General features: G+C 45.7%; 36 protein-coding genes across 36 annotated transcripts; 15 read left to right on the top strand and 21 right to left on the bottom strand.

Moving 5' to 3' along the window:
* Positions 1-3684: 3684 nt before the first annotated feature.
* Positions 3685-5286, bottom strand: AOL_s00215g424 (uncharacterized protein; the record flags this gene model as incomplete). The annotated part of the gene is made up of 1 exon (XM_011129626.1): positions 3685-5286. The coding sequence occupies one exon, from the start codon at positions 5284-5286 to the stop codon at positions 3685-3687; it is 1602 nt and encodes a 533-aa protein (XP_011127928.1).
* Positions 5287-16055: 10769 nt separating this feature from the next.
* On the bottom strand, positions 16056-17876 carry AOL_s00215g423 (uncharacterized protein; the record flags this gene model as incomplete). The annotated part of the gene is made up of 5 exons (XM_011129625.1): positions 16056-16949; positions 17004-17090; positions 17159-17212; positions 17314-17568; positions 17679-17876. The coding sequence occupies 5 exons, from the start codon at positions 17874-17876 to the stop codon at positions 16056-16058; spliced, it is 1488 nt and encodes a 495-aa protein (XP_011127927.1).
* A 2140-nt stretch (positions 17877-20016) lies between these two features.
* On the top strand, positions 20017-20954 carry AOL_s00215g422 (uncharacterized protein; the record flags this gene model as incomplete). Its single annotated transcript, XM_011129624.1, has 4 exons — positions 20017-20023; positions 20060-20208; positions 20289-20816; positions 20895-20954. The coding sequence occupies 4 exons, from the start codon at positions 20017-20019 to the stop codon at positions 20952-20954; spliced, it is 744 nt and encodes a 247-aa protein (XP_011127926.1).
* A 952-nt stretch (positions 20955-21906) lies between these two features.
* Positions 21907-24214, top strand: AOL_s00215g421 (uncharacterized protein; the record flags this gene model as incomplete). Its single annotated transcript, XM_011129623.1, has 2 exons — positions 21907-22339; positions 22404-24214. The coding sequence occupies 2 exons, from the start codon at positions 21907-21909 to the stop codon at positions 24212-24214; spliced, it is 2244 nt and encodes a 747-aa protein (XP_011127925.1).
* A 2156-nt stretch (positions 24215-26370) lies between these two features.
* AOL_s00215g420 (uncharacterized protein) lies at positions 26371-27051 on the top strand (the record flags this gene model as incomplete). Its single annotated transcript, XM_011129622.1, has 2 exons — positions 26371-26497; positions 26558-27051. The coding sequence occupies 2 exons, from the start codon at positions 26371-26373 to the stop codon at positions 27049-27051; spliced, it is 621 nt and encodes a 206-aa protein (XP_011127924.1).
* A 1787-nt stretch (positions 27052-28838) lies between these two features.
* On the top strand, positions 28839-29297 carry AOL_s00215g419 (uncharacterized protein; the record flags this gene model as incomplete). The annotated part of the gene is made up of 1 exon (XM_011129621.1): positions 28839-29297. The coding sequence occupies one exon, from the start codon at positions 28839-28841 to the stop codon at positions 29295-29297; it is 459 nt and encodes a 152-aa protein (XP_011127923.1).
* A 1055-nt stretch (positions 29298-30352) lies between these two features.
* Positions 30353-31531, bottom strand: AOL_s00215g418 (uncharacterized protein; the record flags this gene model as incomplete). Its single annotated transcript, XM_011129620.1, has 1 exon — positions 30353-31531. The coding sequence occupies one exon, from the start codon at positions 31529-31531 to the stop codon at positions 30353-30355; it is 1179 nt and encodes a 392-aa protein (XP_011127922.1).
* Positions 31532-34792: 3261 nt separating this feature from the next.
* On the top strand, positions 34793-36215 carry AOL_s00215g417 (uncharacterized protein; the record flags this gene model as incomplete). The annotated part of the gene is made up of 3 exons (XM_011129619.1): positions 34793-35300; positions 35382-35651; positions 35743-36215. 3 exons carry the CDS (start codon positions 34793-34795, stop codon positions 36213-36215), a joined length of 1251 nt encoding a protein of 416 aa, XP_011127921.1.
* A 1704-nt stretch (positions 36216-37919) lies between these two features.
* On the bottom strand, positions 37920-41306 carry AOL_s00215g416 (uncharacterized protein; the record flags this gene model as incomplete). Its single annotated transcript, XM_011129618.1, has 1 exon — positions 37920-41306. One exon carries the CDS (start codon positions 41304-41306, stop codon positions 37920-37922), a length of 3387 nt encoding a protein of 1128 aa, XP_011127920.1.
* Positions 41307-47930: 6624 nt separating this feature from the next.
* On the bottom strand, positions 47931-58815 carry AOL_s00215g415 (uncharacterized protein; the record flags this gene model as incomplete). The annotated part of the gene is made up of 8 exons (XM_011129617.1): positions 47931-48068; positions 48137-49846; positions 49899-52723; positions 52784-56054; positions 56116-57008; positions 57067-58112; positions 58190-58260; positions 58318-58815. The coding sequence occupies 8 exons, from the start codon at positions 58813-58815 to the stop codon at positions 47931-47933; spliced, it is 10452 nt and encodes a 3483-aa protein (XP_011127919.1).
* A 3377-nt stretch (positions 58816-62192) lies between these two features.
* Positions 62193-63787, top strand: AOL_s00215g414 (uncharacterized protein; the record flags this gene model as incomplete). The annotated part of the gene is made up of 3 exons (XM_011129616.1): positions 62193-62956; positions 63028-63526; positions 63593-63787. 3 exons carry the CDS (start codon positions 62193-62195, stop codon positions 63785-63787), a joined length of 1458 nt encoding a protein of 485 aa, XP_011127918.1.
* A 788-nt stretch (positions 63788-64575) lies between these two features.
* Positions 64576-65901, bottom strand: AOL_s00215g413 (uncharacterized protein; the record flags this gene model as incomplete). Its single annotated transcript, XM_011129615.1, has 2 exons — positions 64576-65460; positions 65515-65901. 2 exons carry the CDS (start codon positions 65899-65901, stop codon positions 64576-64578), a joined length of 1272 nt encoding a protein of 423 aa, XP_011127917.1.
* Positions 65902-66640: 739 nt separating this feature from the next.
* AOL_s00215g412 (uncharacterized protein) lies at positions 66641-67885 on the top strand (the record flags this gene model as incomplete). The annotated part of the gene is made up of 1 exon (XM_011129614.1): positions 66641-67885. The coding sequence occupies one exon, from the start codon at positions 66641-66643 to the stop codon at positions 67883-67885; it is 1245 nt and encodes a 414-aa protein (XP_011127916.1).
* A 1662-nt stretch (positions 67886-69547) lies between these two features.
* Positions 69548-72581, top strand: AOL_s00215g411 (uncharacterized protein; the record flags this gene model as incomplete). Its single annotated transcript, XM_011129613.1, has 4 exons — positions 69548-69831; positions 69923-70352; positions 70410-71555; positions 71610-72581. The coding sequence occupies 4 exons, from the start codon at positions 69548-69550 to the stop codon at positions 72579-72581; spliced, it is 2832 nt and encodes a 943-aa protein (XP_011127915.1).
* A 526-nt stretch (positions 72582-73107) lies between these two features.
* On the bottom strand, positions 73108-74476 carry AOL_s00215g410 (uncharacterized protein; the record flags this gene model as incomplete). Its single annotated transcript, XM_011129612.1, has 5 exons — positions 73108-73129; positions 73213-73586; positions 73656-73734; positions 73871-74250; positions 74465-74476. The coding sequence occupies 5 exons, from the start codon at positions 74474-74476 to the stop codon at positions 73108-73110; spliced, it is 867 nt and encodes a 288-aa protein (XP_011127914.1).
* Positions 74477-75303: 827 nt separating this feature from the next.
* AOL_s00215g409 (uncharacterized protein) lies at positions 75304-75603 on the bottom strand (the record flags this gene model as incomplete). The annotated part of the gene is made up of 1 exon (XM_011129611.1): positions 75304-75603. One exon carries the CDS (start codon positions 75601-75603, stop codon positions 75304-75306), a length of 300 nt encoding a protein of 99 aa, XP_011127913.1.
* A 2380-nt stretch (positions 75604-77983) lies between these two features.
* On the top strand, positions 77984-79473 carry AOL_s00215g408 (uncharacterized protein; the record flags this gene model as incomplete). The annotated part of the gene is made up of 3 exons (XM_011129610.1): positions 77984-78257; positions 78411-78555; positions 78696-79473. 3 exons carry the CDS (start codon positions 77984-77986, stop codon positions 79471-79473), a joined length of 1197 nt encoding a protein of 398 aa, XP_011127912.1.
* A 515-nt stretch (positions 79474-79988) lies between these two features.
* AOL_s00215g407 (uncharacterized protein) lies at positions 79989-81013 on the bottom strand (the record flags this gene model as incomplete). The annotated part of the gene is made up of 4 exons (XM_011129609.1): positions 79989-80238; positions 80306-80458; positions 80580-80865; positions 80926-81013. 4 exons carry the CDS (start codon positions 81011-81013, stop codon positions 79989-79991), a joined length of 777 nt encoding a protein of 258 aa, XP_011127911.1.
* Positions 81014-81400: 387 nt separating this feature from the next.
* On the top strand, positions 81401-81978 carry AOL_s00215g406 (uncharacterized protein; the record flags this gene model as incomplete). The annotated part of the gene is made up of 3 exons (XM_011129608.1): positions 81401-81478; positions 81550-81809; positions 81879-81978. The coding sequence occupies 3 exons, from the start codon at positions 81401-81403 to the stop codon at positions 81976-81978; spliced, it is 438 nt and encodes a 145-aa protein (XP_011127910.1).
* Positions 81979-82216: 238 nt separating this feature from the next.
* On the bottom strand, positions 82217-83884 carry AOL_s00215g405 (uncharacterized protein; the record flags this gene model as incomplete). The annotated part of the gene is made up of 5 exons (XM_011129607.1): positions 82217-82429; positions 82486-83271; positions 83369-83597; positions 83700-83715; positions 83788-83884. The coding sequence occupies 5 exons, from the start codon at positions 83882-83884 to the stop codon at positions 82217-82219; spliced, it is 1341 nt and encodes a 446-aa protein (XP_011127909.1).
* Positions 83885-84109: 225 nt separating this feature from the next.
* Positions 84110-85617, top strand: AOL_s00215g404 (uncharacterized protein; the record flags this gene model as incomplete). Its single annotated transcript, XM_011129606.1, has 3 exons — positions 84110-84417; positions 84543-85138; positions 85208-85617. The coding sequence occupies 3 exons, from the start codon at positions 84110-84112 to the stop codon at positions 85615-85617; spliced, it is 1314 nt and encodes a 437-aa protein (XP_011127908.1).
* A 322-nt stretch (positions 85618-85939) lies between these two features.
* AOL_s00215g403 (uncharacterized protein) lies at positions 85940-86705 on the bottom strand (the record flags this gene model as incomplete). Its single annotated transcript, XM_011129605.1, has 4 exons — positions 85940-86010; positions 86076-86221; positions 86280-86372; positions 86440-86705. 4 exons carry the CDS (start codon positions 86703-86705, stop codon positions 85940-85942), a joined length of 576 nt encoding a protein of 191 aa, XP_011127907.1.
* A 519-nt stretch (positions 86706-87224) lies between these two features.
* AOL_s00215g402 (uncharacterized protein) lies at positions 87225-89138 on the bottom strand (the record flags this gene model as incomplete). Its single annotated transcript, XM_011129604.1, has 1 exon — positions 87225-89138. One exon carries the CDS (start codon positions 89136-89138, stop codon positions 87225-87227), a length of 1914 nt encoding a protein of 637 aa, XP_011127906.1.
* Positions 89139-89591: 453 nt separating this feature from the next.
* Positions 89592-91059, bottom strand: AOL_s00215g401 (uncharacterized protein; the record flags this gene model as incomplete). The annotated part of the gene is made up of 3 exons (XM_011129603.1): positions 89592-90339; positions 90409-90580; positions 90801-91059. 3 exons carry the CDS (start codon positions 91057-91059, stop codon positions 89592-89594), a joined length of 1179 nt encoding a protein of 392 aa, XP_011127905.1.
* A 1088-nt stretch (positions 91060-92147) lies between these two features.
* Positions 92148-93302, bottom strand: AOL_s00215g400 (uncharacterized protein; the record flags this gene model as incomplete). Its single annotated transcript, XM_011129602.1, has 1 exon — positions 92148-93302. One exon carries the CDS (start codon positions 93300-93302, stop codon positions 92148-92150), a length of 1155 nt encoding a protein of 384 aa, XP_011127904.1.
* A 1939-nt stretch (positions 93303-95241) lies between these two features.
* Positions 95242-96440, bottom strand: AOL_s00215g399 (uncharacterized protein; the record flags this gene model as incomplete). Its single annotated transcript, XM_011129601.1, has 2 exons — positions 95242-95426; positions 95492-96440. 2 exons carry the CDS (start codon positions 96438-96440, stop codon positions 95242-95244), a joined length of 1134 nt encoding a protein of 377 aa, XP_011127903.1.
* Positions 96441-97316: 876 nt separating this feature from the next.
* AOL_s00215g398 (uncharacterized protein) lies at positions 97317-102799 on the bottom strand (the record flags this gene model as incomplete). The annotated part of the gene is made up of 6 exons (XM_011129600.1): positions 97317-97351; positions 97412-97567; positions 97632-102186; positions 102240-102526; positions 102634-102687; positions 102751-102799. The coding sequence occupies 6 exons, from the start codon at positions 102797-102799 to the stop codon at positions 97317-97319; spliced, it is 5136 nt and encodes a 1711-aa protein (XP_011127902.1).
* A 787-nt stretch (positions 102800-103586) lies between these two features.
* On the bottom strand, positions 103587-103892 carry AOL_s00215g397 (uncharacterized protein; the record flags this gene model as incomplete). The annotated part of the gene is made up of 1 exon (XM_011129599.1): positions 103587-103892. One exon carries the CDS (start codon positions 103890-103892, stop codon positions 103587-103589), a length of 306 nt encoding a protein of 101 aa, XP_011127901.1.
* Positions 103893-105375: 1483 nt separating this feature from the next.
* On the top strand, positions 105376-112181 carry AOL_s00215g396 (uncharacterized protein; the record flags this gene model as incomplete). Its single annotated transcript, XM_011129598.1, has 7 exons — positions 105376-105420; positions 105505-105829; positions 105897-107304; positions 107362-109783; positions 109842-110959; positions 111012-111742; positions 111799-112181. The coding sequence occupies 7 exons, from the start codon at positions 105376-105378 to the stop codon at positions 112179-112181; spliced, it is 6432 nt and encodes a 2143-aa protein (XP_011127900.1).
* Positions 112182-113492: 1311 nt separating this feature from the next.
* On the bottom strand, positions 113493-114260 carry AOL_s00215g395 (uncharacterized protein; the record flags this gene model as incomplete). The annotated part of the gene is made up of 1 exon (XM_011129597.1): positions 113493-114260. The coding sequence occupies one exon, from the start codon at positions 114258-114260 to the stop codon at positions 113493-113495; it is 768 nt and encodes a 255-aa protein (XP_011127899.1).
* Positions 114261-115848: 1588 nt separating this feature from the next.
* AOL_s00215g394 (uncharacterized protein) lies at positions 115849-117180 on the bottom strand (the record flags this gene model as incomplete). The annotated part of the gene is made up of 1 exon (XM_011129596.1): positions 115849-117180. The coding sequence occupies one exon, from the start codon at positions 117178-117180 to the stop codon at positions 115849-115851; it is 1332 nt and encodes a 443-aa protein (XP_011127898.1).
* A 676-nt stretch (positions 117181-117856) lies between these two features.
* Positions 117857-119915, bottom strand: AOL_s00215g393 (uncharacterized protein; the record flags this gene model as incomplete). Its single annotated transcript, XM_011129595.1, has 3 exons — positions 117857-117967; positions 118032-118655; positions 118719-119915. 3 exons carry the CDS (start codon positions 119913-119915, stop codon positions 117857-117859), a joined length of 1932 nt encoding a protein of 643 aa, XP_011127897.1.
* A 4109-nt stretch (positions 119916-124024) lies between these two features.
* On the bottom strand, positions 124025-125040 carry AOL_s00215g392 (uncharacterized protein; the record flags this gene model as incomplete). The annotated part of the gene is made up of 4 exons (XM_011129594.1): positions 124025-124041; positions 124103-124517; positions 124605-124692; positions 124787-125040. 4 exons carry the CDS (start codon positions 125038-125040, stop codon positions 124025-124027), a joined length of 774 nt encoding a protein of 257 aa, XP_011127896.1.
* A 4396-nt stretch (positions 125041-129436) lies between these two features.
* Positions 129437-131133, top strand: AOL_s00215g391 (uncharacterized protein; the record flags this gene model as incomplete). The annotated part of the gene is made up of 3 exons (XM_011129593.1): positions 129437-129536; positions 129720-130806; positions 130872-131133. 3 exons carry the CDS (start codon positions 129437-129439, stop codon positions 131131-131133), a joined length of 1449 nt encoding a protein of 482 aa, XP_011127895.1.
* Positions 131134-131973: 840 nt separating this feature from the next.
* On the top strand, positions 131974-133451 carry AOL_s00215g390 (uncharacterized protein; the record flags this gene model as incomplete). Its single annotated transcript, XM_011129592.1, has 4 exons — positions 131974-132188; positions 132262-132670; positions 132839-132968; positions 133027-133451. 4 exons carry the CDS (start codon positions 131974-131976, stop codon positions 133449-133451), a joined length of 1179 nt encoding a protein of 392 aa, XP_011127894.1.
* Positions 133452-135398: 1947 nt separating this feature from the next.
* AOL_s00215g389 (uncharacterized protein) lies at positions 135399-136581 on the top strand (the record flags this gene model as incomplete). The annotated part of the gene is made up of 2 exons (XM_011129591.1): positions 135399-135751; positions 135816-136581. The coding sequence occupies 2 exons, from the start codon at positions 135399-135401 to the stop codon at positions 136579-136581; spliced, it is 1119 nt and encodes a 372-aa protein (XP_011127893.1).
* Positions 136582-137023: the final 442 nt, after the last annotated feature.

Here is a 137023-nt window from a genome sequence, read left to right as displayed (position 1 = left end):
ATGGAACGACGCACACCGTCTCCGGTATTTAAGGTCTTGGGTGTTGAGAGGTAACTCGCCTCTTGGAGATTTTGACTTTTCGGGTTTTCCTTTTCGCTCGGGTGGACGTTTGCTTGATATATCCGGATATCGTGAGAAACAACCCTGGCTGCCGCCTTACCTTGACAGGACGATCGCTGTGTCTGATATTGATGACGAAATGCAAAGGAACTTGAATGCGACGATGCGAAAAGCCCCAAAGGACATTCGGATCAGAACAATATGTTATATAGATAGATGGGAGGGAGATGAAGTCGGATGGAAAAAGTCGAGAGCCGTTCGAAGGGGCTTTATGCTAGACCTTGTCTAATTTCTGCTTGTTTTTCCTGGCGATATGAAACCCTCAACGATCATTCCGTAATATCGAATATGGAAATAAAAAATAAAAAACAATCAGAAATCGCAAATTCAACCAAATGTTGCGATATAAAAAAAAACAAAAACAAAAAAAAAGGTCACTCTAAACAGAGGCTAGAATACGGCAACAGATGGAACGGTCCCGGCGCGAGAGGTAGCGAGCAATGCGCAGTCGGAGTGGTTCAATTGCAGGGCTTTCGAAGTAACGGAAGACGTTCAACCGATGTCGAGGCGATCACCATAATTAGTCGACGTTGTTTTCCCGTTGTCCGAGAAAACTTCACAGTCGCCAGACACTGTTGTTCTGGCACGCCGAACTCTCTCTCGCTTTTTTTTTTTCTTAATGTCGTCAGACCCACAAATCCAATGGTGGTTTTCCTATCCTTATGGGAGAGTAGCTGTGGGGCCAGATGGTACCAGGACGATGGAGCAAGGGAAATGCTGGTTGACTGTTAATGCATAAAAAGGACTGCCGATAGGCGGTTTAACCCTGGGCTAGAGGAATAGAACTGCTGTTTACGGTGTGGAGACGAGGTAGGATACGTGAGTTTAAGCCCGGTTGGTGGTGTAGCACTCGTTGGGTAGGATCGATTGCAAAGGGAGGATAGGAGCGCGCGTTCACACCCTTCGTATTTCCTGCGCCAGATAGACCCAGGGGAATAGTTTACGTGAATATTCGAGAAAAGAGGCGTGAAGTTTGAATCGGAGAGAGAGAGAGTAACAGTGGGAAGAGATGTGGGGATCGTGAGAGGCATGGCAGAGGGTTTCGCTGGTCGCTTTTTCTTCCCATAGCTTGAAAGCTTCAGGAGACGCTACCGTTTAAGCCGTCATTTCCTATTTCCAGAAGTGACGACGCCTCAATCGTATCCTGGCTTGGGGAACGGAATTGTCATGATCCTTGGTATTTTGACTACCGTAGCACCAACATTCCCGACGTTTTGAGGAACCCATATGTTGAACAAAAGCTTGGCCTTCCTGTTGATTAGACCAGCGAAGCTTGTGTAGCAAAACGTTGAATGGGATCTTTCAACCATGATGTATTCTGATCGTGAATTGAGCCCCTGGTATTCGAAGTGGGTCCTCTCGCTTGACGTTGCTTTTTCGCGATGTTCCCGCAAACTTGATGTAACGGTGCGCTGGCCAGCAACCTCCTCCGTTCATCGTAGTATGAATGTAGGGACGTGCATCCGGCCTGAAGAAAAAAGAGGTCAGCACGAGATCTTGTCCTCAAAGCTTGTATAAGGATTGACAATCGTATGAACCCACCTTCCTTTAACAAGATAACGGTGCATTCACTCCACAATCCAAATCTCCTATCGATAATTAACCCAAGCTGTCGTCGAAGGCTAACAAGGCTCCCTGCAGGTGCGGATGGGTCGTTATTGCACTGCATGGCCATGGCATATGGCATGCAACAGCACTGCAGCCAAACGAAAAGTTGAAACATATCCAACTGACTGCTACCCAGCTTGCTTTCGTCCTTGCCCGATGTAACGCAAGCAAGTCGTCAAAGCGAGGCCGGCAAGCTCGAGCCACCCTTGCCCCCAATGTGTGGGTGAGGCTGCATGCATGCTCGCTTGACACCGACAAACCGCCTGCATGTGGCCAGCAACGGGAGAAAACAGACAGGTTGAACAAAAAAGGTAGAAAAAGTAAGAAAAAAATCTTGTTCGCTGCTGCTGTGCACCGTTTCCCGAAGTTTATCGATAAATACCTCTTCGTCGGCTGAAAGGAATTTTCTTTTCTCTCTGAAGACGCTCGTCTTGTTCCGTCCGTGTGTATGTATATTATATTGTACAACAGGTCTTGAAGTTCTCGATCGTTCGACTGACTTAGAAAGCCACCCACTCTGTGAGGCTCTCTAACATCCAAGCAACACACTTCCCGCCACATCCCAACAACATCACGGAATTAATACTCTCTGGCGTACCGACCCTGAATGTGTGTTTTTATACGTAGCCAGTTACATTGCCTTTCCAATGAATAGACGTTCCATGGACAAGTACATCCGAATGCAAGATTCAGTGCCATATTACTGTAGCAGCTTGAATTCACAGACCCGGTGATAAGAGCCAAGTTAACGATGCGGTGCACTTCCAGCATGAGCCGCTAACACAACCGTCTTCCTACCAATACACCATCGAATCAACACGTGCTCTTGGTTTCTCTCATATCTACCTATCCACCCCCACAATATGCAGTACCTATACACATGCCTAAGTAATATAGGGTTGCATCTGCCCGCTGTCCAAGACCGAAATATCAGACGAAAAGCCATCCTGTACCATCCCGAGACAAGCATATGCAAATGATCTTAAGACACATTAAATGAGGTACCCGGTTCGCCTGTTGGCTTGTAGGGTGACATCCGAGCACATTTCGATCTGGGCAGACGGATCTCTCTGCCCTGTCAAATAAGGTTAGTCCAGATGTACTGGTACATATACGGACTTTGAATATAGTGATCTCGTATTGGGAGTGAAAATCTGCCAACTGTTATCTCTGTCGGTGAAACCAATGTCAGATTCTGTAAGGGACATGGTTCCGACTTGTGAAACAGGCCTACTAGCTGGAAAGACTAACTGCCGGTTTAAATTTGATATAGGAATTCGAAGTTAAGTATATATTGCACTCTCTTTAAGCAGGCGTGTATTCTGTCTTGAGGTACAAGAGAAATGTAGATTATTCAAAAAATATCATTTTATATCCCCCACAAAGCTAGCGCTTCCACGCTTCTCTTCCTCCCCGAGATGCACAAAGTCATCTTTTGCCATTTTGAATTACATTTCATAAGGAGTGTATGGTATATAAAACGGAAAAATAATTCAAAAACACCCCCCAAAACTCCGGTTTACATGATTTCGAAAAAAGACAAACTTGCCATTCATTTTGGGCATGACCAAGGGGAATTCGTTAAGGTGAAAATGAAGAACAATTAGGGATTATCGCGCAAAGGAGGATGCAGTCAGTAAATGTTTTAAGGAAAGTAACCCAATTGTTCCAACCCAATTATGCCAAAAATCGTTAATAAAAGAAGAACCTGAAACAAGAACACAGGTCGAAGGGAAACACCTTAGTAGGTAGTACCTACAAAGGAGTCTTGTACGGGTAAACACCCGCTACTAGGAACGAGGAAAAGAAAGAACAAGAACTCCACATGCAGAGAATGCGCCTGAGTAAAGTACAAAAAAACTGGTTCCGTCATTAAACGTAGAAAAGGATCGCCGATTCGAGATTCCCGAAAAGATAAGGAATGATATTTCAACGAATATCGCGGAGTGAAAAGGTTTATTCAAATGGAGTTTCGGAGAATAGTCGCTTGCTTCGGCCGCTAGATTTGCTAGGCGGAGCTTGGGTGAGGTGGTGGGCGTTGTGGGGTCGATAAACTACCTCCACAGGGGGCATGTAGTCATCAACGCCGATCGGGAAGTATTCGTAAAGAAGGTCCATGGAAGGGCTTTCCATGCTGTTGGTGGGTCTAGGTAATCGGTGACTGAGGGAAGGTGGGGCCATAGCTCCCATGGTGGTAGCTGGCATGCTTTGGCTAAACATTGTTTGAGTGGCAGCAGGGCTGAATTCTTCCGAATACATCATGCCAGCCAAATTCACGCGAGAACCAGAAGGGTCAGAGAGGTTAGTGTAAGATCCGCTTGGGTCGAAAAGGGCACCCTGTTGTTGTGGTTGCATCATGCCTGTTGGCGACTGAAGCATCGACAATGAAGAGGAAGGATCCATCCAAGCGGAGGGTGTAGAGTAATCGAAGTTCATGTCGTTGGGCATTTGGAAAGATTGTTCTAAAATTGGGTAGTCGGCATATTGTCCTGCGAAGTCTGGCGTGTACATCATTTCGGATGGCGCCTCCTCTTCTTGTGATCCTGATGACATATGACGAGCCTTCTTTGCGGCCGATGTAATTTGAGCATTGGCATTGTTATGGGAGTGTCGAGAGCTAACGATAGCGCTTCCAGTCAAGGGAATATCATTTCGGCTAGAAAAGTTTCGTGGACTACGGCCACGCACGATGATCGCTCCGGAGAAAGCCTCGCAAAGGAGGACCCTCTCGACCTTGTCGGTAGGAACGCCCTGCAAATCTTCGGTCACAAGATTTGCATAAATCGATAATTTGACGAGGAAATGTTGTTGGAGATCCTTCCTTCGGCCATTGTTAGCCGTAGCACTGCGAAACTGTAGTCGCTTCCAATTCATCTGCCACTTTAAACTATCCGCCTCATCATCTTCGGGCTGGATACCATTAGGGTTGGCATAGTATGCAGCAGGATAGTTGAAAGAAAGGGGCGCTGGTTCCTTCTCCATGGGTCTGCCGGTGGTGGTGGCAGCAGTTGAAGGATATTCGTCGGGATTGCCTGCAGCCTGACCAGTTGACTGGGCGGCAGCGGCTGCAGGGGCGGTTGCGGCATTCTTCCATGGTACCGTGATAATTTTAACAGCATTGTGCTCGACGTTCTCAATTCCGCCGATGGTTGCCTCGAGGGATTGGATCACTCGGCGTTGTCCGGATTGGATATCCTCCGCAGTTATTTCAGCATCATTTTCACTGACAATGACACAGCTAACCGCTGGAAGATGAATTGATCCGCTAACTTGAAAGAGGTTTCGTCGGTAGCAAGTTAATTCTTTGGGAAGGGTAGCAGACCCAGGGACTGATGGTCCACTGTTGGCATCCCATGGACTCTCCGCTAAGAAGAACATTCCATGGAGCTGTGCCGCTACATTTATGCCAACAGGCTGGTCCCATTGATTTAGCATGACAAAGTTGTTGCGCTGGAAGGACCGGAAAGAAAGAAGTTGATCTGATTGCAAGGGAACGGAGTCGATAGGACCCGGTGACCCGTTGGGCGAGATGCCATGGTCGGTCCACATCTCAGACATATTGATTTCGTTGAAAGGGTCACCGGCTGCAAAATTTAAAGTCGAAGTCCCACCAGAGTGTTGACGTCTGTGGGATTGAAGGGAAGAAGCCCGCGGCTGGGATTTATGTATGCCAGCGGAAGAAGACCTAAAGAAAGGAAGGAAGGAGTGGTGTTAGACTAGGATTGGTTGTGATTGGCGAGAAATTAATGTTGATATGTGAGGGACCGGTCGACCAAGGCACCGTTTGGCTCAGAAGGCGCCGAAATGCATACAGCCCGGCAGCACCATGCGAAGATGATACTTTGAAACCCGAGCCACGAAAAAAAAAAAGATAGAAAGAAGTGGATAAAAAAGGGAAGATGATTGCTTGTGGGGACGGGAGGGGGGGGTATATACTTTGCGGGGCAAATTTGACAGGAAGGGCTTTTGGACGGGCCGAAAAGGTAGTAGGAGCAATAATAATAATAATAATACAGTATGCGATAGGAAATATATTAAAAGGGCAATTTAAGGATATATTATTATAAAAGCAGCATGCAGTCAAAAGGGAGACATGTCTCTGAGTCTTGACAAGAATATCCTCATGGACAGTGGCACAGTGCAATATAATATCTGATGAGAAGGGCAGGGCAGCGATGTGACAATTGTAGAATGAAGAAAGAAAAAAATAAGTAAAGAGGGAGGAAAAAAAAAAAAAACGAAGGGTGGTAGATTGCTTCTGACAGACGCCCCTGGCGATCTATTCGGCACGATACGTTGGGAAACTTGAAAAATCGTGCCTGTATGCCGCCGCACATGGATGCAGAACCGGGCCGGGATCTTGGTGAGGACCCAAGGAGCCCATGGAGGAGTTTTTAAACAATGGGAAATTTTTAATGTGCTCGTCGAACTTTGCTTCCCAAAAAAAAACCGGTTCGCCTGATAAGGGCCCAAATATGGGTTCCAAACGACTGATCGGGAAACTTAAAGGAAAAGACAAGCGGAAAAACCTTGATGGTCTGAGACCTATATTGAGGTCTCAAGCTGTCTCTCCCTCTCTCTCTTTCTCTTCGAATTTATCGTCGAGTCCAAGCTCTGAAGCAACGAGCACCATATGGGTATGATAGAGTGGTAGATCGTGATTGTAACGTAACGTAACATAGCAAAACGTGCAAAATATAATAATAAAGCAGTGACAATGGTATTTGCTTACCTGCCGGACCGATCTAGACTCCCCGAGCTTCTGGCTCTCCCAATGCTGTCCCGGCCAGTATATTGAGCTTGCATCATAACTGGCTGGAAATCTCTGAGGTTGTCTGCGAACAATGAATCGAAGTCGGCCATAGTCATTGCTAGTGAGGCGAGAGTGTACTGTTTAGATATGAAAGACCGGTGAGCTTAAAACAAACGGATCGGTTTGAAGAGATATCCTCCTTGGAATATTGATGTAATCCAAAAAAAGGTATCCACTGAACAGATCAGAGTGTATTTGGATAAGAAAAATAAAATAGAAGATAAAAATAAAAATAAAAATAAAAATAGAAGATAAAAGTATAGATCGAAGGATGTATGTATATATTAAGAACGTAGGTAGATAGAAGGTAAAATAAATAGGTAGATCAAATAGATAGGTAGATAGATAGATATAGGTAGATAGATAGATATAGGTAGATAGATAGATAGATCTTCTGGTCAAGCGAGTGTCGAAATTGAAGCCCGAGAGCCCAATAATGTTTGGTTCAGTTTTGTTGGCGGATGAGCCGGTTAATGCGATTAGCTACCGTAGCCGCCTTCCAATCATTCGAAGGGCTGTTCTGTTCTGCTCTGATGTCCCGCGGGCAGTTGACGGATTGGAGATATCCGGATCGATTACGACGAGCGAATGTAACGGAATGCCGAAGGCTCCTAGCGTTACCGGATACCCGGACTGAGGTTTCGTTTGCCTTGCTATGCTGCGTTCCTGCTTGTGATGATATAAACGGATGTGGGTAGCTCGAGAGCTGTGGTGAGATTAAAATTGGTTGATAGTGTTTGTTACTGATTTCCTCCTCAACACCGGTCTAGTATAAACGAGAGACTATAACGAGTGACGCACCGAGCCAGAATAGAAGAAAGAAAGAAAATTGGGAAGCGGGAAGCCGCCCTATATGAGCTTTTTTGGGGTGTGGGTAAAAGGCCCCAGAGAAGGGTCGAATGACGATTGAGGCGGAAGGGATGGGGGGATTGAGACCCCAAGAGCAGGTGCTGGGTGGAGCGAGTGGGAGGACGATGTTTCGATCTTTCGGTCTAACAAGCTAACTCTGCCTCCTTCGGCTTCCTTCTGATCGTGTCTGTCTCTGCGGGTTCTATTTTTTGCGATGTGCTCGCGGGATCCAAACGGGGAGGGAGGGGTATGTACCGGCCCTCTGTATTTGGTACGGTACTTCTTTTCCTTTTTTTTCATTTTTATTTTTTATTTTTTATTTTTATTTTTTCTTCTCTCTCTCTCTCCGGCTGGCAAATGGTCACCGAACTAACTAACTACGAGACTAGACTACTCCTGGTTCTCACGGTTTTTTTCGTTTTTCCTAGGCTCGTGCGGATTAAGGTTTCCCGCTCTGGCATTTTCTCCTCGACGACGGCTGTTAATGTTTGCTTGGGGGGGCTTTCAGAAGAATTGGTTGCTTCTTCCGTATGTTCGTCTCTTCTTGCTCTTTTTCCGTCGGTTTGGTGCCGCTGCAGATGGACCCTAACTGACGATACCATCCATATACACAGTATCCACAGTATACTCTTAAGTTTCTTGGGTACATATGTATGTACCTAGGGACTTACTTAGCTGCTGCTGCTACTGCTGCTGCTACTGGCTGGTTAGGAGCAGCAGCAAGCAAGCAAGCAAGCAGCAAGCAGCATGGCCGTCTATTCTGCATATGCATCACAAGGGAAAGCTAAGGAAAGGCATAGTCTCGAGGGAAAGCATCAAAGCAGTCACTTGCGCTCGCTCGCTGGTACCGGTACAAAGTCGCAGTGCAGATGCAGATATTTAGCCCTTTCGTTTGGCCCCACGCCCTATTGCCAGAAAGCTCTCCCTGTCGACTCCTGCGAAACCCGGCCATCAAAAAGCAAAAGCCCTAGCAGCTCTATCGCTCACATATAGGTCTTGCAGCTATACTACGGGGAACCCAAAAGCATAACAGAGATCTAACGACGGTGGAGGAAAAGAAAATCTCCCACATAGCGTACTGACTTACTGACTGCGCAGTATGTTTTAACGTGAGAAGACACCGACAGCCGCGCCTCAATCCACGTCCTCGTCTCTTCTTTCCATTTGACCTTCTATTCTTACCCTTGAATTCCATAATCTCACCCGATTTCGGTAGCTAGCCACCATTCTATCCTATGCGAATGTTCAAGAAAGGATGTTGCTCTCCCTTCTCTTGACAGCGGCCTGGAACATGGGCGAACCATCATAATTGACCCCCTTGAAAAGAAAAGAAAAGTACCATCAGAATATCGATCAAATCATCCCATTAAACTAACACTCCAACCAAACTCTCTCCCTGACCCCTGTAGATTCTCCGTCCATGTCTATGTTTAGCAACCTGGAGAAGAGCACCTTACTCTGTAGCTTCTTCCATCCTGCTTCGATTGCTGTTCCCGAATAACCCTGGCCAAGCTAAACGAGCAGGCTCAATTGATGCTGTCACTCGACTCCACATCAAAACTCATTCGCAAAAAAAATGGGGTGGAGTCAGGGACACTGAAAGTACCTCTACTTGTGCACATGATCTTCCGAACCCGAAAAGCCCTCTCTCAGCGAAAAAAACAAAAGGACTTGATTTCACTTTTTTGGTATATTCGTACGAAAAGGGTACATATGCGTGCTTCTGATATCGATCAGGGACTAGGTCTTGATTCCTCTACAATCCGTCCTCAAAAATGCCCATAGTCATCCAGCTCTTCGGATGAAATCAAATGAGCGAGCGGAGCCCATGCATACGAGAGGACTTTTTTGCGACTAGTTGCTTGCTCTTCGTTTACTAAGCGGATGCACCACGCTCGCATTTTTTGTACGGATTAAGACTCGTCCGCCTCCGAAAATAGAACCACCTCGTGAACAACAGGGACGAACAGGCAATTCCGTGAAACAGAATAGAAAAGTCTCATTGGATGTCCCCGGTTCCTATCGATGGAGCGAAACGGCCTTCTGCGAAGGGACATACATACAAAAAGGTCTCGTGGAGACACGCACAGTTTAGCATTGGTTACCCAGACCTGGGTTGCCCATTCCTCCCAAGCACCAAGCCCTGGGGACCTTTCGCCTTCCTGAGTACTTTAATCGACGGTGGACGTTGATGCCCCAACTAGCACCCTCCCTGAGACGCAGAAAGCAAAGGAATCTACTTCGAATTTTTCGGACCCTCACCAATCCGTCTCGTAATTGGTTTAACATTTATAACGTTAAACTTACATCATACATATTTTTGCTGATAAAACTAAAACGTATTTGTTTCTTCTTTCCCGACTTCGAGAATCGCCACGGGTTGATGCTGACAAGCCATGATAATACAGGTGCATACTAATGACCTTGTCGCATTAGTCGGCTCAAATTGGCATGCTTTGTGAGGCATGCCTATCACACAGAGGCCCGATTCCAACAACCGGGGGACTCTGAGGGTACCTTATTGAAGGTAACGGCGGGATGACATTTGATGAGGCTATGTACGACTGGGGCTATGTTCCATTCCGTCCATTCACAAACCAGCGATCCAGAAAGCCCACAGTCACGACACACAAGTGCTTTGAGTCTATTATTAATCTTCCTGGAGAACACATTCTCTAACGATTCGATCCCCAGAAGTCACGCTTCAAGATCTTCGAAAACCTTAGGCCAGGAGCCGTTTTTGTATCGACATGGTCCAGGGACTTTCTGAATATTCTCCAGGGCTATGTCTGGTCATACGAAGAAAGAGGTACCCACCTGCCCTATTGGTCGCGGGGTCCGACACGCCGCACAGGGCGCTCAACCATTTTTCTGAGGGTGGATTCAATGACATCTTCCAATCCATATCTCGCCGGAAAAGTTTCCAGCCTTCCAGAAGCTAAAAAGGCTTCATCCGATGGAGTGGCACCAGATGCGATGCACACGCCACTAAAAAAAAACCAGAAACTAAATAACTTACTAAACATCTTTTGATACTCAGTCAGCATTTTTGTTTTGAGACACCGTGAACTGAGCAACCGGGAGTGAGTTCCTCTCCCTACGCCCGGTTCTCCCTTTGCTTTCTACGATAAGCGGAGCGTGATCTCGTGAGTCTGGTCATCGAAAGTAAAAAAAAAAAAATCTGGACTTTGTGTGCCGCTATTTTTAACCCCACCAGGTAAAAAGCAGATTTAGTGGGTGAACACAATAATAACAATTCCTCCGATGTCTTGTAGAATAACTTACCATGTACAGATAGGTACTTACATGCAAGCCAAATAAAAAGAAACGAAGAAAGATCTTAAGACAAAGACAAAAGGGAAAGGAAAAAGAAATATCAAAATCTAAAAGTCTAACTACCAGAAAGAAAAAAAAAAGAAAGATGTGAATTCGAACCAAGCAAAAGATTACTACGATCTTCGATTTCGATCAGGGTACATTCTGCAAAAGAGTGGAAAGAAACAAGACTCGGGTAACCCGGCTGCGACATGCATCTACACGAAGATTTAAGTCTTTTTTAAAACTTTCCTGCCCTAAATGATTATCCCATTCACAAAGACGGGTCTTCTGAGGCTCTGCTGCTTCTCGTTTACGGGAGAATACAACCTCTTGTCGATGGGTTCCGTCTACGGGTCTACTAAAGTTTTCCCCATACTATATCAGATACGACACCACTGCACTCTCACACTCACATCCCCATTCGACCCGAACAACCGCTGTCCACCAGATGCTAGTAAACGCGACATGAGGTCATAATGTCTCAAGCGTAAACTTTCCTTTAACAGCTCTGGTGCAGTTGGGGTGACCCCAAAAAAACCATTACACATAAGTGGATATTCCGAGTGGAGTCTGACTAGTATCCGTCCCTGAACGTGGCGATTGGAGAGCTGCGAAAGGCCACTCCGAGCAGGACCTCCCAAGCCCGAATGCTACCATGCGGGGGGTAGAAGCATAAAGTGTTTGGCTCTTTTTGTGCAAAGCCTCTTTTTTCCCGCACGATCAAAAGTAGAAAGAAGACAACTCGCCATTGCATTCACGCCATTACTCAGATCACTTTAAACGATCAAGAGCAGTTATCACTTTGCGATGATAGGGGAATGTGGATCCATAAACCGGCACCACCAAAGGAACGATGCTATTTTTAACCCATGTGGATGGATGTTAGCTGGTGGTCACGAAAACCACCCCCAAAAAATCAACTCATGAGCTCGAGTCAAATGCATTCGCATTTTGTTTTTTAAAAGCAAACTTCTCGTCAGTGCGGGCGGGCGGGCAGCAGCAAAGACAGCGAGGACAGCGAGGACAGCAGACAACAGACAGCGGGAAGTCAGAGCGAGCCCTCGTCTCTTTTTTCCTTCGAATGCTCAAGCTTTTTTCTTTTCTTTCTGCCAAAAAAGCTCAGAAGGACCTTTTGGGAAGTAGACGTGGGTACATGTAACATATACAACACGATGTTATTCGGGACCAGGGATCATTTTGGGTTGTTGAGACGAAACAGGCCCTTGAACGAGTAGGTTGTGGATATATGTCCCCGGTCTGCTTGTTGAAGCTTTTACCTTTTACTCCACAAGATTGTTCGAATGCACACAGGATTCCTGGTTCAAAAGACGATTAGGCGATGCTTATTTCATCAAAAAAAGTCACGCTTGTTAGTAATAAGTCTAGATAGCTGGTCCGACGGCTGGCTGGCTGGCCTCCCTCCGGGTGTCTGGAACCACCTATCTAACTACCAAACGGCGGGTATATTCAAAGGGAAGAGTTTCATGGTCGTCTTTATTGAGTAAGGTACGTGTGGGCAGAGGTACTATACCGGTACAGGTACAGGTACAAAGTTACATTGAACCGAAAGGTGAGCACTCTGCATTCTGCTTCAAGCACGTTTACGCATGCTTGCATTCCCCATAGACCGGAACCAAGCCGGTACCTTTTCCGGAGGTATAAGTAACTAACCCGAGCTATAGCACTAGTACGAAGACTTTTTTCAACCTCCTCTTTATGCAAGTGAGTATCTCGTCTCGATATACGTAGACGCTCTTCCCTCGCCTCCTCCTCTCGATATTTTCTTCCGCTTGGCTGTCAAAAAAATCATGAGCATATTTTCACACCTCGGCCCAGTTGAGATCTTCGTCACGGAGGAAGAGAGGGAAAAAACGGCCGCCACTTCCTTTCGAGTACAAGTAACGTGAGCGAGTGAGGAGAGAAAGAAAAAATAATTAACGTGGATATAAATAGAATCCTCATCCCGCGTACATGCACTGACAACATTCCTGGCATCGTTATCACGGGAGTATTCCGATGATTGGATATTGTGTCTTTTGTGAATAATCACTTGCCTTCCTCGAAGGAAGTCAGGAAGGAAGGGGGTTCGTATAACTTCACACCCCCCATGATCAAAGACCATTATTCATGCCACAGTAGCTACGTGGACCCCCCTATGGCTTCAAACCCACAAAGGATTATATCGGTGCATAGCCCTAAAGTGAAAAAGCAGTTATTCCTTTAGCCTTTTGACACAAAGGGCCCAACATTGATCATCATAACAACAAAATTAAGGTCTTGGATAGATTTGTTTCATTAGGTTGTATCGATCCTTTCCTCAACCCCCCAAAAGACGGATCGATCCGCCAACTTGCTCAGGAATTCCCCCGCGGGCCCGTTGTCAGACATTTTCACTTTGACGGACTCCGCGGTTGGCGAAGCTAAGCTCGTCGGGCGCAGAGTTGGCGGACCCAGAAAGTGGAGAATGTTTTTAGTTTTTTTATTCTCTTTTCAGCTTTTCAGCTTTTGTTTTGCGCGATTATAACTAGCTACTAGCTCGACAGGATGATAGTACATACTATGGTAATATATAGGTACGTACTAATTCCTGAAGTACTTTTTAAGTACTTAGTTTATATATACTAAGTATATATATAGAAATCAATGGCTTACTCGTACAATTGTGGGATTTTAAGCTTGACAAGTGGAGCTTTTAATAAAAGCTAATTGCTTCTAATATTGGGCGGCCATTAATTGATATCTGCCAGGTTGTTGTTTAGGGCGATTACTGTTTAAGAGGCTTAAGCCGATTACCGCTATTAGACTTAGACTTAGACTTAGACAGATATAACGGACCCTGAAAGATTGTGTGAGACCAATGAGGTTATTGGTCTTAAAAAGAAGTTAACTTAAGTTAACAATGAGAAACTGTCTGGGATGTCCGTAAAAGCTTATGATGTTTATATCAACAGACAGGCCCAGACACCACCACCACCAATACGTCAAACCGAAACCAAACACACAGACGTCGAACTAAACTCTAGCTCTAGCTCTTGCCATCACGCTTCGACTCTAACGGTATAGATTACTAATCCCTGTCACCGCAGAGCTCACAATTTTTTTTTCCGTAGCGGCAATTGATTGCAAAAAGGTAAAACAAAAACCCAGTGACCCAAAGAAACAAGGAATCAAAAGGCAATGACGAGAACAAAACAAACCAAACCAAAAAGTCAAAGGGTTTCATTCAACTCAGAAAAAGAGCCGGAAAGTCGCGAAAGCTAGGGGGAGGTTGGTAGAACCCGTACCAGACCCATTCGAATGGAATAGATTGTCTGCCTAGAATTTGAGCCGGGACGGCCGTGCGGGATGTCTTACAGTCTGCAATGGTTGCGTTGTTCTTCCCCGACGGTAGCGATTGCAGTGCAGCGTCGAAGGTTAAGTTTTGACGGATCTTGCTCAAGCTCACAATATGGTGCACAAGTTATTGCATGACAGTCGCGCAAAGTCCACCCGATTTCCGGCTTCACAGCCCCTTGCTTCCTACGGCCTCCTCCAGACGCCCCATGCAAGAGCTTCCAAGAAACGAAACCAAGGAAAAGGGACGCGCATGCAAACAGGTCACAAGCGGCAAGGCTGCTTTGACATCAGGATAATATAACACAAATCGTACTACAGAATCTTATTCAGAAAAAACACAATCCCAGCCGTATCTTAGACATATCCCATTCTATGTAGACGACGGCATTTGCAATTGTTCTCGCCTTAGAATTTCGAGTTCCAGCCTTTTCCGCACGACCCCTATCCAATCGGAAAAAATAGCAAAAATGGCCAAGGCTTACGCGGCTTACATACTGCATCTCACCCCTTACAAAGGTTCCTCGAGTCCCTGACCACTGTGAACCCCTGGTTAACGTTGTATCGGTACCTACATACATTAAAGTGACGACCCGAGAGTCAACCAAGAAGGCAAGCCTTCGAATACGGGCCTTCGAGGGGGAGGAATAGTCATAGAGGGGGATTGGGGGGCCATTGGGGGGCCATTGGGCTGAAAGGGCACGCCGTAGACTAGCCAGATGCATTTCGGATCCGGATGATTCTTTAGGTGCAATTAATTGATGCTTCCAGTTTTTTTTTTGTCAGCCCAGTCATTTGATTGGATCATGGAAGATGCTAGTTCATGAATCTATTATCAGATTCTGTGGTAAATTTGCAATTGGGCGGGTCTTGTGTTTTGTTTTTCAAATGTCTATATCAGGGAGGATAGTATGGTATCTTCGATGGTTATCTCAGCCCTCGCCGAACTGCTTATTCTGGAGACATTCGAGAAGGCCTATGTCGCATGAACTGGCATATTAGAGTTATATTGGCCGCATCATTATAGATTAATAACTTCAGTTAAGCTTTGTGCCTTTAAACGGTAAGGAGATATGTCACCTCGACGAGTCATCAATCAATTCGTTGATATTGCTTTAAACACTATATCAATCAGCCACAACCAATATAGTATCAACAACGGCTAAGCAAAATAAACACTTCCCCCTAGACATCTCGACGTGGATACTCCCACATAATGGCATTAATTAATTAATTAATTGGACAAAAATTCTATCAACGGAATAATTTTTTCCTTCCTACAATGGTTGGTTTCTTCATGATAAGTGCTTAGTAGCTTCGGAGACAACAAGACCATTCCTCGGGCCTGCCGCCCCAATGCAACATCGCAATATTGATATAAAAAGACACGGCTCACAACAATTAAAACCATTGGACGCGGTCGCCAGATCTTCCCTTCATTGAGGATATTAACATAATATTGTACTATGCATGGCGCACGGGATCTATCTATAGGCTATACTAGTGATAATGAGGGTATAGCCTGGAGACACTCGTCGAACGAACCGGCCATTAAGCTTTTGCAACGATGATCGATGAACATATCCACAAAATCCAAACTCAGGGGATCATGTGAAGAAGGGAACGACATGGCCCCGGCACTCGCGATACAATTCATGCATGTCAGCTCTTGGAATGAGTAACGATTGTAGACTGGTGAACAACAAGAACGCTAAAAATAGGAAACTTTGAAGGGGTAAAGGTTTGAATATGGTGACTATAGTACTAGAGAGGATCAAATGACTTGGTTCTTTTGTGCGAGTCACTGGATCCATGGAGAGGTCCGTGGGGATGTGAAGAGAATCGCATTGTAACATCATGCAGGGCTATCCCTAAGTGTAACAGAATAACGGTAGACGAAGGGGCATTAACGTTAGAACACCATTAGATAGATTAGTATTGAAAGAACAAAAGAAGTGTATTCGCTAAAATGAGAAAACTTTGAAGTCGTACAATGCACCTAGCCCCTAAGCCCTTAATCCTTTTGTTCAAACTTCTCAACAGACTGGGTCTCATCAGAAAACTTCAGATCTTCCTCGGCGGATACGTGCTCTTGAATTCGAAGGAAGATAACAGGGGCAGCAACTACCAAACTACCAAGAAGGAGTCCCCATGTGCTACCGAACATTCGGATGTATGGAACCTTCAAAGAGTCAAGGCGGAAAGTAATGGCAGATCCGGCGCTCTGGATGCCCTTATAGAAACCAGCATAGATGGCAAGCTTTCTGGAATTGTTGGAGAGAGAGCCCATAACCCAATAGACGTAAGTTTGCCAAATCGCATCATAGAGACCGTAACACATATACAAGACTAGGGGGCCACCGTATCCGCTATCGTGCCAATCGATCTTAGGGATGATCTCAGCGGTCTCGCGATTGTATTGTCTTTGGAAGGCATAACCGCCACCCCAGATACCGAGGGTGAGGATGAAAACGAAGGCGAATCCAACTCTAGCACGAGTGATACGAGTCAGACGTTGCGTGTCGAGCGCAAACCCCATGATCCCAGCGCCGATGATCTGGGAGAGCCAGTAGAGCAAGGAGTTGAGAGAACGGGTTCTAGTCGTGAATCTGGCGAGATTGTAGGCGTTGAATTGGTAGCTGTAGAAGTAGTTCGAGGAAAAAAACATGGGAAATAGTGCGAGGATCCATGGCTCGGAGATGAGAACTTCCCAGAGACCTAGAAGCTCGGATTTCCAGGATGGATGTTGAACACTGATGACCTTAGAACCATCTTTACGGATAATCTTGTTGGAGTCGAGAAGGAACAGAGCGAGAATTGCGCCTCCACCCATGAGAACCAAGAAGCCAATGTAAGTACCGTCACCCACGTTGCCATGTTTATTCTTGATGTTGTCGACAAGAGGAACCTTATATCTCATATCAGTACCCCGCTAATCCGTAATTGTCAGATTTATACTCACCAAACTGCCAATAACAGCTCCAAGATTGAAAATCATCCAGAAGATACTGATATACCTTCCCTTCGACTTCTCAGGAGGATACGACATCTATCATGCTTAGTTAGACATCATTCCGAATAACGGTTATACACCTTGAAACTGGGCTAATAACTTACCATAATAGTACCTTGAGCGCACCATAGCAGGCCAGCACAAACGCCGAGCAATGCCTAAAGCTTTGTTAGCCCCAGACGCTGCTCTTTGTGACGTCTGGGAACGAGACCACCCCAGACCCATTAATTCCTTTTTGTCAGACGTGTAGGGAACTTACGCCAGCGAAAATGACGAATCCACGGTTGCCAGTATGGTTGTAACAGAGGAAGGAAGCGGAATACAGTGCGTAACCGAAGCCGCCAAAGGAAAGGGTAGCCTTGACGCCAATCTTGTTGCAAATAGATCCGGAGAAGAATGCAACGGATGCGAATGTAGCATACAGAGCGACTGTCGAATCATCGGCGACGGTAGGATCGAGCTGGCCGGCACCTCCAAGCCCCGACAAGGCATTATACATACCGGGGCAGAGGAACTAGATTTTTATGACGTCACAGGTCAGTCGCATTCTTTCGAGAATTTTCAAGGGAAAATATTTTTCCCGAATTTTCTTATCTGAAATTTTTGGTTGTGGAAGAGCCTTACGCAAACGAAAGCTACAATAAGCAGCTGAGAAATTGGGGACGCATAGTAGGGAAGTGTGATCGGTCCGAGTTTTCGTTCACGATAGAGCCAGCCGGTTGGTGGCTCATTGAATTCCGGGTGCCCCTTTTCCGAATCATGTTCTACTGCCGCGCCGACTGGAAGACCAGTCTTCTCCGAAACGTGAGCTTCAGTGCTCATTATGATAACCGATTGTTGATTGGGGCGCTATTGCAAGGATGTTGATGGATTCACAATGTCAATGTCAATGCCAAGGAGAGGCTCCGAGACTCTTCTTTGGAAAGATGAAAGTGTCTACGGAGAGAAGAAAAGACGACGAAGGAGGGAAGGATGAGGATCTTATGTAGAACCCGAGGGAGGAGGCGAGTGGGGAAGGTAGTTATGAAGCAGAACCCTGGCGATGTCTGAGCAAGGGCACATGGAATTCCATAGTGTAAGTACTCTATTGCTGTTGGATATGCAAGATACGGTCTCTGTGACACCAACTAAGGGAAGAAGAAACCAGAAATTGATAATTGAAACGGCACAAGACCGGATGCCGTGCATGGTTAGTTCCTTATTTGGTGTGTCGCTGCTACTATCTCAGATTAGTATCAGTGGGAGTGGTCATAATCGTAACTGGTTGGGCTCAGAGTAGCAAAGATTGATTGGCTTATTTGGTGGTACGCCGGTCAATCGCGCATATCAATATTACACACCGTCAGCGGATCAAGTGCCACGCAGAATCTTAATTTTTCTAGCTTCGAAAACGAAAGCTTTGATCAGCAAGACAGTACTCGCATTCCATGGACTGTACTGTCGCAACCCTCCGAAAAAGTAAATTCGCATGCATGCATGTGCAGGGACCCTGGAATTGGCTTCCGGACCCCGGTATTCGCTGCCAATTAGACCTTCAACGCTCGGGTATCTCCAAGAAATATTCATGCAGAGCAAGCTCGAGCTTCATGATATCGTGTGCTTCGGTCGAGGGGATAAGATACCAAATCACGGTCTGTGTGACCTGGTTCTTGTTATTGTTTGTAATATAAACCTGCTTCTTTGTCGCGTGTGCAGTTTTCTTTGTTTCATCCGGCGTGCAATGCAACTATTCCAACTCTCTGAAGGGTTCAAGAGCCCCACTGACTCGGTATGGTAGCTTGTGGAGACGAATGGCCATGCTTTCCCCCTCATTTTCTACCGATCCCAGGCGAGCGGTTACCCCAATATTCCGTTCTCCACAGATAAAGCGAGAGACACCATCGATGTTACTTTTAAGATAAGCATCTAGAGATGCCCTTCCATCATGCTCGCGACAGAGTGCTGTGGGGGCCAAGGAAAGCCTCGAATGGTGAATCTGTCAAATGCTTGTCCTGGCAGGACTCGCTTATGCTCAAACTCTTCGCAAATGGTGGATATCCATGCTAGTTTCAGTAAAGAATGTACGGAATGGGACCGTAGGCAGAAATCTTGGCGGGTTTTTCTGCATGTGACGAAATTGATGACAGGGCTCGACCACCGTATTTGGGTAACGGTTACATTGGCTTGCCGTTGAGTGGGTCCACCCGAAGCAACCTTGTTTTTTTCTTTCGCTGTTCGGTACCTGTTCTGTGCAGAGGACTTGGCACGCCGTCCGCTGCTAGCCTGCTGCTGGTACTGTTGCTGATGGGAGGTGCAGCTGGTATGTATTCTGGATATCTCATGATAATGGGGCTTCTTAGCCAGGCAATGTATCTCGGACGGAGTGACATGCCCAGGTCCAACATTTCAAGTCGAGGCTGGTTAGTGGCAAGGTAGCACAGAGATGTTGCTGTTTGTACGTAGCTTGCTTGTGGAGTCGACTTCCAATGCACTTGCTTTCGCCAATCCAATGGCCCAACTCCGCATCTTGGCCAAAGCTGAACGTTGATGTTGGACCACAGCCGAACTGGTCAGCCACCTGGAATATTTTCGCATCGTCATAGTCGACTGAGAGTTATCTTCGTCTACATGAGTTCAATCATTTAATTAAGCGGTTTATCCCGGCATTCCGATCGTGCCGTTCCAGAAAATTGGCACAGAACCCCCGGCTTGTTATCGGTCTGGCCTCGAACTTAGACGGGCCTGCGATATCCGATATCAAGAACCCTCCCGGCTTACTTTTAATCTGCCTCTACTTCTTTGATCCCAATCATCCTGATAACAAACAAAATGTAAGTCTAGTCGATGTTCCATTGGTAGCTTGGCTTTCGCTCACGTTCTTGTAGGCGGCTCATCATTCGGGAGACTAAAAATCAAACCTCCCAGTGGGTTGCTGAATACATTGTTCGTATGTGGCACAGTCCATGGATTCAACTTCGGTACAATGTATTGTTGGAGATAAATATACTTAATATCTTGAAATACAGACCGAATCAATGAGTTCCGGCCGACAAAAGACCGGCCATTCGTTCTTGGCCTACCCACAGGCTCGAGCCCCGAGCAAATCTATGCAAACATCGTGGATATGTACAGAAGTGGCAAAGTTAGTTTTAAAAATGTTGTGACTTTCAATATGGTATGATTCATGATCTAAAACTAAATCAGTTGCTTCCAACTCTCGTTTACTCCTTCAACATTCATTAATCAATATATTAGGATGAATATGTTGGTATCCCAACATCACACCCTCAGTCATACCACTCGTTCATGTTCAAGCATCTATTCCAGCACGTGGATATACCGCCTAACCAAATTCATTTGCCGTCTTTGGAGAACTATGGCGAGTATGATAACATGATCGCTAAACACGGTGGCATCGAGTTGTTCCTTTGCGGGGTCGGCTCGGATGGCCATATCGCGTTTAACGAGCCGGGGTCGTCGTTGGCTTCGAAGACGAGGGTTAAGACATTAACCAATGATACAATTGTGGCAAACGCAAGGTTTTTTAATGGGGATATTAATGCTGTCCCCAAAAGTGCAGTAACTGTCGGTGTCAAAACGGTTCTGGATGCCAGAGAGGTGATATTGATTGCAGACGGTAGAGCGAAGGCAGAAGCTGTTAGGCAAGCTGTGGAAGGGAGCATAAGCCATGTCTGGACCGTGACTGCTCTGCAGATGCATCCAAAGTTCATCATGGCCGTAGATGAAGCTGCAACAGAGGAGCTGCGGGTAAAAACTGTCAAGGTATGTCCTGCCTTTTGAACTGCCTTTTGAACATTCTACTGGGTGATATGGATACTAATACGAAGTCACCGCATCTAGTATTTCAAGGATATTGAGGGGACACCCGCTAGGATAGGAAAACTCGGGCCTAAGCTATAAGCTAGTAAGCACAGCATTGATCTAAATGAACGTACGAACAGGATTCTAAACTCCTATTCACCCCTCTTGAGGAAAACGATTGGTGTCGGGCATATCACAACATACCAGTCTGATATAATTAAGGTAACACGAGATTTGCAATTTGGGTGTTCTCATGATGTCATGGATTTCAGCTATTGTCGTTGTAAAATCCGAGAAATTACATTACTCTAGACTAGTCTCGGAGCCTCATTGTACACGTAGATAGAATAATAATAAGTCAACCTAGCGCATTGACATTTATTCATGTTTGTTTATCAGTATAATCTGCCTCGGGTGTCCGGATTCGAGGCTATAACAGCTAAATCTACGATCTTGGCCTGAGTGTACATGCAATAGCTGAGGAAACCTCAATGGCATCATGATTCGTCCTAAGTGATACACAACCATAGTATATTATCACCATGGCCAAAACTCCATATAAAATGCTGTAGAAAGAAGTACCCTCTTACCAGTACGGTATTTACAGAGTCTTGGGAACATATATTCAGCCGCGTGCCAAAGCGTTTTAATACAAGACTACTTAGTAGATACTAAGTACTTAGATATGTGGTTAGAGCTATAGAGCTGAGCTGCGCCCTAAAAGACATGTCAGTTTTGTAAGTTTTGTAGAGAGTGTCAATGTGTTGATGCGTTGACCCGAAACTTGGGTTTCACAAAGATCCCAAAACGTCACCCCTGCACCCGCCTACCGCGAGAAGATGCCGCATAGTGACATCACACTTAATATTGCAACAGCTTAGACCTGCGTATTAGGCACTGACCTCGACATGACGTCGCTTGGGACTCCTAAATTCACGTCATCCTTTTAGCAATACATATTCACCCCATGCCCCTCCTAATTCCAGTAGCCGACCTTTTCTAAATTACTATCCCTCTAGGACGTGTACAGGATCGAATATCGAATGCTGCAATGTCGACCATGTTAGACCACCCGAGGACAGGCGATCGCGAGCCTCTGCTGCCCCAACATCGGGACCATATCGCTCCTGATGTAGTCACAGGCCATCAACGGAGTTTAGACAAGAAGTTACATACGTACCTCCTCCTCCGAGCCCTAGCGAGGGGGTATCTTCCATCCACAGAACAATCGATCGTACTGCTTCGAAAATTGCTTGCATCTGACCTCCTAGCGCCGGATAATCAGAATCTAACTTACGATGGGCGGAAATTTATTACTTTAAATCGACGTCTTGTGAAGCAGTTGATTGAATTGATACAGGCAAAGAATTCTGGTGATGAGGTTCAGAACTTCCTCTGGGCTGTGCGAAATGCGAAGTTGCATGTTGACTTGCAAGGTGTCACTGAGGCGGCCACCGATTTCAAAACCGCTAATTACAAGGCTGGTCAGTATTATGAATGATTTTGATTAATTGCTTGTTAAAGAATTAATGTTAACATTGAGTACAGCATACTCAAGTCTTTCCACAATATCTTCTTTAATATTCCAAAACCCGGATTTCAACAAATTGTTCACGGATATCGTTACGGTACTCCGACAAGCTCTTTCAAGCGGTGTAAATACCGCTGCAGAAACAATCGAACAAGTTGCGGACGAGATAGAACCGCCAGATACACTTGTCGATATTATTGGAGAAGCGCCCGACACGGATCAGCCCCGAGTCGACAAAGAAACGAAAAAAACAGCTCAAGAAATTGGCGAGACTCTTGAAGAAGGTATGAAGAAGGCTGTCAAGGATGCGAAAGATACAATTGACGAAGAAATTACGCCCGAGAGAAAGAAGGCTATGAAAAAACGGGTTCAACAAGCAGTTCTTAACCTCAAAAGAAACGCAGACTACGATACTTCTGTCTCAACGGTTACCTTACTATTAAAAAATTATCTTATTACGTATAGTACGGCTGTGGAAGAAGCTATTGATGAGGCTACTGAAGATGTGAGACCAAATAAGGCTCTTCTTCAAGCCGGGGAGTTGTTCTGGAAATTCATTTCATCATTCGGTGAACGCCAACAATGGGAAATCCTGAAAGAAAAGTTTAAAATACTTCTGGAACATAAGGATAGAGATCCGGATTTCGAAAATGTTATCAACGTAGTGGTTGATTCCCTCAGACGTCTTCTTACTGATCCGGACTATCTTTTTACCGACGAGGAAGAAATCAAGGCGCGGTACGATGAGTTGAAGAATAAAGTAGGCAGTTCTGGCGGGAACAAACTTCGAGAGGATGTAGACGGAGTAATTAAACAACTCCACCGAGTTGTATCCTCAGTTCACAACGATAAGCAAATTACATCTGTCAGAGGCACTGCCTACTCAATCGCGGACCTCGCCTTAACGAACTCGGGAGGTTACGAGCTCAATTCTAATCTGATTTCGGATGTCGGCAACGTCTTGGTCCCACTCGCATTAGAAACAATCCAGTATGTCCCAATCCCTAGGCTCACGCTTGTCTCGCCGGATATCGACGTCCTGCTCGAGCCAATCATATTCGAACCGGGCAGAACCGTAAACCAGTCTTCCTTTTTACCTTACCGGGTAGCAGTTGTCACAACCAACGAGCTGGATGTATTCAAGGGATGGAGAAGAACCGAGACCCACAAGTCCTCCGAAGCTAGGATCAAAATCGAAGGGTTTACATTCAAAGCCGAGGATGTGGGTTACATTATGAAAGTTCACCGGAATTGGCTGGTTAACTTTACCGACAAAGGCATTGCATCTGTAAGGCTGGACGAAAAAGGTATAGACATATACCTTGACGTTGAATTTACCAAAAGTTCTATCGACGAGCTAGTTATTCTCAAGGGCGTATCCGTCAAGCTGCACAAAGTCGACTTTGCGCTTCGACAGAGCAAGTTTTCGTTTCTGGCTTGGCTATTCAAGCCAATTATTAAATCAATGCTGCGGAAACTATTGCAGAACTCTCTACGACAAGCGATAGAGGATGGATTGAGATCATTGAACCGAGAAATGATCTATACTCGTGAAAGATTGAGGGCAACGAGGATTGCAAATCCCCACGATCTGACGACATTCATTCGTGCTGTTTTGGCACGGTGGACGGCCCCTAACGAGCTGCCTATTGAGGTCGGCATTGACTGGAGAGCTCATCGAGCAAGTGGTAGAGCGGAAGCCCCATTCGATGGTGAATACGCGCCAGGAAGCCTAGTAGGTTTGTTCGAAACAGAAGGGATGGGCGCGACTGATAGGGTTAAGGAAGGTGATGCTGGAGGCTGGAAAAACGCTTGTTTTGATATTTAGTTTTCAGAACAACGCTTGCGATACAACCAGATTGTTGGGAAAGCTGACTTGTGGCGTGTTTCCTTTTCATTCTTGACATTCACTTAGCACTCATTGCATACTGTCGGCCTATTCGTACTGTTTCGTTTTTTACCATTCGGATGCATATCAAAGGTTAGGATCGGGGAATTTGCTTGCACTATTTTTGACATATTAGCACTCGGTTCAGGATAGGTATGTGGCATTTATTGTAGGGATTTGGATTTATGAAATCTCTGCATCTATCATTAGGCGACATCATATCAATCGTATTTTGGGTGAAAGAAGGAAGGATCTTCGGAATTAAAGCAGCTGAGGACGTGAGGCAATAAACGTGGGCAATTCCCCCATATAAGCGGCAGGGAAGGTGTGTGCCTATCTGATGGTGCAATTGTGGAGATCCCTCATCCCGGGCCTTGCTTGCTCTGGAAAAAGTTGACCTCGAAGGAATAAGATGGCCTGGCCATAGAATTCAAAATCCTTTCTTCTTCTTCACTTTAGCCTAGCAAGGAAGATTTTTTAATGGTAGTTATGGAAATTAAAAGCAAATAAGGAAGGCCGCATGAATGTGGCGTGCTGGTAAACCAGGGAAATAGAAGCTTCCTATTCGAGTATTTCGACCACAGCTGGTGCAGTTGGTTTGGTTCACAGGTTTTTTGCGGTGTAGAAAATGTTCAGCTCATGACTCCGCTTTTACTAGCAAGGTTGCAATGGCTCTTGTCTTTGAATCTGGTGATCGTGAGTGGAGCTTTGCTTTGGTATTTGGTTAAAGTTTACGTTTGGCTCACGCTGGTCTCGTCTCAGGCGCATGCTTTTCATGCTTCCATACTGACCTGACGCATGAACGCCAACACAAAAAATGACACACCATAACGCCGTAGGTGCAGCTTGGCCTGGTTTCTCAGCATATCGAATTGAGAAATCGGATTTATGCGGGTGTATTCTAGCCGAACAATGCAATTCTATCGGATAGGACATATGCTTTCTTCTAAGTTATGCCATTAGCTTTTGATTGACTGCTTTGGAAAATGTTGACTTCAGCCTACTCCTTTGCAAGGGCGCGGACCTGCTAAGATGGGGAAGATACAAGCAAGGTACAGATCTTTGCATACACGGAACGCTAAAATGTACTGCTTGGAACCATCGATAAAGTGCCACTAGCTATCATTATTACTATCTATCTAGGCACTAACCATCATCCGGATATCCCAACGCCAAGGACTCAGGTACAGCCTATGGATTTTTGACTGCTTTAATGCCTCCAGCCTTCGAGTTCGTAAAAGGGGACCAAAAGTGAGTATCCATTCTGCTGAATAATTCACTAGCACGAGTTCACTTCTAGATGCTCAGCTGAATGTCTTTCGTACTCGGCTTTCGACATGCCTGTTTGGCGAGGAGCAGGGGGCGGGTACACAGGGAGTGGCTTTTGATTTACGGCCTTTTTTCCAACTGGGCGTCTTACCCAAGCCAATCAGTGATGTCCAAGACGTATTTACCCTGGTTCCCTATCAGATGTCTTTGAAGCCGTATTGTTTTATTGGGTCTGCGTTTAGGTCCCACAGGACCGATTATCTAGATCCGGAGCCGTTGCAACTCTGTAATTAACATTAAGCTTTAGCATTTATTGGGAAGGCTGTTGATGTCCGGTTTAAAATTTTATTGGGAAGAAATCCAGATCATGGAGTCGGTCGCCACCGGAGCGGCAAGCCATGCATTGACACACAAGACCATGTATCTAATCGGCCATCGGCAAGCATTCTGCATATCTTTGCCTGCAGTTCAGGGACATTCATGCTCTTGGCTAGGGACCCAACTGTTCGCAACTTCCGACTATGGATATCACCGGGGGTAATTAGGTTGCACACGCTGGGGGGCCGATGGTCCACATGCCTATCGGCAACTACCAAAACCGAACTTCATGATGAATTGCTAGGACGTCTTTGCTGGACCATAGCTGAGCTGAATAGACTTGAGAAGTCTATAAAAGGTCCTGGTAGATCACTTCCTTGACCAAATCATTCTGCAGACACAATCAGTGGATCAACAAGCATTACATACATCGAATAACTCTTCTCATCTATAATATTTGACATCTAAGATCATACCAATTTAATTCGAATATCCAAAAATAATTCAAAATGAAGTTCTCTGCCACCGTCGTTGCTACCTCCCTCCTCGCTCTCGTCAGCGCTGCTCCAACCATCAAAGCCGAGCTACCTGACCCGAGCAAGGTCTGGGTTCAGAAGATCATTACTGGCGGGACTGGTAAGCTCTTACGCACGTTTAACTTGAGATTTTCGTGATATACTGACTCACATGGTATAGGCTGCCCCGCTGGTACCGTCTCCCAGCAGATCTCCAATGACCGATCCACTTTCACTTTGATCTTCGATCAATACGTTGCCTCCATCGGCCCAGGTATCCCAATCACCGAGAGCCGCAAGAACTGCCAGCTGAACGTCCACCTCAATTACCCAGCTGGATGGCAATACAGCATCTTTTCCGCAACTTACCGCGGATATGCCCAACTCGAGAGGGGCCAGTCCGGTACCCAGAAGTCTACCTACTACTTCTCCGGCGACAGCCACCAGACCAGCACTCAGACTGATTTCTCCGGCCCAATCAACCGCGACTACGCCTTCACTGACAACGTCGACCAAACCTCCAATGTCTGGTCCCCATGCGGAAGGGAAGGCCTGCTCAACATCAACTCCCAGGTCCGTATCACCGGCGACAACAAGAAGACCGGTCTCCTCACCACCGACTCCGTCGACGGCAAGTTCACTCAAATCTTGGGTTTCGCCTGGCGCAGATGCTAGAGTAGTCGCCTGGCTGCTCTTAGCGAGGGTTGGGTGAGAAACTTGTAAATAATATCCTTACTCACCCGAGCCCCTATCTTGGTAGCGAGTGTATTTTCCTTTGTTACATGTATATTACCCTGTTGCGATCCTTCTTGGTTGATACCAGAATGAGCGCCGCACAAGCTATTTTGTAGCTTCAGCGGCTGTTCCGATGGTAACCATTCTGTACATAGTCCGTTTCGTTTCCTGCAATAGCTATACCTGATTGTATATATTCCCCCTAAAATAAAACCCTTCCATGTTGGTTTGCCATAAAAGCTTCCATTCGATCGAGTTGGCGTGGATAGTGTTTACGATATATTAAGCCAGGGTAGATAAATTTCTTAGAATATAAAAGATAAAACACTGTTATCGGAAACACATGTGTAGTTACGGAAACGGTCCAAATGTTGATTATGAATGTTTATCATGTGCTATTTAAATCTCGAGCACGAAGAAAGCTCTTTTCTCTCCTTCCAAAGTCGGAGTGTTTATGGCTTCCAGATCTTTTTTTTTAATCCTCATGCAAGCTTTGCACAAGAGTTGCCTAGCCGTAGATTTGACAGTACTGCCTTCCGAAGTTTCTGATCCCGATTTGATTCCCATCATTTTGATATCGAACATCAGCGGCACCCGATCACCAAGAAGAGTCCTATGCCCGATCTCAAGATCTCGTGAAACGAAAAATGCAGAATCTTTTCAAGGCAGAGCGTTTCCGCATTTGCATTGAAACGAATTTAGCACTCTCGAAATGTGTTGACTCTGCCAAGGCGTCGCATTAAGCCCAGCTATTCCCAAAATGGTAATGGATACCCCTGTCACGGCGCCTGTGAAACGTCAAACGAACCACAGCTGAACCAACCTCAAACGTCGGCGGTATCTTAAACCCCTCGAAAGCTGCGAAAAGAGAGCTTGGGATTGCTTAATAGCTGCGGGTTCGTGCTGCGGATTCGGCTATCGCTGTTCCAGAACGCCCACTGCCCCGAGCTCCTGGTAACGTTGAATGTCGCAGTCTGCGAACTGGTGGGGATCAATCCGAATTCTGTGAAGGAAACATTGTTGCAGAAGAATTGCTCTCTCTCTCTCTGAATTGACAACTACCTGAGAATTTCCAGCATGTTTTCTTGAAGGTGGCCGTGCATGTTTCCTTTCCGTATAGAAACAAGGATCCAGGAGGTCTCAATCTACCCAGTGGTACCTGGGAATCCCGATATCGAGGCCATATTGGCCACATATCTGGTGACTCTCACGGCATGTGTGCATGTCTCTCATTTACAAAATGTGTTGATTTGAATCCCAAGACGTCATGCCACAGTCAGTCCAGGCGCTAGCCCGTTCCTTCTGTGACAGAAAGACCATAGTGGGCAGCATAGCCAGTATATCATAGCCGCCCAGCCCACAGATCTTGGACACTTTCCACTCTTTCTTTTCCTTTCCCCAGGCCGGGCCTTTCTTTCATTAGTGTTCATCGTTCGCTTCTTAGGCTGTGCCTGTTGGTTGTTTCTTCACCATAACTTTCCTTCAGTCTCTTTCCTATTTTAATATTTGCGGACTGGTTTCCCAATAGCTGCTAGCCGGCTTGTATTACATTCTTTTTTATTCACAGTCCTTTTTAAACACACAAACAGACAGTCTTTCAATTTCAAGTTTCAACGGAGGGATATTTCAATCGATATCGATACAGTCTGTTTTGAGAATACTGAATATCGACTTTCAACTCTATACCATACAAACAGATACGGTCCTCAGATACATATATAGGCAAGATGCGCTTCACAAGATATTTCGCTATTGCCGCCGCCACTCTGGCATTCCAAACCGCATCTCTCCCAATCCTTCCGACGCCAGATCATGAGATCAGCGTTGGCCAACGGGATCTTACATCAATTTCAAAGGTCCTCAATGTCATGGCCAGGAACCTCGCCTCACTACCAAGACTCGTCTCGATACCCAAAGTTAGCGCCTTAACGGAACTGTCACCTGTAGAGGGAACAATAGAGATAGAGAGCGATCCATCACCTGTATCCGGTTCAGCGTTTAACAAAAAGTCTGCCATCTCAGAACCGGAACCCGAAGAGCTTGAGGAGAAATTGATACGAAGAGCGACAACCATGGACCCTAACGTGGGAATTTCACAGGATCTACCTTCGGGCATTGTCATGTTCATGATTATATTCATGCTCTATGCAATGTTCACGGCTATCTCAATGAAGGATGCAGACTAGTGAGTTAGCAAAGCCAGTTACACAAAAAAAAAGCTTTTTAAAAAAAAACTCAATACCTAGATCCGGATGAGTCTTACATCCCCGGACTTGGAGGACTGGTGTTCTGGAGTAGGACTTTTTTTTTCTTTCATTTCTCCCTTTTATATCTTGAGGTGCATATACCCAACTTTTGTATTACGACTGGAGGCTTGTAATTGTGCTTCAACTTTTATATATCCAAATTTTATTTCTTCGGTGGGAAACACACCCGGGTATTGTTATACATACCATTTTCTTCAAAAAACCAAAAAGATTTCGTGACCCGGCCTTTAGTATATGAATATGGCTCTTATGATTGTTTTTTTTTCATGACGTTTGATAAAAGTATCCCCTTTCATGTTGAGTTCACCGGACTCCGGAAAAGAAAAGGAAGAAAAAAGAAATCGTTGGCTGTTACGAATCCCCTTTCATTACCATGCTATAGAAACAAAAACCCAAGGGCACTCAACGCGGAGTATATTTCCATTTCCTATTGATATCCGAACTGTTGATAAACAATTTTCTTTTACGAAATTTCTTGAAAAATCTATATGATTCCATCGGTAATTTTTCTTGCAAATATCACCCCTCTTACGGTTTCAATTCCTGTCCCTGTTTTTTTAAAGAAAAAAAATTACCATCTTGTATATAACTATATTCTTGGAGGTAGTACTGGTGTTTCTTTGAATAATGCGGCTAAATGAAGGCAGAAGTTTCCAGAATTCTTAACTCCTCAAAATTAACTAGTTTATAAATTTGGTTGGCAATTTCTTCAATTTTCAAATAGAGTTAAACCCCATTATCGTGATAAGGAAAACATCAACCATAAGCTCAGGAGACGGGAACACCAACAATTAAGAACAAAGCTATAATTTCCTCATTTAAATATACATAAGTGCCGAAGACATGTTGGAAATTCGACTAAATCCACCTAAGACACCGATGCGACGTACTCCCAACCAGACCTAGAAAGCAAATACGTAGTTACCAGTAGAAGATACTATTTAATCGAAAGCCTTGAAACTGTGAACGTGGTTTTAGTTGGTTGAAAGGCCGTTAGCCTTACGCTCACCCTCAATATCCAGCCACGGGCCCGGATAGTTCCATTCGGCATTCTTCTTCACCCATCCCAATTGTAGATCGTCATCATCGAAGAATTTAGCAGTCCAATGTCTTAACCCAGGCCTACTAACAGCTAGCTGGGTACACTTGCGCCCCTCAATCGTTGTGTTTCTGTTGTTTCTGGGTGGCCAAAAGTTGATAGTATTGATCCGGTCAACATTATAGTTGTTGATATCCCCAGAATACCACTCTAGCGGAGTGGAGTCCGCGAGGGGATTGTGAAGGTTACCAGGTAAGAAATCCCAAATCGGGTTATTATTCCAACAGAAAAAACAGTCACGTTTTTGTAGCCGGTTGCGCTTGACTTTCTTGAGTGACCATTCGTCAGGACAGCCAAGGAACCATGCGAAGTTGTTGCTATCGTAAAATCTATAAAATGTCATGCCATCAAGTATATATCGAACGGGTTTGAAGCCAATCTGGGGGTGGTTGTTCTGATATTCGACGGCGGTACGGTTGAGAAGGCAGTCCCATATGGTTCTGACTGTCTGGCTGCCATAGGTAACATTATTTGATGTCCACCCGACGTTGGTATTCGAGGAACTACGTTCAGTCCAGGCTTGAGTAGCCGGGTTATAAATTTTGTCCTTGCATTGTTGCGAATTTCCAGTTGAAGAGTGATAATTCCAAGTCGGCTGACCCCAACGGTAGCACTGACTTGTTCCAGACGGGACGGTATTGGTATACCATGTCATATTCTGCCACCACGCCATTTCTCTGACATTTTGGGAGGGACGTTCGCCATATGTGATCGTGCGGACAAGGGTACCGTAGTACCATGATTTCCTGTTAGTATTATCGCAACTTTTGCTTGCCCAAAAGGAGTGATAGCCCCAATTGCTAGCATAAGTGTACGCTGGATGCCAGTCGTAGTCTTGACGTTTGCGAAGTTTCTCTTTCGCAACAAAATCGTCGAACTCTCGGCCTTTATTCTTGTGGAAATCGAGAGCTTTGCCGGTCATGGAATTATACCAGTCTCTCCGGTTCATCATATAAATGTGTTCTTCGGAAAGGGCGGCACCAGAGGTTTGTGAGAACTGGCTGGCAAGCAAAAGCAAAGTACTCGCTGAAGGGAGGATAGCGTGGAACAACATTTTGGTGGCTTTGATGTTTGCTCGTAGCTGACGTGCAGAAGAATGTTCTATGCTGCGGGTGCGTCCACGCCTGAGTGGGATTACCTGTAGATTTAGGTAGCAAGGGCACCCTATACTGCAGCTGCCGTCTGTCAAGACCTGCGTTCTTTATATCCTATCTGAGATGTTGGATATAAAGACTAGTCTTTAAAGCTTTGGATACACGTAGAGCCATTGACAAGAGTTTAACCCGGGGCTCCATGGATCCAGTAATTTAATCTTCGAGATCAACAGCGCGCGAACAAGTTATCTTGTCATAGAAGACGAAAGGGGTGGCTATGCGGCTGGCTTTCCGTGCCGTGCTTCATAGTGATAAATTCTTGAAAGAACAAACCCAGTGGATCCATGGGGTGAGATAGTGTGCGGGGCATCGACGCATCCGGTTATCTTCAAGTCACCTTGCGTGAGCTTCGAATATGATGCATATAATAAATTCTCTCGAGTTTTCCTTAGACTAATGTGGGGTAAAGAAGGACCCCACTCTGTAGGATTTCCTGGCTCCAAAACGACGATCGGTCCCTTGCTGACCAACTGACTGTCCATCTGCGGAAGGTGGGACGAAGATATTAGCTGTGGACCGGGTTCGCAGAGGTCAAGTGCCAGGGCCCACTGCCATATTCTCGGGCGGTTCCTGACGATTAATTCTCGATGGTCGATAGATGCAGACTCAAACCTCCTTCCGAAACGGTCTATATACATGGAATAAAACTAGAATGATGCAACAAAAGTGCATGTAAAGTGGGTATCTATAAGACGTATGCAGGTATGCATGCGCATGTATAAGGAGGACTATATAAGACTTTCACCTATAGGCGTCCTTTCCCACTAGCCAGATTGAGTACGATTGAAGTTTCGAAACAGGTCGTGCAGAATTGCTTAATACTAAAGTACGTTACAAGGTAGAGAGAAACGACTGAAAAGATATGTTTTTAAGTTCAATAAAAGCAAGGTGTCGCAGCGGAATTATCATCTTGCGTCTGCTCTCAGTTTTCAAACCCAATTTTAACTTAGGGATTGCTCATCTTATAATATACAACTGAGATAAAAAGTTTTCAAGTCCCTACACTTTGGTAACCGCCTGCTAATTTGTTAGAAATACAACCCGAAAAGCCCATGATAACGTTACTATGCATGATATATCGTGTATATAGAAGTGAGATGGAAGAACCACAATTCAAATAGCTATAACGTTACAGATGGCGTTGGTGATCTTTCCTCCCCTAGCTCCGCGTTCTGAACCGAGAATTAATTCGAGAACTTATTTCACGACAACGATGACCCGTGGTACCCACCGAAAAAAGTAGCAAGGCTAATATTCTCGCTCATTTCGCACTCCCATAGGCTGGCAGTCATTGTATATCTGCATATGGGAAAATGTGGGCCCATACTACGCAACGGATAAGAGGATCATTCCAACTAGAATATTCGAATTCAACAAAAAGAATCAAGAGAAACTAATTTACAAGGCCGTTTCGTCAATTGAAGAGATCTATAAAATATACTAATATGCATATTTAGCCTTTAGGGTGTGAATACTCGTGCGAGTTATTCTGTTCTCTAACGTTCAGCTCATAGAATGTTAAAAGTCCTGCGGGGGCGGCGCCCGTGGGCTTAACTCAAGTTATCAGTCGCTCGCAAGAAAGATAAGGTTCTTCGAGCCTCCAAATTACTAGTTGGAGTTGTATTTGGAAGTGGATCCCTCGGTTGCAGCGAGAGATCCACACCTCATAATTTGGTGTGATTTTGAACTGATCACGAACGCCCCCCGCACCACTTTGTAAAGGGTATGCTCAACCTTAAACTAAGAAAAAACATGGGTATCGTATATGATATCATCGTAATCGAATTTAGAAGCAGGCCAAAAAACTCAAATATCCTTTCTAGAGTCAAAAAAACCTTGAGGTACCCTTAGCTGCCCGTAGACTAATTCCAAACGACACTCTGATCTATAACCGAATATCTAGATTTTTGTAAATAAGTATGACAGTCGCTCTGGCATGGATACCCTCGAATATATTCGAAATGGTCCTTTTTCTCTCTGAGTTTTGATGGTTGGTTAGACCGTACGAATGGCCCGATTGGTGGGATACGAATCCGGTGTCATCGCATTCGTATGAAACGGCTATCGCGGGACAATAGTGACAGCTCACACAAATGATTCGATAACAGGAAATTTCCTGGAAAGAATAAGTGTAGAGGATGAAAAAGAAGAAAACATCAGAATGCACATTCAACATCAAGAGGCGATCGAATTCTCTGAGCGCTCGAGCGGGAACTTCGAGAAGCTTGCTATAGTAAAACGTAGATCAGAGCAAAAAATGGAAATTCCGAATCCAAGGCCCACTTAGCTAGTGCCGATATTGATTATATCAACTATAATGATGCTTGACACGACTATAGTAGCAAGTTATTAAATTGTTTAGTCATGTTGCTGATGCACCTAAAAGCTTCGCCATCGAGCAGGTTTTGAAAGAATCAAGATTGGGCGAGGAGATGCACGTTGTTGTATTTCTCGATCGATGAGCCTAATTCAGGATGGCTCGAGACGCGCTAAACCGCTAGTTGAACTTCTGTGTGCCCACAGCTGAATTCAGGTACCGCAGATGCAAAAGTTGAGTGCTTGTATGGCGATATTGAGTCCCGAAATAAGAGCTTATCGCCGCACTCCGTCTTTTCGGATTAGTTCCTTGAAACCCACTTGTAGAAACTATCGCAGGCTGCGTATATACCCCCTGTCCCGTTCCAATGTGACCTTTCCATTTTAACTTCTAGGTTTAGCGAAACTTCCAAACATTCGAGGACGTATTGTAGTCTGAACTATCGCACACGGGTTACCGTTTTCTCGGCCCCAAACGGTGCCACCGATAATTATCACAGAAGAACGAATATGGGGTATCCACATTATTTGTATCTTCAAGAGACCTGCATGCGGAAGGGGCTTCTAAGCATATAACTTGATTCAGATGTATAAATTTATATAAAATATTGTGTGCAAGCGTCGGTGCGAGAAGCAACCCTTTGACAATCTATTAGTCTAACAAGTACCTTTCATAGTTTTTGCTTCATTTTTAAATGACCTTTGGAGGTGTCAATAGAGCCTGCCACTCTAGTAGACACCTAAGTCAATTTCTTGAAACTACGACCGGCCAATAAGCCGACCAACCTGGCTTCCTTCGTTAGACTATTATCAATTATTTTCGGCTTCTAGCCTCATCTCTCATAATGCCGGACTCAGATATCATACAAGCAGTCAATGTCCCCCCTCAGATGTTCGGGCTCTTCATGGCGGTCGCCAAAAGTTGTTCGTGGCTTGCACAGGGCTCTGAGTGGACTGGAAAGAGGAGTTACGACATCATTCTCGCGATGTCAGACTTCTTTAACGATCCAGCAACTGGCAATGCCACTGAATCTGCCCCACAGCTTGCTGAGCGCTTTGGGACCAGCACAGAGCGTGCTCAATACCTAATGGATTTCATGCAGCAAAACATCGGAATGTCATTTCCAGATCTTATTGAGATGATGAAGCCAGTATTTCCACTAGCAGGTCATCCCGAAAATAACTCTGATTTGTTCACTGGTATTTTTGTCATGTTTACTCTTTTGGTTGGGTTGTTCGTGGGGCTACGGTTGTACTCCCGGTTCACGATCAATGGGTTCCTTCGCGCCTATGATTGGGTGTTAATTGTTGCTACACTTATTACCATTGGGTTTGGTGGGATGAATGCCTACTGTAAGTTTCGTTCTTATAATAAACCTATTCGAGCGAGTGTTTGTGAGGTTTACATGTATACTAACGCTGCATTGAAAATAGGTTTGTCTGGTCCGACTCACTATCGCGGTACATGGGACCAATCTTGGAAGGATTATCACGTCTTTTCATGGTCCGAAGTCGCTACCGAAGTCCTTTACCCTGTCGGAATATTCCTTATCAAAGCATCACTTCTTTTATTCTACTGGGGCCTCACTGCATGGTGGCCTCTCAGGCTTGGTGCAGCGGTCATGTTCGTGATTTCGTTAGGAAATGGTCTTGCTATGATATTTACGGCCATTTTCCGTTGCAGTCCGGTCTTATCTCACGAAGGTATGTTCGTTCCCTAGCTAGCCGTTTAGTTAAAACTGTAGTAGCCCATTGTTGTATTTCTTCACTTTGCTAATAAGTAAATAATACACAGGGTATGATTTTTTTACCACGACTTGCAACGTCGACCTCCATATCAAAGGCGAAGAGATCTGTGGCTCGATCAATGTTGCCACCGATATTATCATCTGGCTCATGCCCCTTCCCATGGTCTGGAAGATCATCCAAGGAAACCGCGAGCGTTTCCTATCAGCATTGACCTTCGGCATTGGCGCCCTGGCCTGTATTGCATGTGGGCTTCGCTTCAGAAACGTTCAAGAATACAGAACTGCTGCCCTAGTACCGAGAGATCAATCCAAATGGCTACTATGGTGTCTTGTTGAGATGAATCTCGCAATCATATGTTCTTGTGTCCCAGCAATCAGAGCGCTGGTAATCAAGAAAGCGCCAGCACTCATTGGCTCTACCGGGGACAGATCATTGGGTACTGGTGTTAGGTATGACGATAAGGATGATAAAGAAAAGGGAATTTCTGTAATCAACGTCGATAGCGCGAGTGATAAGTAAAGGTTATTATTGGGGTTTATTCGGAGTTTTGGTTGTGGCAGCTAGGTGTTAGTTTGGCCGTGTTAGTGTTAATTTCTCGATGCCGCAGCATTGACTTTGATGGTATCTTCTCTCACGATATGAGAGCTAGGATCTGGTTGTCCTAGAACTCGTTTCCTTTGTTAGTATCTATTCACTTCTTTTAATGGAATTACTTTCGAGTCAGCAGGACAGATACGATATTTTTAGCGCACCCTCAATTAGTGTGTTGACGTTGTATTTGTGTTACGCTAGTCTCAAAGAATACAACGTCTACAACGCATTAAAAATTTTTGACTGCGTGATATCAACACTTGAGATAGACTGATTATTATAATTATAACATAACCTACACGCAATAAAATGACTACTAGCCACCACATTACCACTAAAGCTGTAACACTCCGAGTTCCCAGCTTACGATGACATATCACTGTTTCTTCTCATGATTATTAATCAAAAAGCAAATTCGAATTTGCAGAAGAACCATCCCACTGGCGAGACCGCATTCTCTCGACACCTTACCAGCTGAATCTATATATCCAATTCTCACCTCGGAAACTTCATCCAAATACAAAAACTCATCTCGAATCGTCCAACGGTTTAAGATACCCGCCTGTCACGCGGGAGACCGGGGTTCGACTCCCCGTTCGAGAGCTTACTTTTTGCATTTTTTGTGTGTGACATTCTTGCGCATCCGGCCTCAACCGGCATTATCATGGGTTTCGTTAGACTGGGTTTAGGGGATGACGACTGGGGTAGAGAATGACGCCTTTCCTATATTTCTTTTTTTTTTTTTTTTTTTTTTTTTTTTTTTGGGGGGGGGCTATAAGTTTGCGCCAGTCTTGACAGTTCCTAATTCGAGTTCATGGGTAGTATTAGTATAGATGCTATCTATGAGGCATCGAATCCGAATCAACGATGCTCTATAAACGGATTTTGATGATGAAGAAACTCAAAAACGACGAGGCTCGACTAAATTTAAAAGATTAGCCAGCCGTAAAAGAGTGTATATACGCATTATACTTTCACATGCACAAATATTTACTTAAAAAAATCTCTTGAATTCTACAAGGGAGAAATAGTTATAGATTTAAACAATAATAGATATATACGGTATGCTGGTATGTAACATTAACACAAAAGTTAAGAAAAGGACCCGTGCCCATCATCCGCTGTCAAAAAATCGTGAACGTCGCGTGAAAATGCAAGACAACAATGTAAATATGCACAGCCCTGAAAGCATAAAAAAGAAGAAGGGGGGAAATATTTGGGGGCTTCCAGAAGAATCCTGCCTCACGGTATCTCAGAACAAAAACCAGACGATGGATGCTCGGGAAAAGTTTTGAAGTCACAATCACAAAAAGCCAACTCAAATGCATGAAATATTGAATATTGTAGGAACGATGTAGTAGTTGTAAATATGCTGGTGGGTAAATTTCCCTTTCAAGAGAACCGCTAGATTTAAGAACCCCAGAAACCCTGTGAAAACTTTCCCAAGCGTGGATGGTCACTTGGTTCCATAAAAAAAGAGATGACAGAAGCTAATAGAAGCCGCCCACACAAAGCTCCGACCGCCCAGAAGTGGTATTGAAGGAAAAGCATTAAACCATGACGTAAAGGCTTCAAATATAAATACGCGAAGTAAAGTTAAAAGGATAATTGACAATAATGTCATTGCGGATTTTAGATTTTGATTTTTGCGGGTGGGATGATTCCCTTAGAAATTTCGATGCACTGTCCGAGGAGCTTGGAGGCTTCTTGCAACAATTCCCATCTCATTTCGCCGAACATTTTTTGGAGAACAAGGAGGAGACCGAGATTGCGGTTTCGGTCTACGATTTCGGAGAGCTCGTCGGGTGACCCACGGTGTCCTACTCGAACGAGGTAGCTGCGCATGTCGCGATGTTTTTCTTGGAGTGTTTGCGGGACGTAGATGGGTGCTAGGAGTGGTCCATCGAGAGCAACCCCATATGCCCAGACAACGAGAGTTGCAAAATACAAAACCCATGGCCTATTGAGTAAATAGTCATCTCGCGCAACATAAAGGGTGGCGGCAGATGAGCTATCCTCGCCCGGTAGTGTCGGGACTGCGGGTAGCAGGACCTGTCTCAAGAATTGGAGGGCATAGTAAACTGCGTCTCTCGCCCTAGCTGTGTTTGCCCAATCTTTCATCCTCTTTGATGCTAGAGTGGAGTCGTTTCCTCCAATAGACCTGCCTAGCAGACGCTTTGCTCCAGCATAGATTTGTAGATCGACAATATCAACGTGCATCGCCATGTGGGCCAGGTGGTGCAATACGGTCCGTGATTCGAAAATGTTGTCGTGTTCCGGATCGTCATGGTTCGGGACATAGAAGTTTGCATCGTCATGGGTCCCTCGTTCTCCAGCCGGCATCTTGGATTGAAGGGACTTATCAAAGTCCGATCTCCACAAATCAAACGCCCGAGTTAGTGCGCCTCTCCATTTATCTTTTCCTCCCAGAGCTGAGGCAACGCCCAATGAATTGACTTGGAGATCTCGCTGATTCATATGCCAGCTCACACTCAATAACCCAGACATAATGATGGTTCTTCCGAATGAGTTGGTTCGGACTGTTTGTCCGTTTAGGGTTCTCTTCAAGCCTTCCAAGAACATGGTGGGCTTGACTCCATTGTTGTACAACGCCTGCTTTAGACGACCAACTTCTGCCGAGGATGTTGCAGTCCAAAGTGCCTCGTCGCAAGGAAGAGCGAGCCTCATTTCGTGTGCTACCATAACAGCTGAATGTCCGAACATAGTCGCATGCACTGAATCGAGCACAAATGCCGCGAATGCAGCTCTCTTAGTAGCCTCGCTAACGATCCAATGATTCCACCATTCGTCAGGAGTCGAAGCACCCGAGCCATGACCTGAAGAGCCCGTTTTTTCGTCTTTGATGCTTGGAGGAGAGTCAAGTGCACACCTTCCTTGCAAAGAACTGCCTCTGCGCATAAGAGTGAGTGTTGTAGCATGATGAATATGAGCTCTTTCGTGAAGCTGTCTTGTCGAGTACATTTTCTCGTGGGTCTCTAATAGTATCAATGCTTGGAAGATCCACAACTTTGCTGGAGGGCGGAAATCCGCGTGATCAAATATCTGCCATCTCAAATTCATCGCAAGAACGCACGATAGATCTGCAGCCGCACCCGATAACTCAGGGAATGTAATACGGTCGACACAAGCAGCACCAATTGCAATTATGGCAAGTAACAAAATGTTTTCTGTCTTGTCCGCTGCAAAAGTTGGCTTGTGAAGAATTGGAAGTTGTGGATGGAAGTGTTGCCAAAAGAGCGAAATGTACAGTTGCATGGTATTCAATCCAAACACATCATCGTCTTCCCCGTTCCCATTTACAAGGTTTGCGATAGTCGCGAAGTGCGAAGTACAGTGGCTAGGGATGGAGGAATCTGGGTAAGTGCTGACCACGTCAACGAGATCTTGACGCTTGTGCTCCGATAGTAGCGACTCTTGTGGTGGTGAAGGAGGTGCGAGGATGCTTGGAACAGACATAGGATGATGATATGGTGTCCCATAGATATTTTGCTGCGCGGGGAACGCCGGGTCTCCCAAGTAAAGGCCGCTGAGGAAAGGATTGGATCCATCGAGGAAAGATGCGGCCAAGTTAGCAGAACGACCTGCTTGTGAGAAACCAAATGCTGAGTCCTCAAACAACCAAGCAGCGAAATCGTCGGTAATCATGAATGGCGATCTATTGTAGCTATCCCCGCCGAAAACCGGAACCGAGAACTGAGTTGGGTCCACTACAGCTTGGGTTATACTACTAGCAGCTGTAGTAGCAGCTCCTACATTGTGATCTGCGGAGTTATTACTCGCTGGAGGTGATGTTACACCAAAGTTTTGGTTGGCTGGGGCTTGCGCCATGGTTTGATATGAAGGAGGAGGTAAAGAGAATGGCTGGAAGGCATTTTGCGGAATATATCCGTTATGAAGCATATGCCCAGAACTGTAGTTACTGTTAGTACTTTCAGTTGGGGTTTGGCACTGCTGTGCTTGTCGCTGCTGCGGGGAAGGCATATAAGGATTCGCCGAGTGAGGGGTTTGCGGGCCATAAGGTGACTGAATCGAGAGCCCAACGATATTGGGAGCTGTAATATTGGTCTGTAGCTTTGGTCGATTGTAGTTATTGTTAGCAGTCGCTTGTGGTTGATTGTTTATGACACCCATTCCAGCAAATTGTCCTTGTGGTCCGGTATCAGGTTTCCTCGAGAGATCTATACTGCCACGTCGAGCGTTCGCTGTTGTCGGCGACATTACTGTACCACCAGGACGTTGTTCATTCCGCATTCTAGCGTTACTCGTATCATGGGCGACCGGTTTTCGGGCTTTCGCTTTCGAGTCAGCTTGTTTGCTAGATGTACTCGAACCCGACATTGTGCTAGGCGATATCGCGGTTTTGACAGCAAGACTTGGTGACGGAACTTCATCCTTCATGATTGCGCCTGAGGTATCTGGGGAAGCTGAAGCTTTAAAGATCGAGTTTTTCCGCTCCTGTTTTATAACAGGCCCGTTCGAGTTTTGCATCATATCTTTCCGCTGTAATTGGGAGCCTCGGTTGGTATGTCGTTCTTGATGTCTCAGACAAAGATCCTGTCGCACAAACGAGCGGGTACAGTCCGGATAGCTACAATGATATATTTGCTTCGGTTCGTCTGGGGCACCATGCATGATCATGTTAGTTAAATCAGACACTGCGGATTTTACACGTTTCGAGGGGAGAAATAACAAGGACCAGAACCAGAACTTACGATTTAGCTGATGCCTATATAAGTGTTCAGCTCTCGAGTACGACTTTCCGCAGCCGGCGTGTGTACACTCGTATTTCTTGTCCATCCCTTTTCGACTCCTTCTTCGTTTCCTTTTCAGAGGGGATACAGCTGTCGCATCACCAGCTTCTGCGGTAATATCAACCATTTCTTTATCGGATCCGTCATCTCCCATACCGTCTACCAGATTATCATCGGAATCCCTATCCTTTTCCCTTCCTCTCTCTTCCGGCGGCGGCACCGCATGCTGGTACTGTGGTACTGCCATTTTTGCTGGGTTAAACCGTTTTGTCCTTGTTGGCTGTCAGGCGTCCTCCGACTACTGATATCCCAACGCCTCCCTCCTAGCTCGATACCAATAATAAACGCCGGAAGCACTCGATTACACAGAATTCGGTAAAAAAATTAAAATTTTAAAAAAAAAGCGGGTGTCTACAGATGTAGAATATTGAGTCGTGATCCTAGAAGCCGGGGAGGAAGTTCCAAGGTATGAGAATAAATCGATGAAGCGTCCCGTCGAGATGCCCGCGCAGCCAGTCAATGCACCGGAACACAAGGAATTACGGTTATTGAAGTGTCGGATCAGACTGGTTCCCCTCTTCCAACAGTGGCCCAAGTTCACGGGAAGGATAAAGTGGTCCCTCAAGTGGTTACACAAAAACTCTAACAGGTGATAAAAGTTGGGATTGAATGCGGGTTTTCTTTTCGGCAAGTTCTGCTCAGCTCAGATGACCATGTGATTTGATGCCAACACTAATTGATCGTCGAATGCGTTACTGATGGCGAACTGGATTGCTGTCTTGCTGGATATTCTTATTTATCCAGGATTGTGGAGAGGAATGTGAGGTTCGAAAGGATAGAGATGAAAAGCAAGGGAGGGGTTTGTTTAATGTATGCACTGCGACTCAGACTCGGGCTCCGTGCGCTACTCTGCTAGTGGAGAAAGCATCAACAATCGGGCACAGTTATGCTGGTTGCTGGAATTTGAACTCTTCGGTCGTCGCTCGAGAAGGTCATGCAAGGTGTCGCAAGGTGTCCGACAGGTAAAAGGGGTTTTCGAAACCGTCGGTTGTATAATATGACTATGCTATGCCTTCTTAAAAGAATCTGAGGCATATGCGCATGTACATGGACATGTCGTTAGCGGATGGCTGGAAAAGTCGAGAAGGAATTTGCCTTAAGAACAAGCAAATGTCAAGATGCAAGGCATCTTAGAAACAAAGCAGGGAAAAAAACCAAAAAAAATCAAAGGAAAAAAATAAAGAAAAAATAAAACAAAAGGAAGGGAATAAACGTGGAGAAAGGTATCACAGGGGAAGGGTATTGGAGATTTACAGATAAAGAATGGGAAGAGATCAAGAGATCCCAGGCATTAGGTAATGTCGTGGCAGTGTGTCGAGAATTAGAAACCGACCTGCCCTGGTGAATTCGAATTCGAAGTGCAGTGGCAAGAATAGAACAAGGAAAAATAAAAGAAAAGATCTCGAAGAATAATCCCAGCGATAAAAAAAAGATAATCAAAGGTACGAAAGGGTCCAAACAACCTCCACTTTGCATCTACATCAGCGGGAAAAAAGAGTCGACGTATACCGCAAAGGAACTGCGTGCTGGGTGTCCAGAAGTTGTTATACAGGCTGCTGGAGAAAATCGACGGCTGCGTGACAGACAGGTGATCTAGCAAATAAGAACTACATCTCACTTGAGTTTCCGAGCGATTAAAGCGGGATGGGCCACCTGTAATAGCAGCTCAAAGCCCCGTCCTCTTATTTGCCCCCTCCCTCTTAGTTTAAAATTTTTCGTTAGTTTTGAAGCAGGTCACAAAAAGGTGGTGTCTGCCCCGTTTCTTTTTCAACGTGCTAAGGCTTTTGAGCTTTGTCGCGAAGAGGAAAAAGGAATAAGGGTGCACATGGGCATGGTCCGGCAGGGAAATCGACCGGGACCAGGGCGATCAGACTGGTGCGAAAAAGCGAGAGCTGGAAAGCACTCCTCCATGGTCTGATATACGATATGCAGCTTGAACGAAAAAGATAAATACTCACCGACGTACACGTTAGAAATTTAATATTTGACCCCCCTCCTCCAGCGAGTGGCAGTAGTGGTAGTGGCAGTAGCAGTAGAAGTTTTATAATTTACACATTCGATCCTCCCAAACGTAACGACCTGCTAGAAGGTGCGGGGACTTGTTGAGATAGTACTCGCGTTTCCGAAGCGTCCTGAATTGGTCCCAATTATTACCGAACCCGTACTCTGTACATATGTGAGTGAAATGAGTATAACCACAAGGAGAAGAGTTCCGGAAGGTCGTCTTTCTGCAGATTGCCCTGGTGAGGATCTGAGGGTTATTATTGGATTCACAAATGCGGAGAAGCTCTCATATCCAAAGTGGCTCGATGCAGGTAGCTTGCAGGTCAACAGTACGTATAAAAGTACACTACTGAAATACAGCGCGGCACAGAATCAAAACGGCAGCTTCAGGCCTCAGGCTCTTGTCCTGACAGAGATAGCCGAATATGGAAAACTACCCTGGGCGGGAGGATAGGTTCGGGGCTTGGGCTGACCGAGGTTCAAGATCGGAACGGGTGTGAGGGTGTCGAACAGGAAGGTGGTTCTGTCAGCGATACATCCACAATACATCCATACATTCCCTCGGTTTTCCGGCTTCTGGAAAATTATAATAAATACGGAGTACGTACGGGACAAACGTTGCAAGACAATCCGTTCAATGGTAGAAATTTTAATTACAAAGCAAGCGCAAGGTCGGTAGTTAAACTCGTAGTCGAATAGGCAGGAGAGCTCCAGCCTGCGTCGCATCCAATCTCAAGATTAATCAATCAATCGAATCAATCAATTAATCCTTCCCTCGACTATTCTGTCGTATGGCCAGGTCTTGCATCTTGAGGTATCGAACTGCGATTAATACCAGGGAGGCTTGATATTGCAGCAGGAAGTTAGCACTTGCAATTCATCCTTGGCCCGCACTCAAAAATTTTCCCGCCGCCACTATTCCCAAATCCTCGTCTTCCGAAACAACTACAACCCTCTATGGGGAAAGGACTCTGCCTCGTCCCGTAGAAAGATCATGGGTGTGGAAGCTTAAGATCTCATGGTAAAACAATAGTAGTCGCTCTATACATAGAGTCGAACAGCCGTTTCGTTTTGAGGGCAAGCCAAAGCATCTTGGATGGCACGTTTTCTTTCTCTCCTTCTTTCCTTTCTTTCTTTCCTTCTTTCCTTTTTCTTTATTTTTTTTACCGTCCTCCAAGCAGACTAGACATGATTACCATAACGAGATGACGGACGCTGAGAAGGCAGGTGGGTCTACGGGAGCCCAACTGACGCCGTGAGACGGATATCACACGTTGTGATTTATCAACATCAGTTTGCAGGGCCGGTTACCCGTTTGAATTCAAAACCCCTAATACTTTGCCCCAACCACAACAGTCACACGTTGGGCCACCGACGATGCAGTTCGATGCAGCCTCGAAAGCGCCTTACTAACCTTTACATACAATTGGGTGTAAATATTCGGTATACGGTACAATGTAGCTGTACATATACCCCCCCTCCCCCTTCCTCCCAATATTTATGTATGCACACTCGCGTAGACGTAGTGATGTTCATTCGATGCATTCATATTGCGCGAACTTTTCCAACCACCCTGACAAAGAAGTAGACTTTCAACTGCTAGAATGCTACATAAATGCACAGGTTGCTGATAATAATTGTTCGATCAAAAAGTCAACCACTCACAAGATCTGGGCGAGATTTTACCCGCGAAACGACCCTCGCAAAAAGTGCCATGCAAGACATGGCGCACGTTGATCCGTGACCCAGAAAATTAGTTTCCTGCTCGGGCCTCCACCATTGCATCTCAGCGGATCTTATCTGAAGGGCAACTTGTAGTATCCGAGCTTGTCACTCAAAGAAGTATACGACGTATATATGTATTCTGCGATCGGATTAACTGCCTCGAACCCGCACGCTCCCTTCGATCGATGTCTTCCCGTCCAAGGAGAAACCCATTCCCAGGAATTATATGTCGACACGCTACTCCAAAGTTATCTCCCATCCTAGATCATCCTTGCCCTCCCTTGCGCTGTAGGGATCTAGGGAGAACTGTGAATTTTGGCAAATGCCTGCCGCAGCAGCTCTGGGAATGGTCAAGATGCAGATAGTAAGCCTGGCACATTCCGGCCGTCTCGTGTCTATGCAAAGTAGTGTTACTTGGCAGCATGGAGACCTGGGCGTCACGAGGAATCAAGTTTATCACAGCTTGCATCCCAATGAACGCCACACACCTACTGGAAGGTTTTGGCTCCCTTGATGATGCATGACCCCGCACCAAGATGTAGCGATATTAAGGGTGTCGTCTCTTAATATTATGTCGGGAGTACCTTCGACCTTTTTTTTTTTTTTCTTTGGGCGTGTGTGCATGCGAACAATTTGCCAACAATGAAGGAAGAGGCTGAACATCAACAGAGATCCACAAGATCCGAAAAAGCAATCTATAAAGTAACCGTCTATTTTCAAGTCGGCGAGCTGCACTCGAGCTTGAACTTTTTGGGGAAACTCCCCTCCACAACCGAGCGTTGAAATTGATGCATCCGAGTTCCAGAGATCCTTCGTCTTAACCCTCCGAACCGAATACGTCTGTCCCGTAAACTCGGGCGAAACAAAATCGCTCGTCGGCTGTTTGAACTGCTCGACGGTCATGTCTGAGGTTCGACAAGTGGGGGTCACTAGTGGGAGTGGGGGCCGCGAACCCGAACCTCTCTTCTCGCAAGCCCAAATTCTGCCTAAATGCGCGATATTCAACCTTAAACCGTAGCCTCCAGCCAATATAAAAGCCATTTTATGTTTCACGCGCTTTCCGTTTGTCAAAACGGTGCAAGGAAAATACGCACCGTTCTATTGAGCCCCCGATTACTATTTATCGAGATGTTCGAGATTGCGCGCAAGCGGCGAATACCATGAATCTGAGATTGAAGCTTGTCCAGTGACCCACAATATCCCGGCACCAATTAAACGGCTTGAATTTCATTTTCTCTGGGATTAGCCGTCCCTTTTTGGTCCGCGCATTCCTATTACCCCAGACCTGATTTGTCTTTAAAATGAATGATTCAAGCTGGGGAAGAAAGGTTTATCAATTTGGTGGCGCGCATGCAAATCCAAATATGATTGGAAACCGTCGCCCTTCGCTTGGACCTCCAGTCAAACGACACCCTCTTGCATGGAAAATAAGAAATTTTCTTCATTCTGTTAGGCAAGAAATTCAACAGCCAGAACCCTTCCTCGAAACAGGAATAGTCAAAAATTGCATCCCAGAACCCAAGAAGCCCATGAGGATACGCCGGTCGTCTCCGAGAATTCGGTTGTGATCCGTCATATCACCCCCTTCCTTCTCGCTTCCCCCACTCTCTGATGACAACAGTGTGGAGTTTCCAAGTTTTCAACCTAAGCCCACTGTATCACCATTTCGTGTGAAAGGTCGTATGTAAGGTACATATTGTCGCCTGCTGCCTGCATACGAACCAGATCCGGGGAGGCCTACACGATAAGCCATCAGGCGTCGACATCAGAGGCGGCGCGCGTAGCCACTGGGCTTGCCAAAAAGCTGGGACTTTCAGGCACGCCTCATCTGAAACTCTTTTTTATTGAAAAGTTTTCCTGCTTCCTCGGTACACCAGACCAGGCTGCATATTCTAAACGTAATCGTTCATGCTCCCATTGGACAGGGTGAAACTTCAGAAAAACTGATCCCATGTCTTGATGTCTTGGGATTAATCTTCGATACTGATCCAACATGCTGGTTCAAGAGCCACCACGGTCAATATGGATTTGGACGAGGGGTTTCCTTTTTTTGTTTGTTTCCTCCCTTCCCTTCCCCTGTCATATCATGTCAACGACTAGTCGACTTCGATGCAGCCGAAGGCCCTCAGTAAAATTGGTCCCTGCTTTTTTGATAGAAAAAATTTTTGAAGCACAGCCCGCAGCCCACTTTTTCATTAGGATCTCCACACGTGCCCTTAGATCCATATCCCACCCCAAACTGACGCCGATTTCGCACGACTGCTCGCGTGAGCTGTCCCTTTCTGGAGAAAAGAAGGGTTTTATATTGCGCTTCAACTGTGGGTCATCCAAAGTTCCCCATATCTGACATATGCGGATGCTGCCTTATTGGTATTGCAGGCTTGGAAGGCCGAGAGTGGGTTGATCTTAAGTAAGAATATCTCCTCGGGAGTACCATTGATCCGTAGACAGGGCCATGCTACATAGGAATAACTACGCTTAGTTAAGCTAAGTGGTCCAGACTGTCACTAAAAAGGTCTAAACCTGACCTCTAAACTAATACTCCATGTGGGAGAAGACAAACTGAACGGCGTTCATAGGATTATTGCATGTAATACGAGAAGGCCGAACGTTCATGCATGGTTGCTAACTTCGGATATCTGCGACATATTTTCCGTATTTCGTCCGATCACTTGTTCCACAAACATCGTCTTCTTAGCGTGGACAAAGCTAAGATGTAGAAGATACAATATTGTACGAATGTATACAATATCTTGAGATACAGCCAATTCAAAGGCGTACGCATATGAATAGGTCAAATTATATCTCTACATTAGCTAGCTGTTGCAATGATACTAGGTGCTAAGTTCGGTGTAGATTATCAACAGTAAATCTCTAGAGGAATATTATTAATGACAGGAAATATGTAGTATAAGCTGAAAACCAAAACACCCAATACTCAATAACCAAACTTTAACTCCAGAAATGTATTACCCAATCGACAAAGGTTCAATGAAAATGCTAATAAAAATGAAATCAAGCAAAAAGGACTCAAGTAGTATGCATCTTGAAAACAAGCGCAATATGCAATTACAAAGGAAATCTATTCAAAATGCATCAACCCTTCCTTAATCTCCTCGGAAATCTTCCGAAGGTCGATGTTATCGAGGTACTTCTTGGCAGCAAATAATCCAACATCTACAAACCCATTTCGCAAAGCCATTTCGAGGTCAAGATTTGTCTGTCAAGGAGGTGTTAGTTAAACGTAATTACCCCACATATTAGTAGAGAGGATATAGCAGAACATACCTGGATAACAGTATCCTTCGAGCGGAGCGCCCCCGGTATCGAAAAGTCCCTTGCAGCCGGAGTTCCAGCCGAAAGTTCAAATCGCTCAAATAAGCCCCCATCTCGGCTGTTGCCATCCAACTTATCTTCCTTCAAAAAGTTGACAAAGCTGTCAATGCGAATCCCAGTCCATTGGTAAATCTCCATCAAGTTCGTAGTTGCTGCATCGCTTGTACTGATTTTGAGCAAATCTTCCTGAACTTGCTTCGCAAGGTCAATTAGAGGGGATTTGGATGCACCCTTCACCATGAGAGGGACCATATTCAAGGTTGGCATTGTCTGTACTCCTTCAGAAGCATCGCTTAAATGACGATTGGAGAGATATATGCCGAAGATAGGGCTATCCTTCTGGACAACCTTGGAAATGATTTGCGCGAAACAGGCTATGCTCAAGGAGTGAAGGGAGATACCGTGCTTTCGGCAGGCGGCATCGATCTGAGATCCACTAGGAACCTGTCTCTCGGTATACAATTCAACCCTTTCTGTAACACCCACATCTTGCTTTGATGGTAGTGGCGTCGATTCCGAGTTTGTAAAGTATCTAATCCAGAAGTCTTTAGCCTCGGGGCTCGAAGAAGACGGAGCGAGGACTGACTTGCTGGATTTGGGGAGCACCATCTCTTCGTTTTTGTAAAGATCAGAGAGTTGGGATAGGAGGGTGGGTAGAGTGAAGGCATCGTAAAGGGCATGGTGGAGAGTGACAAAAACATAGGATTCATTTCTAGAACTGACCAAGTGCACTCTGATAGAAGGAGTGCTCATATCGTACTCTCTCACCTGTTCTTCTTGATTTATTTGCTGCAGGCTCGATTCAAGTACCGAGTCCGAATCAAAGTATGTAGAACGGAAGCTGGGAGAGGCTTGTCTGTGAACGATTTGAAAGATATCGTCCCCATCTGCAGCGAACGAAGTTCGTAGGATCGGGTTGGCGCTCACAAGTCGGTCGAGTGCGCGCTTCAACCTCGGCGACCTCAGAACTTCTGCGGACTTGAAAGAGAACGTTGGCAGAAAGATCCTTCCCTCTGACGACTCCCAGGCCTTGATCAAGAAAATTTGACCGGATGTAGCAGGAGATACGTACTCGACATCAGCATTCTTGAGGCCCGCAGCTGCAACCACTTTTTTGAACTGCACTGGTGAGATCTCAGGTTGCTTAGTAGGCTTCTGAGAGGAGTTTGGGGTGTGCTGTTTCTTGTCCAAGAACAAGCAGATTTTCCTAACAGTTGATTCCCTCAGGATTTCGCTGACGGCAATGAAGATCGAGTGCTTTCGAAGCTCTGAGGCGAGCCGGATAGCGGAGATTGAATCAATGCCAAGGTGGAAAATAGAGGTTGAGGGTTTAATGTCTTGTTCGGCAGCTTTAGCTATAGCGCTGATAGCTTTGATGACCTGACGCTCGAGATTTTGATAATTATCGGACTCTGATGGGGATTCTTCCACATCAACGCTCCGAGTCATCTCACTCTGCAGTTTCGCACGTAGATTATTGCCAAGCTGGGACCGAGTGAATCTTTGATAACCCCAGAGAGGGTTCCCAATGATTTTCTGGAGCATTGCATCGAGGGTGTCAAGGGTATCTTCTGCTTCATGTGAGGCCATGGCGGTTTCCGATGCAGATATTCTCCATGTAAGATCATCACCATTCACTTCAATTTCAACCGCAATCGCATACTAAATAAAACCCGTTAGTAGAGGCCAAAAAATCAACCCAGGAAATTCTTACCTCAATCTGAGAAGCGCCTCCGATAGACCTCCAAAGTTTGACACCTTCTTCCGATCCCTTGTTCTTTTGGTACACGAAGAGTGCATCGAACATCCTCTGCCCAGGTTCGCAGACATTCTTTTGGATATCTCGAAGAGGAACGAATTGGTGCTCTAGGCTCCGAGAGTAGCTCTTCTGCATTGAGTTCAAAACATCGGAGACATTGCCATGGAGGACAGCACGGACTGGGATTGTGTTCATGGTAGGGAACATGTACTGCTCCGATTCTTCGGTCTCCCTTCCAGAAATAACGGTTCCAAAAACAACATCGTCCTGCGAGAAGATATCAGAAAGCAAAAGGCTGAGACAGGCTTGGCCTAATACCGGCTCTGAAATTTTCTGCTCTCGACAAAATTGCGCAAACTTGGCCACAGATACTTTGGAGCTTTGTTCCGCTTTCCAGACCTGCCCATCGTTGCCAACCACCGGAAAGGTCCGAGGCTTCGCATTAGACAAGAGATGTTTCCAAAACCCAAGGCTACTTTTCGAATCTTGGTTTAGGACCTTCTCGAGGAATGGTTTGTAGTCTGGGCGAACAGTGCTTTGTTTGTCGTATTCTCGGGCGACATCGTCGAGGAGTAAACCAATAGAACGTCCGTCGTAGAGGGCATGTGAGATCGACAAGACCATCAAGACTCTTTTATCACTTCGCACGATGCCGAGGGCAAGTGGCGCCTTCCTCGACTTATGACTAGCCATGAGTTCATCCACGCGACCGGATTCATGCTCGCTAGTGGTTTCCACAACATCCCATTCTAGCGACAGATCCTTCCAAACGATCTGAATGTAGTCCGTTGAAGTTCCAAGCTCAAGGTCATGGGCTTCCTCGAAAGTAGTGCGAAGAATAGAGTTCTTCTTAATTACTGCTTTCCAGGCCGCTTGAAGCTTTTTGATATTGATTCCCCTCTGAAGTTCTAAAACGTCATGGTTGAAGTACAGAGCGAAATCCGAGCCAATTGACTCGGCGATCATAATGTCTTGCAGAGGTGTGGTTGGCAGAATCGATTCAACCTTCTTCAAACTGTCATTTGAGAGTTTCAATGCTTTCTGTGCAGAGGTTTCGAATTTCTGGAGCGTATTCTTTTTAACATCCGAGGAGCTAGTCTGGGATTTGGTGGAACTGAGGTACACGACCATCCGTTCAATAGTAGCCTCGCGCATTATGTCACTAACTTTGAGGTGAATGTTTTTCTTGAGAAGTCTGGAGGAAAGCCGGATAGCTTCAACGCTGTCGAGCCCGACTTGATAGATTGATGACTTCTCAGTAATGGCACTTTCTTCGACACCAGTAAGAATAGCGAGCTCTCGGCGAATGGAGACAGCAGCTTCAGTCCATACGAAATTTGCGGGCTGAGGGGTGGCTGGACGCTTGACTTGGTTCTCCTCGGACTTCGAATGGAACACATCACCCTCGATTTCTCGAAGAACGGCGACCTCTTGTTCTGGGTTCTTGAGTAGGTCTGTGATGCCCCTTACAATAGACTTGAGGAGTAGCGAATTTTCGGATTCATCGAGGTAGGCAGAGCTCGAGCTCACAGAAATAGTATACCGCCCGTCGGTGCCTTGTTGAATCTCAAGGGCAACTGGGTAGTCGAGTATCGCAGCAGAGTCAATCTCCCGTAAGGCCCTGTCCTCAGCTAACGGCGTAGCCGGTTGGAAAACGAACAAAACGTCGAAGAGAGGCTTGCTTCCTTGCCCGACCCATTTGCTGATTTGGCGAAGAGGAGTGTGATGGAATGGAATGCTACTGATATTGAAAGTGTGAGCCTTTTGGGCATATTCTTTCCACGTAGCTCCTTTACTGATAGGCAGATGGCAAGGGATGCTGTTAAATAAGGGACCAATACAAGTATCGATTCCATCAACCGTAAATGAACGGCCAGAAGTAATAATTCCCATAACCACCTGCTTCTCCTGAACCCTGACTAATGCTTGTAGACATGCGACTTGGAAGAGAGCTTGAGTAGTGCAGCCAAGATCTCGGGCGACTCTTTCAACATCTGACTTCGAAGCCTCAAGAGTATGGCTTATAATTTGCTCTTTGAGTTCCTTTACTTGACTCTTTGGTTCCAAAAGACTGGTCTTAGCTTCTTCAAAATGGTCTACCCAGAATTTCTTTGCAGCTGCCGTGTCAAGAGAGAGGATCCTCGGAACCGCGTCCGTGAATTGCATACGCTTAGCAGGTTGGTGGCCGGACAAGAGAGTTTCAATATCAGAAAGGATCATTGGCATACTCGTACCATCGTACAGAGCATGGAAGAGCGAAAGACGTAGGAAGTTGGTTTGGCCGGAGATATACTCTAAGCTGACTGGAGGAATAGCGAAGTCCATCATCTCGAGTGGCTTAGTGCGACTATTTCCAAGAGGTTCGTGCTGGGAACCATGAACGCTCTTCCATTGTACTTCAGATTTCTTTAAAACGACCTGCGCGATACCATCCGAGGTTTCGCAGAAGCAGGTTCGCAAGATATCAGTTCGATCAACGATTTCCTGCCATGCCTTCTTTAGAGCTTCAGGTGTGGTATTTCGGGAGACCTCAAAGCAGAACGTGTTGTAGTAAAGCGGCACGTCTGAATTCAGTGCCCGAGCAATCATACCCTCTTGCAATGGAGTACAAGGCTTAATGCTTTCGATGTCCTCTTCATTTAGTCCGAGCGAAGAGCAAACTTCGAAGCCATGTTCGATGTTGAATGCCTTTATAGATTGAAGTGCGTTTTGAATATTTTCGCCAGCGGCAAGGCCATTAGCAGACGACAAAGCCTTTGCTAAGGAAGCAATGGTAGAATCTAATGTCGAGTTAACAATTTCCCACTCTTTTTAAACCATAGGGTCATGATTAGACTTACTTTGCATCACAAGTGAAACTTCAATGTTTTGGAATCCCTTTCTCCGCAGTCTATTAGAGAACCCGACAATTGAGACAGAGTCTAGGCCGAGTTGGAAGAACGATACATTCTTGGATACGGAATTAGTGTCAATAGAAACTTCTCCCAAAGTATCGCGGATAACTTTCTCGGTTTCTGAGAGCTCCTCATCTCCAGAACTCATTTCTTCGAAGCTTTGAATGACTTCCATAGAAGTATTTGCAAAGAGATTTCTGAGGGTACGCTCGTCGACCTTGTTGTTAACAGTGAGAGGTAGCTTGGTGATAGGAAGGATGTAAGTTGGGACCATGTAGACTGGAAGGCGGGACTGGCAGGCCTGAAGGATCCTAGATCCAGTCTCAGCATCGGGGAAGGAGTGAAGTAGCTGTGTCGGTGCAGGCGACCCTCGGCCGTCGGTATTGGACTTGAAGGAGACGAATGAGACCAGCTGCTGGACTTGCTGCTGGCCGTGCTGACACACGAGGGTTACAATTTCTGCGACGTCTTTGTCTGCGCTTCGGATAGTCTCATTGATTTCTCCAAGCTCTAGTCTCTGACCTCTCAGTTTGACCTGGTCGTCTGCTCGTCCAAGGTAATCGAAACAACCATTGTGAAGCTGTCGGACCAGGTCGCCAGTCCTATACATGCGCTTGCCATTAACCCATGGGAATTTTTCCTCAGTGAGGTCTTGTCGATTGAGGTATCCATCTCCGACTAGGGCGCCAGTGACACAAAGTTCGCCGACAGCACCTTGGAGAACAGGAATCATTGTCTTCGGCTTCAAAACCATGGAACCGACGTTGACAAATTGCGGGCCAATGTTACTGGGCCTTCCATTCCTCGGGACTCTGGGATACATGGTGACACCAATTGTTGCTTCAGTGGGTCCGTATCCATTGTAAATCACATTTTCCTCACCCCAGGCATCTAGAACATCTTGTTTCAATTTCTCACCGCCAGTGATGAACACACCTCGGCAGAGAGTTGGGCAATCCTCCGGGGTAATAAGACGGGCAAGGCTTGGTGTGAGGTCGATGTGAGTAATCTGTAGCGCACGAATGGCATTTCCGAGATCCTGGAAGATGAGATCCCTTGGAGCACCAGTTAAGCAGACACCAACGCTCCAGCTCCAATATTGCTCTAGGACGCTGACGTCGAAATGAAGGGACGCGAATTGTAGGAAACGAGAGTTCTCATCCCAATGACCTTTGAACAGAGTCTGGAAAGATAACATTGCTTGAACAGCATTGTCATGAGTAATACGGCAGCCCTTCGGTGTTCCTGTCGTCCCAGATGTGTAGAGAACGTAACTGAGATGATCCGGTGTTAGATCAATGATTTCGGGCTCTTCAGTGCTGAAATATCTTGTCAAAGTTTGCAGGCTGTCGAGAGAGTAGACATTTAGACCGCTAATACCATCAAAGTCTTTAGCGAACTGTGCCATGGTGAGGACGATCCTGATTTTTGCATCCTGGACAATGAAGGACCTTCTCTGAACTGGGGCGGAAAAGTCTAGAGCAACGAATGCACATCCAGCTTTCAATATTCCAAGAATACCGAAATAGGCTTGAGGGGTTTTATCGAAGCAAATACCGATCAGATCACCCGTGGCGGCACCGTGTTGAAGTAGGAAGTTTGCAATCTTGTTACCCATGTCGTCAAATTGACGATATGTCCAAGAATCTTTGGTAACATTGTTGCCCTGGATTTCAGTAGCAAATTCCAGAGCCAATTTGCTGGGATGGCGTTTTGTGGAGGCAGAAACGAATTCGTGAAGGAACTTGACGTCGCAGGTCAACTTGTCAAATTCAGCGGGTGTGTCGGAGAGGATGGGTTGAGGGACATCACCCAAATCCATGGCATCGACTGCTTGGTTTTGCAGCATATGTAAAAGACAGTATTCGTACTGCGCAACCATGATTTCCATCTGCTCTTGAGGAAGGATATCAGTTCTACCTGTTAGTCGAAGTCCAAGATGCCCGTCGTCCGTAGGCTCAATTTCGAATGACACAGGATACTCGACTGTAGCCTTTGCATCAAGCTCCCTCCAGACTGGCCTGAGCCTCTCATTGGAGTTACTAGACTTTTGGTAGACGAAAATGGTATCGAAGAGGCCCTGCTCTGGGTGACCTAGAGCCTTCTGAATAGCTCGTAGTGGGGTGTGCTGGAACTTGAGCGTTTTACTCAGCCTTCCTTGAATCTGTGCTACTAGCGCCTTATTGTCTCCGTCAAGTTGGACTCGCATGGGAATGGTTGTAAGACAAGGGAAGACAACGTCCTCTGCATTATCTGAGCCTGTCCTCCCAGAAACGACTGTTCCAAAGCAGATATCTCGTTCACCAAAATACATTGCTAGAAGTTTTGCCCATACTGCCTGACCGACAGCGCCAAAACTAAACCCGACCTTCTTACACATATCCTCAACTTGCTTCATAGTGGTGTCGCATTTCTTATACGAATAGACGAATTCACCGGTGTCCTCGCGCAAGGGGGTCATAACTGGAAACTTCGTAATTGGGCAGTCTTGGAGAACAGACTTCCAGTACTTTGCGGCGCTCGCCACTGCTTCCTTATCCCTGGAGATCTTTAGCATCTCTTTCAAGATAGAAGAAGGGCTCGAATGGAGTACAGGCTGTGTTTTGTGGTAGAACAGGTTTACATCGTTTAGGAGGATCTGGAGAGTTTGGGCATCATAAATGGCGTGGAGAGCGGTGAATATCATGTGCGAAGCATTCTCGCCCGGGACAAGCGTAACACTCCAAGGAGGGAGCGCAATATTCGAGAGGGCTTTCTGGGCTTCTTCCTTTTGAACCTGTTTGACGAACTCCTCGACGGGAATCTGGGTTTGAACCTTTCTAACCAAAGAAGTGGAAGCAGATTTATAAGTGATCATAGCGTAATGACCGCCGTCAACCTCGTGTTCAACAAAGCCAGTTCGAAGAACGTCATTTTGCTCCGCAACTTGAATCCAGCTATCCTCAAGGCACTCAATGTTTACACCATTCTCAAGACGGAAAAGAATAGCGTTATAGTAGAGTGAACCTTTAGACTGAAGGAACTGGGTCAAAATACCCTCTTGCATTGGAGAGCAAGGAAGGACGTTCGCTACTTTTTCCCGAGGGACACTAGTAGAACTACAGACGGCATCGATGTGCTGCTGTTTGAATGATGCGAAAATATCTTGGTGATAGGACGCGGATATTGGATTCTTCTTGCCTGAGACATGGTCCCTTAAACCTCGAATTGTTGGACACTATATAAATAGGAATTAGTACTTGCTTCCAAAATTTAATATTGGATGTCTGGGAGCTTACCTCGATGATATCGAGAACACTGGCATTGACTCCAATGGCTTTAAGAGATCTTGCAACGTTCAAAGCACTAATGCTATCAAGTCCTAGCTGGTAGATAGTGGTATCCATACCGATGGTTTCTAGCTCTGAACTTGAAGCTTCTGCGAAGACGTGTCGGATTTTTGTTGAGAGTTCATCGAACACCTCGTCAGATGCGCCAGCCTCCGCCCTTCTTCCAAGAGTAGAGATATCCGTACGTCTGAAAAGCTCTCCCAGAGATCTCTTGTCAACCTTGGCAGCTGCAGACAATGGAATCCAGTTGATAGGGAAATAGATATGCGGAAGCATATACTGCGGCAAGGCGGCTTCCGCAACCTTTCTAGCAGCTCTTTCGATATCTTCCCAATCCGCAGGATCACAATCCTGAATGCTTGGAGGGTCGAGACGGTTCTTGCGGCTCGCAAATGACAAGAAAGTCACCAATTGCTCCTTCTGTTCATCGGAGTGCTTGAGAACTAGGGCAACGACGTCTTTAATAAGCGGATGAACATCACGCAAGACGGCACTAACTTCCCCGAGCTCGATTCTGAAACCACGAAGCTTGACTTGATCATCCTTGCGGCCGATAAACTCAAAGGTTCCATCTGCCAGCATTCTGGCGAGATCTCCAGTTCTGTAGAGACGGAGCCCGGAATCTAGAGTGATAAAGCTGCTGGCTGTCTTAGCCTCATTTCGGTGATATTCACGGGCCAGTTGTGGGCCGCAGATACACAGCTCTCCTGCTGCCATACGAGGAAGAATCACAGGCATATCCTTGTCCAAGATATATAGGGACATTCCGTTGAATGGCTGTCCAAAGTTGGCAGCTCTGATATCCTTGTCCACATTGACGATCGTGCAAAGCATTGCAGCCTCTGTAGCTTCATTAGTATTTACTCTCGTAGATATGATATTTGCAATATTTCGACTTACCCGTAGGACCATATGAGTTAACACATCTCCCCGCCCAATCCTCGACAATCTTCGTTGGCATCGCTTCACCAATGCAATATAACATTTCAACCTCGGGGAGCTCACTCGCGGTAAGCGTCGCAGCAACTGATGGCGTTAGATCCAAAAAGCTGATCTGCAGCCTTTTTACAGTGGCCTCCAGCTCTCCGAGGAGATATCGCTTGCTAGCAGATACCATAGTGAAGCCGACAGTCCACGCTAAGAAACAATCGAAATAGCACATGTCGAAAGTAATTGCTGCGAATTGTAACAAACGAGAATCGCGCCGCAAAGGGAGAAGAGCAATGGACTTTTGGATGGCGTGAACAACGGCACCGACCTCAAGAGAGACAGCTTTGGGTTGACCTGTGGAGCCAGAGGTGTAGAGTCTATATGCAAGGGATCGTTCTGTCAAGTCTGGTACTTGTGGGTTTTGTGGTGAGAGCTTTCCAAGGGATTCTTCGTTGGAAAGGTCAAGAATTTTGACGTTTTCATCAAGCCCAAGTTCGTCGAAACGATCCGGGATCGAGAGAACATATCTTGCTTGGAGTTCCTCGATCATAAAAGTCTTCCTTGCTACTGGCGCAACGGGATCGATTGGGGTAAAGGGGACACCAGCTTTCATGCATGCGAGAATACAGGCGTAATATAGTGGGCCTTTGTCCAAACAGACGGGTACCGCCTCATCGCGAGCGACCCCATTTTGTAGGATGAGGTGAGCAATGCGGTTCGATGTCTCGTTTAATTTCTTGAACGTCCACGATTCGACCTGGTCCGTCTCGTCGTGTAGGAATTCCAAACAGCTGTTTTCCGGAGTTTCTGCCGCATGCTTCTCGAAAAGATGGTGGACGAAGAGGTTGCGATCAGAGATATCTACTGGCGCATTCCCAGAGGGCTGGCACATAGACAAAATCTCTGGCTGAAGATTAGAATACCTTGTCGTCCTGCCCGATCCTAATGACTCGAAGGTCAAGATACCCAAGAATTCTCGGGCGATGATGAGAGCAGAGTCCCCAGTGACAAAAGCTCTTTATGTAAAAACAATCGTTAGAATACTATCAACGATATACGGTATTTTCTCTCTCGTTGTGGGTATAAAACTTACGGATCATAATGCACAGCAAGCCTCACTTGGTCTGTTCTCTTATTGAGCATGATTTCTAAGTGGACAATGAACTAAATTGGCCGTATTAGCACAGATCATCCAGATTAAATCCAAAGGGTATCACAAACCTCTGAATCCGCGGCCGCCCTCGCTAGATACGGATTTTCAGATTCCGCTGAATAAACCGAAATAACAGATTCGTAGACATCCTTCCGGTTGCCTCGGGGTCCATTTTCGAGTTCTCGTCGTACGTCGTCGTCTGTCTTGCCCGGAGAAAATGCAACTTCTACTGAATATGCAGATTTCCGCCATAGTTTACATAGGCATGATCCCCGCTCCTCTTCTGGGATTGGCGATTCACTAAGAAAAGCCCCAAAGGAAACCTCTGGCTCACCAGTATATTGTGAAAGTAACCTCGCCCAAATTGACTGGGAAAGATATCCCACAGAGACACCAAGGGCATCGCATCGCTCTCCGAGCGTGCTCAAAGGAATACTGTAAGTGACGAGACATTTCTGCGAAGTCCTACTTCCTCTGGGCGGCGGCACTGCTCTGCCTGTGAGATTCGGAAATACAACAGGTACAGCCGTTGCGCGTTGCATAGTTTGGGGCAGATCCGTCCTCATAGGGCCGACGCTAATAACCGGATTTACGCAAACCTTGTCCGGAATTATCTGGAAGATTAAAATTAAGTATATTATGAGATAGCCCAGAGCTATCGAGGGCCGAGTTGTATGTTTAACAGCAAAGGAACGAACGAAAGAGAGAAAGAAAGAAAGAGGGAACAAACTTAAGAACAAAGAACGATAATAGATGAGCGATTTCAAAGCTTGCGGAGAATCTGATCTGATTGATATGATATGATATTAGCGAAATCTAATCATCTGATTGCATTGATGGTACGTTGGAAGTTTTGGTGTAAATGTCCCCCCAATTATTTGATTTGTGGCGTGCGCGTGATGGTGACCAAAACTCCAGTGTGATAACTTTATACAGATCGCTTCAAGCTAAGGCAACGCCATCCGCTGCGATATCGCATGAAAACAGGTTCCTTCAAAATGTCTAGGTAATTTCTCAGGAACAGACTTTTGCCGACTGGTATTTCCCTAGACTCTCCGTCAATCTGTATGTTGATTTGCCAAGTTCGTGGGCCAAAAGTCTTTGACTAATTGATGGATGCTTTAGATTAAAAAACTGTCGGTAACATTTTTTCTTCTCCTCGTTTCTTTGAAGATTTTCAAGAGCTCTGTCTCTGAACCTCCAAAACAGGCCGCTGCTTTGCAGAAAGGCACTAGATCCCAGCAGACGCAATAAAAAACGAATTATATTTCTCTCAATTTTGTTTCGTGCGTTAGATTCTGGAAACTCGGGTTCAACGTACGATCACCGCCGCTGACTAGGATGCAACAAAGTTCTTTCAGGCCTTGATACCAAGAATGAGCCGTGGTTGACGTTGCGACAAAACCACCTAGAACAGATCTAGAATCGGAACTTGCCTTCCTCATCTGTAATCTGCAAGTTGCATCGTTGGCAGGCATTCTTGCATGTACGACGCCCTTACCGTGCGTCAAGGGCTGTGGGGGTTTCCATTGCTAGTTGCTTTCAACACCCGGCCATTCGATGAGTTAACATTTACTCTAAAGATTCGCGTGATTGAATAAACCACGCGAGGGCACCGCTGTCTATATCCTTGTCGATGAGCTGCGGGAGGCGAACGACGAAAAGCTGCAGCCTACGAACATCAGGGTTAGTGGGATCGGGTCAATGTCATCATTCGTCGCTACACCGAGTAAATGTTCCGGTGTGGCTGCATGTGCAGGCGAAGCTTAAGGGTTCGGCTCCCATCGTCTACCCTGCATGTCGCCTTATTCTATTCGACAGGTGCGAGGCCTGCCCACGATACCTGAACCATTATTCAGCATGCTGATCCATGTTCTGTCGTCCTATCGGGCTCCTTGCACGGCCTTTGTCCTCGGACTTACGATTGTCTGACTGAAAGTTCGGGATTCGACGTCGGGAACGGGTTCGCCCAGACCTTGACGGCCTTCTTGTTTATGCCACGACGGTTCTTGGTTCCTGCAGGCAGAGGTCCATGTGGACCACACCCGTCTTGAAGCTTTGTGCTACAGAAGACATGGACGGTTTTCCATTACTCCATCCGATACCACACCCGGACTAGATTGGTCAATCGCTAATTAGCTCCATTTTTCCAAGAATTTTTTCCCGGGCGGCTCGTAAAAAAATACCCTGACGAGGGGACTGCCTTGAAGCTTAATGAGAACATTCGAAGCTAACAGGTAGGTCATGTCCATCGCCCATCGCCTAATGCTCCGCTCATCAACAAAGTCAGCTCCAATTTCCTAACAAGCGTAACCTGCATTGGAAACTGGATTTTGCGTACTTGTCTTAGAGGCGTTCTGCCAGAGACTTTTTAGATACATCTTGATGATCTGATAAAACAATGACAGGGAGTTGCATGTTAGTGCTTGCTTGGTCTGTGATCAAATTACCTAGATCAATCTGACAAGAAATTACGACTAAACCAGGCGGGAACGTCGAACCATGCCCCACGTTTCATCATGGACCCACTTCATGATCAATCTGATAATCCGTCCGCTTCCCTTCCCTTACGAACGGCCGCGGCATCCTGAACTCTTGGTAATTCCCTTGACTTTTCGGTCACACCTCACTCTCTAACTCTGGCCACCCCAGAGCAGGCAACTTGTTAACAGAAAAATTCTTGAACCTTGAAAAATTTTCTTCACACCTAAAGCATCATCTCCGTCGATATGCTGCTATTCTTTCCCTTCCATACGAAACAGGCATGTGCTTTTCGCCAAGCGATCAACGATGATCTGATAATGTCAGCCAAGCGGCCTTCAATCCTTGCCTTTGAAAAAAAAAAATGTGTCAAGGCATTAAAAGCCCAATAGAAAATCAGATGCATCAGATAAGATCCGATACCGGAGAATGCCCACCAATAATTCCCGTATTATCCTTTTTGAGTAACCATGACCAATTTTGACATCGTTCAACGTTATAATGTGTATCAAGGGTCCAAAGAAAAGCTCGCAGACAAGTTTCCTCTTTGTTTGGGGGCACCAATGAAAAATTCAACTTGAACCCCTCAAAGAAGAAAAAACAAGCGGTTTCGTAGACGCGCTAAAAGCGAAGGTTTGCATTTACAAAGCTAAAAAAATTTAAAATGTACCTGCAAGAGAGGGAGTTCAGAGGAAATGAGCAAGTAAATGTGGAGCTGCGGAGCAAGGAAAAAAACAAAGCAGACATGACTATAAAGAATTTTTACGCCATAGCTTCCCTGCATCTGCATTCACAGTGTTGCTTATGTTGCAGATTTTAAGACCGAGCAGGAGGGTCCATGGCTAACGGTTTACCGTTTGAGCTAGTTCCTTAAGACCGTATATACTCTTTGTGTATCCCGCTGTCTAAGTAATAATGCGCATGCGCACACCGCTGCATAAGATACCGATCATGCGATTGTCGTAGCATGCCCTTGGTCTTGGAAAATTCCAGGAGGGAAAATTCGGGAGGCCCTCTTCCGTATTTGACTCGGGTGAATTAACTGGGGCGGTGATTTCTCCAAAGAATCTCTTATATAGAAGCAATTGGCATCTCCTAGTTCAAGTTCTTGCGAGCTGCCTTTTCAATTGCGTCACACCTATTAATCTTACAAACTTTTCAGCGGCAAGATCAAGGAGGCTGACATTTGCCCTGGCCCTTATATTACCGGGACACATATTTTCCATCTTATCTGTAAATCTTGTTAAGATAATCTTTGTCTGGTACGTTTTCTTTCAGGAGGCTATAATTCACCTCACTATTATGTCAAGCCTCAGAAGTTAACTAGAAAGCTAACATCAGAACTACGACATTTCAACACAAATTCAGATCAATTTTATAATTTCACTTCCTCCTTCTTACTTTCCGTCCTTAATTCAACCGATATCTTCTACAATACAGAAAGAAACAAAGAAGAAAAAAAATGGGTCAATACAGCGTTGAGTCCCACGAAAATGGCGAGAAGGTTTATGACCTTATTTGCGTCGGCTTTGGGCCCGCATCTCTAGCAATTGCTATCGCCATTCAAGAAATGCTCCCGGAAGCACGCCCAAACGTCCTATTCCTGGAACGGCAACAGCAATTCGTCTGGCACTCTGGGATGCTTCTTCCCGGCTCCAAAATGCAAATCAGCTTCATCAAGGACCTTGCAACTCTTAGAAATCCACAATCCTCATTTACCTTTTTGAATTATCTCAAAGAGAATGGCAGGCTTTTGGACTTTATCAATCTAGGAACTTTCCTACCATTGCGAGAAGAGTTCAATGACTACCTGCAATGGTGCGCTAGCAAGTTTGCCAACTTGGTTAGCTACGGCGAAACCGTCACTTTGGTTGAGCCAGTCAAGAACAATAACACCGGCAAGGTCGACAACTTTGTTGTCCATTCAAAAGTTGGAGGAATCGAAGAAACAAGAAGGGCAAAGCATGTCGTCGTCGCTGTTGGTGGGCGACCACTCCTGCCAAAGCCGTTGCCAGAATATCACCCAAGAATTGTGCATTCGTCACAATACTCTTCGCGAGTTCCACAAAACCTCACAGACCGAAATGCTGCTTATCGCATTGCGGTTATTGGAGCTGGTCAGAGTGCGGCTGAAACATTCTCGGATGTTGCCTCCAGATACCCTAATGCCCAAACCACAATGTTCCTCAGAGGGGATTCTCTGAAACCCAGTGACGATAGTCCATTGTAAGTCTTGTGCTATTGCATATCATGCGCCCGTTCGTTCATGCACTTGATCAAATGCTGACATACATTAGTGTTAACGAAATCTTCAATCCTTCTGCTACGGACAAATTCTTCCAAACCCCAGCTGCAGAACGCCACCAGCAACTAGTCGAGAACCGTGCAACAAACTATAGCGTTGTTCGCCTCGAACTCATCGAAAAGATCTATAATGATCTCTATGTCCAGCGTCTCAGAGATCCATCTGGCGCTAGCTGGAAAATGAATATCAAAAACCACACGGAAGTCACCGGCTTCAAGAACCTATCTGAGAAGACTGTGGGTCTACAGATGACCCACCGAGAAAATGGCCTTGAGACTGTTGAGAACCACGAGTTTGATCTTGTGATTGTCGCGACAGGATACGCTAGAGATATGCATCAACAAATTCTTGACCCAACTCGGGAATTGCTTGAGGATGCTACAGTAGCGAGATTCCCGATAAACAGAGACTACAGGGTACAGTTCTCTGGAGAGAAAGTCAGCTCGGATGCTGGCATCTATCTTCAAGGATGCAATGAAACAACACACGGGGTAAGCATTTTCTCAAAAAACAACATATCACCTTCCTCCTAAGTGCTAACAAATTGCGAACAATAGTTGAGTGACACACTCCTCTCCGTCCTTGCCGTGCGTGCAGGAGAAGTGGTTGAGTCGATTTTCATGAAGTCAGCCTCTAACGGCCATTCGAATGGTCATTCTAACGGTCATGCCTCGAAAGTCTCAGCAAAGAAGGCAGAGGTTTACACCAATGGAAACGGCCATAATGGCGTAACTTCAAACGGATACCACTGATTTACTGTTGCATTTGCTATTTTGCTTTCTATTTCCATTATCCTTCTTCTTATTGGGCGATCCTCGTGGATATCTCGTGAGACCCCCATGCATACCATTCAGCGATAAAATTCCATAATGATTCCCTCATCCTTGTTGTAATACGATATACCTGGATTTCTACTGGCTCGATCCTATTTGTTTTTTTTGTACTATTTTCGTCGCAAAAAGTTCCTAAACATTTAATATTATGATACCCATCGGGTCAAAGTCATAGGCATGGGAGAGGGGTCGATGGCCGTGGCCTCTGCTTGAGACATGCATATGCATATTCGCTGCATGGAGAAACCAGGCAGACAGACCCGCGTGTAACGATCACCATGCGTTCAAAAAAGGCTTGAAGGACAAGAAAAAAGAATATTCCCTGATTTCCTCATGCATCAAGGCGAGGGGTTACCGACATGCCAGAACACTTTTTTCCAAAAACCCGCACCGTATTAATTTAGTTTATCCCATTACCAATTGTCATCTTAATCCATAAAACCTTCTTTTTTCTTTCGTAATGATACAAAAGCAAAGTGACGTTGGGAATGGACCCACCCCAGACTTTCCATATACCCGCTGAAGGTTATCCCGCATGCCACGCCTGATAAACAAGAAAAATAAAACATACAGATACCCCCATGCTAAGTGCTCCATCGACCAATGATAATGAGCATATTTGTCAGAAATTCTGTCTAGATCGAGAGACGCCACACCCACCCCGCCTTAACGTCTATCATGCAAAGTGATGAAACACACAAGCTATTCTAACCGAATAACAAGCTCGCCGCTAGCTCCACATCTCCATTCGCAGTATTGAGCGCCTGACGAGCTTCTGTTTCCGAGAACCCAAGACTCGTAAGCTGCTCAATCTTTTCAGGTGCGTGGTGTGTCTGCCTGCCTGATGGTAGTGGGGGCGGGTTGACCGGCGTCGGAACTGGAGAGGGAATTGTAGTTTGCGAGAGTAAAGGTTGAGGGGCTGAGGCGGATGATTCCGATGTGGATGGTCCACCAACTGAATGTCCAGGGCCCTGGAAGTTTGGATTCACTGCGGGAGGGCGGATCATTGCCCCGCTTTGACCGCCTACCAGACTACCGGCGGGACCTTCCACAACAGGCTCATCCTCCTGTCCTGGAGCATCAAAGCTGCGCGGACATTCATTTTCCGGGAGGAAAGGAATTTTTGTCTCGCCAAATTCCAAGAGGTTATCCTTTAGGTTTATGCTCGCTTGATGACGCTTGAGCATATCCAAGCCCAATAGAAGATCAACATCCTTCCCCTCCATTACCGTGAACGAGCACGGCAAGTACTGATCACCAAGCTTGATTTGCGCCGAATGAACCCTTCCAAGGATCTTGGCTGTACCGACACCCTTTGCGATACCGGCAAACCTTCTGTCAATCAATCTCATGATATTGCAATCCTCGGCACACTTCGGTGACATGATGGTGGCTTGAGCACCCGAGTCGACAAACGCTTTGACTGGGTGACCGTTCACCTCTACTGGGACGTAAAGCATCGTAACACGGCCAAAGGATTCCGGGTTGTATTCGAGCGCATTCTGGAGGTTCTCTCGGACGGCTTCTTCACGTATGAGCTCTTCTATGCGTCTTTGAGAGTCTATGTTGAACGGGTCGTCGTTTAATCTTGCCTATTGTCCCAGATTAGAATGTGTTCCTAAAATAACTGGAATACGATTCCGTACTATTTCATGTTGCTTCTCTCTTTCAGCATCCCGTCTTCGGCTTTCAAGCATTTGGAATATCTGAGAGAATCTCTGCGGATCATTCACAGCTTCTGCAAGCTCTGGCTGCTGCTCTCTCAGCTGGCTCATCATGTTCTGGTCACCTAACAGCCTCAACCTAATAACTTCGGAGTCTGTCATAAAATCTCCACCTGTATTTCTAGCTCCTTCGGCTGGACCGGAAGCAGCAACCCTATGTGCTTGTCGTAGCGCTTGTATTGATTCTCTGGTATGTAGCTCCAAAACGGCATGATCAACCAACCCGTGTTCCTGCAATGTTTTCTCGCCATCAGCAAGCAGATGACCATCACGATAGAGGAACATCTTGTCCGGAGTGATTTGGTGCATGATTTCTTCGGCTATGAGGGTTTTTAACGCCGCGAGTTGGAAATCTGGGAAGACCTCAAGGCTGAGGCCATCCTCCGGTAAGAGGCTCGATACAATAGAGAGGATCCTATTAACCAGTATTAGCCCTGAGCTTGTAATCGCGTCTCGTTACGGCATCAACAGACATTTCGTCGTTTTCTTCGGCGTTTTGTGTTTATCTGGTGAAACGAGGCGTGAATATGAGTGATGGTTGAAGCTATGATGCTGACACCAAAGCTTGAGGTAGAAATGAGTGATTGAAGCCTCGTGGAAGGCGTGGATATTAAGTGGCGGGCTGTGCTATGACGCCAATGGTGGGGTTTCACTGAGATGGTGTTTGTCTCTGCGACATCCACCAAAGAGGGAAGTATGAAGGCTTGTTTGCGCCGGCCTTTTCTTTTCCCTCCGACCTTTCCTTTGCCTTTTTAAATTTTTTAGTCCTTCAACTAGAACTCAACTTCTAATATTTACATCTCATCGACACGGACACGTAATCTGATGACAGAATCCCATGGAAACAGATTACGTGATGGTAGGTATGGCTAGAATGAAAATTCCTTTGACGAATTGCTATTCGAGCATGTTCCCTGCAGCGAGCCTGTATTTAGGAGCAATGGCGAGAAAAATCATCTTGGTGGTTGGGCTAGTGGCTAACATCAATGGGAATCTCCTAGAGTCGATGTACCTGTGAGTGGGTCCATCGTTGAATGGCCCAGGGTAGATGACTTCAAAGCCGGTCTTCTCCTATCCAATACCTCACTCCACCTTCATTCCCCTATCCTACGAATCTGTCACCGCCTCTGGGCAAACCCGTAAACGAAAGAGGACCAAGAGTCTAGCCACGAACGCCAGCGAGAACATAGAAGGAGAAGAAGAAGAAGGAGAAGAAGGAGAAGAGCAAGCACAAAACAAAGAGGAAGAGGAGGAAGGGCCAGTTTCAAAAGCTGGAAATGATGCTGGCTTACGTAGTCTCGCTACACCACGAGACCGGGTGCCGACGGCGGCCTCGTGGGCTCCGACCGGCGCACATAAGCTACCACCCGCACTGACTACGAATTCGGACAACACTGATGATGAGATGCTCGACGGCGACGATGAAGATGCCGATGATGATGATGATGACGACGACATCATCGACGGGAAACGTAAAAGGCTCGCCAGCAATCTAGAGCATCGCATACGTAATGCTGGGTATGCAGACGACATCATGGAAAGGTTACCACCAACTCAGCCCACGTCACTACAAGCAAAGCATCTGAGCAATATCAATACCTTACTCCATCTCTGCATCCTCCGACGGGATTGGGGGAGGGCGAAACGGGCATTTAGGCTGTTGCTGTTGAGTGATTCGGAGACGGATGTCAAAAATCTGCGACTCAAGACGATCTGGAAGCTGGGGGTAGAAATCCTCAGTTGGGAGTATCAACGGCCGGTGGATGTCGATAGCCAGCACGAGACAGACGGTTCTGGTGATACAAATAGCTCTAAGAGGAGCTATGCTAAGGCGGTTGAATACATGGACAGACTGGTGATCATGTATCCTCACTACAAACACTATGTTGTCGGAAAGGGCGTTAATGCGACAACGATCCTACCGATCTTAATGCACTTTGAGATCCTGGCATTACATGAAAAACTCTCGACTGCCCTGAAGAGTGGCGAATCAGGGGTAGTCTTGGATGTTATCTCAGGGATCGAAGCACTTGTTGAAAGGTTGAAAACCTTGCAAGAAACCCCTCCCTGGGTTGATATGGGGGACTTGTGGAGACTTCGTGGTCAATTGTATACATGGGCGGCTGATTTGAGCCTGATGCTCCTGAACGACCAGGAAGGACACATCCGATACAAAATAGCTGGGCACAAGTTGTCCCAGAGAATGAAGGAGAGGGGGCTACCAGGATGGGAAGAATATTCATCCGAACGCGACGAGGTTTTGATTGAAGATAATGTCGATATCCAACTCTAACAATACCAATTACATATTTAACGATATACATGTACATGATTTGATACATAGAAGAATTAGAAGGGTTACCTCTATCTTTTTTGGGGGTATAGGTGCATGATTGGGCGCAGTACCTACATATAGAGTATCAGTTTGACGGATCTATTGACCACCATATCGATAATATTAGAATACAAAATGTCTATTTATGTTGCATTGGTATACCGGTACCGTATCAGAGTTATTCTTCGCAGTAGCATATATATAATTACTTCTGGTTTACGAGATAATATCTGGCCAGGGCTACTATAGGACGCAGTGTATAGTCACAAATTGGTTGGTAAGTACCATGGTGGCACGGAATACTACTTATATAGGTCGGTTCCAGCCAAAAACAGCTCGTCAATCTACTAGTATACTAACTATCGACAACTTCTATCTTGAGCATAGATTTTCAAACAATTATCTATGACTCGCATGCGGGGAGCTGCGCACGGTAGCTATAACTAAGTACAGGTCGGGGAGATGTGTGTATACAATTTTAATATTTTAGGCGCCGTGGATGCGATTCATACTCCTGATCTTTCAATGACACTGGCCCGGCTGTCCGTTTGTCTGATGATTAAATATAGCAGCACACATTTCCTACTGATTTACCTTGCAACTTAAGAATAGAACTATCGATAAAATAGACCATGCGGAGAACCCCCCCATTCGAATATCGATACCATTTGCTGACAGATTTGCCCGTTGTATCCTAGCGATATACTGAAGGTATAACATTCACATCGCATTCCGTACTGCAACTGAACTAACTTTGAAAGGAGTTTTCGAGTCCCAAAATCTTCGGTAGCATCGTACAATCCGACTGGGTCATTGAATGTAAGCAGCCAAGACTTGATATATTACCAGGTGAGTTATCAATATCCACTCCGGCCAGCGATCCAGTATCGGCGGACGTCTGGTTCCTGCAGATATGCTTGTTTCAGGATTCCAGATTCACGTTCGAAGTAACTCTCACAGGTAACCTGCGGGAGATACTACGTAACTATTTGCCGGCTGGGTCTTGAAACAAGCCAATTCCTGGTCGTGACAGGACATAACTGCACCTGTGCACTGTGGGACTAATATCGCCACGGCAGCTGTCCCTCAATTAGGTAGCTCTCTTTCTTAGTGCCATTCGCCTTTGTACTGTTGTTGGAGGGCCATCAGCCGCCCGCCGTGCCAGAGAGAGCTTAGTTTGGGCCATACTTACATGCTGTGCGTCCCTTAAAGGCCTTCCCTTTCACACCCTTTTTATTTTATATTACCATGGTTTTCCCGCAGGAGCTGCTTCTCAACTTCGCTTCTTCATCATCAGGCTCCACTTTCGGATATCCACTGACGTCTTCTCTCCGTCGAAAATCGCAGTCAAAAGCGGGGATTGCAGGTGGTGAATGGTACTTGCTTAAGTAGGTTGTTGTGGAACTGAGCGCTGGATCGGACGACCAAATAGCCGTGGAGTTCCTAGCTAAGCGGGCGGGTACCTGAGTTGCTCCAACTGAACTGAACTGAACTGAACTGAACTGAGCTGCGAACGATTTCCACACAGCCCACCATTTGTTCCTTATCACCACCACCACCACCGCCCCCTCAGACGACTTCTCCATCCTTCAACAGCCTCCCAGGAGGACAACTACAGCCATGGCCGGACTTCACCAAGCTCCTATGATTAGCTGCCCTTTGAAGACTACACAGGAAATCGACTGGGTCACCCCTCTGAAGAACTACATCCGAGTAACCTATGGCGACCCCGAAAAGTACAACGAAGAATGTGCGACGCTCAACCGCCTACGTCAGGACATGCGAGGTGCAGGAAAGGATTCAGCTGCTGGACGAGATCTTCTATACCGCTACTACGGCCAGTTAGAACTGCTAGATCTACGGTTTCCCGTCGATGAGAATCATATTAAAATCTCATTTACATGGTATGGTACTCCGTACCTTTGGCGCTTATACGAACGCCCGAATATAGACAGATCGAGAAAACTTAGAATAGAACACTGACACTCGGATCAGGTACGACGCCTTCACACATAAACAGATCTCTCAGTACTCCCTCGCATACGAAAAGGCTTCCATAATCTTTAACATCTCTGCTGTCCTATCTTGTCATGCCGCCAACCAAAATCGCTCGGAAGATGCAGGGCTTAAAACTGCTTATCACTCATTCCAAGCATCGGCCGGAATGTTTACCTACATCAACGAGAACTTCCTACACGCTCCGTCATCCGATTTAAGTAGAGAAACAGTCCGGACTCTTATCAATATCATGCTTGCTCAGGCGCAGGAAGTGTTCTTGGAAAAGCAGATCGGCGACGGGAAGAAACCGGGCATGCTAGCTAAGTTAGCGGCCCAGGCTGGATTTTTGTACTCCCAGGCCGCCGAAGGTTGTTCAGAGAATACCGCAAAGGAAATATTTTCGAAATTTTGGTTAGGTTTGGTTCAGGTACGATGACAAAACTCGCTGAAGGCTTCTATTTTAAGGTGCTGACGTGTTTTCAAGGCGAAAATGAACTATATGGGATCTATCGCCCAGTACTATCAAGCTCTACACGAAAACACTACCAACCAATTTGGTATTGGGCTTGCCAGGATGGGCGTTGCAGAACGTCTGGGACGGGATGCTGTCAAGAATGCTGGCACGGTACCGTCGTCTGTTCCAGCAAATTCCAATCTAGTTACCGAAACTAGCGCCATAGTCACGGATATGATGAAGCGACACCTCAGTTTGGTTCAGGAGAAAAGGGCAGAATTCCAAAAGGATAATGATTATATCTACCACCATACAATACCCAGTGAGACATCTTTATCGGCTATCTCCAAGCTCCCAGCTTCGAAAGCGATACCGGTGCAGGAACTGTATGCTGGACAAGATATCCAACGTATAATAGGTCCAGATATATTTTCAAAGATCGTGCCGATGTCGGTGACAGAGTCAGCTTCTTTGTATGACGAGGAAAAGGCCAAACTTATCCGCGCTGAGACCGAGAAGTGCGATATCGCCAACTCCGAATTAGCAGCTGCATTAGACTACCTAAAACTCCCCGGCAGTTTGAAAATGCTGAAGGGTGGATTCGAGGAAAACTTTGAGGTCGATCCTGAGTTCAGAGCTTGGGCAGATGAAATCGCGGCAGAGCCTCTTCTCGTCAATGTATTTGACGAGCTCAAAGACGACAAATTGCGAGTAGAGGAAGTTTTGATGCAGTGCGCCAAGGCATTAGATACTGAAGAAGCTATTTGCGAAAAGATGAGATCGAAGTATATGGACGATTGGATCCAGCAACCATCTCTGGTTCTAACACAAACCCTACGAGAAGATATCAAGAACCTCTCGAATGCAATCGATGCCGCTAGCGAGAGTGATGCAGCTCTGCTGAATCAGTATACTCAGTATGCAGACGACATTGAAGATCTGAGAGTTGCCAGCGAAAAGGAAGAAGTGGACGTCCTTTTCCAGAAGGCATTGGTAAAAAATGGATATCGGCTCGATAAAAGGAGTACTCCGGCACAAGAAGGGAGTTTGCTGGATGTCGACGATTCGGGCGAGATCAGCGTTATGGCACAGATCGAGAGAGTTGAAGAGCTACTCAAGAAATTAAACCTCATCAAAAGAGAACGCATGCAGGTCTTGAAAGATCTCAAGGAAAAGGTAGGGTTCTCAATGTTTAGTGCAGTTACGGATGGATAAGCTAATGTTTCCCAGGTCCATAATGATGATATCAACCATGTTCTCATTCTCAACAAAAAGGCAATGGGTAACATTGAGGGACAATTATTCTCTTCAGAGCTCGAGAAATTCAGGCCACACCAGAATCGTTTGCTGCAAGCCACCCACAAGCAGCAATCCCTGATGAAGGACCTCACCGCAGCATATGGTGAACTGCTACAAGATAAGCGGGTTCGCGCTGAGCAATCGAGATACGAAAAGCTGGCAAAGAACAAAGCTGCCGTGGTTTCAGCTTTCAAGAAAGTATATAGGGCATTTTTGGACATCCAGTCCGGTCTGGACAAAGCTAAGAGTTTCTACGGTGAGATGAAGGATACGGTCGACAGTCTTGACAAGAATGTCGATGTATTCGTAAACAACCGAAGACAAGAAGGTGCAAATCTGCTCGCAAAGATTGAGAAGGAGAAGGGTGCTAGCGCAAACGCCGAGAGGGAACAACAGAGAATCCGTGAGTTGATGGAAAAAATGTCTGTCGGAGATCAAGGAAAGCATTCGCCTGCGCCGATATCCGTCGGACAGCACCCGGTTGCATCGCCCCCTCAGACTCCGCGGTATGGAGGGTTTCCACAGATCACACCCCAACCTCAGCCGCAGACTGTGTACGGCCAGCAGTTCTCTCCCGTTGGCCAACCGCAACAGTATCCTATGATGCAACAGCAACCGCAACAACAGTATGCAAACGGGCAATACGTCAGAAGGGGTTCAAGTGCGCAAAATTACCCACCGTACAATCAATATCAGCCTCAACAGCAACCATATAACCCTGGTGCATACGTCCCACCACCACCACCCGGACCACCACCGATGAACCGGCAGCAAAGTTTCCCACAACAGTACCCCCAACAAGGGTATTCACAGCAGCCGCCGCCACCGCAACAGCAACCTCCTCCGGGTCAAAGGCAACCAGGGCAACAAGATCCATGGTCAGGCCTTCAGTCTTGGAGATAGGCATAACCGCTTTTATCATGTCCTTTTCATCTTCCCCTCACCCTTGCCCTCCGTGCAAGCACCTACTTTTCCTTTGTTAATCACACCCCCTTTGGTAAACAAAAAATGAGCTTGGTTTTATTGGTTGCCCTGTAACGGCCTTTGAGTTTTATGTACTACGATATCCCACCTTTGTATTATCCTTTAGGAATTCGTTCACCAATAGCTTTTCCCCCTCCCTTCTGACCCCATTTTATAAATTTAGCCAATGGTAATCGTTATACAAGCATAGTTTTGTAATCAGTGGTGGTGCTCCTGTATATTTACCAACATTTCATATCAGACACATTCAACCCGTTCACTTAAACCTAATACCAACCTTGACTCCTGCATAAGGTACTGAAGGTTCAAGATAGGGCGTTGGCAGGGCACCAGGTATTGTTGGGCTATGAAGCAAAAGCAGCGACCCATAAGTTAATCCTATTAATTTTTGCTCCTAGTTCATAATCTCCCTTTTAGTTTTTACGGACATAAAGATATTCTACACTTATACTTCCCCATAAACATCCCTATATATCAAAAATATTAGTTCCGAAGCTACAAATAAATAGACAAACATAAAAAGAATCAATCCAAAAAAGAATATACTTACGTCCTCCTCAACAGCAGCATCTCCTTCCTAACCCTCTCCAAAACTCTCAAATCAATCTCCCCTACACAAATATCCTCTTCTCCACCGGCGTCCTCTCCGGGATCCTCTGCATTCTCAGTATCAACTCCTTTGCACTCATCCAAAACCTCCCCCCAGGGATCTATGATAATAGAATGGCCATATGATTTCCGTTTTGAATTACTAACACCGACTAACGCGGGTGCGATAACGTATGATTGAGTTTCTATTGCTCGGGAACGGAGGAGGGTATGCCAGTGGCCTGCGTTCCCGGTGGGGAGGGTGAATGCTGAAGGGTATGAGATGATTTGGGCGCCTAGGCGGCGGTGCTGGAGGGAGATTTCAGGGAATCGAAGCTTTTATTTTTTCGTTTCTTGTATTAAGCTATGAGGGTTGTGATTGGATTGGGATTTTTGTGTACTTACGTCGTAGCATATCAACATACCGAGTTTTCCAATTGGAGTATCGAATGGTGACGTAATAGATTTTCCAGGTTCCACGCTCCTAAATTTAGATATACAAGTTATAATGTTATCCCATGAGCATTCAAGTGTGCTTAATATACTTTCTCATGCATGCTTCGAGCACTTAATGATCACGGATGTATATAGATATAAGGGAATTATAGTAATTGACTTACCGACTCTCCGTCAAAACCACCCCACTCGCCAGCTCCACATCAAACATATGTAACTTCTGATACCTCTGTCTAACAACCCCATCCTCATCAATATAGATACACGTATTCTTCACCTTCTCCCCTCCAGCGACAGGTTCGTGAATTCCAACACATATGGGTAATTTATGTTGTTTTGCGGACTCCTGGAGTCCCAAGACGAACTCGCTGGTTTCGATCGGTTTGACAAGTTTTAGAGATTCGGAGGCGGAGATGGGGATGTAGTCGGATGCTTCCGGGAGGAAGAGGATTTTGGCACCTGCGGCGACGGTTTTGGTTATTATGTTACGGCAGGATTCGAGGTTGCGGGTTAAAGAGGCCACGGCGCGGAATTGGCCGGCTGCCTTGCATGCGGGGGGGTGAATGTTAGTTAGGCTGTTTTCATCTGTCTGTTATACATAAAGGATTTCAAAGTCGATATCATAAAAATATAAAGTATAAAACTAGGTTGTAGATGCCAACAGTGTTGATATTGTTGCATTTGAAGCTCAACGGGAAGGCATAGCTATAGCTAGGATGAACTCATGGGAAAGACGGGGAACAAGGGGGCAGGCCTACAGCTAAAGGCATGGTTGGAAACCGGTATATTCTTATATATATAAGTAATTATTTGTGAAGCTTCGATGTTGCGTTCGAGTCGTATGAAACTGCTGCGGGCCTTGAACTCATGCAACTGTACATGTAGCTAAGAATATCGAGTTTTAACATTTCTGGGTCGAATTTATGTGTGTTGAAACAAGACGTCGGATAATAACCAAGAATATGCGGCCTAGTCTAGAGTAATAAGGATATCTAACAATATGCTGGCCAAAACAAACCGAGTTTTATTTTATTTCATGTAGATACTTAGGTATATATAAGTAATTATTTTTTTTAAAAAATTCTATGATCCTAACCTCATGAGTATCCGAGCTTGCGATTGAATTTGAACCATTGCATTGTCAAAGCATATCAATTGAAAATGTACGGCAAGGCAACTAAAAGAAAAGGGAAAAAATTTACGAGTTATTATATATACAAGTACATCCTCCTCTAATCCAGACGCTGGGTTTTATCTTTTGGCGACGCCTAAGGAACGCCCCCATCGAGTTACTCAGCAGTTCCCAGTACTCCGGGCGGTTACCCCAGACCTTTTCTCTACGCTCGTCAACAAATGGAAACAAATTCTTTTTCAAGAATTTATCAGATGCTCCAGCAGACGTTATATCACGGTCTGTCAAGAGCGATTTTAACGGACAAATCAAGGTCTTTAATGAAGGTGCATCTGGGTTTGTGGGTAGTTCTCTTTCTAGAGCTGTATATTTGTGTTCAGACTAACATTCGGCGGACATGAGATCTTCTTCGAGCAATAAGTAAGAGTTTGGAGATAGCTTGTCTCTGGTACAGAAGCTACAATCTTAGGCTTCCTGAATTGAAGATGGTGGGTAGTCTTCGAATTCTCGAAGATCGTAGTGATCCTGAGGCTTAGATGCTGCTTCGGGGATCATACTTGACGTCTGGGTGTTAAACCCTCGGGAACTAGGCAGTCCGCCAAAGGTCTTGTTTAGTGAAGTGGGAGCCCAGTCCAGTTTGTGCAGTATGGAGGTATGGTAGATATTAGAACCCGCCGCTTTCCGACGTGGGATCTGGAAGAAGTGGCGGCGGGTTTGGAAGGGTACCTTCCGAAAAGATACTGTGAACCGGGAACTCAGGGCCATGGTGAAGTCTTGCCACCGAATTCGCAAAGTAGGTCTAGCTCTAGATACCTGATATTCCTGGTTCCGGAGGTAGAGGAATGACCTTGTGAGAATATTAGTATAGACACCATTAATAGGCTGACTGCGCAAATCTTTGGCTGATCTTGCAATTGATAATCGGGGGACAATTAGAACCATCTGCGTGCACACTGGTACGTAGTATACCATGGGGAGTAGGTCATTGAATTAAGATTGTGACGCGTGCCTTAAAGCCTATGAACATGCTCGCGCTCTCGGGTGCACAAATATTTAACTTTTATCTTCAGTTCGAATCTATATCAACAATTAAATTTGAACCCAACCAACCAACTAAAGGGCATAAAGAAATTATACGGAGGCCAAATGGGTTGTAATATTGATATCCCGATGTTCCTAGTAACGTCCGAATACTTTTTCATGGTCTCCTCGTTTTATCCATGTACATGTGTGTCCGTGGTGGTGTTCAGACCAGGGTATTGCACAGGACCGGCATATAGTAGATCTAGAGAGTGATTTTTAATAGTGGGATTGGTCCCCCCCGGTATCGGATTAAGGATAGAAATAATTTAGACCTACTCAAGTACTTATAGATACATACCAGATACCTATAAAACTAAGTACCTATATGTATCTTATTTTATCAATTTAAAGGCCAAGATCTAGAACGAGAGATAAATATGCATAAATAACCAATCCTAGTGTTTCGCTTCACAACGGTGACGATAATTTTGCCGATCTACTACCTAGCCTAGGTACTTACCTATCTACCGAGTTACTTAAGTAAGTAGTGGTATAGTATAGTCTTGTGTTAGAATCTCCTTAGGTACCTGTTAGCTAGGTGTTTAGCCTAACCGTAGTCACTAAGTCATTTTATATACACTTCTACTAAGCAAACTGAGAAACACTCTATGGAGAACACTCAGACTTTTTTCTTGTCAATTCTAAAGTCTTATAGAACTTGAATATCCATTCATGAATTCACTTAGCTAATACTAGTATCTTTAGTACTATAATCTGTGCATTAATCAATCTTCCACCACACTAAGAGCACTATGAATTGCCAATTTAATGGCCAAGGTTTACTCTGCCGCGATTTATGGACACTGGGATCACCAGTGTCAGGGTCACTGGCACCAGGCAGCTGTGTTGTAAATGTTGCAGAATTACTCTTCAGTTTAACAACTTTGGAACTTTGGAGCAAGGAGGTATACGTAACGCTAAGGATACTTGCTGATTTATACCACTTTAGCTTGCCTTTCATAGAATTAAGTCTATTGTATGGACACATAATTTAAGGTCGTCAGAGTTACAATTTTAGTAATATTTGTTAAAATAAAAAAAAGTTATTCTTATTTTATTTATTCGCATCTGAAGCTTGAGGCCCGGTTACAATAAGCTTCGGTTCCAAGAAAAAACCAAGCAGTTTATTGCCCCCGCTAAGGTATTTCGAAACAAAAGCTCATGATTGATATCAATCTAGCTGTAGACCTTACGTATACCCGGCTTAAATATTATGTTTACCATAGCTCCCGAGTAAGTATGAATCCAAACCATGGAAGGCTCTCAATACATATGATTATTAGTATCTACTGCACTAAATATGCATATGCATATATGGATAGCTATCGCTACGGGGCCGCGCCAGAGCTCAAAGCTATTGATCCTGATCCATCAATATAATACATGCAGCTTCTGGCTATTTAGTAACTATTTCAAATCCAAAGCTTTCGGCCTTGCTCCCAAACTATATATATCCCACAATCCGGGGCACGCTTGTGCGCCCCAAGGCCGGGAACACGAACAAGTTTGTCAACCAAAGTACTTATCAGTTATAAGTTAGGCTGTCAAGAGCTCCAAACCATGTCCTTGTTCAACCTTGTCTGCACCTCAGCCGCAGTGGGAAAAAAAAGGTTAAGAGCCCAACTGCAACTCCACAGGTCGAAAGACCCCCAGACCGACAACTGACCCCAGCAGAAACACCTTCCACCTCAAGCCGATCGAAGGGGAAAGGGTTTTCTAATCAGAGGCTTAAAAATGAACCACTAAAATGCTTAAATATCGCAGGATTAGAACACAGCACCGGGGGGTATTTCTCCCGCCCCCCCTAAAATCCTCCCAAACTTTTTTTTTACTTGCAGGTGTTCGCATAGTACCAGATTGGTAAAAAGATCCCGAGTTATCCAGAGGGTGGTCGACGGTTTGACTTAACGAAATCGACATACATACATACATACCTGCGCGCGCCAGATCCAGAACTAGAATATCGATCCTGCGATTTGGGCTTAAGGCGCTAAGCTAGGGAAACCAAAGGGGAGCTGATACGGAGAAAGCGGGAAAAGCTAGCTACCAGCTTGCAGCAGATATGTGCAGCAGGATACCGTTGTTTGCGGCGGTCTTAGGTCTTCCATTCGCCATTGCTGACCTCGTCCTTTCCGATATCCAACAAACTCCAACGCAGAAATGGATTCCTACGCGGACGTCGACGCGGGGTGGCGGATCGATATCGGAGTCTCCAATTCACAGATATAATGCATATGCATCCCGGATCACAGCTCCACCTGCTATACATCCACAGCAATTATTTGCCAGACAAACTGTAGATGATAGGCTTTGCGCATATGCCAATGGGGATGGAGGTAGGATGATACCACCCTTTGGAATACAGAGCGCTTCAGAAACTGAATCTCTGGTAGATATTATATATTTATAGATGGACACTATATATATGATATTGGTATTTAAAAGGTGAAATGACAGAGCTAACTAGTTCTAATGTTTCCTAAGTCTAGCCTCTCCGATTTACTGCCCTAGAGATTACACCTGCACATTACTCGGCCCTTTTTCTACCGCCTGGGGCTGCTGCAACCCTCGGGGCTGTGTAAACGCACCAAGGACATGCTTCGAAGAGAATGATCCGAATAACTTCTGTATTCCGTACGGGTTCACGATCGATTGTAGTTCGATATTAACTTCATACCTAACTTGGTATGCTTTTCATGAATTTATCCCAAATTGCAAAGTTGTTATATACAAGTGGTAGATTTACTAATATCCCGGTTCTTATGAAATTATAGTACTGGAAATAAACCAAAATGCGCAACATATATCGTCAAAACCAATACCTTAGACCCGCAAGATACCGGCGGCCCCGAATCATGGTCCTGCGCAGCATCCTCAACCAAAATCTTCGTCTTCGTCACCCCAATAGCCAACGCTGATGCTCGAGTAACCTATACCGACATCGATACCGATACCTCAGCATCATCTCCCACTTCCACAAACCCACCAAACTCCCAAAACAAAAACAACAATGACAAAGATGGCAACGACAACAGAAGAGGTCTAGATATCGGTGCCATAATAGGAATTATAGTCGCTGTTATCGGTGTCCTAGCTACGGTGATGGTCGGCCTCTTCCCTCGCCAAATGACCCGTTGTTTAACCTGTGGCCTTCGTCCGAAGAAAGACCAAACGAACGAAGAAATTAGAAAGAATTTTTGGTTATATATCAGCGGGAGAGGCGCTGTATCTACTTCGCAATTACATATACATTATCATAATACACCGGTGGATCAGCAACAATTGGCACAGGCGGGCGCACCGATTGGACTATCGCCGATAACAAGTCCGGGAGGACAGCATCAGGGGTACTGGCCACAGCAACAACAACAGGCTCAATGGGGCCATACCGGGTATGGACAGCATCCTCCACCTGCGTATCAGCAAGGGTATGGGCATGGTGTCGGTGGGGAGTATATTTCTCCTGGACAGTATGCTGCTCCGCAGAGGTATGAGGCTTATGAGCAGCAGCAGCCGTTTTTGGAGATGGAGGATACGGGGAAGAAGAAGTAGTTTCTGGATATATACATATATCTCTGCTAGACTGAGTTTTGGGACTTGGTGTATAATGAATTTGTATAAATTTGTGATTATCGGGATATCGATATATCATGGGGCATGGAGTTAATTGTTTATTGGATAGCGAGTACTTGGAAATAGTGTATTTATACATGCTATTTGCATACCTGTTGATAACGATGTCTTCAATTCAAGCGGTTTGACTTGCAGCCTCATACCCTCTTCTCTGGACTTACAGCTTTCATTTGGCACCAATTCAAGAAGATAAAATTGTTAAAGGTGTCGTTTCGACACCTTGATCTTCGTACAGAACTTTTCTTCAGACACGCTGGAACCAAAAACCCATAAAACGCTATATAATACACTGAATGATAACCCCGCCTTCATCTTTCAGACAGCTCAACCAACCATCACTTCCAACGTACTAATCCTCCAAAAAAGATAGATACACCTGCTTCTCTTAAGCCCTTATGTATTCATCATTTATAACCGTATTCCCTCCCTCAAAACTAACTAATTAAACAAAGACAAATTAACAAGAAATAGAACAATCCTAACGGGAATACTGCCAGCGCAACCCGGTTTCTGACTACCCCGCTCCCGCCTAGGATGCTAACACCTGCTGCCAGACTCCATAGGAAGAAGATGGCGTATAGCGGGACTCTTATCACAGGGTGTAGCTTTACAGCAGATAGCAGGGCAGCACCGACGAGTGGGAAGAGGGTATAGCCGATTACGCAGATGGATTGGAAGAAGGAGCTGGTTTACGAGGTTAGTTTGGTGGTGTTCCCGGAAGCTTATAGTAGGATAACCCTGAGAGACGTACATATTTCCGCCGAGCAGACGGATTTGGAGCGTAACAATGGCCTCACCGATCCAGACGATTGCAAAAACACCAGAGAAGACATTGGTTGTTTGCTCATTCGAGGCGGCGATGGATAGGAGCAACGAAAGTAGAAGTGAGGAAAGCAATGGTCCCCTATATTTGTACCAGACGTTAGAAAACCTTTGACTATCCCCATAAGCCCCCAAGATTACCACCCTTCAGTAGTAACAGGCGGGGTAGATTATGGACCTATAAAAGTCTAATATACTCATACCATAAATCCCAATCCCGAATTTCATCGGCCTGGTTACTATTCAAAACCGTATCCGCATCTGGCCACTTTTTCCACGTGAACTTTGGCCAAAGCACCTGTTTCGTTTTCTCCCATATCGCCGTAAGGTCGCGAGATACGGTGTCCCACACAGACTCGTCGATTGTATCTACTGGTGCGCGGCGGTCTTCACCGGGGACGGCATTCGTGACATTACGCGCAGCTGCAGTGAGGGGTTGTCGATCAGAGGTTTCGTTTTCAAGAGGGTCGTCGAGGTCATTAATATCCACTAGATAGTATAAGTTAGTACCCTTTTTTATCTTTTAGGTGGGTATGTGGGGGAGCACACAGTCATCTGGGTCGATGAGGTCGGGGTCTGCACGAGGGCCCAGATAGTCATCATATGGGTTCTGGTTGGCGGAAGAGCTTGTCGCCATAGTTGTAGCTTGTGAACACGGAGTCGTAAAGTTCGGGCGATTGATATTCTAGCCTTTCGGAGTATCGGACAGTGAAGTTGAAGGCTGGTTATAAGATCATGACGGGTTTCAAGGTGGGTTGATGTTGAATGATGCTGAAGAGGGATACGTAACCCGTTTGGCGACCGGGATTAGCTTGGTAGCACAGGCAGACCGAACAGACACAGACGACAAGGCTGCTGACGCCCGCCATTAGTTATACCCATTCTACCCTCCATTTTAACTTGCAACTTCAGCTTCGGCATCTCAACGCTGCAACTGACCGACGCGTTTTATTACACCAAAACTATCGCCAAGAAGGATCTGAAATCGGAGTAATCGGGTCTAGATTATACATACTACTATACAATGGACGCCGTCGAAGATATTAGTTGGTGGAATGCATTGCCTATTTCTCCCGGCTTTCTCCCTAAATTCCTCCTATTCGTACGGCATCCTCCAGACCACCCTTATTGCTTCTGAATGCAACTTTCAAGGACTAATACCGTTCCAAACAGGTCTCCGTAGTATCTGTCGCCAATTCAATGCAATGCTATGCAACTCTCAAATTCACCAAACGCGTCTACTCTGGCAAACCCTTCGAAGTTAATGGCCTTTCCTCGCGTACGTTCGGAACATGGACCATGCTTGCTGCTTTGATCCGGTTCTATGCTGCCTACAACATCTCTAATGGTCCAATTTATGATATTTGCATTGGAACTTTTGTTTTGGCTGGGTGGCATTTCGTTAGCGAATGGTTGTGGTTTGGGACTGCGAGGTAGGCTACAATTTTGTCCTATACGACTGGGTCTTGGTTTTGATATGCTTGCTAATATGTCCATCTTAGTCTCGGTGAGGGTCTCACTGGCCCATTGATTGCCGCTTCGACCGGGCTCACTTGGATGTTGTGGCAGAGAGGTTATTATCTGACTCTGCCTGCTCAGTAGAGCGAGTCGATTTTAGACAGAGCGTGAATACGGCTACATGGGTAAGAGATATAAGCAACCGTACGAACGAGCTTTAGATCAGAAACAAGGTATTTAGCCAGAGCGCTAGTGTAAGATGAATGAACTGTAATGAAGAACCAAAGTCCGCTCCTAGAAATATCGTAGTTTGAGATCATATGAACCACTAAAACACCTGATGGTTAATACACCTAGGTACTCAAGTAGGTAGTACCAAGTATTACGCATGAGCCGCTTGTTCCCTCTTTTTCAGCACACCCGCCATCTCATCATTCAGCACCTCCAATTGCTGTCTAATATCCAAGCTTAATGGCTCATACTCGAAATCTAAGAGTGTCTGCAAAGTCACGATGTTAAACGAGAGCGATTTGTAGCTGTATGCCAGTTGCCTATCCATCGTTGATTGCATCCTAAAATTGCTGGTAGCTTGTACCTAATCGACAATATCAGTCTCCTCTCTTGACCGAATGAATAAACCTGATAACTTACCTCCGGCATTCGTCTCAAGTATAACAGTGCAACTGCCATATTTATCAAATAAATCGTTCTCCTCTCTCCTTCACTCTCACTATCTACTAGCTTCTTCCAGAGAACTGCAGCACCCTCAAAGTCATCCGTCGCCAACAATCTCAGCCCTTCAATTACGGTATCCACATCCTCTCCTTCACTAGCTCCATTAGCCAGATAACATTTCCTCGCCGTATCTAGCTGCCCAAGTTGCATGTATAATACCGCTTCGCGAAGTCTAAACCCGATACCACTATCCACTTCATCTTTCTCTTCCATTAGACTCTTTAGATGTCGTTCGGCGCCATCAAGATCAGATATCTCGATCAATGCTGCCGCGACACGTAGCCCAAGATCTAGAAGCCTGTCGCGCCATAATTTGAATTCTCCTGGTGAATGTCGTTGTTTGATAGCCTCGCTTCTTGCTTCCTTCGCCAACATGTAAAAATGCTCTAAGCACCTTCGCCAATCGTTAAACCCCAGAGCTTGTAATCTTATAGCTAGAACTCTGAGATCCCAGGGAACGGCGTGTATGAAAGATGGATTACGGTAAAAGTTCGATGTTAAATCGCCGAAGACTTTGATTTCCTGAGCAGCGAAGGCGGTAGTTTGTGCAGAGATCAAAGAGAAGCAAATAAGTCGAATAGTCCACAGAGGAAAGATATTATGAGCATCCGTGACCGCGGTAGATGCAAGGGCGGTGGAACAGTGGGTTGCTAAGGTATGCAAATGGGATGATAGTGGGACGAGCGACAGCTGGTTACGTTCCTAGATTTTGAAATAACTGTTGGCATTTTTGATCATACCTATGGAGTACTTGGGTGAGAATTTGGGGTGGATGGAGGCAGAATTCGGGTACACTGACAACGTTTGAGAGATGCCGAAATATAAGAGGATCGAGGAGGTAGGCGTAGTCACGAGGGGGCTCAGCGGCTGAGAGGCCGCTGATAGTATGAGCTGATGTTGCCGATGCCGGCGACGACACCCTTTCCGGTGCTGTCGCAAATGTATTCACCGTCATAGCCGTGGATACTGAAGCAGAGACATCTTGTGCCGGCTTTCCTTCGGCGGGAGGGGATGTTGGTAGCTCAAAGCTGGCATTATGGTATATTGGATCAGCGTGACGGTTCGACACGCATATGCCACGATACGCCTCGTGAGGCAAATAGACAAGGCAATAGCCTGAGTGAGCTTACTTAAGATCTAGCGGGCCTGTGAAGTCACGATGTTAGCCCAGGGCCAGGCTAGATATGCATGAATATATCAGATTGGAGATGTTGATACCGGTTGTCATCCGCCTCGGGGCGCCCTGTGCTCGCATATCGGTAGAGTTCCTCTTTGAATGTCTTCTCACGGGAGGATTTTGCTCCTCACTTGACATATCTCGTTTGGTCGTGGTATGGGTTTGAGGTTATGAGTTCTCGGATCACGATATCGCAAGGTCGGGTTCCAGTTGTAGTACTAGCGGAGGTGCATTGGAAGACGTGTTGAAGTGTTGAGGTTGTGGTCATTTCTGTCGCGTTTCCCTCCATCTTATTCCATCTTCACTACATCACCATTACCATCATTCTTATCATCAGCAACCAACCAACCAACAGAGCACAATATGTCTTCCCGTAGAGACGACCGTCATTATCGCCGCTCACGTTCGCGATCTCCTACCTCTCGACATCATGGTGATGATCCATCCTCCCGTCGTCACAATCGCCATGACCGGCCTCGTCGGTCGCCATCGCCCAAGCAATCAGTACCGGTCCTCTTACCCTCCAATTCCAAGCCTCTCGACATTCAAACCTCGCTTCCAGCATATTTCGCTCTCTTTGCCAAATATCTCGATATCCAAAAGTCAGTTAATGTGATGGACATTGACGAACGAGAGCTTCGTAGCCGTTTCAAGCGATTCGTCGGACGATGGTAAGTTCCGTTAACACCCCCTTCACTTCACGATGTCTCTCTTTCTCAGAAAATATGGGTTTTTTTTTTTGCGAATAGTTGTTGAATTTCCTAAGATTCTATGGACTTAAGGCTAATTCATGGAGGAACATGGGAGAACTAGCGTCGAGCTGGTATGATAAGGACTATAAAGTCCAAGTTGATAGCGACTCCGAATTACCAGGCTGGGAAGACTATTTAAATTTCCAAAAAGAACACAAAGCATCGACTCGGAGACGAAATTCGCGGGATAGGGACGGAAGAGACGATCGGAGGAGCAAGGATAAAGATGACGATAGGCGGGAGAAGAATCGAGACAGGGAGAGAGACAGAAGCCATCGCGATAAAGGCCGAGATCGCCACCGAGATAAAGAGGAAGAAAGAGAAGGGCGTGGGGATCGGGATCGCAGTCGTCGGCACGGAGACAGTCGAATTGAGAAAAAGAACGATGATCAAGGCGCTGAAACTCGCGACCAAGCCGAATCCAGGATCCGAGGTATGACAGACGAAGAACTCACTCGAGCTCTACAGAAACTTGAGAGAGAAAATACACCGTCCGAGGCCGCCTCAGAGGATGTTGAGATGAAGGATGGAAACGAAAGTGACGACAGCGACATGATCGGACCCGCCATTCCTGAAAGCCTTGCGAAGCCAAAAGCTGGCGCAAAGCCACCCACGACACAAGATCTTGAGCTACAAAGAGGTAGGAGCCCAAAGTTGCACGTATTATGGATAGTTTAGAGCACAATGACTAACTTGCAGCGAAATATAGAACTCGACGAAGAAGAATCCGATCTCCGTCGCGCCGACCTCCGCTACGAACGCAAGAAAGAACGAAAAATGGAGAAGGAGCGCTTAGAAGAACTAGTACCTCGTGCTGAGGCTGGGTCTAGGGAGCGACAGCTGGAAAAGAAACGTGAAACTGCTGCTGCAAATAAAGCTTTTGCGGATGCCAAAGGTGGGGATGTGGAAGAAGTCGGCGAATCTACGCTGATGGGAGGAGAAGAGAGTTTCCAGCACCATAAAGCGGCACAAGAAAGAAAGAAAAACGAAAGAGAGCTAAGAAAGGAAGCTTTGTTAAGAGCTAGAAAAGCAGAGAGGGAAGAGAGATTACAAGTGCACCGGGCAAAGGAGGAACAAACGATGAAGATGTTGAGGGCACTAGCTGATAAGTTTCGTTAAAAACGACATCTTAAAGATCCTGCGGTCTTAGGATGCGATACGGGTGGTATAGAGATGCTAACTCGCAGTATACTAAAATGAGGGCGTATAATACGCTAGAGAATGATATTATCATTAATTGTAATCATCCAAGTTGTTGAAGCGCTCTAGTCCATTCCAAAGGAAGCGCCAAAGAAGAAGAAAAATCCCAAACGCCCGCAGCTTCTTGAAAAAAGGCTGTATGTCTGAATAGCAAATACAATAAGATGTATAAACCCCAAATACTCTCTAGTAAACTTGCTAATACAATCATGTACTTCGCAACCACCCTTCCGTCTACCGTCTACTCTTCCTCGACAAACGAGTTAGCCCAAGCCCCGAAATACGGAACTTCAAATCGATCCAGGGTATCAGCTAAAAGCTAGTTAGCTATCAATAGTCAAAGTGAACTCAAAGATTATAAACTGGGGCAACCCTACCATCGCTGTATGCCCTTACACTCAAGTACACAATAAGTCCCAAATCGATAAATGATAACAGCACCGAAAAGAAATGAGACCACAGGAAAATAAGATGTAGTATGAACATCGCTGTGAACAGGAGTGCCGACTGCCAGGCATGGAAGCTATATGTCGATTATTCAGTTGATGCTCACGCGACAGTCATTATGTGGCGGGTCTTACCGAACATAGTCGCTATTGTGCTCCAGCATAAGGAACAGCACGCCACCGGCCGGCGGGAGAAGGATGTAAGTCAGTGCCGCTTCGACATCCATTCTAAAAAGAGCAAAATCCCTTAGTATCCTTTGGACTTCTATGCTAAAATGTAAGGGAAGCTGTATACCTTAACGGTAAGCTTGTCTCGAACTGATTCACGAACTCCCTTCCTCCTCGACTAGCCCCAAACCCTGCTGAAGTTGAAGAACTAACTCCATTCTCGGGCTGTATAACGTTCGAAGGACTGTATGATCGACTGTCCCCCCACGGATTGCTCTGCGACTCGAGTCGTGGGGATGTGGAGAAGAAACCGTTGTTTCCTGGTGGTGGGGACCTCAGAGAGGAGCGTTGAGCTTCTGGGTCGGTGGACTGGTAAGGCGCCCAGTCGGACATGGTAATGAAGTTTTGATGTCGGGAGGGGTTTTGATTGCGCACGGAGGTGGGGAGCGGGGTGGGAAAGGCGATGGGGATGTTTAGTCGGCCTTAAGTTGAGGGTATTTCTGGGGTTTACGAATGCCTGGTCGCAGTCATGTCATGCGTGCGTCAAGGAAGGCTGGCTGTAGTTACTGGCTGGGAACAAGGGTCGGGAACAACGCACTTTTTACAACATCTCATTAGTATTCGACGTTGTCAGTTTGTAAATTTGTCGGGATCATGATACGTTTCAATCTTTAGGGTATTAAATCGAGAATCGAGAATCAAGAATCGGAGTAGTTACGTTACATATATTATGTATGCTCAAAATAAGAAAATTGTATGGGTTGGGCCGTATTGGTATATCTACTAAGCATACAAACTATAACAGGAGCGGACATATGAATTATAGTATATTAGCTAGGTACTTGGTAGCTACTTAAGTAAATAGATAAGTTGTTTATGGTATAATACACTTAAGTATCCTAGCTATAATACTTATCTTCCAGGTGGTGGCTGCAAGTTATCAGACAGCATGTCACTAATCACAACCGGTATTGCTGGCTCCTGACCCCCATACTCGAGCCATATCTCATTCAGATCTCTAAGAAATTCCGATGGTTGTTGCGCGGACGTATCAACGCTATTTTTTATACCTTGTGCCAGTGGTGGAATTTGTACCTTTTCTTCTTGGATACGCGTATACCTTGGGATAGGAATATGTATCTTCGGGCGGTCGTTATTTTCACTCTGGCCCTGGCTACCCGGGAGCGCAGGGAATCCCGAGGGGAAGAACTGTTGCTTCAATAGATTAACCACCCCTCTCAATTGCTCAAGGTTGGTGCCCTCCCCTCTGCGAGGGTAGTTATAATTTTGAGTGTTAAAAGTTTGCGCTTGACGTGATGCAAACGAACTGATGGGACCGAAGATGTTATCTTGCTGTTGTGACGCTCTGAGGAGTTCGTATTCGGGATCTGCAGAACGGTCAAGGTCACCTAATCGACGTACGTTGAACCCTTGATCTTCTAGATTCCCTTCGCTCACCTGCACCTTCATAGGTGCAATTTCAGCTTCATCTTCGTTATCCAGGTTAACTACAGTCTCAGTCCCCGCGGGCCTAGAACGAGCCGCGGCTTCCTTCTTCCTCTTGGCTCTAAGTCCTCTAATCCCGCCTATTCTTGGCTGCCCTTCGCTCTGTTGGCCCTGACTTGTAGCAGGCGCTGTGGTAGCCTGGACAATGCTACCCGAACCAGGATTCAGATTCGGCCCCTGAGGTCGCTCTCTAGAGGATCCGAAAAGCATATCCGAGGCGGCTCGCTCCGACGATTCGCTGTCCGTATCTATCCTAAAATCTCCATACCGTGTATCATCTTCCTCCTCTGGATCTATAATATTTCGTCCAGTGTTTCCTTGTCCACGTATACGTGATGGATTGACTTGACCCGAGTCAAGTACCACTTCATCGTGCTGGACAACCTCAGTCTCTTCTTCCATACCACTTTGTGTTAATCCACCTAGGGCCGGTCTATGGTCGACGTAAGCCACCTTTTGTAACCCGTTACAGTTGAAACTCCCTGGCACAAACACGGCATTCCTACTCCTAGGCCTATTCTGCAACGAAGTTGCCCCCGTAAGTAACTGTTGCAATTCCTTGTGGATCAACTGTTCCAACTGTGGCCAATTGGCGAAATCTTGATCATCAGGAACCTCAACCGCGTCAGGGTTGTTCTGAAAATACTCTTTTGCTATACCACCAAGTGCTCGAATAGATCTTTCTCCAAACTGTGCAAAGCGAACAAGACCATCACAATAAGTCACGGAAGAACGGCGGGTCGTACGAGGTGCAAACACGGATCCAGGCTTCATCAATCCCGGATTCTGGAGAATTGCAGCTTCGAAATCGACGCTTGCTAATTCATAATCTTCTTCAGACGCTGGGCCTGGTGGTATAGTAATGGGTCGATACGCTGTTAACCTTCTTGGAACCCGATTCCCCTCGAATCCGGCGGCTAAGTAGGACATCTGGGGCAACTTTTTGTCGCTAAACCACCGAACAATCAATGCTTTACTATCTTCTCTGCAATCCGGAGTTGTATAGAAGGCCACAGCGTCCATCTGAGTGGTGTCCGCCCAATTTGCAGTTATAGCGGCCTCAACAGCCTGAAGTTCCCCAGGATTGACTTGGGCCTGGTCTGTTGACCTGATAGCCTGAGGTTGTATAAGGCTGTAGCAATCATAATCAGGAGACACTCGGTCGATGCGGTCGACACGGGTGGTTTGAGTTGCTAGACGTCCATAACCGGGCTGGGCGGGTCCGAAACCGAAGGCGAAGGCTGAAACAGAAGTCGAGTAAATGGTCAAAGTTATGGCTGAGAGGAGAATTAAGTGTCGAAATGGCACCAAAGTCGTCATCTTTGGGGATCCAGCTTCTCCTGCTGTGTTGACGGTGCCGCAGGTCTATGGGTCTAGTTGGACCGATAGTCTTAAGTTCTTGTATGAATATTTGCAATTGGTAGTATAAATAAACGTGGTTCCCATGCATGAAGCCGTGGCACCGATAATATCTGTCTAGACATGGGCCCCTTGATTCTGTAATATGTGCGCACATGTGAAGTAAAACAGCCTCATTTATGATGGATTCGGTCTCCATGAGCTCGGTATGAGCCAAATATTGCCACTGAGTATTATATTGAACGCCGTTTTCATTAGTTTAACAGTTAGACACATGACGATATAGTAAAAATACAAATCATTATATTATTAGTGAGAGGCCAAAAAGAGTGTGGTAGAGGTATCTTTCATATATTTGAGCATATCTCCGCATATTAGCCTGGGAACATTAAATCTATCTACTAATCTCTTCTCTTACACCTTCTTCTCGGGCGCTGGCCTCATGGGCACCTCAGACCCTGGCAACTCGACCGGTTCTGCGGCTGGCTTACTCGGTCCAACCATTGGGGAATCTCCTGGTAACTCGCTCGGAATTTCTGGAGTCGTGGCATCTAGTTCCTTGGGTTCATAAACTTCACCCATATCATGGGGTCTCAGATTTGCGCCAGAAGCCGTAGAGACTCGTTTAAGTTTCTCCTTATTACTGCGTCTCCTAAGTAATAAAAGTAAACCGGCAATCAACGCTAGGCCAGCAACGCCTCCAACGACTCCGCCGGCAATTGCACCGACATTGGTAGACGAGTCGCTCGGCGGCACAGGTGCCGAAGTCCCATTGGAATTCGTCGGAGTGGAACCACTGCTAGTAGATGAAGGATTACCATTGGTGGTCGAGGACTGGTTATCTCCACTAGATGTGCTTGATGGTGGATCTGTGGAAGAGGAGTTTTCGGAGCTAGAACTACTGGGCTCCGAACTCGTCGTACTAGGAGGTGGTTGACTGGAAGAAGAAGAAGAAGAAGAAGTGCTTGTAGAAGATTCGATAGAGCTTGAACTCGATGGTGTAGTCATATCTATAGACGTCAAAGACACTTTTGCACTCTGGTTATCGACACCACTCGGTTGTGTAAGCACCGTTGTCGCTGAATCTGACCCTCCACACCCCCATTGTGTGAATCCTTGACCGCTAATGGACTCGTATGAATTTCGAAAACACTCTTCTGAGCTACAGTTCCCCCAATTTGCAATTAGTATCATGAACCCTTTGATCAGTGATTGCAAAAAATTATATTACCAAGTAAATGCCCAAGGGTTATTCTGCAAGCTAGCGATATCATCGTTATTGCTGTCGACGCAAGTCGTGTAAACTGCTAAATCGCCGTCGCCTTCTGTTGCTGAACATCCAACAGCTCCATGTGCCTGGTCCCATAAACATGCCGAATCCGAGGAACATACGGCAGGTGATGCTATATTCAATTTATTATTAGTACTTTATTCTAGAGTTTTTAAAATTAAGATATTCAAATTCGTAATTCTAGCTGTTGCATAATATGCGTTGGAGTTGCATAATTATCTGCAGTGGAAGTAGTATACATGCATGGGTGGTATCCATGGATTCATTATAAAGCACCAAGACAGGATATCAATGCAATGGCACCAGATACGATACGGAATTCTTGAACTTACCAACGTCACCCCCAATAAATCCACAAACACTATCAGGGTACTCATCTCTCTTCCTTAATCTCTTTTCTACGAATGCTTGAGCAAAATTGAACGGTGTTGGTCTGAGTAATTTTGCGCCAGTAGTTGAAGGTAATATGGCTGTTGCAGTTGGAATTTCAGCAGCCCACGGTCGTGGTCTCGCTTCGCATCCTGTAAGGGAAACTGCAACCAGGATTAGTGGGAATGCCCACGTTCTCGGGCCGTTTTGCAGGTAACGCATCGTGGGTTGCGGTTCGAGGATCCGATGAGGTTGATATGATTGAAATTTCGAAATTTCTTCTTAGGGGTTTCGATTTAGAGTAAAAGGCTTTGATTTGGATTTTTATCAGGATCTGATTGAGTTATAAATCCATTCTAGAATTCTAGAAAAGAGGGAATGAAAAAAGCTTCGAGACTGCCGGAAAGTCAAATCTGATAAACACAGAATAAAGAACGTTAATAAAAGATTTGATTTCCTAGGCTTCCACTGCTCTGTGTCGAATGTGTTTCGAAATATTAACGGCGACCCCGACTTTAGAAACGAATGTCGAAGGCCTTAAGGGGAAACCCTGATATGATAATTCAAAGGTACTCCAGCCTGCAGCCTGGGTATTGTGTATCTTAAAGTATACTATGTAGATATATTCTTGAACCAAGGGAACTCTTGTCTTTTAGCGGCGAGAAAATAAAACAAAAAGGAGGGGAGATAATGCATTATGTCCAATGTCGGGGTACCGGTTTTAAATCTAAATGCTTGTGGACATTCTCAGGGAACAGTTACATGCAGATGCAGATGCAGCGCAGATGCCGGCCATGGTCGACGAATTGCCCCCTTCGGGACCCCTGTTCGAGATCGACAGTAGATGACGACAATGCAACACGCCAGACCAGAAAGGGAGAGGTATCTACATGCGTATGCTTCAGCCACTGCTCCGATCTAAGCAATGAGGGCGGAAATCAGAAAAGATCCATTCGAACGAGAAACTGTCGTTCAAGTCATCTGTATTAGGCTTGGTGGGAACGGAGATTCGGCATATCAAGGCGTCGCTAAATTTACAATGTCGACGTCGACGTACTTAAACGTTATTGGACTGTCGGCCAGCGCCAATTACCAGAGTTCTTGTGAATCTTGTCAACTATTTTACATGGATATCCCGGGTAGAGGAGGATGCAAAAATTACATTTGTTTGGATGCAATTACGACACTAAAAATTTAACATGGCAAAACGATGGATTACAGGGATGCAATTGTACATGTACCCAGTGAAAGACAGACGTTTTCTAGAATTCTTGGTAGCTTCATGATCAATACATGCACACACTATACACTCAAACCTTGATCGACTCCGTTATATCCTCCCTCCCTTCTTGACGACCCTCTATGGAATCAGCACCATGGGCACCGCCCGACGGGATATCACGTTTGTAGTAGTAGTAGGAGTTGTCACCGATGCCCCATAGGCCAGGGCCACTGCTCATAAGCCACTGGTAGTCCCTCCGAGTATCTGACGGACCCGGTCCATATAAAGGGAATGGTTCGATCGTATCTGGGGCATATTCTGGAATCGGTTCATCGGGGTCAACAACCTCACCGCAACAAAGAATCCCAACCGGTAAGGGATTCGGGCGACCCCACCCGTCCCTCTGCCAAGCCAATGACAACCCATCCAAAGTGCTGAACCTTTGATTCGGGAACTTCCTCTTAATCCAGTCAGGGATATTTTCAAGCGTCCTATAAATATCTAGAGCCTCTGCATCGCTGATATCCTCTCGGGCTATAAAATCTTTCATTTCGACTTCGCAATAGCAGTTGATCCAGTTCGCACAACGGCCTACCATGTCGGCGCTTTTGCACCTCCCCGGGGGGATGACTTTTAGTTGGCCGGTCTGGGGATCACATTCGGCGCAGTTTTGACATACCGCGAGGAGGACCTTGAAGAATAAACCTGCGGCTTCGAGATCTTCCGTTGCTGAAGGGCGATTTTTAGGGGTGCTTGCGAAAGAACGGTATCCCTTAGGATCTTGGCTCATTCGTCTTTCGGGGTCCGGTCCATCGCCTATGATTTCTGAAAGGCTTGGGCAAACCAACTTGAAGGTATAGAAGTTTGTGGGTGAAAAATAACGATCCTCTTTGGCGCCTGAGATAGACATCTCTTTATTTTGGTCCTTGGTATTTTCGGTACCAAAAGTCTGATTCAAGTACGGAACATATTCAGGCTCTAGTGGCACCGGAGTAAAAATTGAGGTGTTTAATGGAATTATATCCGTACTGTTGATAATGGCGAAGTCTTTGAGAGAAGAGGTCGCATTTCGCTGGATATCGGTTTTGTTCTGCTCTAGCTGCTGGGTTACAGCATTTTTATGATTGCTATCTAATTTCTTAGGCACGGGAGCTCCAGCATGTAGTTGGGGATCCTTGACGGGAATTGACCCTACATTTAAAGAAAATAAAATCCAGAAGAGAAACCGAGATAGTACAAGCATTGTTAAAACTAAAAACAAAATACCGACGTCTTGAGCTAGGTAGATGAGATTTGCTGAATTCATGAAAAGTGTATACGCAGCTTAAATGAACGCCCCTATGTAGCAGGGAGTTTCGAAATCATGCATAGACCTTAAGGTATTGAGAGGTTGTAATTATATTATATATATAATTAGGTTAGAATCATAATTTTAACTGATTGGTACCGCTAGCGGTGTCTACGATGGATACTATACTATAAGTCTGGTTGCGCAAATAAACATCTTTGTTTCGCATTTAGTTTCCTGCATAGTCTTGGGACAGGGTTAGTCGTTGGTTAATAGTTAGTGTGCTTAGCTAGTATACACCAGTTGCATGTTCAATTCGAATATTCTGACTATGCTAAAGCTCTTCCATTGGAAATTTGCTATACACGGCCCGGCCTCGTCAGCTTACATGCTCTTAGCAGCGCCATCAGAGCTCCAGAGTCTAGAACAGCAATTCTCGCAAATGGTTCAAGACAACCTGCAAACATCTAAATACTATCGTGAAAATCTGGATGTGTATATGTGGCATCTATATGCGCACAAACCAGATCGATCAGGGTCGGGCAGGCCGGTTTCGAGACAACGTCAAGATTCAAAAAAATCAGCACTGCCCAGCAGTAAAATTGCAATTGTAAACATTGTTGCGTTATGAGCAAGTAGCTGTTTCAGACTATGTTGTATTTTTCAAATCGGGGAATACAAACACATCGGTTCGTGCCAAGACTAGTCGACTGGGGCAGCCGGCAGTAAAATGCCTAGGCCTACATATATGCATATACGATAGGTCTGAGCTACAACTTGCGTAGCTATGCAGTACTTTGTTACTATAAACGCATCGACTGGCGCCCTGGGCAAAGGACCTACCAAAGAGATTGGAAGAGATTCATTGTTGGAATGGTAACTAGCATTATATTATATAATATTATATATTACTCTTTGAAGCTTCTGGAAGTTGTTTGGTCGTTTTTAAGGCATAACAATTATATAATCCAAAATTTAGTTTCGGAATCTAGATCAAATAGTAAGTATATATAAAATCGAGCGTGGCCCAGTATAGCTACTATTGGATATACTACTTTCCACAGAGCCCCAACAATGTATGGGGCTTAGTGGTAGTATAACTAGCAAGTTGTCCGTGTTTTTAAAGTGAGCAGAGGTAATGTTGGTAGCTTCTCGCATGTGCAGCTAGGATAGGTACAAAACCTTTGATAGCAGAAATTCGTGGCATATATGGGATTCTTACTTGGTAATTGAGAGGTTTCCAGATCTAGACCTAGCTTGAATGACGAAGCCATGTTATAAGTTCGGCAGAATAATATATTAAGCATATCAACCCACGGGTTTAAGGGTTAACCAACCAGAAGTTTGGTGTTTTAGGAAGCCGTCCTTTACTTACACGTGGTCATGATCAAACATATGGCGTTTTCAAGCGTTGATACTTTGAAGATGACTGGTCTCTCCTTCCTAGTTATACATCTACAGTTGAGGATATTCAGATTATGGACTGATCATTAATTGACGTTTTTCACGCTATCGTTATTACGTCCAAGTTATTAGCCTCGGCATAAGACATGTACGTCTTAAACACACAGTATGACTTGGTGTAGATTAAGGATATATATACATCAGCTCATCATGATCAGTGACAGTCTAATCCATTATATATGGACACCTAACTACTAGTTTATCCTTTCTTCTTCTTTTTTTCTGTTTCTTTTTTTTCTATCTATCTTAACGTTACCGTTTGATAGCGGTTGATGGTGAATCAATGCCCTCAAACGTCCATGTAAACGAAGTCAATATTGTAAAAAAAAAATAGCAGTCTCGTATACGCGCGTAAATAAGGATAATATTCCGTCAGTGGTCGACGAATAACCAGCTACCAGCTCGAAGAACTTTCGGTGTCGTTTACGGATTAGCTCCTAGTCAAATGTTCCCATTGCGCACCTCTGCCCTTCCGTCTCTCATCTTCTAGAAAGGTCTCTGCATCATGTTTAAGCGTATGGTAGCCACTCAAAATCTCATCTTTCAAGAAAAGCATTATTCCTGGTAAACTATATCGGAGCATAAATGCCTTAATATACAGGTGATAGTTCTCCACTAGATGGCCATCGTTAGCAAAAGTTCTTAAATTAAAGCAATAACCTAAACAAAGGTGAACTTACTATCTTGACTGCACGGTAAATATAGGCAGTTTGAGTGCGGTGTAATATAAAATGGGCCGGTATCGATATCTAAAAGCCCCGAACATGGACTTTTAGAGTGTGCAAATTCATGACAGGATGACACGAAGTCCCTGACCAACTTCTCCACAAATATCCGTATTGTCGTTAGCTTCATTTCCTTTGCTTTATCGTAAGTTATCTTATAGCCAAATATGGCTTTGCATTCTGAAAGCCAGATGCGATCGTCACCCTCCAAATAAAGCCTCCAGCGTCGAACGAGGCATGGATGTTTGAATAACATCAAAACCAGCCAAAATTCGTAAAAGGCCTCATCGAGGTCTTCGTCGCTCAGGACCGATAATGGAGGCAATGCCGGGTCCCATAGGTTCCTCTCTTTGTTGAGCCATACCTGTGGCTCGCTGATATCGAAGCTTGAGGACCGAAAGAGTTTCGTGAAATATTGAGCGGTCTCTTGTATTTTATATAGCTCCTTGCTCAGAGCCACTGGGCATTCTGCAGATATCTTATAGTTTCTAAGGATTTCTCGAGCAGGAAATATTTTTTCCGGTAGCATTTGATCAAAAAATACGTCGGCTCCCGGTGCCAATAAATGTCGATATAGAAACTGTCTCTCCCGTTCCTGCTCCTCTTCCCATTTACGTTGTTTCTCTCGAATTTTTTGGATTTTATAAATTAACCACGACTGCTTACACATTCCGCGCATAAGAAGTTTGAGGTAAATAGTCTTACCATACTGACAAGTGAGTGCTTCGTGGAACAATTTACAGGTTTTCGAAAGAGAAAGGAAAGAGACAGCATCACAACTTTCGATAATCTGGTATTTTAGATCGAGGGGCATATCAGAAAATGTTATAGATGGCTGCCGTTCCGGAAGTAGTGGGGGTATTGGCTTCCACTTCTGGGTATGAGACAATGGTATTGGCTTCATTATTGACTAGTCGTATATATATAGTGCTTTCGGATTAAGTATATATCAATCGGCTACGGGTTTTCTGCTTGGCTATGGGTCGTAACTGGTGGAAATTCACGGTCGAGAAGGGCTGCTATTTACTTAGTACTAGGAAATGGGTGCATTATATTGAGCCTACATTAGTCATGTGGTCTAAAAAATTTCGCGGATCAGCCTTGCAAGTCACTAATATTTTCGGTTGAAATGGGGTTGATCGTTCAGCGATCCTACACTACCACGATAGCTGTGTGAGCGGCTTGATACCGGATTTACAGCCCATGATTAGACAATATTAATAATGGCAGTACTATAGTGGATAAGTTATTAATATACACTAGGTATATTAATAGATTTAACACTTATATAACTATTATGAGCTGATAAGTGCCGTCCCTTGATCGCAAACAAGATGAAATTTTTTAATTTTTTTTTAATATAACTTGAGTATATAAGTGTATATATAGCTCGCAAGGTCGAATGTTATGGGACGGAAAGTTAAATTCTGTTAATATCTAAAGAGTTTGGACAGAAATACGCGAAGAGGCAGCATAAAACAAAGGTGGTTATCTTCAGAGGCCAAAAGGTGTCCCACGTGTGCATCTGTGTATCTTTATCCAATATTTACAGCACTTTCTTCTCCAAAAGTATTGACTCATATTCAAAAACAATAGAATGGTACTGAGTAAAGGGTGGAAATACAACGCTATGCAATACAAGGACACCGAAATAACAAAAAAAAAGGTTCCAAAAACAATACATGGTATTTAAAGTTTGAGATGGTCACATAGAAGGTCATGGTGAATGGGGGATTTAAAATTCGTTTCGTGTATGCTCTGAGCCGTCGTTGTAATTCGGTTACAACGGGGCAAGGTAATTCGAAGGCACCAATCCTAGACACGACATGTTAGCAACTGGTAATGGTTCCGCTATACGAGTGATTGTATGCCTACCTATAAAGTCCCTTGCTTGAGCACTAGGCGGTAGATCGCCCACAATCTCGGCTTCCCACCACCCATCATCCTGTGTTCTCAAGATTGCCAAAATATCCATCTTTTCGAACGATAGCTCAATAGGAATCGTTGCAGTGAAAGTATATCTCGCGCGGGCTATATTCATTATATTAGCATCAAGATTCGTAGAACTTGTATTTTCACGATTAGGGGTACACACCATATTGAAGAACCGGCCTCCCGTCCCTGCTATATTGTCTAGTTGGATCTCTTAGCTCGATTCCAGTTTCCTGCTCCGGTCCGCCGGGTAAGACGACGGCCCCAGTCTCGGCATTCAACCCGTATGAGCTTCTTGGCCTTTCATTCATCGTCATCCTACTTCCAGGTCGCATGTCGGCTTCCATGTTGGCACTAACAAAGGTGTTACTACTCTGCTGACTGACAGGTCGATTATCGTTCATCATTCCCGTAGGGACCGGCGATGGAGATGTCCCACGAAAACCCATATGGGGTGAATGCTGCATAGCGGGCGGGACTGGGGATTTCGCTCTCATCGGAGCTGGTGAGGAAGTTCTCATTTGATTTTGCATAGCAGGTGATACAGGGCGACTCATCTGAGCGGCTGGCATTTGAGGCCTCTGCATCTGGGCTTGTTGCTGCTGCTGCTGCATTTGCAGTTCGCGCTGCCTTTGCTGCTGTGCTTGTAACTCCCTTTGCCGCTGCTCCTCCTGTTGCCTCTGCATCTCCCTTTGACGTTGTTGCTCTTGGAGTTCGCGCTGCCGTTGTTTTTCCTTCATTTGGAGTTCTCGGGCGGCTTGCTCTTCCCGCTCCCGCTTTAGTTGCTGCTCCCTAAGCTGTTGTTCTTTAAGCTGCTGTTCCTTTTGTTCACGGAGCTGTTGTTCTCGCAATTGTTGCTCCCGCAATTGCTGCTCCTTCAACTGCTGCTCTTTAAGTTGCTGTTCGCGAAGTTGCTGGTCCCTAATTTGCTGTTCACGAAGCTTTTGCTCTCTTAGCTGCTGTTCCCTTAGCCTCTGTTCTTTCATCTGCTGTTCCTGCTGCTGCTGCTCCCTAAGCTGCTGCTCGCGGGCCTGTTGTTCTCTCATTTGCTGCTCCCGCTGTTGTTGTTGTTCTCGAGCATGCTGTTCCCGAAGCTGCTCTTCCTTGAGTTGTTGCTCTCGAGCTTCTTCCTCTCTAAGTTGCTGCTCTCGGGCTTGTTGCTCTCGGGCTTGTTGCTCTCGGGCTTGTTGCTCCCGGATCTGCTGCTCACGGGCTTGCTGTTCCTTGATTTGCTGCTCCTTCATTTGCTGCTCTCTTATTTGCTGCTCTCTCATCTGCTGTTCTCTTAATTGTTGTTCCTTGAATTGCTGCTCCTTGAATTGCTGCTCCTTGAGTTGCTGCTCTCTAAGCTGTTGCTCTCTAAGCTGCTCTTCTTGCTCTTTGAGTTGCTGTTCACGCATTTGCTGCTCTTGGAGCTGCTGTTCACGAGCCTGTTGCTCTCTAAGCTGGGCCTCATGTTGCTCCTGCTGCTTTTGCATCTCCAACTGTTGTCGTTTTTGCTCAGCGGCTTTCCGTTGCTCATCCATCTTCCTCTGCTGCTCGAGTAACAACTCCTGCTGCCTCTGGGCTTCTGCGTGGGCTCTAGCTTGCGCCTGGGCCTGGGCCTGAGCTTGTTGCTGTTCTCGACGCTGGTTTTCGAGGGTCTCTGCTTCAGCAAGTGCACGAGCCTCCGCTTCTGCTTTTGCTTGAGCCTCTGCTTTCGCGCGAGCTTGTGCTTCAGCCTGGGCCCTAGCCTGTGCCTCTGCTTTAGCTTGCGCTTCCGCCTGGTTTCTAGCCTTGGCTTCAGCTTCAGCTTTTTCTCGTGCTTCAGCTTGAGCTCTGGCCTCAGCTTGAGCACGTGCTTGGGCTTCTCGAGCTCGGGCCTCAGATTCAGCCCTGGCTCTAGCTTGGGCCTCTTGCTGGGCTTGTAGCTCCGCTTGTGCCTGTGCTTGTCTCCGCGCTTCTTCCTGCTGCTGCAGCTGTTGTTGCTGCAGCTGTTGCTGGCCTAAAAAAGAATTCTGCTGTCCTCTTTGGGTGGCGAGATATTGGGCCTGGCGGGATGATGCTGAAGGTGGCGGGGGTGGCGGGGCAGCGCTTATTGGTACAAGCGCGGTCATTGGGTCCGCCACCACAAGGCCCGGGTGAGGAGACTGGCTACGTTGTTGAATAGCAGGACTAGCAGCTCGCTGTAGCGTTTCATTTGCAGATGAAGGGGTTGGGAGAGCACGTTGGCTTTGCCGACTAAGTGGTCTATCATCTGTATTAGACCTTTGACGGAGATTTACCTGAGGCTGAGCTGGGGGGATGATTTGTTCATTGTTAAGAAGGTTTTGAGCTTTATTCACATATCGTTGGGTTGTTTTTTGCATTTGAGCTGATGTGAAAGCAGGGGGGGGTAAGCCTAATGCACTTTGTTTAGGAGGCTCTTGGCGAATAGGAAGAGGAGCGGATTGCTGAGGTGGGGGGGCTTGCTGTTGGGGAGCTGCAACCGGAGCGGGGCTTGGAGCTCTGGCTTGGGGTGTTGGATTTCGTGGCGGTGGATTCCCTGGAGGCGGAGCCATATAGCTCAAATCACTTTGTGTTCTTTGAAGCTGAGGGGCACGGGCTTCTCTCCCTCCAAGTCCGGGGGTCGCAGGTGGGGCGGGTGTCTGGAGTCCATAGAACCTATCTGCAGTAGCTCTCGCATTCGTATTGACCCTTTTGTGAACCCCCTTCAGCTCTGCAAGAGCTTGTGCGATGGGGTCAAGATCAATATCATCGTCTATTGGGGGAGGGGGTTCCTCCGCCCTTGTGGGAATGCGAGAGCTCTGCTCGTTTTTTGCCTGGCTAGCAGTAACGTCAAACATGTTGCCCCCGATATTCAACATAACACTGGCTCTCGGGTCAATTGGTTCGGGCTCTGGTGTAGTCTCAAAATGATAGTTGGGCGCTGCGCGAGGTGCAGACTGTGGTGGTTGGTTTGGCAGTGCCCGCGTAGATTGCTGAGGTTGGCCGTATTGGTGAGCTTGTTGGGTCTGCTGTTGAGCAGTATGCGGAGACCATGTTTGCCTGTGGGATACTGGTGCAGTAGATTGCTGCTGTCGTGCTTGAGGCTGCGGCTGGGGTTGCTGTTGGTAGTATTGTTGCTGAGTTTGAGGGGGGGGAGGTTGTTGCGGGTGTGACTGTTGCCACTGATTTTGAGGAGGCTGTTGATGATACTGCTGCTGGTTCATCGCCATCATTTGGGGGTCATGGTATTGCGGTGATTGGGAATAGCCATTTCGTCCACGATCACGTTCCTTGTCCTTACTCCGTCTCCTAAACGGGGTATGAGATAAAAAGCCTTTCTTCTTGGTGGGGCTCTTCGACTCTGCTTGCTGCCGCTCGTATGCTAATTGCTGTTGCACATGGTCGAAGGCGTCTCCAGAAGAAATGCTAGTGGGGTTGGAGTACTCGCTACCACCATAACTGCTTAGAGGTCGGGGCTCTGGACTACCGGCCGAACCAAGGTCAGATGGTTGTCGGCGGGAATACCTCCCGTCCCCGGGATAATCGCTATAGGCAGATTGTCGACTTGGAGCCTGTGAATATGAAGGGCCATTTGCGTAAGGATCTTGTCTTTGCTGATCTCTATTATCTCTTCCTCCATGGGAATATGACTCTGCATGGTCTCTAGAACCGTCGTAATGCCTGCTCCCTCTTGAAGATGCCCCGTGGTCCCTTTCCCTCTCTCTCTGTCTCTCCATCTCCCTGTGCCTTTCCATTTCCCTATGTCTCTCTAGTTCTCTCTGCCTCTCCATCTCCAACTCCATTTCACGTTCCCTTTCTCTTTCACGCTCACGCTCACGCTCGAGCTCGCGTTCTCTTTCTCTCTCCCTCTCCCGTTCTCTCTCTCGATGCGATTTATTCGGAGTTCTATCACTTGTTCCGCCGGGACTATAGGGTTCCTCGTCTCTAAATTCTGGCGTGCTGCGTGACTTCCTTCTGGCTTCTTTCTCTTCCTTTGCTCTCCTCTTCTCTTCCTTCGCTTCTGAAATGTCTGGTTTAGACCTCGACTTCTTCAGTTTAGCGACAAGAGTGTCTGACTTTCTCTTAGCTTTAGCCGGAGCCTCGCGGCTTTGGCTTCGCCGGCTACGAGCAGAGGTCGTGACTGTTTCGGGAATACCCACAGATTCGTCTTCAACATCTTCAACGGTTTGGTCGAGACTCATCGGCGGTGGGATTGGGGAAGCCGAACGAAAAGATGGATTTCCTTCACGAGGGAACTGCGCAAGACTATGTCCTGCTTCATCCATGGACTGGCCGTCATCAGATACATCTCCTCTGCAGAAATTTATGTACTTTGGAGGATCTGGTATCTCTCCACCCGTTCCTTTTGACTGAATGAAATGAACTATGTCTTTCTCCACTTCACAATCCTCGAGCGAGACACGAATCTTTTCGCAAGATGCATCATCGGTAACGCAAACGGTTGAAGAAATGTTGGCAAAAGACCACAGGCTAGCTTTAATGAAGTCTAACCTTTCCTCCTCAAGGTCCTGGAATTTGTCGCAGGCTGCCTTCCAATCCCTATTCCAGCGTGCGGTTGTTTCTTCGAGGGTCTTGATCGCGTTTTCGTACTCATTGTTCGAGGCGGTAAGTTGGACTTGGGTCTTTTCGAGTTTTGCCTTGTTCTTTCGCTCCTCTTGCCCCATAACCATATGACCTTGTGCTAAATAGTTCTTGATGAGAAGACAGTCTTTTTCGTAGCGGTCTCTTGTCTACACTATGTCAGCTCATGCAGCTTATATTCAAACGGCGCTATATTCGTTACCTTATTGACACTATTCGTTTGAGACATTTTCGATTTTAGTAACTTCTCAACGCCAAGCTGGACGATTTTCCGTCTCTCTCTCATGGCGCCGGTAAAAGCGGTCAATGCATCGTCCAATTCATTTTTCATTTGGGCAGCGACATTAGCATGTTGCTTCCCGATGGATTCCAGCTCCAGTTTGACAACATCCAAGCTTGCTTTTAAAGATCCTGTTTCTTGCGATCCGAGGTTTTTGCGTGAAAGGGCGAGAAGTTTCTTGGCGTATTCATCTTCAATATTCGCTCGGGCTTTATAAGAAAAACGAGTTAGTATATCACAATATGAAGGTCTGCAGGATGCCTACTTGAATAAAAAGATTTAAGCTCCTCGCAAGTTGTCTTGGCACAGTGCATACGCTCGAGTAGAGGCACGACACCAGCGTCATCCTTTCCCCAAAAGTTGTTGGCGACTACAACAGTAGGCAGATTAGCTCATGCAATTGGCCGGTATAGATTCGAGAACGATGACGTACAAGACAAAGGCACGCCAGGGCCGCCGGATACCCCGACTACGGCAGGCATGGTCGCCTATGAAGCTCCTTCCAGAGCGATGTGAATCTTGGTTTGTAACTCGAGATCCCAAGTTCCCGCTCGCCGGCGGATGGGCTGTCGGCGCTGATAATGTGAATCAAACTGAGGGGTAGCGATGCCACTGAGGGTAGGGCGACCAAGCACGGAACATGTATCGGAAGAAGTTTTCAATTTAAGAATAGAAACCAGGTTTGAGCAGTTAAAGGGGCTAGTGGAATGTCAGGTAGCCGGAAGAAGCTGCTCGTGGCATCGCCAAAAACAACAAGGATCCAAGGGTAACGCAGGTGCCAAATATGTTTAATACCAGGGCGCAATTTCAATGATATGACGATAAGAGAGAGCGAAAAGAAAGAATTCAAAGAACAAAATTTCTGAAGCTCAAGGGTATGCGGTGTGAAGTGTCGAGATTCCCTTGCAGGAATCGATCGAGGACTAGGTCGGAGGGAGCTGGGGGTGCTATATCAATCTATCGTCTATGGCTAGTCGTCTTGGGTTTGGTTAGTTCGGCGGTGAGGCGGATTTGTTGTTCAACAAGCCAAGCATGGGTCGTCTCCACAACAACCGTTTGGGGCGCCTACTTGCTCTCACAGTCTCGGTCAAATCACATCAATATCACACACATCACAGAGAAATAAAAGCCCCCATCACGAGATGATAATTGTTTTTAGCTTGATGAGCTTGCGAAAGTTGGAAGAAATTTGATTTGGATAGGTCCCACGGGACACGTTGACTTGCATATAAACGGGATGGCCAATACCATGAGTGAAGCTCTTGGCACCTATGTCCATACAGCATTAGGTTTCCTGAAAACCCCAGGGCTAGCTTCAGACTGGAATGACAAATCTCGTGATGGCATGGAGCAGAGATTGAATGGTCGCTTTGACGTTAACAACAGCGTTCCAGGCATCTGATCTAGAGCAGAGCCGCAGACGGAGACTTGCTTGTTGCAGTTGGTGCAGCCGAAGCCCTGCAGAATGCACTTGGATTCGGCATTCGGCCCATCGCTGAGCACCCGGTTGTCTATCACCTTTAGCTGCGGCGGAAATATGTAGCCAAATCTGCGGAGCCAAGTGAAGTATAGCATTGGTCCTGGTGGAGAATTTATGTTAACGGGAGGAGGAAAGAAGCTACCGTGACCGGCGTGGCTGGTTGATGGTGGCGATATGTATACAACAGGCGTTTCATGCATCATATGTATACTTCCCAGACTTTCCTATCTTATCCCTCGATATGATTGCTCAAGAGGAATCATTATCTTATTATTCTGCGAGTGATAGGAAAGATTGCACCATTGTGGGTTTCCCGATCAACATTTCCATCGGCAAACTCATACCGACATCTGTCGTTCTAGAATTGGCTACAGTCTACCACCAACCAGAACGTAGGCTGATTTGGCTGAGAGTACCCCATATCATGGATGGCCACCAGTGTAACCGACTAGGATGCCCTGAAATCTGTATCTTGATGATTCTCTTTGGTTTGACTTTTGGGTTTGAGCCGTATGTTGTTGATACGCCATTTGCTTGCTTGCTTGAAGTCCTAATGTGCACATAAAGCACCAAAGGTAGAGATCGATTTCAGAGTATCATCAAGCCCTCGGAAATCCGTGCCAGTTTCACGGGACTGCTGTAGACCGTGTATTTTCTGAGGAATATATATATATAAGTATATATCCTGTGAGGTATAGCAAGTACCTAATAGGCATGAATCGGGTGCCGCAAGGTAGTTTGTAGCCCTTGTACATGTCCTACATCGTGCACGATCCAATCTAGATCAATAAAACAACTTCGCCTCGTATTTTACTGATTCAAATACAAACTTACTTCGACTTGATCCCTTCTGCCATGCTGAATACACTTTTCTATAATATTGATATCGTAGACATATGATCGCCGTTGTCGTTTAGCAGATTGTCGCTGGAGTCTATACATAGTGACAGTGGTTGCGGTTTGTGTGCCGCAACACCACGCACCTTCGCTGGAGCTTTTTGTATTTGCTTTTCGCCTCTCCAAAATTAATAAGAAACAATCGAACACGCAAAATACACTTCTCCTCACCAAACTTCTAACGACCTCTGCTCCCCACACACCCTCTCACCATCATCATCATCATCACCTCCATCCAATCTTACCCCATCTCTCCCCTTTCCTCCCTTCTCACGGCCGTTAGAACCAATCTCGAGTCTCGCTCGCTCCCTTCAGCTCGCTGAATCCCCCATCCTCTTAGCCCTAGGTATCATAAGTATCAACAGCTCTCGCTCACCCAGCCAATATAAAACCTCCGACCACCTCGTCAAAAATTAAGGTCCAACATCTCAACAGCAGATATCCATCTCGACACCGCTCTTTCCTCCACCCTTACCTCTATATCCACCCATCAAATCTTACCAATAGTAGCAGCAGCAGGGTTTAACCTCATAGCTGCTGTCTCGAACCGCCACGACGCAGTCACCTAGTGCAGGACCTGCCGGGTCGTCGACCTCGGCGTCGACGGCCGGTGGAGGGGCGGCTGGCGGTGCCAATCTGTCAAAGATTGTCGTGGCTCAGGTGTTCCTTCTTGTTAGTACCATGAAGGAAGATAAATATGAATCACAGGCCAATCAAATCAGACAGGTAAGGCTTTCAGGTCGCATGCCGATCCCCATCGTCCTCCACGTTACGCTAGTAGTTGGCATACTAACCACTCATAAAATTTAGCTTTGCGAGCAAAACGGTATGGAGGTTTACACCAAACTTATACGTAGACTGATCACTGGAAATGCCCCCACTATCTTCCCAAATATCAACAGACAGATCGAAAACCCCCATAATTACAAGCTATTAGTCGAAGAGGTTCACAAAGCCTCCGAGAGCACAAATTCCGCTAAAGATATCGCCGAAGCGATTGCGGGTAATGACACGGACCTATTTAAAGACTTCGACTTGGCTGGTTTTATGCGGCATTTCAACTTAGACGCACTCGGTCGAAGCGTGTTCGCACTTGGTTTCAAAAACAGTCCGAAGGCAGACCTTCGAAACAAAGGTGAATCCTCATAATTTAACACGTATTTCGCATAAAGAGACATTCTAACACTCTTCGGTTTGGTTAGCTCATGATATCATCACCAATGCTTTCGGTGCAATGCTAGAGATCCTCGGTAACTCTGCCAAGCACGAGAACTGGGACCCGGCTCTAATTGCACAATATCTCACCGACTACCTCTCGGAACCCCTCCCATCTTTCTTCGACCTAAACGCTAAGCTAAACTTGTCGTACGCCGCACGCGTCAGGTTTAGTTCTTCCACCATACCTGAAGAAATCCAAGTGGTCACGGACTCTGTTGAAAAGTTGAGAGGGCAGGAGTCTTTAAGGCGTCTCTTCACAATGGCTGGCTCCAATAGCACAAATTCTCTCGATGCTTGTCGGGAGGTCCTCAAAAGGAAGTGGAAAGTCGAACTAAGTGAAGAAGAGGTAGCCGAGATGCTTATAACTATGGCTACTGGCCTACATCCAACTGACTGGAACCCGGAGGTTTTCGTTAAAGCAATCTTGGAAAACAACATTGGACCAGCGTTTGATTGGAATTTGTTAATCGATGTCCTCGATAAACCAGAGTTCATCATCGAAGACCCCGATGGTCTTTCTCTTCTTATTAAGGGACTCCTCGTGGCAACCCAGAAAAACCCAGACCTCGAGATTTCTAGGCTTTGGTCCGGACGGAAGAACAATCCGAGGTCACAGTTGTCGATAATGAAGGCTCTTCTGAGCCGCAGATTCGAGAGCTTCAACTTGGCCAAGGTTCCTAATCTTCAAAAAATTGTTTCTATCAACGACCAGTTCCAAGATGCGCCAGCTAAGCTTTCTGCATTGGCTACAACCTACGAAAACCAAAAGCTGAACTCTCTTGGTGCTGTGCAATCTCTCCTTTATTTGGCTGTCGATCGGTCCGTCCCGAAGGATGTTAAAACAGAGGCCGGCGCTCTTGTAGAAAGGCAATGGAAACTCGTTCCCGAACTTCTTCTCGTCGGGGCATTTATTGCGGATAAACCTTGGGCCCAGGAGCATGAGGGTATAGTCAAACGACTTTTTAGTTCGTTTTTTGAAGGCTCGCCCTCCCGTCAGCTAGTCTTCTACCTTCTGTGGAGCTATGATAGGCTCGGTGTCATGGAGCGCTTCATCGAAATATACAGAGGCGATAAGCTCAAGGTTACACGAATATTGGAAATTGCTAAGGAGATCCAAATTCTATGGGACTTGACCAAGTCGATCGCGTATTACGAGCTAGCTCTTGATATTGCCTGCCTAGCTGCGGTTTCAGACGCTCTAAACCTCGAAAAATGGCTTACCGAAATGTTTGCTGAGAATGGGAAAGATTTTATCAGTGAGACTCTAATTTTTCTCGAGACAAGAAGCATAGCAGACTATGAATTCCAACCTTCTGAAACTGAGAAGCAAAAGAGTCAAGTCAATCTTCATGCTGCTGAAGTTAGCCAAATTCTCGAGGCTTGTGAACAGTCGTAAGTTTTACCCCCCAATCTAATATACTCCCAATAGCTAATATCTCTGTCCCTCAGCGAACACTCGGCTCTTGCAACCGCAGAGCAAAGAGAGTTTATGGTGTCGGTCCAACGAAAATGCATCCAATCATACCCACGACTAATAAATCTTCGACAAGGCCACGACCACATCATACTTTCTGCGAACAGAAACAAAAATACCTTCTCCCCTGATGTCGATAAGAAAATGCAGGATTACTATCAGAAGATGTACAGCGGTGAAATCACGATAACAACGATGGTTAAAGACTTGCAACATCTAAAAAAATCCGACACTGTTCAAGATCAGGACCTCTTCGCGTGCATGATACACAGTCTTTTCGACGAGTACACCTGTTATCCGTCCTACCCTATCGAACCGTTGGCCACTACTTCTGTCCTTTTCGGTAGCTTGATAGAGTATCACTTGTTGGAAGGGCTCGCCTTGAACGTTGCCCTTGGTATGGTCTTGGACGCTGTCAAGAAACACCCTCCAAGGGACAACATGTATAAGTTTGGTCTCCAGGCTTTGAAGCATTTCCAAACAAGACTACAGGAATGGAGGGGGTTTTGTCAGCATCTAACTACAATACCTGGACTTCATGATACCGATATTATGGAAATTGCGATGCGAGTGGTTTCGTCTGGGGATGGACAAAACACATTAAGCGAACCGGAACCGGAACCGGAACGCATAGCTTTCCCAGCTCCAGGTCTAACCAATGGGGCAGTCGAGCCCACATTGACACCACAACCAGCAGTTGAGTTCAGGGCTCTTAGGCTCGATCGGTCCCCTCAAGACGAGGATTCTTACGAAGAGCCCGTTGAGCGTGTCCGAGACAAAGTCCTTTTCATCGTGAACAACCTTACCGCCTCAAATCTCGATGTCAAGTTAAAAGAACTGCAAAGCACTCTCAACGAAAAATCGTACCGTTGGTTTGCCGACTACCTCGTTGTCCAGCGCGCCCGTCTCGAGCCTAACAACCACAAACTTTATATCGATTTTATCGAAGGTCTCGGGAGTCGAATTCTCCATGCTGAGGTCTTACACGAAACATACCGGAATGCTTTCAACCTCCTTAACAATGAAAACACTGCTCTTTTGATCAATGAACGCACACATCTTAAACACCTCGCTATCTGGCTCGGAAGTATGACCCTCGCCAAAGATAAGCCTATCAAGCACAAAATCATTGGATTCAAGGAGTTTTTGATCGAAGCGTACGATACACAGCGCCTCCTCATCGCACTACCCTTCACCTGTAAGGTATTAGAGCAAGCCGCTAGATCCACGATTTTCAGGCCTCCAAACCCTTGGACAATGGCTATACTTCGGCTCCTAGCAGAACTGTATAGATTCGCGGAGCTAAAGCTTAACCTTAAATTCGAAATTGAAGTCCTTTGCAAGGCCCTTGGAACCGATATAAAGAATGTAGAAGCATCTACAGACCTTCGGGATCGCCCCCCACTCCAGGAAGAGAGTGATACGCTAGTTGATGGACTGGCGGACTTCGGAGGATTGATGTTTCCAAGGGACGATCGTGCTGACCGCTTCTCAGAAAATGCCATTAACTCCCTCCTTCCCGACCTCCATAACCAGATCGTCATCAACACCACTCTCAACGGTTTCGGGCAGCATCCTAAAGTCAGGAGCATCCTCACTGCGGCGATAGAACGCGCGATTAGGGAAATAATGTCGCCTGTTGTTGAGCGGTCGGTTACCATCGCTGCTATATCAACAAGTCAACTAATTCTCAAAGACTTTGCTACCGAGCCCAACGAAGAGAAAATGCGTAAGGCCGCTCATAGTATGGTACAAACAATGGCCGGTAGCCTTGCTCTTGTTACTTGCAAGGAACCTTTACGGATGAGCATGTCTAATCATATACGCCAACTCCTGGCCAGCAATGGTTACCCTGAGCAAACCTTCGCGGATCAAGCTATCTTAGTCATTGTCAACGACAATTTGGAACTCGCTTCCGCTGTGATCGAAAGGGCCGCCCAAGAGAAGGCTATGCCGGAAATCGATGACAACCTCCAGCAAGCCTATGCAGTCCGTCGGTTACACCGCGAACGCGGTAGACAAAATGGTGGCCAACCTTTCACCGATCCGGCCATATCGCGATATATGGTGTCTTTGCCAGAACCCTTCCGCCTTAAACCCGGAGGGCTTTCCCCAACCCAGCTTAATGTTTATGATGACTTCTCGCGCATGCCACGAGCTTCTAGCGAGGTCATCGCCACCGCTCGTATGTCCCAGGAAGTTATCAGCGACTTTGCTCCAATCGGCCAACCAAGTGAGGGACCATCGCCTGTCCCACTTACCCACCAAAACCTTGCCCTCGCCCAGCAACAGCAACAACCTCAACAGCGACAAGCCCTACTACCCCCACCATCTATTGTATCTCGCCCTGCTCAAAGCCCAGGCGAGATGTTCAAGTCGACAAGGGACCGTATGTTCGTAAGTAAACCCTTATTAATTCTATATACCCCCACGGTCACCATTAACACTTTCCCAGGAATTGCTCAACGAGATAGGGGTGGTATTGAAGGAAGTTGCGGCGGATTCTCTTGCCGACGTTCCTGAAAGTAGTCACCTTAAGGCTTTGATGAACGACTTTGTCCGCATCGCTGCCGGCTCCCCTTTTATGGACAACCTCTGCCTTACCTTAGCAAGTTACTTGTATAAAATATTATACGAACGGGCTGAAACGGCGGTCGAGGCTGAGACCTTCGTCTTCTTGTTGGAAAAGCTATGTCAACTATCCCAAAATACTGCACAGGAGGTTATGGCAACACTCGTTTCCCCGGAAAATGAACAGTTATTCAATCTCCCTTTTACAAACCTTCTCATCCGCAGCCGCCTCATCACCCTCAGCATGCTGGATGTCACAATCGCCCGTGCCATCGAAGGCAGGAAGCCAGGTGCAATCGAGTTTCTTTCCGGTCTCATCAGAGAAATAGTCCTTGGACCGGACCCCGTTGCCCTCAGGTCCGATTTCGCTGGTAGTCTCGATAAGCTGTTTCACTTTGTTCAACAGGATCCCCAAAATACTGTTGGCCGCTCTCTTCTACAAGAACTTCAGAAGTTCGAGATGCCTCCGGCACCACCAGAAGAAGAGCAGCCACCAGAAGAAGTCACAATTCGCGATCAGTTAGCTTATATATTTGAAGAATGGGTTCAGCTTTGCGATCACCCCACCACTACCGAGAAAAACTTCGCCGCATTTATTTCGCAACTATACAACGAAAAAACCCTTGAAGATCAATCTACATCAGCACTATTCTTCAGAACTTGCGTTGAAACAGCCATCGAGCATCATGAGAAAGAGATCACGACCGCTGAAGATCCTACTTTTAATAGCGTTTACAATCAGGTTGATAGCTTGGCAAAGTTAATAGTTTTACTTGCGAAGTACCATCTTGAAACTGAAGGAGAAAGCGCAAACAAAGCAGAATATCTCAAGGCCATTTTCTCCGTCATTATTCTTGTTTTTAATCACCAACATGAAGTTATGAACGGAGCGGTTTTCAACCAAAAGGTCTTTTACAGGTTGTTCTCTAGTCTATTATGCGAGTGGCACGAGGTTGAGGGACAACTTGGTGAATATCAACGGCCAATAATGCTGGCTTTCTAGTAAGTCCCCTAGACCAATAAATTGAAATTTATGATTCTGACAACAGTTTAGCGACTTGATTATGGCCCTGCAGCCAGTGTACTATCCTGCATTTGCGTTCGCTTGGGCTAGTCTTGTTGCGCATCGTCTATTTGTCCCTAAAATGATTGCTTTGACTGATGACGACGGGTGGAATCTATATGAGCGAGTACTAGAAAGGCTCCTCCGCTATCTCGGTGGCCTTGTCAAGTCTCCCGAACTCATCGATGAAATCCTTCACTTCTACCGTGGCATTCTTCGGTTCCTCCTTGTCCTCCACCACGATTTCCCCGACTTCCTGGCGGAATATCATAACTCAATATGCGCATCAATCCCAACCAACTGCACTCAGCTACGCAATCTTATTTTGAGTGCATTCCCAATTGGATCTAAGGAATTACCCGACCCCTTCACACATGGTCTCAAAGTTGATAGACTACCAGAGATTCGCAAACCGCCTAAGATCGCTTTGCCCCATACCTTTGGTGAACGTCTCGCCCAGCTCGAGATCAGAGAGGCTGTCGACAGGTGCCTAAACGAAGGGCCGAAGGAGGCAGATATCGCACTTATTGCATCCAAGATGACCCTCAAGTCTCCTGGCTTCGACAAAGTTAATGTGGACGACTTCTCGCTTAATAGTCTTGTCATTTATGTTGTTATGCACGCGATATCGGTTGGAGAGAAACGGAACACAGCAGCATTCATACCACATTCACCACACACCACCTTCTTATTCGAACTTGCACAGGTCTTCAACCCAGAAGGTTCGCGATCCCACCTAGGTCTTATTTGTGAAATTGCCTGGCTAACATCATAATAGCTCGATACTTCTTCTTAGGCGCTATGGCCAACCAACTGCGTTACCCCAATAGCCACACACACTTCTTTAGCTGCACTCTCCTTTCTCTATTCGGGCATGTTAAGGGCACTCCGCACGAACTAGATATTCGTCAACAGATTACTCGTGTTCTCCTCGAGCGCCTCATAGTCCATAGGCCACACCCATGGGGACTAATCATCACACTTCTTGAGCTCCTCAAAAACCCAAGCTATGAGTTCTGGAACCTAAGCTTCATTAAGGCAGCACCCGAGGTAAACATCAACCCAGAAATCCCGAAGACCAAAAATATCACTAACTCAGAACAGATTGAGAAACTCTTCGACGCACTGTTCGCTCATGTCAACCACAGCCCCCAGCTTTAATTCCAATGAATTCAATGCAAGAAATCCAATCCATCATGGGTTTTCCTCTTCGCCGATAATATATAAGTCAGCTGTTGAATATCCCCTATATTCCATCTCCTAGAAGTCCAAACTATTCAAATTTCCCTTTGCTTGTCGTTTTATTGATGACCAAAACTATATCCCGGAGTTTTGCGACGTTCACGGTTATATGGGTATGAGTTTACGGCACTCTTTTTGTTTCTAGGGTCTTCGTTATTAGAGGTCTTTATTCCCCAGCGTCACCGCATCCACATATCCAAAACAAGAACCCCAGCTTCCCCCTCTTCATCCTTCAATCCTGGAAGCATTCATGATTTCCTTTCCCATATCTGCTTCTCATCTCCATGAGTAGGGATACTTTTTTTACTTATGTGTTCTTTTTTGCGGTATATCATCGATGGTGTCCAAAAGTCATAGTCATTAAGCTTTTTAATATTCCTTCTTGTATATTTGTTTCCAAGACGTCCCACTTCAAGGCTCTATAGCCTCGAAAAATCCTATCAGGGTCAACTTGTCCAATCCAGTTGTCTTAATACCTTACTAGCTAGTCTTCTCCTGTATATCATCTTGAATCCTCTTCCGAACCCCCCGCTAGTTTTTTTCTTCTCATATCACCCTACCCCTCAAGCCCTTATACATCACTAGTCCCACAATGATTACCAAGGATAGCCTACAAACGAAAGTAGCGGACCCTCTTAATTGAAATCAGCACGTCTACTCTTCGTCCAACTCCAAGATATTCTTTCCCTTTTTTCCGAACTGCGGATATTTCCCCCCAAACCTTATGACCCCTTTTACTTCTCGAGCTCACTCCCACCCCTCCTTGACCATGAAAAGTACCTTTCAACGTTCACCCGCTCTTCTATGATTCCCATGACGATCAACAGCGATCCTTATCACTCCTTAGAAACCTTCAATTCATTCTGTATATATATAGTAAATCATTTCTGTGGATTCATCCATTTCTATAGATCTAAAAAGTTTACGGCATTTCCGAGCATTCCTTATTTATAAATTTAGTTTACCTGGGCGTAACATACCGCGTTTTCACCCTCATGATTTCCAAGGCATGATTTATATAGATTTATTTGGCAAAAAAAAAAAATTTTTAATTAACGTAATTAACGTATATATTCGATCTATCTATGAGGTGCAAAAAAATAGAACTCATTAAGTTGTCATTACATAACCATTAATTCCGTAAATCTTTTTTCTAATATTGTATTTCCTCAACCTTTTCATTGCATGCATACATAAGGATCCCGAGTAAGATCAATCAATTAAGATCTCTTACAAAGTCGGGACCTTGCCATTGCGGAGGTCCTCGTGAGCAGCGCGGGTCTTGGTCTTGAGGGTATCAAGTTCATCGTAGATAGCCTGGGGAACAGTACCGAAGAAGGTAACCTTGTCATCGAGTCCCATAAGAGTAGCTTCCTTAACGAACTTGTCCTTAGTGTTCAAATCCCTCAAGCCAGTGAATTCAGACTCGTCGGTGGTCTTGAGCTTTTCGATGGTTTCGGCAGAGGCACCACGGAATTCAGCCATGCGAACGAAGAAGTCGCGCATGGATGGGCGCTCGCCGGTTCGAGCTGGGCCATCTGGACCTCCTGGACCTCCTGGACCTCCCGGACCACCAGGTCCGAAGCGTCCGAATCTACCACGTGGGCCACCGCGTCTAGTACCATTGCCCCTGGGGAAGCCACCGGGTGGTGGAGTGAATGCTGTGGGGAGGGCGGCCATATCTGGAATAGTTCCGTTCCAGAGGGCGCGGGTAGCCTGGTGAAGCTTCCTGTCGTTGTCTGCCATCTTCTGGAAGGTATCATCTGGGATGGACTTGAGGAAGTCGATACGCTCGGTGGTGGCATTGAAGCGCTCGGCACGGCGGATGGCGAAGTCCTTAGGAGACATCTTAGCCTGACGCTTGGTAAACTGCTCATAGAAGTTTTGAGGAACAGCTTCTTGGCCAGAAGCGGCGAGGGAGGAGCCCGAAGAGCTCATTGGGATAGCAGCAACGCTGGCAGCGAGCATAGCAATAGGAGCGAAGAGAGTGAACTTCATTTTGACTGATATTATAAAAAGATTATACGAAAAATGTAAGTTGTAAAGGGAATGGTCGTGTAATACGGTATACGTTAAAAGACGTTAAAGTGTCGTAAAGAGGAACCTGCCTCGAAATTGTAAGAAAAGAAACTTGGGTGGACCGGCCACGGAAAGGTTTTGAGATAGATGAGGATTGTTGATTGCGGTAGTGATGATGTTAGAAGAAAAACTATCGAGGAGGGAGGACTATCGATCCTTTTTATAAAGTTTTTCCAAATCGTGACTTCATATCAAATTAGTTAGACCAGTTATCACAGTGCATGTCTTAATACATGGAAATATGATCCGGGACACAGTATCTTGAGCCACGATCAAAAAAAGCCATGCATTATGCATGAGCGAGTCAAGCTTTCCCAGGAATGGTCTCAAGACCTTGACTCGCTTTCGCTTTGCGTTGCCAGACGTTGGAATTTTCGCAGGGATTTCTGAGGAAAGCTGGGGCTCCTGGGCTTAGAATCTTCGCTTGTTCCCAAAGTTCTTACCATAAAGTCGAGATTCTAACCAATACTCTGCTCCAATACTCTCCATCTCGGCGTCCATCTACGACATTGTGCATATAATTTTCAATGTTTTCTTTGTATTGCGTACGCAAGCACTTCTCGTGCTTAGCTTGTAACAGCAAAAATAGCAGCGCCTCCCTCGTTCCATACTCGAACGCCTCCGACTTGATACGGGAAGGGCTGGGTGCCAATCCTGGTTATTCGGGAGCCAGGCCTGACTGAGAAGTCGCAGCCGGCCTCGGCATGCCGAAACACGTAACCTGAGGCCCCCAGAGGCGAGTTATTGTCTGAGAATCAAACAGAGCGTATCTACGGATCTTATGATACAAGCGTTTTTTTACTTTTCCCCTAAGAAAAGGCTTGAAACTTAGGGCATCCAGAAAATGCCGGTTACCCGGCTTTCGAGAATTTATCGGTGAATCAAGATTTTCCTTCTGGAAATCTCTTACAAAAAATGCTGTAGGAGTCTGCGATTCGTTTCGACTTTCCTCCCATTTTTTTTGGACTAAATTAGTCTTGAAACTAAAAAACGACTTCTTGACTCGTCTGATTAAAAAGGAATATCAATCAAACGGTATACCGGTAAGCGGCTCTCAAAAGCTTTGCCAAGTAATTCATCTTGCAAATAGTACGGTAATTATCGGTCCAATTTGGTGCGAGATGCATGAAAAACTATGTCACGATATATTTAATCCGGACGATTTATTACGCAAGAATCTAGATATCTAAGCCGGGCCTACCCATAGTTAGGCTATAGTTATCTCGTAAACCAGAATTAATTGCTGCTGCGGGCTATAGGGACATCAAATTTTAAGAAATTTAAATTGGACTATCTAATTTTGATTTCGAACCTTCTGGCAAGCAGCATCATGCTGAATGATTTGATCTTTATTTCTATTGAAGAAGAAGAAAATCATACCCTTAAGGCCTTAATTTATGTACTGTGTAGTATTCAGACATGATTTGATCCGCACGCAATATGTTATGCTTAGTTTAGTTACCTATACGATATGTATTCATTCCATGAGCAAGAAAATCAACTCGAATCATAACCGCCTCGAGCTTGACTTCACGATAATTACCTCCCCGGAACTTTCTCCGAGATCAACGGACAGCCGCTTTCCGTGCTTGCCCCTCCCACCTACGACTCTACTCTCCACTATTTCTAAGCCTGGTGATGAATCGCTGCTTCTTCCTCCTTTTCTCGTCTGTTTTGTTGGCGAACCATTAAGAGGTTCTTTTCCTTTGTCCTTATTTTGTGCGGGCGTTGACACAACTCCGCCAGTAACATACCTGTCCCAGTCATAATAGTTGCCCACCTGAGCTGTTTTTCTCTGTGGACGTTGCTTCCTTGGCGACGTTATCCCATATTCAAGCTCCAAAGATGTTTCCCGCAGCTGCTGTTCAGTAGGCTGGGCCTCCCTCTCTGGGGTAGTAATAGGAGATTCCCTATAGGTCTCGTCGTCTTCTTCCTCCTGATTCGGAGGAACCGAATACTGGCTGAACTGGTTAGCATCAGTCACACCTCGTTGTTGAGCTCCTCGCCGGGAAATTCCCTCGCTTGATCTTGAGTCCGCTGTATATTGCTTCTGTATCTTTTTCACCCTTGTCCCAAGCTGTAACGACCGTTTTAATGCTTCCACTGAGATTGGTTCTGATTCGGATTCAGCATCGTCAACAGGAGTGTCGCTTTCTGTTGTGCTGCCGTCGTGCGGGTGTTGGGGCGGTATTGTCGGGCTGATTGTTTGAGATACATGCCTTCGCTGTCGAGCCCTCGCAATAGGTAGCGAGTCATCTTCTGTCTCGAGCTCCTCCTCCTCCTCCTCTTCTACTAGTCCAGCCTCTTCTCTCTCACCCTCCGCACCCGTCTCAACAGATACTGACAGCTGTACTCTTCTGCCCAAAGTAGTCGAGCTCTCATCCAACCCAAGCTCTACGCTTTGCTGCGAATCATCGATATCCTCCATATACACATCTCCAGCCCCACCAATATCATCATCCACCATACTGTCCTCAAGCTCACCACTCAATTCACGCTTCCCAGAACTAACAACTCCACTTGCTCCAAATAAACCCAATTCTAGTATACCCATCCTTTCCCGCCTCTTCATCCGAACATAATCTTGTGCCATTCCCTGTAGAAAATCCTGCATCCCCGCCAGTTGTCTTTGTGTAGCCTCATGTGCCTCTTGTCTCGCCTTTCTTTCCGCATCATAAGCTTTTGACAGCGAGTCACGGAATTCATCTAATTGGTTGAATAAATCGTATATTTGGGTAGAAAGGATGTCGTGTGCGGAGCTAGCCGTAGTAGATGGGCGTGAGGGCGACACAGAAGACTCAACGTACGGTATTTTCGGATGATCGTAATTATTCTTCATTGTGCCTTAAAAAAACGAGGTACCCACAAATTGTCAGAATTATTTTTTTGCGTGCCCTGAAGACCGGGTCGGATGTGTTGACCTTGTGGTAATTTTTTCCAAATCGTTGGCAGCAAAAAGGGACTTACGATTCACCGATGGCGGGGAAACGATTTGGAGATCCTTTCGAAGCCGCCGCTTTTTCGCGGATCGCGATGTGGGAAGTTCAGGCATTCCGGAATATGGCATGCTTTTTTTTTTTTTCTGACTCAGTAGAAAGGATTGCAGGAATCGTGCCGCGCTTGATTCTAAATATAAAGGGTATGTGAACGTGAGAAGGTGACGAAGCACATGCGCGCATGCGATCAGGCAATCCATTCTTTTTATATTGGCTGCGAGATTTGATGCCTGCATGAACATCCTGCGGGAACCAGTGGTTACTGTGCCTACAAACAATGCCTGAAATTCGTTTCAAATAATATGCGGTTATAAAAACTTGAAGACATTCACGCGGTTGGAATTGAAAGAAAAATTACTAGCAAGGCTAATGTTTGCGTTTTATAGAGTCGTTGCATATTTACAGGTGTTTTGTACAGCGTTGCTAGAAGGTTTGGTAAAAACATTGAGAAAGGATATTAGTGGTATCTGAAAATAATTGCTTTGCTTAGCTTGGAAGTGTTTCGGTTCGCCGTTAGGTTTATGTGAGCGAGTATTTAGGTCCTTCGCCACCCTGAGGAGTTTGCCAGTTGATATCTTGGGAAGGTGCCTTGATATCACAGGTTTTGCAGTGAATGCAATTTTGTGCGTTCTAAGTTCTAGACGTCAGATTCACGATACCCAGTAATAAAAATGCAAGAGGAGATGAAGCTTACAATTTGAAATCGGACTCCGATGTCCTTTGTCTCATCCTCAACATATTCGTATACACCTGCTGGACAGAACCTATTTTCTACACCTTTGAACTTCGGCCATTCTTTTTCTGCATGCTTATCCCAGTTCTTTACTTGTAAATGAACTGGTTGGTCTTCTTCGTGATTTGTTCCAGTTCGGCTGACAGACGTCAAGATATCAAAGCTGATTTTCCCATCAGGCTTAGGGTACTCAATCTTCTTGCAATCAGCGGCGGGTTTAGTCCCTGCCCAGTCGGGCCCGGGGTGGTGAAAAGTCCATGGGACTTTGCCTCTGAAGACAAATGCTTCGATTCCGGAGTACATTACTCCACCATACAGACCGAGCGGTGTGTGGAAGGCCGGACGCATGTTTCTAACCTCCTTGAGTTCTTTGTATATCGAAGAGTTCTTGATGGCTTCTTTGTACGAGTAAAGCATTACGGCACCTTCTGAGTCATTTGACTCGGTAAGAGCGGAGTATGCTGCTTCAGCGGCGAGAACGCCAGATTTCATGGATGTATGCGTCCCTTTAATCTTTGGAAGATTTAAAAAGCCAGCCGTGTCACCGATTAAAGCGCCACCAGGGAAGATAAGTTCGGGTATAGACTATATTCCAGTTTAGAAATTCACTACTGAATTGTAATAAGGGGACTGTCATGAGTAACATACCTGAAAGCCACCTTCGTTGAGTGCCCTCGCAGCGTAAGAGATGCATGTACCGCCCTCAAGTACATTCTTAAACAAAGGGTGGTGCTTCATCCGTTGGAACTCTTGAAACGGCGAAAGATATGGATTTGGATAATCCAAGCCTACCACCAACCCTATACTGACCATGTTCTCCCCGAAATGATACATCCAAGCTCCACCGTACGTATCTTTCGGTAAAGGCCATCCCATGCTATGAACCACTTCTCCCTTCTTGAATTTCTCTGGTTGGATCTCCCATACTTCCTTCACACCCAAACCATACGTCTGTGGATCTGAATCCTTCCTCAAATCAAATTTCTTGCACAGCTTCTTCGTTAAACTTCCATGACAGCCTTCTCCGAAGAGTGTAACTCTAGCGTGAAACTCCATCCCTCGCTCGAAAGAATCCTTCGGTTTCCCATCTCTCCCAATACCCAAATCATTAGTAGCAACGCCCTTCACCGATCCATCCTCATTATAAAGAACCTCCGAAGCTGCAAAGCCTGGGAATACTTCCACGCCCAATTCTTCTGCACGCTCCGCTAGCCATTTGACCAATTCGTTTAAACTGACGATATAATTCCCATGATTCCTCATCTGTGGCGGTTCAGGTAGTGGAATTGCCATAGTCTTTGTCAGAAATCTCATCTTATCTCCCGTGCACTTCGTCGCCCAAGTAAACTTATTCGGGTTATCCTCAGACAGCCAATCCGGGAAGAGTTCGTCGAGAACATGTGGTTCAATAACAGCCCCAGAGACCGTATGTGCACCCATATCGCCCGCTTTTTCAAGCAGAAGCACACGGAAGTCCTCATTTCCAGCCTCATTGGCCAATTGTTTTAGACGAATGGCAGCAGCAAGACCTGCAGGACCACCGCCGACAATGCAAACGTCAACAACATCGGATTCTCGAGGTTGTGAAAGGTACTCGGCGAGTTCTGAATCTTCTTCCTCTTGTTCAGGGAATTGCCGGCGCGGAGAAGTGGTGAATAACCGACGTTGCGGACATTGTGAAAAATTTGATGGTATGCTATGGCGAGAAAGTGTCGAGTGTGTTGGTCGGGTGAGCAATGGTGATGTTGTTGAAGTTGTGGAGAGGACTGTGACTCGGGACGTCAGGGTGGAGCTTGGAGGACGGATGTCCCTGCAGACAATGCGAACTGCCCGTTTCGAAGCCATATTGTATTTGATCGAACAGTACTATAGGGATTAAATTAATTAAATTAAAGCAAAACGGTGAACAGATCGTAATAAGAGTCACCCTACTGTCAGAAGATATAGAGGGAAAAAATTAGAAGAGAAAAGAAGCTAGAAGAGTACCAATTAATTGGTCATTCCAAGTTCGAATTCCTTGCGCTGGCCTGGGCCTGACCATGTGAAGAATTAAGCTGGGAAAAAAAGAGACATGTGCGCCCAGGGCAGGGTTGGATCGTTGTAGCCGTAGTAATATCTGGCCTGCGATTCGGCGAACAACCGACCGGTAGCTTACAGCAATGACATCGTTTCGGCTTAAGCTTAACAGATAACCTTGGCTTCGGATCTGATTTGTGGGGAATGACTTCAACGACCCGCGGTCTGACTGATATCAGCTGGTGTCCGATGTCTAATGTTATAGAAATTCGACATTTTATTGCATTGGACTGGCTGTACTGGAAGATAATATATAAGTATTTGGGCATTCGCATACAATTATCAATCACGAACACGATTACGTGTATACGGCAGCGATAGTTTCTATCACATTGTGACAATATGTATACCACCCCGACCACGGAATATCGTTCTTGCCAAACACCACTATGGCCGCCATGCGCCTGCCATACCATCCTTAAAATGAAGAGCTTCCGCCTTGAAGTTCCTGAGCCTTTTCTAGCCGACGCCGGATTCAAAAATACCACGTCTTCAACGCGTATACCATACGAACTGTTCTAGATATATGCATGCCACACAGTGCAGGGTTGGTATGTAAGGTCCCGCATTCTTGAGTCACATTCCCTACGTAGCTACGATTTAAAGCTCAATCTGTAGATATGGATCTTTTTAACGGTGATGATCAGACCATTGGATTTAAATAATAATATTTTGTTATAATAAGAATGGCAATTCCGATTCACAAGCCGAGGAGTCCGGCGACGAGACAAACTTCGCCATGCGCTCATTTAGTCTTATTCACTTGGGTATACGTACTCGCAACTAATTAATTTACATTTTATCTCTTGTTCAGGAGTTAAAGTGGTTGTACACCTTGCAAGTCTATGAGGCTCTATTATTATAGATACCTCGGTGAAGGTAGGAATCGTTTTCAGTTCTCTTCCCCCGCCTTTGCATCATTTCCTTTCTTTGATATTCCATTCCGTTTCCGTTTCCCAAGTTTCCACCTCCACTCCAGCAGATCTAGAACGCTATACTTCATAAAACATGGGTCCTCGCTTGTTTGACGTTGAATCTAGTGGGCGAGCCAACGGACTGTACGTGATACCTAACATTGCCCACGCAGACACCAAATTATTACTATGACCGAAAACTCATAAGATAAACCTGATATTGGAGCTTGGTTATTTTTATTTTTTCACTAGGGCGTAAAATAAGCTGGTATATCAATACACTCATAAGTTATTATAATCTGCCTAGGAAGCCCGATTAACATGGAGGTGGCTAGGTGAATGTAGGTTCTATATAATTAATTTATCAATATGAATTATCGATCTGGGCGCACTTACGTTGAACTGAGCACAACGAGGTATCACACCATCGATATCCCGTAGCCAAGCGAGAGAGAGCAAGTCGACGATATCGTTGTATATACACATCGGTATACCCCATATCATGGTTAAGATAACTATGCACCCCCCTTACGGGTACCACCATTCGGACATAAAAGTAACTCTCCCGCTGAAGCCGACCTTACCAAATACTAACATTGAACCCACAGAGGCCCCACCATTGGTTACACGACAACACCAACAGGGAGGGTTGAATAGTGCGATTTTTGAAGAAGCCTTGACACCTGGCCATGCAACTAGATCCTGCAGTCCTAGCGCACATGCCGAGACTGATCCTGCAGCTAGGTGGTGGTGTTGACGCTGAGAAATACAACAAACGTGCTTAGGTAGCCTAGGAGCGGTGCTTAGACATGTATTACTAGTCTAGAAACGGATTACTTATCATTCTAGAACGCAAGACTGCATTCTGGATAAATCCATGGGTTCCAGATACCGCCATTTTGTTACCAAGAATTATAGGAGCCGAGTTAGGTTACACCTGGTTTATGTTTCCTAAGGATCCCATGCCCATGAAACAACTGGGATCAAAGACAGCCAGCTCCACAACCACTTACTTTGTTTTACTGGTCGCTATCTTCCTCGGATCTGATGGAATCTACCCCCGATAACCCTACCTAAAACCTGAAAGGAAAAGAAAGGTAGGCGTCTACATCATGAACAATATTCATATACGAATAACGAGAGATGGCCTTCAGCGCTGCAGCACTACGCATACACAACAAAACAAATCATCGATCACTAGGAACCATATCGACCTAATACATATATCCTCTCGGACCGTATATCGTTACTGAACGAGATAAAATATCAATGGTAGATATAGTAAAACTTACACTAAAACCAAAAAGTCATTCAAACACGATATTCATATACCTAACAAGGATTCAAGTCTCATACGATGCTATCTACCACCCTACAGAAGAACAACAAGCAGGAGAAATCCGGGAAACAAGATCGAGCTCGTATCCTTTAGACTAGACGTAGGGGCGACTTGGCTGGTATACGTATTATAAATCTTGTTAGTGGTGACTCAAGTTTCTCGTTGGAGTAGTAGGTTCGGGGCAAAGGTTGCTGTACACGACTCGAGGCCCCAAGGAATCACTATGAAGAACAGAATTTTATGTTCCACCGGTTCGGTATACAGCAGGCACTGGGGCTTTATTGAACGAGATGTGGGTGAAAGAACATCATAGAAGTGATTATTATGATACAGTTGGGAATATATTGACGATCACAAATTTAGACCTTATAGAAACGTGGGAGCGGGGAACCGATTAGTTAATATCCTCCACCAATACTAGACTTCGGCTTAGAAACTCCATGAACTCGAGGTCGCGGAGGTATAGTAGTTAGAATATGGGTATTTTAGCATCCTCTGGTGCTGATATCGATACATTCGTCCACTGCACTTAGAAAGATTTACGAATATACAAGACCTCCAAGCCAGTGATTGAATCCGAGTAAAATCTGAAGGGTTCAAACTACATAAATGTTATATTGATATCAAAAAGTCACTTCGGAATTTCGGTTTTACGAATAATTATAAAGAGAACTGAGGCTTGAAAAAGAATTTTCAAATGTTTTTTGTATTCATATTTCATTTCTGATTTTTTCAGCGAACCACCCGATTAAAATGAGGGGTTTGGGTCCACGAAAGTCTTTCTCGCCATTCACGCTAAGAATACTAAAAGGAAAAAAAAAAAAGGAAAAAAAAGATATTGTACACAATTTTCCTCGCCTGAGCTTCAATCTCGACTGTCTTTTTATCTCTTCTCCTCGGTCTGCTCTTCCGTAACAGCGGAGAGATGAGGATAAAAAGGGTCTAGGGACGGGTATCATATTTGTAAAATGGAGGGGTGGACAAAGGGGGGTGGCTACGTCCAGATATTGTCGAATGAAGGGTTTGTTTCGCGTGTGGTGGTCGAGAGGTGTGGTAAAGAGAAATACAGATTAGAAGAAAAGGAAAAGGAAAATTACGGAACTTGCATTTCTTAGGATCAGTCTAGAAGGAGTATAGAATGCCCGTCCTTGAAGAGAAAAAGCAGCCCTCCGTTTAACCAGGAAGAAAAAAAAGAAAAAAAAAGTGAACAGAAGGAGAATGATGTGAGATTATAAGAGTGAGAAGGTTTGGGTGTATTGAGAAAAGTGTATAAACCCAGAAAAACAAGAACCGCCCCTGAAGATAGGAAAGGTGTAAATCAGAACGCCGTTAAGTGCGAACGGAAGGAAAAACCAGATAACACCAGGAATGCATGGGACAGTACGGCGCGAACCGCACTAAAGGAAAAGATATGGCTCATGAACCACAATTCCATTATCGGGCCCTGAATGTATTATTTTCAGTGCCTCTGTATATGAAGCTTTTTGTTTGTTTGTGATGGGGAAGTGGGAGAGGGAAGGGTGATGTCATGAATTCATAATAAAAATACAACCGAGTCCAAAGGTTGGACACAGTAAATGACTGCGATGCTCCTCCACCGCAAGACCCATCGTGGTTGTCTTTTTTTAAACCTTTCGGAAATCTATTGGAAATGTTAGACATTTTGAGACTTGATGATGAAGCAGAAGGAATATAAAGCATACCCGACAACACAGGATAGATCATCTCGAAGGCCTGATAAATTTCTTCTCTGACCTTGGCACCTGTCAAGACGATCTTACCGGAGACGAAGATAAGAAGAACAATCTTCGGCTTGATCATACGGTAGATGAGACCAGGGAACAGCTCAGGTTCGTACGAGCTGAAGTGGTGATGGCGACTAGCCAAACCCTCCAAGCGAATAGGGAACTTGATATCGCAGGACCCGACGATATTTTGAATCTTGAAATCCGTGAATTTGGCATTGAAGCCAAGCTTCTGGATGATTCGAGCGTATTTTCGAGAAGCGAGTTTGGAATCGTCCTCTGATTTGGCGCCAGTAACAACCATTTTTCCAGAGGCAAAGATAAGAGCTGTGGTTTTAGGCTCGCGGATACGCATGATAACAGCGGCGAAACGCTAATGGTATAAGTGTAAGCATGAATTTGGAGTAAAAATAATTCATGCTGGGCCCACGAAGAGCCTGTGAGAGTTCAAAATATGTACCTTTGGATTGTACTCAGCATTTCGAGCATGAAGAGCAATAGTCTTCAGGTCCAGACGGCAGTCTAAGTTGACAGTGGCAACGATATTTCTTCGCGATGAAAATAAATTTAAGTATATGTCTTTCAAAGCAACCACCATCTCCCAGTCCACAACCCCTGGGCTATGAGCAGGATAATACTTACTGCAAAGTCGGGACAATGCCACTGACACCATTGCCGTTACCGTTGGATGGTGTGGCAGCAGGCGTAGCGGGAGTTTGAACATTGTTTCCACCAGCCGAAGGGTCCAAGTTTGAATCAGACTTCTGGTTGGAGCGTTCAGTCTCGTTCGACGGCGGAGTGAGATCACCAGCACCGCCGGGGAAGGAGAGAGAAGAAGGGCCAGTGAAGGCCTTAGCTTGCAAGGGGGTTGCGGGATGTGTAGTGAGGCTCTCCATGCTGGGCAATAGAGACGTCAGAATACGGAGATGGTTGGTGGTGAGGGAAAGAAGATTCCGTGAACGAGCTGTTGATTAAATAATTAGCACTTGAAAGTCGCGACAACACACTGACACAGCCAATTGCTATGACATCAGGGCACCACACATCTTCTTCCTAACAACTGCAACTGCAACAACCGCAACGCAGATGCAGAATCGCAGTCGAGATTCTGAAAGTGTATGAAAAAATGGTATAAAGGGATCTAGGGGAGAGGTATGTGTGAATGAATGCTTACCTAGAGGAGAAAGAACAACTAAATGGTTCCCCTTGATAGTTCGTCACGCGGCAGACAGGTACCAAATGGCTGGGCGAAAATGGGCGGATTCAAATCACACTTTTTTCTCAAGAAACCCTTTTCGAAGGCGACGACAGACGGAAGTAGTAATAGAGGGAAGAGGACGAGGACTTTGACGATAATGGAAGACGATTGAGAGGACAGGACGTGGAAAGTCTGGGAGGATATCCTTATTTGGTTTCTTTTTGTTTTTTCTCTATCTGCAAAGGAAATATAACGAATTTGCTTGCGAAATGCAGCAACAGGATTCTTCTATCTGGAGGTATCGCAAAGAAAGGAATAAAACAGTACTGAACAGTAGCAAAAGTGGTATCAATGAATTGAATATGACAAATCAGTCGACGATGGAAGGATCGTGATGATTCGTGTCCAGTTAGGCAGGCAAGCCTCAATCAAGCCTACTATTGGTTAGAGGGAGTAAGTAGTATAATGTTTCTAAATAGTAAATATAAAATAAAATAATAAATATAAAAAAGAAAAGGAGTGAAGGTTGTCGTCTGGAGCTGTATGTTTTATATACACCCACGTGACCTGGTACTGGTACTAGCTAGCAATAGCAATAGACCTGAGGTTCAGCGTGATGTGTTGTTGAGAACAAGATACAAAACTGACAAACGGATTGTCAGTCACTTGATCTCCTGGAGTAGATGTGTTGTGTGGATGTGGATGTGTTGTGTGTGTTGTGTTGTTTTCTTAAGGAAGGGCCTCCCTTTTCTTCGTTCGGACAGGAAAAATGGTATTTTTTTGAAGGGGGAAGAGCTGGACTATTTATACTCCCGGTCTTTGGCCATACAAAGGCACAGTCATTTACCAGCTCAGATCCTCGCTCCCACACCAGCGCTGGCCTCTGCATTAGCTCCGGTTACGAAAATGGCCTATCGGAAAAAGAAACTTCAGCTGGAAGAAGAAAATAATTGGCTCCCGGCCAGACCTGGAACCTCCACCGCCTTATCATCGTCTCCCTGGGCCTTGCTTTTTCAGCTCCACTGTGGCTCTTGGTCTCTCGTTCTCATATTTCTGATGCTCCTCCTAACCCCCCCTGACAGAGACCGGCATCAAGGGGGACAAGCCTTCTCGCCCAGTTCTTCAATTCAATCCTGCTGCACACCAAAGGAACGTTGCAGAAGACGATCGAGCAGAAATCCTTGATTCTGGCCAGCCTGGTCAAATCACATTGCGTGGATTGGCGGCGCAGTGCTGGTGGAGTGCTCCAAAAGAGTCGGTTTCTTGGCACCTTTGATGGTCTGTTTTGGTACCATCCTTCTTTCGAGTCGAGTCTCACCTCCGAGGCGCTTTCTTTCTCTCCCGTCCGACCTCTCCTTCTCCCGGCTGATTCATCTGTTCATTCATTCACTCATTCATTCATACGTTCGGTCATTTCACTCGACTTTTTGTAGACATTTATTCGACACTAAGCAAGCACTGACTCCTTCCGACTCTTCTTCCAAACACTCTAGACTGGTTCAAAAACATACTTACGACCTTGTGGCTTGGATACTCATCGACGGTGAAAAGAACTAATCACAGGATCATCGACATCAAAATACTGGTTTATCTCTCATCCACGGCATGAGTCTATCTGGAAGGCTATCTGTTTTTTTTCTTTCTTTATTTCTTGTGTTTGTGACGCGTTATTTAAAAGGCTTGCTTGCTGGTCATCACCGCGACTTCCCAGTCACATCTCTTGTCAACCAAGAGATGCATCGATGGCCTGCCTTGCTGCAGGAAGGTACAGTATCTCACAAGACGGTTAGGAGCATTCCCTTTTGCACAACATCAAATCGGAATCCTTCTACCGTCGGTCATTAATTCTTTGACATATCACTCTCCTGATCTCGTCGATGAAATTTTGATTATTATCTTTTAAATCCCCCCCCCTTTCCGTCCCTTTTCTCGCCGGAAACCCCCCAAATCTCGTTCCTTTCAACAAGGCTCAGAGCATTCTCTCCTTCCCTCCCTCCCCGACTTTCTTCCAACCGGAAGGCTGTCATATCCTTTCTCCTCTTCCAAATGCCTAAAAAGAGCATCAAAAATGCAGGAGCCCCGCTGGATGAAATCCTCCTGCCTCCTCTCCACCAACAAGAAAAAATACACACACACACACACATACACTTCCTTCCCCGCTTTTGCCCTTGCCTTGACTCTGAGCAGGGCAAAATGCAAAAGTGAAAAACCAAATGCATCCTCTGACGGCTACTAGTTTTCAACACCACCAAGAGCTCACGGATTTGGATAATATTGGCCAAAAACACCAAGCTGAGGGAAACTATTTTAGTGTTCACCGAACGGACCTCACACCAACCAACCGTTGCTGGGAACTCCCCCGACAGTTGACCTGGTTCAGTTCCACATTTTTTTTTTTTTCTTTCTTGCTTGCCCCCCATTCGTACTGCGATTTCAGGTCGGGGCGGGAAATGAGTCATTGAAATGGACCAACGCCATACGGCATTCTGATTGGTATAACCCCTGTCTGCCTCCTTTTTCCTTCCCACGCACTTGCTTTTTCGAGCCTGCAAATTTGCAATTTTTGTTTGATTTGATTTGCTGGCCTTTTGGTGAGGGATGTTGGCTCTCTCCCATTTTCGGCATAACGACACGAACAAACATCAATATAACGCACAGTGCAAATACACTAGTCCAATTTCCGAGACATCGACCGAAGGCTCACGCTTTTTCCGGTCACTTTCAGGTTTGTGTGGTTTGTTCTGCGTTTGGTTTGTTCGTGGTTTGTTGCTTCTGGAAGGAAGTCCAGCCTGTTGGTTTGTGCGAGAAAGCCCTTTATTTTTCTGTGGTTGATCGCAAGGAGAAGGGGTTACGTATGCAGTTTGCTTCCAACGTCATGCTGTGTACTCTTCCACAGCTTTGAGGCCTACCTGGAGGTTGCGGTTGGTCGGTTTTGAGGTTGTGGTTGAGTGATGGTCGGTTTGGGTTTCAGCTTGGGATGGAAGAAAAGGGGAGAGAGCGAAGGAAGAAAGCAGATCGGATACGAGAAATTATTGTCGGGACCGCCAGTTACCGAGGCCATCCAACATCCCCTCGTCATTTTGCAAGAAGCTGTCTGCCGCGACCCATGAAACGTGATATCGTCGTGATGTAATACAATTCTGGCACCAACCGTGAACCGTAACTTTTTATCCAAACTTGCAGGACGCGTTCTTCAGTTGCAGACTGCACGCCCCTTGCAAAGTTGGTATGGTTTGTGCTGTTGGGCGGTTTGGTTGCCTTGTTGATATTTGTTATTCAGCGGTTGGATCCCTTTTTTCTGGCTTGTGACGATGAAACCCTCCCAACCCGTCTGTTTCGTTCGTGGCGCCCTGGCCCACTCACACCTCAATCCTCCCCTGGTCTTTTTTCGCCCTCGCCTTTTGTTTCTCGTGCATTTTCCTCGATTCGAGATGAGATTTATCCAGATTGGGGATACTGGGATTATCCGCCTATATTGGCGTGCATCAGCTCCAGATCGTGCATTTAAACCAAAGCTTCTTTTCGTGGATTTTTTGTTGTGCCGTCTGGCGTGGGACGATAAACATGGGTTCGAGAGTTCCCATGCAGGGCTCTACATAAGCTGACGCGTGGGGAGTTCTAACACGGCAAAAGACGAGATAATATGTAATAAATTCCTATCAATATGAGAAAGAAGCAAAGATCTATTTTGAGACTTGTCTTTCTGCCACGCGATAGTATGTATGAACATTGAACCAGAGATGTTAAGATCCCGTGATCATTAGACTTTCCTCCATCCATGACCTCTGTGGCTAGCCACGGCAGCCCTTGGGTCGTTCGTGTCACCACTCGCGGCTGAAAGTCTGGGTCAAAGGGAACTCTCTTTTGTTTTATTTTTTTATTTTATTTTTGAACCGAAACAGAACTTCCCTGGTTTGCAATTTTAAGATTTAAGATTTTCGGATGAAAAGGAAAAGACTTTTTTCTTCTTTGTTTTCGTGATAAGGCAAATATCCCCCCACTTCTCTTATCGATATCGATACGAACGCCCTTTCGTCTCCCCTTGTAACAAGAACCGAATCTCAACATTTTATATCTCAATCCCGCCATTACCCATGCCACTTATCCCGCCAAATCCTTCCATTGTCGAGGAACCACGGTCCGGCAATGGACCACCATCTTCGATTATTATTGTCGGGTCTGGAGTATTTGGACGTACGTGATTCTTATGTCCTTATATCCCTTACCCGTTTAAAAATAAAATAAAATAAAAAAGGATAAAAAAAGATACTAGGCTCCCCTTGTAGCTTTAACCAAACCCATTATTGCTCCCTTCGGAAAGAAAAGAGGGAGAGAAGGACAATAGTCGACGAGTTCGTTCAGTCTAACATGTTCCAGTCACGACTGCACTTTCGCTTTCTCACCGTCCCGCATATGCTTCCACCACCATTACCGTAATCGATAAATCACCCTTCCCTGCAGCCGACGGTTCATCAATCGATTCCTCGCGGATCATAAGGGCAGATTATAAAGACCCCGTATACGCACGACTTGCGGCCGAAGCGTTGGAGATATGGAGATTACCAGGAAACCACGACGATGATGGCCCCCCAGCTCGAGGCGCTAATGGCTCGGGTGCTAGAATATACGCCGGTGTTGGCGCTGAAAATAGATATTCTGAATCCGGTCTCGTCCTCGTCGGCGATGGTGATGTTGAATATGTCACGGAGTCCTATAAAAATATGAAAGCGCAGGCAGATATCTTGGGGGTCGGGGAAAGCGTAAAATATTTGGATGGGAAAGATGATATCAAAGATGCCATGAAGACAGGTGGTGTTACGGGGAGTAGAGGGTATATCAATCCTTTTAGTGGATGGGCGGATGCACAAGCTGCTATGGTATGGGTCAGAGAGCAGTGTGAAAAGCGGGAGAATATAAAGTTTTTGGAAGGGGAAGTGGAAATGCTCTGGGTTAAGAAGAATTCCGAAACCGGTGATGAAGGACTAAAAGTTGGGGAAAAGAAAGTCGAAGGGGTGGTTATGAAAAATGGGAATATGTTATCCGCAGATATTACAGTACTATCAGCGGGGGCCTGGAGTCCAGGGTTGCTGGATCTAGCGGGGAGAGCAGTGGCTACCGGTCAAGTTATGGCGTATGTGGAAGTTAGCGAAGAAGAAGAAGCCCAGTTAAAGGATATTCCAGTGACGTTGGATTTATCAAACGGGATGTTTATCTTTCCACCAAAAGCAGGGGTGATGAAGATCGCAAGGCATGCATTTGGGTATGTGAATAGTGTGGAAGGGGACGGTTGGGAGAAGGCCGGTGAAGGGGTAGTAGTTAGTAGGCCAGTGACTGGTGTGAGTCTACCGGGTGTGAGGATTCCGAAAGACGATGAGGATATGCTAGCAAAAGGTCTTGCGGAGATGGTACCAAGCTTGAAGGGAAGGGAATTCAAGAAGACGAGACTATGCTGGTATACTGATACGTGAGTTACAGTTCACTGTCCCCCAAATTTAGCCACAAAAGTTTCCGCGCTAAATAGTACATTAGCCCTACCGGTGATTTCATGGTGTCCTATCACCCAACAATCGATCGTTTATTCCTAGCTACCGGAGGAAGTGGACATGCATTCAAGTTCTTGCCAGTACTCGGGGAGAAGATCGCAGATGGAATCGAAGGGAAGTTAGAGACAGATCTCGTAAAATTGTGGAATATAAGAGACCCGGTTGAGGGCCCAGTCGTCACTCATGATGGAAGCAGGAACGGGGCTGAGAGGGCCGAATTGAGCGGTGTTTTAAGAATAGATGCATAGGATCATGATACCGCATATGATTATGTATACCCTGTTACGTATAGAGAAATATCCTAGGTACCCCTTGCATCATTCCCAGCCGACTGAGACATCCCATTTGTTGTCAAAAAATGCACGTAATATATTTAATTATATAATTATGACATGCTGGGTATGCAAGGAGTGAGTGATGTTTTCCAACAGGCTTCAATTAAACACTGTTCTTCAGGATATCACGTCAGAACAGCATGGAATCTGCTCTACGAGGTCAACTTCAGAGAGATTTTATATGTTAATGATTATATATCTATCAAGAAGTTAGTTTACAGGTCAAGGTCTTTGTATAAATCTACTATGGAGATTATACTTTGATTAATACTGTAGTAGTATATGTACGTATATACGTATGCGGTATTAAGCTTAAAAACCCATATGGTACATGTTTTATTCTAGCTATGAAACAACTGGCCAATAGCAGCGCCTCACCAAAGGGTGAAAAGGTGTTGACTCAAAAATCATGCGTTGACCTTGTTGCATGTCGTTGGCGCTGGGATTTTCATGGTTCCACCAGGACTGCTGATTGGAGCCCAAACTAGCCAGGCTTGTTCCAATTGCTCATTCCTTGCATATAAAATCTCTTCAAGCCTCAATCACCTATTTTCAGTATTCTTCACCATGGCATTCGACAATTGAACTTGGAAATCCGACTCAATCGACTGAATTTGAACTTATTTGACTTTGGAGTGAAGATGCTTTGTCAACTCGACCTTATTGATCTATGAACTCAATCATTTCCGACTGCGACATCGTATAGCATAGGGAGGAATATTCGATTCGATAGACGGTTTCTTAAGATTCGACATGGCACCCCCAAAGAAGGGTTTCAAGGGCTTTGGTGAATGGGACCCGACACCGCTTCAAAAGGAAGTGCCTGCAGCGCCGAAGGAAGATAGCAAGCCTAATCCAGCACCTGAGAAGCAGCAAAGCCCACGAGGTGGCTCTCGACGAAGCTCGAATTCAACCACTTCGAAACAGCAGTCCCTAAATCCCAAGCCCCAGTTTCCAAAGGTGGAAAGGTAGACACACACACACTGTTTGCCTAAGATACAGTCGTACGCATGAGCTGTGCTAAGCTTTCTCGTCGTGTAGAGCTCAGCCACCACGAGTACTCACCCAAGGGTCTGGAGCTTCCCGAGGACCTCTTCGACCTCCTGTGCCAAAACAAAAATACTCGAATATAGTTCTTGAGGAGCGGCCTTCTACAACACTGACTGCAGCCCAAAAGGTCAAACGAGTCAAGGGCATATACTGGATCACAGGAATCGGTGTTTACGCTTTATCATCTTATGGTGTCTATCTTTACATCCAGTATGGAAAGGCTGTCAAGCTGAATGAAGAGAATGAGAAGCAGTACAGGCTTGGAATGAAGATCAAACCTGAGATTGACACAAACAAAGTTTATGAGAATATTTCAGGGAAATATGACTCGAATGTCAGGTGGAGTGAATTCTTCATGGGGATGCCGTTGTTAAGAAGGTGGATGATGTTGGGATTGCAGGTGAGTGAATTATGTTTCAATTTACCAGCTTGTGCGCGAGAGACCAGCACGGGGCAAATATCTGAATGAAATAACCTTTCGAGTCAATTTCAATCACAAGTTGTCGGTGTAAACTTATGCGACGGGCCTTTGCGGCCCCAATGGATATACTAACTGTAGATCTTATAGGGGGACGTCCTTGAGGCTTCGGCTGGTACCGGGCGCAACAATTCTTATTACCCCGTCCGAAATTGCAACTCGGTTACGATGGTAGATAGCAGTCCAAACATGTTAAAGATCGCTAAAGATGATTTTGAGCGTATGCGTTCTTGCCTCGGTACTCTTTGTGACCCAGTCTGATGTTCACATGTCTGCAGGCCGATATCCACGTTACGGTCACATCTCGTTTGCCCCGCAGGATGCCGGTCAACCGATCAAGTCACCTTCCGGGGAAGGCTTCGACCGGGTTATTCAGACTATGGGTCTTTGCTCTCAAAAGTGCCCCGTTGAGACACTCCGAAATCTCGAACAACACTGCAAACCTGGCGGTAAAATATTACTCTTGGAACATGGAAGATCCCATTATGAATGGTTAAACAATATTCTAGACGCTTACGTTCTGGATCACGCTAGAAACTGGGGTTGCTTCTGGAACCGGGATATTGGCGGGTTGCTCGAGGAAAGTGGCCTCGTGGTCACTAAAATTTCGAGATTCCATCTCGGAACCACCTGGCTAATTGAAGCTTCTCCACGCCCCCGGAAGCAGGATCGAACTGCTGAACCTGGTTCTGAGAGTAAATAGTTCGTTCCTGATTGACACGCACAGCAGGAAGATGAAGGATAAACTTATTTCAGGCACGGAACGAGCTCCGAAACTCTGTAACGCTGGCGGAAACTCACAGGATGCGCGTTCGTTTTAATAACCAACAGGAACCCGTTGTGGTAGGGAACTCGGGAACACCAGTTCTGGAATTTTGATGCGGCATTCTAGCGGCCCCGCACCAAGATATCAACAGGGGTTTTGATTGGACCGGTTCAAAGCCACAGAAACTTCCCAAACAGGAGCTCAACTAACTATCAGTTACATCACAACTTTAATAACACAGCCTTACGGCGGCTTTTTTTTTTTTTTTTGGCTTGCCCACTCCTCCCTTCCCCTCCGCGATAATAGACCGGAAGCGTCGCCCCCATCGTCACCTAGATAGGGGATCTGCATCCACTAAATCGATGGCTAGTAGACTACTTTGTCTCAAGAATATTCACAAGATCTGACGAACGGGCAGAGTGGACAAAGATCAATCATTTGGGCAGAAGGAAGGGGAAAAAAAGATTTACCAACATTTAACCGTGCAGATAAAGCCTATCCAACATCATTACCCACCAGATCACATTTTCGAGCTCCTTGCTGTGCCCGATGCTGAATTATGACCTGCAAGAAGCATTGCAGATAGCATTAGCATGTGGGTGTGTGGGTGTGGGCTTTGTTTTAGGGTGGGAAACGGCACGCACAATCCATAATTGTTATTTTTTGGCAAAATTTTTTTTTGGGGTCGACATTTTTTGCGAGGTTTACCTGCAAGGATTCGACCCGTTGTGGCCAACGCTAAAGCAGTCCTCTACCCTGACAGAGCGCTTTAGCGTTTGACTTCTCGTCTTCCTCCAGATGCAGCAACAGGTCTCCCCACTCTTGACAGAAGAGTAACGGAAGAAAGTCAGAAGGAAGAACCAGCATCTCCACTCGGGTGTTGACCCATGTTCGACCAATGGCGATGAGGGTGAACAAAGCAGCTTAGCAGGGAGCAAAAGAGAAGAGTGCAGCGAGCGTCATGCATCCATCCTAACCCCAGTCAGTTAAGTTTGGATCGTTGTGTCGCAGGACAAAAAAGTTGTGAGAGAAGAGCAGGAATACTGCTAAAAGAGTTCACCGCTACAAGGTGCGAATCATATTTTATTTTTCTGGGGTGGAGTCTAAAAAAAAAAAAAAAAGTTTCCCGCCTGGAGGAAGAGTATACACACGAGAGATTGCTGCTATCTGCATTCGACGAATTCCTCCCCTCCGCTATTCCCCTACCCACCACCTATTATACCCAACTTCCCCATCTTTTTCCTTTGTTGCCCTCCTCTCTTGCTTTCATAGATAGACTGACCTCTTTCCCTCATCCAGTATTTTCTTGTCTTTCTCATCGTTCAATCAGGTCTCCAACGTTGAGCTGTTGTTGCCACCGATTGGATCTTTTTATTTTCATTAGCAACCGTTTTTCTTTATATCCAACCATTTTTTTCTCCATTGGTGCAAACGAAAACGTACGCACCCCAAAGTTATCCGATACCCAGCAATTCGGATTAATCCTCCTGTCGGGATCACAACGAAATCGACGTTTCCGAAGAGAACCATCTCTTGATAGACAGATCTCAATCGAAAACCAAAGCTGTTTTCACTTCAAGGCCTCGATAGAGTTGCTGCCTTTAATTAGGATTTGCAGAGTTGACTGAGTTCGTTCACAAAGCCAACGATTCTCATTTCATCTCGATCTTATCATCGCCCCGCCGCATTTTTTTTTTTTTTACCTCTAAGAGTTATTTCTCGAAACCCTCTCGTCGTACAAAGATATATACCAGTCATACCATTTTGACCAACCCCGCGGTAGCTTTACAACAAGACAAAAAAAAAAAAAAACATATCTCCCCATTACATTCTATTCTCTTAACAAATAATCGTTCAATTTTTATTTGAAAAAGATATTTCAATATGGTTTATAATACAAGAAGAAAATCAGTCTCGCTCGCCTCCCTTGGAATTTCGGTGCCCGCTGCCGTGAAGCACCACAGACCATCGCCACCAGCAGATACCACGGATCAACCGCCTTCGAAGCGAGTAAAAAGGGTCCACCATGAATCCACCATTATAAGACCGGAATTGGGGCCCACGCCACCACCATCGCCACCATCACACCAAGAACAACCAATCAACTATGAGGAAATTGACGACGAAATTGTAAGCATCGTAGTCAGAGTACTTGAACGTTCTGGAAATAGACCGCATACCGTGAGAGAGCTTGTAAATGGATTCGGCAATACTAGTGGTGTTTCCTTAATTGACAAGTGAGTAGTCTTGGAGCTTCCTCCTAAGGAAATATCCTTGGTTTTCTAACATCTGATACTACAGTTCGGCCAATCCACATGCTATAATATCATCCCGTCTAAATCTGTATTTGAAGCGAAAGGACTTCAGTGAAGACAAGCCATGCGTCCTTGACAAAGAATTGATCACTACCCATCCGAAACGAACATACTTCTTCCTGACCAATACCGAGCATCAACCAATCCCAGAATTCGAGCTACCAATGCCGGCGAGGATTGTTGTATCCCCAGCTCCAACCGATGACGCCGAGGAAGAAGAGGAGGACCGACGACGACGCAGAATTCCGTCGCCTAGTCCGGAAATCGAATTTTTCGATAACGAACATGAGGAGGAACAGGATGACCTTGACGATACTACCTCCATTTTCTCCAGAGACCGTTCTGGATCTCCTTCCTCGCGCAATTCGCCACCTCTTGAGGGTGATGAACAGGAATTTTCGGACAACGCTATTTCGCTATCTATCAAGCATAGGTCCGCCTCTCGGGACCTAAAAGAAGGTGTGCCTGCTCCAACTCTCGCCATGGATGAGGCGACGCTTGAGCACGATCATCACGTCCACTTTTTGGGCCCATACAATGCCAGTGCACCCGCGGCCCCCCACCCGAGCCCCATTGTTAGGCCAGTTTCTCCTAAAACTGAAGTTACCGGAACTCGCAAGAACCTTGAAATTATCACAAATTTCAAGCTTGGAGAGCCTGCCGAGAACTACAACTACGAGAGCTGGAGTGATTTGAAGAGCCCTGAGACAGTCAATCTCCAAGAGCTCGATGCTCTCTTTGGAGCCTTCTAAATGGGCCATATTACTTTCATTTCATACTTTATTTTTTTACAATATTTCTTTTCCTATCTTCGAAAAGTTACGGGTCTGCGAGGATCTCTAGATCTCTTTTATTAAAAGTGCGTCTTTTGGAGTATGACTTTTTATGACTTTTCTTATATCTGGGATTCCGGGGGAAGGCTATTTTGTCTTTTTTTTTTTTTTTTTGTTTATTTGGAGTTGGAGATCTAAAATTGATACCAGTGGATGCCTTTTTTTCTTTTACTATCATTTTTTTATATTCAGGTGATACATAGTTACTAACAGTATCACCGAACGATTTTCCTTGTGGTCGTTATATACCCTTTTTCCACACCTCTTTCCTTTTTATATTTCCTTTTAATTTCCTATCTTGCTTGATGTTTGTTCTTTTCTTGGTTCGGGAAACTATAACAAAATTGGACCTGTGTATGGG

This window comes from Orbilia oligospora, assembly GCF_000225545.1.
Source record: "Orbilia oligospora ATCC 24927 unplaced genomic scaffold scaffold00215, whole genome shotgun sequence".
In the NCBI taxonomy this organism is placed as follows: Eukaryota; Fungi; Ascomycota; class Orbiliomycetes; order Orbiliales; family Orbiliaceae; genus Orbilia; species Orbilia oligospora.
The sequence above is the reverse complement of the archived record's forward strand: the minus strand, read 5'-3'. Positions and strand labels throughout refer to the sequence as shown.